This window comes from Dipodomys spectabilis, unplaced genomic scaffold (genome assembly GCF_019054845.1).
Source record: "Dipodomys spectabilis isolate Male_0828 unplaced genomic scaffold, ASM1905484v1 ptg000076l, whole genome shotgun sequence".
In the NCBI taxonomy this organism is placed as follows: domain Eukaryota; kingdom Metazoa; phylum Chordata; class Mammalia; order Rodentia; family Heteromyidae; genus Dipodomys; species Dipodomys spectabilis.
Window position 1 is genome coordinate 1,525,858 of NW_024870753.1, and position 120,691 is coordinate 1,646,548.

The following is a 120,691-nucleotide window of genomic DNA, read 5'->3' on the forward strand; positions in this document are numbered from 1 at the left end:
CACACACACACACACACACACACACACACACACACACACACACACACACACACACACACACACACACACACACACACACACACACACACACACACACACACACACACACACACACACACACACACACACACACACCACCCTACCACACATACACACACAATTTGGGAGGAAAGAATACTTAAAAGAATATTTGCACGAATACTAAGTCATAAAGCGAAGGCTTCATTGTAACAATGAGATGTACAAGACATTATGTTGAAAACGAACTTTACAACTTTTGGGGGGGAGGGAGGAGGTGGGGAGGAAGGGATGGTAAGGGAAAAACAAAGGAGGGGGTAACAATGCTCGATAGGAAATGGACTCATTACCTTGCTCATGTAACTGTAACCCCTCTGTACAGTATCTTTATAATAAAAATTATATATTAAAAAGCAAAAGCTTTAATTGAAGAAAATTAATATGTAAAATAGAAACATACGTGCACGCACACATGCACACACGCACACACACACACACACACACACACACACACACACACACAAACCTGTTCCCTAAGTTACATTCTTTAACAAAATACTGACAAGTGGCTGGACAGGAGAAGATTGCAGGTTTCGCTGAGGATGTGTGATTTAGACCCTAGAAGGAAAACTGTAGATGTGTCTAGAGACCAGATGCGGGTCAGTAATGTAAGGCATGGATCCCAGTAAGTTCCTTTATTGACAAGGATCATAAAAGCTTGGAATTTCGCTCCTAGTAAAAGCCTCTAGGAATTTGTGAATTTCATTTTCATTCCAGCAGAAAAGTGACAAATCAAATTGTAGCAAATCCACAGAGAGCGCCCCCTCCCTGGATTCTTGGCTAACACTGGTCTCCAGGGCACTTAAAAATTCCTATTCCATCTAAACGCTTAGCAAGCATGTCTCTTTCATACACACGGCCAGACCCTGTGGTAGCACTGAAGAAGCAGACAGTGAATTCAAATCATCATAGTAATCTATAACTTTTGTAGTTGGCAAAAATAAAGTACAGGGTTTTTTTTTCTAAGTTTAAAAACTTGGAACAGTTACAGTTCATGTTCAATTTTGAAGTTGTAGACAGTAAATTCAAATAATCATAGCAATCTGTAACTTGTATTTGAAAAAAAATTTAAGTTGAAACACTTGGAACATTTGTGGTTTGTGTTCAATTTTTGATTCAGAAATATTTATTGAATGTCTTTCTGAATAGATCTAGATATGAAATCCTTTCAAATACATTACATGGACTCTTAAATATTTTCTAGGAAAGGAACAGGAAATTTTGCAGATTTTCTCCTTTATTACTTTGGAATTACTTTCAGAGAACCACATCATTTAGATGCTTGGCAAAAAAAATTAATAAATTGAATACTTAAAATTCCATAAGAATTATATAAGATGTCTATCAAGATAGCAGATTTTAAGAGTGCTTTCCCTTCTTTAATTTCATTTTTTATGCTTATGACTTGCATCCATAATGCTTTCCCAAACCTTGTGTCCCAGAAAAGCCACTTCCAATGACCGTCTCTTTCTTCTGGTGTTCCTGCTATGTTTCTAAGTAGTTTATATTGTCTCTTAGGGTTTTATTTTTTTTTAAAGCATTTTAATTGTATTGAGTCCTATTCTCTAAAGTAGAAGTTTAACTCTCACAGCTATACCCCTCTTGCTCTCATAGACAAATATAGTTCTCCCTCAATATCCAGGGAATGGGAGGGATTGGTTGCAGAAAAGACAAACACACCACCACCAGCACCACCATCACCACTACCACCTTCCAAGGAACTCAAACTGGCAGATGCTCAAGTCCCTCATAGAAAATGGCACAAAATTTTCACACAAGCAATGCACAGCCTTGAGGACATAACTCATCTCTTACATTACCCAGTAAGGTGCTCAGGACATACAGAGGAATGTCATACTGTATTGTTCAGGAAAATTAGCCACACACACACACACACACACACACACACACACACACACAAAAGGCCTACAAGTTCAGTACAGATGCAAGTGTTTGTTGATATCCACTAGTTGCACAAGGATATTCACTAACATATTTCCATATATCTTTTGATCAAATTCACCCTAGCACTCTTCCTCAGTTTCCCCAACCCTTCCTTCCCCTTCCCATTTTTCATCATGTTCCTTGAACTCAGGGCCTGGGCACTATCCCTGAGGATTTTTGCACAAGGCTAGTGCTCTACCACTTGGAGCTACCGCACCACATCCGGTTTGGAGGTGGTTAATTGACGATCAAAGAGTCTAGTCTCAGAGACTTTCCTGCTCAGGCTGGCTTCAAACTGCAACCTTCAGATCTCAGCTTCCTGAGTAGCTAGGATTACAGGTGTGAGCTATCAGCACTCAGCTCCCTTTTCTTTTTCTGCCAATACTGGGACTTGAATTGAAGGCTTCAGGCTCTTAATTTTTTCTCTCAATGCCGGTGCTCCACCACTTGGCCCACACCTTGGCCATGGGATGATGAAGAACAAAGGCCCTCACCAGACGGCATTGCCATGCTGCTGCTGTTGGACATTTCTGCCAAATGTACTCCTACTGTTTATTAACTACCCAGCTTCAGGTATTCTGTTATCGTAGCAAACAAACAAATACAGACCAAGAAAACTTTCTCATTTCCCTTTCTGGTGGCTTCGAGAAGTTCCCCTTCCTCTTTACTGTCCTAAAATAATTACGGCATGTCTTCTTTTTGTTTTAGTTTGTATCTCTCATATCCCATTCTGGCATCCAATATTTTAGCCCTTTCTTTAAAAGTTAATTTCTATAATTCTGGATAACAATTTTAGATTAGACCTTTAATAATCACTTATTTCCTCGTTCGGTAAATTCTATTCTCGTGTATGATGTGGTATGAATCAATCCTTTAACTTTTCTCGTCTATTACCACATCTTTGGGAAATAAACTTTGAAATATTTCCTCAGCTCCTAAAGTCTACCAAATGTTTCATCTCTGCTATTAGCTTTTTAATATCCAAGATTGATTTTTTTTTAAAGCAATCTATTCTCTTTCATGGGAATGTTTTCTTTTCTTCTGTTTCTGAAGATATTAAAAAGGCTCTGTCTGATGTCTATTTATTCAGTTAATTGCTAGTCTTTCTTCAAATACCCAATAATCCGTGAGGACCAGAGTAGAAATTAAATGCCACTGTGGAGAATATGTTGATCAGTCAGTGAGTTTGACAGCAAGATGACACAGTAAAGACACAGTTGTTGTTGTTGTTGGTAGTGGTGTGTGTGTGTGCACACACACATGCATACACATATGCATGCCACTACTGGTGCTCGAACTCAGGGCCTTCCACTCTGGCTTGGCTTTTTCAAACTCCAGGCCCGCACTCTACCACTTGTGCCACACCTCTGCTTCCAGCTTCTTTTGGGAGTTAACTGCAGATAAGAGTCTCACAAACGTTTCTGCCCAGGATGGCCTTGAACTTTGATCCTCAAAGACCAGCCTCCCCAGTAGCTAAATTACAGCTGTAAGCCACCAGCTCCTGGCCAAAGTTTCTTTTTGATGAACCATAGAAGCAGTCTTTGAAGCATTTCACTCTTGAGCCCATACTTCAAATTCTTTTTTTTTTTTTTTTGGGGGGGGGGGTCCGGTTGTGGGGCCAGAACTCTGGGCCTGGGCACTGTCCCTCAGCTCTTCAGCTCAAGGCTAGCGCTCTACCACTTGAGTCACAGTGCCACTTCTGGGTTTTTTCTTTTTTGCTTATGTGGTGCTGAGGAATCGAACCCAGGGCCTCAGGCATGCAAGGCAAGCACTCTACCACTGAGCCACCTTCCCAGCCCCATACTTCAAATTCTTAAACAACAACCTTCCAGAATCCCAAGTTAGGATACAGGAGATGGTTCTGAACTCCACAGTGAGTGCTTAGGATGCTACATGGGGATGGGAGTTTTTGTGTCCTCTGTGAAGATCTCACCAAGGATCCTCTATTTCCAGAAAAAGGCCTCTCCTGTACCTGAAGCATATGTGCAGCTTCTCCAGTTTGTGAGCCCTTATGATTCATTTTCCTTGATAGTAAATGTCAGGTCTTTGGCTAGAGTCTAGAGGACAGTTACCCTGAAAAAGAAAGTCCAGACTAACTTGGACATCCATCATTCATTGCATTCTGCACCTCGCCTCGCCCGGATACCTGTGGTCTCAAATTCCTGAGTCGTCTTCAAGTTCAGCAGGACCCATCTGTTTGCTTATATTGGCATTCCATGAAGCAGGCTTGGATCTTCACTTTCTCAGGTCAGTTAAGTCAGTTCTTTCTAATTCCTCCAAATTCCTGTGTTCAGGTTTTTTTCAGAATTAGTCTTCTGCAAATGCAGGGCCTTATGCCTTTGTAAATAGCTGGCTTAAAAAAACAAAAACAAAAACAAAGAAACAACCACCTCGTCCTGTATTGTTACTCAATGAAACCTGGTGAAGAGGAGGCAATCGGGACAAGTGTTCTGCTGTTCTTCTGGAACAATGTCTTTCATTTTATAAAATAATAAATATCCTTTTATTATTCTCATGAGAGAGGAAATATCAGCCTTTTAAACATGAAGCAGTTTCTTAAAACTTATGTTGCAGTAAGAAGCAAGGGCATTTAAGTACCTGTCTTTTCATTTTCATTTTCTAATAACATGCTACCGATAATCTACCTCATGGTAGAAATTACATGAGGCGATTCATTAAAAGAAAAACCTGCCTACCCTGTAATAAAATGTCAAAAGTTAATTTTAATTACAGGTGACAACTTTCTACTTTGATAGGGTTGTGTTACAAGCTTCTCATTTATATTAAAAAAAAAAACTTTGCCTTATCCATCTTACTATCTTTTATTTCTTAAAAAATAGTTTTGCAAGCAAGTTACGTTCCCTTGTTATTGACTGTCTCTGTCAGTTTCCAGTGCAGTCACACATACCCGAGAGAAATAAAGTGTTTACATCCATGGTCAGCTTGGTCCATTGTCTCTGGGTCTCTGATGAGGCTAACCACAGCGACAGGAAGCATGTCTAGAAAGCAAAGTAGCTCACATTGAGGTGAGCCGAGAGAGGGAGAAAGGGAAAGAGGAAAAGAGAAGAAAGGGAAAGAGAAGAGAGGGAAGAAGAGGAAGATAGAGGAGAGAGCAAAGAGAAGAGGGAAGAGAGGGGATGGAAAGAGGAGAGAGGAGGAAAGAAGAGAGGGAAAGAGAGGAGAGTGGAGAGGAAAGAGGGGAAGGCAAGAGAGGAGAGAGGAGGAAGGAGGAGAGAAAAGGAAAGAGAGAAAAGGAAAAAGGAGAGAGGGAAAGAGAGGAGAGTGGAGAGGGAAAGAAAGGAGAAGAGGGAGAAAGAGAGAAGAGAGGAGAAAAGAATAAAATAGAAAGAGGTGAGAGGGAAAGAAGAGAGAAAGAGGAAGAGAAAGAAGAAAGAGGAGAGAAGCAGAGGAAGGAGTAAAAAGAAGAAAAGAGAATGAGGAGAGGAGATAGAGAATTTGTCTTCACTAATGGCTTCCCTCCTTCCTCTTCCATTTGCCTGGGTCCCAGCCAGCCACATGTGTCCAGTGTGGACCAGGAGCCCACATCCAAGGAGGGGCTTTCCCCCGTGGATCCTCTCCAGACACCCACAGAAGTGTGCTTTACTGCTCTCTTAGTTGCTTCCCGATCTAATCGAGTTGGGAAGTCAAGATGAACCATCACAGTAACCCTCGGGTTAAACAGCAAACACCCAGGGAACCAATGACACAACTAGGATTGTATAATGGTGAGTAATGAGAACGTAATAATGAGTAATAATAACTAGTAAGGCAAAAAAGTAAATTGATTCATTTTAATCTTGGGAGACAGAATATATGGCAAGATGGCTGAGAATGAGAATAAAGCAAGGCAAAAGGGGAAAGAAAGGAAGGAGCCGTGTTGATGGGGAGAAATACACAACAGACCTCCCAAGACAGAAGGAATGGGGAGCTTATAAGGAGAAACAGTAGACTAGGACTGCAGCTAGAGATCTGCTGCTGCTGCTGCTGCTGCTGGGTAGCAGAAGGCCAAAGTGAGCCAGGGTAAAATCTAAGACTTATTTCCAGGCCAAGGAACCAGTGAAGACTTTGACAAACACAAAATCAAGGTCAAGCCTCTGTGTGTAAAACCTGACAATAATGACCACATAGAGATTGAGATGAGGGCGATTCAGGCCCAGGAAGCTTAGGAAGAAAAGCTTCGAAGTGAAGAACCAACCCAGGGAACCAGAAACCGGTTAGCCAGTCTCCATTCTGCTGTTAAATAACCATTCAAGGCCTATGCGTCATTGTGTGCCAGGCACTGTGCTAATGCCACAATGCTTATTCTTCCCAGAAACTCAGTGAGGTAGGAGTCATTACGGTCCCCATTTTGAAGAACAGGTAACTGAGGTAGGTTAAAGCTTATGTTCCCAGCCCCAAAATAGCACCAGGTGCAGAGTGGGGCTTTCACTGGCTTCACAGTTCTTCTCTGTCATCATACCACGCTGCCTCTGGTGCTCAGTGCATGTCTCAGAGATGCGCAGCAACCCAGCCCCTCCCTGCCCAGCAAAGGCACGGAGCTCACCGGGAGCCCTCTCTCTGTACATGGAGAGGTTGAACAGAATCAACACTTAGCTCCTTCTCCTTCCAATTCTACAATGTTCTGTGGGGAAATGAAGATAATCTGCTTGTCCTTTGCCCCGGATGGAGTGCCACAGTCTCTAGACCCTGACTGGACTTGAACCTGGCTCAGAGGTCCTGGAAATTGGAGCAGACATCCATACCCTCTATGGCCTTTTCTCTGATTGCAGGAACTTTTCCACTGCACTGTTCAATCCTAGCCCATTCTCGCGCCTGCGCGGCCAGTCCTCCGAGATTTCCACTATCACCTTGATGAAACCAGAAACTAACAGGATCATGGGTACTTCTGAGCTGGAAACCCTTCAGAGGCTTGAACTTTTGGCTTTGTTTCCTTAGTAGATTTTTACATAAGGAACACATGTTTTGTTATTTAATCAGGAAAAGAACATACTTTTAAATATGTTCTCAATCAGGTATCTAATTTGGGGCACTCACTAGTTTCTTAAAGATTCAATTTAGTAATTTTATACATATATATATTTTTTTTCAACCTGGCTCCTCCAAGTAACATTTAATGTACTAAAGCTCCAAACTTAAAGTAGGTCAGGCTGTCTTGCTTGGAAGTAAGCAATCAATAAAACTGCAGACTGTTCGAACTGAAAAGGTCTCCATATTATCGACTCCAGGGATCTTCAAACTGTGTGTCAGGAAATCTTTTAGGCCTTTTGAGTGAATCTCAGAGCCACTGTACAATGCATAGCATTGATGAAGTGAGTATGAATTTTAATCCCCTGACTCTCTGGAGCCAAACTACTCCTTTTTAATCCTCCCCCACCCCATTTTTCCCAGTATATAAAAGAAGTGTTTCCTGTTGGGCGCTGGAAAAGTCCACAAGACTATCTCCAATGGACCAGCAAAATACCAGTCTGAAGTTGTGGCTCAAGTGGTAGAGTGCCAACTGTGAGCAAGCCAGGCAAGCATGACGCCCTGAGTTGAAGCATCAGTAAGAGTACACATACACATAGGAAAAGTAGTGTTTCACGTCCCATTGTTTATCTGGAGTAACTCATTTCCCTGTCTCAGGGTCACTCTAATCTGATTATCTTCCTCCCGGTATGAGATTATTATCATAATTTCACATCCAGTCATTTTGCTTCCATATTTACTTCTCATCTGTAACCACCCCACTTCACACTTTTCCTACTGCATCCAACTCGTACTAGGTATAATACCAACATACAATAAAAGTATGCTGAGGTCCCCAAACACCTGAAGATACCAGTAGTTTTATTTAAAAAATCATTTCTCTCAAAAGTGACTCCAGAAATCAAACTTTAAAACATCACCGGCACAATCACCATGGACAAAAGAAGGTGGAGGAGAAGCCTGGGCACAGAACTAGAGCAAAGCCCATTGGTAGCAACTGAGTCACATGACCTAAACCAACATGCAAGACAGACCTGTAGATACAGTCTTTCATGACACCCAGTAAAAGGTGTTGATGCCAGACTGGACTGAGCCTTGCTTTGACCAGCAGAACAGTGGCAGTTGTGTACTCTAACTTCCTGCCCTAGGCCCAGACCTTCGCATCTTCTACATTGCCACTGTTGAAGACTAAGCTAATGGCCTTGTTAGAGATGACACAGGGGCTCTAAGGAATGAGATATCAAGAGAAAGCGTTAGTCAGATCCATGTTCTTCCAGTTGTCCCAAAGAAAGCACAAGAACGGGAGAGGAGCCATGTTGGATCTTCCAGCCACAGTTAGCTAGCCCAGCCAGCACCTCCTGAACCAAAGTGCACATTTGCGAGAAAGCACTACTACCATCACATTGTTATTCTGTAACGGTAGGTAGACATGCTAATCCCAGGACCTTTCTATGCCTCAGCTTTCTTACCTGTAAAATGGGAAGAATGATTCTTCAAAAGACCAGAGGAAACATCAGATGGGATGTTTTGGGTCTTTGATGTTTGGTTTTGTGACTTTTTTTGTCTTGCTGTTGTAGCTCTGCCTGGCCTTGAGCTCTCAGACCTTCTGCCTCAGCCTCCCACATGCCACGATTAGAGTACAAATCTCTTTTAGTTCTCAAAATCCACCCAAGGAAAAGCATTTTCTATTCAACATCCCCATAAACACCAGAGAATGCAACCCAGCAGCAGAGGCCAGGCCTGAACTCTCACTTCATAACTCACGATTCTGAGTTTTGGGGTTTTTTTTTTTTTCCTTAAAGGTATTGTCCAGGTGGCTTGGCGCTCCTCTGGCTAATGGTTTAAAGTCTTTGTTCCTCTTTTACAAATTCATGCTTCTGGTGGGGAGCCTGACCTAGATAAAACCAAATAGTCCATCATCTCAGGATGCTTACATTCTTCTGGATAGATTCTTACAGCAGCCAATGCCAAGAAGGAAGTGTGCTTTAGCATAGGGTGCAACGGATTTCTGAGTCTTCCTTAATTAAAAAGGGATTGAGGGAATTTATTTTATCAAGATCCTCAGATTAATTCAACGAATACATTTTTTTAGATAAATGATTGTGTTACCAAGAGTAATAAGAGATATTATTAAGGGCTCCATAAATATTTAAAGAATGACAAAGAATTTTAATGAGGCAGGATAGAAAGTTTTCCTTCCCCTAAGAAATAATTCAGGCTAGTAGAAGACCTTGAAAAACATCTCAACTATTCCATTCTATTCTTGCATTTAAAAAAAAAATAAAACACAGGGATAGGCCCAGAGAGCAACTGTGAAAGAGAAATACTCCTCAGCTCCTTTGAATGTTAAGCCAAATGCAGATGGAGGGAACTAGAGCCCATCTTTTCTGGATTGTCTTTCTGGATTCATAAACCCTTTCCCCCATCGCAGTGGGAGGGAGGAGGAGGAGGAATGGGAGACATCAGCATGTACTCTCAGTCTTTCTGATTCCTTCTTTAAAAAATGTGTTTGACTGTTCAGAGATTATCTGCAGGCTACCATCTTCGTAACTGATCTGTTTATGCAGAACAAGAACTGAAGGTATTTATCTCCACCACTCCCTGAACTTGACCAGTGAATTAACTATAGAGTGTCAGACATGTCAGCCCATTTGCCAGTGTGGGGCAGCATCAGGAATTATAATGCCTGTCCCTGAAGTCATAGGGTTTTCATGCTGTTGTAGCTCTGCCTGGCCCTGAGCGCTCAGTTGCTTTCCCTTTTTGAGTGACACTTGTAGACTAGTAGAGACAGACCGGAGAGAAGACCTGAACATGGCAGCTCTCTCGCTGTCTTCTTATGGGACAGAGAAGATAAAGAAGATAGCTCTCCACCTCTTTTCCTTGAAGGGCACTAATCCATCATACGGGCCTTATCCTCATGACGTCATTAACCTCTATCTTCCCTTAAGAATGATCTCTAAATACCAGCACACAAGAGCTTGAAGGTTTGAGTTTGAAATGGGAAGGAGCAACAATTCATTCTTAGCCATATGCACTTGGAAAGAAGCTGAGACTCTAAGGGCACTTCTGTACTGAGACATCAAAAAATGCTCATCCAATTGTTTCAATTGAACCAACCATGGTAGAGCACCTCTGTAATCCTAGCTACTTAGGTGGCTGAGATGGGGAGGTTAGGGTTCAAGGCCCGGGTTGGCAAAAAAAAAAAGAAGTTCTCAAGACCCCTTGTCAGCCAATAAAAAGCTGGGCACAGTGGTGCATACCTACCATGCCACAGGAAAGTGGGGCACTTCTCACTGACCCAGAAGCGAAGTTCTCTGGCTTCTAACAAACAGGAAAGCAACCATTAACACAGATAAATAGGCAAAATGATTACAGGCACCCATTCAATGTAGAGGAATCCAAAGACATTATCAAGAAGATGTTATCTGAAGATAGAATCCTTTTTTTTTTTTTTTTTTTCTTCGGTGAGACCAGGCTTTGAACTCAGAGTCTTATGCTTGTGAGGAAGCTGCTCTACCAACTGAGCACCCCTCCAGCCTTTATTTGCTTTATTTTTCAGCCATCGATTTTCCTACCTCTGCCTTCGATGTCACCGGAATTACAGATACACATCACTAAGTAAGCTTGTTGGTTTTATTGAGTCTCGCTAAAAGTGCCCTTGAACCTTGATCCTCCTATCTCTGCCTCTCAAACCCCTGCGATTACAGGCATGAACCACCATGCTAAATTCTCCCTTGAGCTTATTTTCAGAATACTTCCGGGCTTCCACCGTTCCGGTAAGCAGTTCCTAGAGCGGCAGTGGATAGATCAGCTGTCCAGCTTTCTTCGTCAGCAAGAAACACTAAATGCTCTTTTTTTCTTCTTCCTTCTTTGAAGGCTAACATATACATGGACTGTTTTCTTTGTTTGAAGGGCGGGAGAAATGGAAATTTTTTTTTTTTTTAGTAAGCGGTCCTTGCTTTTTCCCATAAGTGATCAAACAGTCTATTCAATATGTGCAACATGCTCACACTCAGGCACATGTGTCAGTGCCCCTCCCAAGTCCTAGTGAAAGACGACACCAAATGTAATAAAATAGGCTCCAGAGAAGTCTGTTTATTTATTCCAAATAGCTCGGCTAATGAGAAAGCTCATTTGAACTCCCTTTCCTCAGGGACCCTTGCAACCAGGCTTGCTAGCAATGTCCTTGGCCTGGACATGCCCATCTGTTCCTCCTTTCTCTCAGGTTTTTAGGAGGGGTCTCTCCCTCCTTCTCTCCCCCTCCCCTTGCTCCGGACCCCTCCCCCCAGCCCAGCTTATTAGACAGGGCATCGCTTGCGTGGGATGCAGCGTCCTCACTCCTGCTGATGCTTGGACTGTGATCCCTCTGCCCCCCCCACACACACACACATGCCCTGCTTTACTCCAGCCCTCCCTCTCTGCAGGACCGCCCTCCCCTCTGTCATTCTGTGTGGCTCCTGGCAAGAAGCCACTTTGATGGATTCCATGGAACTCCCCACCCCAACCTCCCTTTGAAGTCCACACACACAGCTCAAACATGCCCGGCCCAAGAATCGGTGCTGCCCTTCTCACTGACTGGCAAATTCATTAGGCAGCCCAAGAGGTCTCCTAGTCCTAGCCCTGTGCCACCAAGAAAGCTGCGCTTCCTCTTGGAAGGAAGTGGACAGGTGAGTTTGGGTCCAGCACCAGCCATAATTAGAGAACTCAGGCCTTGGGGAGGAAGAGGATTGACCGTGGGTTTGATGCCCAGCTATGCCTTGCTTGTGATTGGTCGGCCTTTAGCAGCCCACTTTGTTAGAGTTTATGACTAGTAACCACTCCCCTCAAGATCATTAAGGCAATGGCTCCACACCTATGTACATACGACCATATAAAATGATGCTAATCTAAATGAACTCCAAGATATGGAAACAAAAAAGGTGTTTTTCTTACTTTTGGTTTTGGTTTTGTTTTTAATGTACTATGTGAAGTTATTTCTTTTTTTCCTTCATTTTCCCCCCTTTGGTTTGTCCCCTACTGTCACTGCGTTTGACTTTGTTGCCCTATGTTTCATATATGTTTATCTGATTTGGGGAATTAAAGGGGAATAACAAAATGGTGAAATAAAGGACAAAGAGTGAACCAGTGCAACAACGATTCTCACAAGACACTGTGTTGGAAATGAACTTTCCAACTTGGAGGGAAGGGAGTCAGGAGGAGGGAAAGTGGGAGAAAATGAGGGAGGGGTAACAGCGTTCGGCAAGAAATGTACTCAGTACCTTATTTATATAACGAATCCCTCTGAGCATCACCCTTACAATAAAAGAACAAAAAAAGATCATTGTGAGGATTAATTGGTCAAAGTATTCAGCTCAGTATGGAAAAAATATGGTCTCAAAAAATAATAAGTGTTATTGTTATTTCTAGTGGTCAACCTCGGTAATAGTATAAAGATTTCTAGGAAGCCCATGAGATCTACTTTGATCCTGAGATTGCTCAGAGTGCTAGAGCAAGAGAGACTACTTGCTACTTATTTGATACCTGCATACTCATATACCAGTGCTCTAAGCACTAAAGGCAAAGAATATTCATAGAAGCAATAATCATTTCAAAAGCTACCATCTATTTTCCAGGAGGTACTGGAGTGAGCCACAGAAATACAAATTTTGGTAAGTATTATTTGAATCTAATATTTGGAGATCTTATATTCCTAGGAAAGCCTTTTTTTTCTAGCTTTCTGCCTTGGAATGAGCACTATTAGGTCCTGCATCTAAGGAAATCCTTCAGTCTTGGGTACACTAGACAGTTGATCACTCTACATAAACCCACTGAAAGTAGATAGAAAATTTGGGGGATATGTGTGCATATGCAAATGTACATCTTTCTATAAAGAGATTCCAGAGCTCTATTCAAATCCCAGCACTTCATAAAAAGCAAATTAACTACTGATTCCAAAGATCTAGGAGAGTAGAGAGCTTGACATCTCTAATTCTAGTCACCATGAGAAGATTTAAGGAGAAGGACTCACCTTCTCCACAAAGAACCAAAGTAACAAGTGTTCAGCGGCATTTTGAATGAGTGGCTACTGGGAGAACACTGGAAATCAACAAGAGACTGGACCTTGTAAGACTCAAGAAATCTGGGGTAAAGCCAGGTGCCGGGGGCTCACGCCTGTAATCCTAGCTACTCAGGAGGCTGAGATCTGAGGATTGTGGGTTAAAGCCAGCCCGGGCAGGAAAGTCTGTGAAACTCTTTTTTTTTTTTTTAATTTAATTTTATTTTATTTGAGAACATACTGTACAGAGGGGTTACAATTACATGGGCAGGATAATGCATACATTTCTCTGTGAAACTCTTATCTCCAATAAACCACTAGAAAACCAGAAGTGGCACTGTGGCTCAAGTGGTAGAGTGCTCACCTTGAGCTGAAGAGCTGAGGGACAGCGCCCAGGCCAAGTTTAAGCCCCACGACCGACAATATGCAATAGCATAATATGAGAAACCTGGTATTACAGTATCTGCCATCCAGGCTTCACAGCCAGAAGAGAGGGAAACTCCCATGTGCATCTCAGGGAACTACTGGAAACTGCAGGAGCCATCTTGAGCTGTCACTGGAGTTTGGACTGCTCTGGGAATCAGAACCCCCTGCATATTCCCATCTCTGGACCACAGATATGCTACGTGTACTGGTTTGGGGGTAGTGGCCTTACAAATCCAACTGGGCCCAGCAGGGTGAGTATGGCCTAAGCCTGCTGGGCATCCTGCACCTTAGGTGCACTGATAGTGTTGCATCATGGGAAGGAATGGAGAACCAGGATATCAGGGAAGAGCTTTTCCTCTGAGACCAATGGCAAAGCCACCCCTCCGTGGACTACAATGATATGAATGAGAAATTCAGCAAAGGGCACGTCATAATGTCAAGAATTTAGAAAAACCAGTAACAAACCAAACTCCAAATTAGCAAAGGGAACACAATCACACAGATCACAGCATTCAGAAAAAAAAAGAACTAAAAATCTACAAGAAATGAAACAAAGTTCTTTGAGAAACTAAGGAAAATGGACAAGGGAGGTGGAAATTTTAAAAAGTCATAGGATAGGATCAAAGTGTATGTATATATGGAAATACCACAATGAAATCCTTCACACGGTGCAATTAATATACACTAATGACAAACATTTAGCTAACGTAACCCGGAATAAATTAAAGATGTGAATAAAGACTCCTAGGAAATGACTGTTAGAACTTATAAATAAATTCATTGCAGTGGCAGAGCAGAAAACCCAGCATTATAAAAATCAGCCCCACTTACATACATCCAGAATGAATTTGCTAAAAGAGGAAGCATGAAAGTAATCGCATCCACAATAGCTATAAAAGTAAGACGATGTAGGAATAAATTTAAATAAGGGAGTGAAAGAAATCTACAATAAAAACTTCAAAACACTGATAAAAAAAAACTAAAACCAACACAAAATAACAAAAATACGGGAACACGGCTCATGTTCATGCATTGGAAGAACACTGTTAAAATAGCCATACTGTCCAAAGTTAACTAGAGTCAATGCCATCACTCTCCAAATACCAGTAATATTCTTCACAGGTTGGCGGGGGGGGGGGGGGGGGGGGGGGGGGGGGAGTCCTAAAATTGCTATGGAATCGCCCAATAGTTGAAGCAATCTTGAACAAAAAGGACATAGATGGAGAATTTTAAAAAGTACATTATTTTGAAATGAAAACAGACACTACATTGGCTGATGAATCAGAATAGAAGAGCCAGAAATAAGCCCCAGATCTGCAGTTAACTGATTCTCAGCCAACCTGTCAAAAGCATATATTGAAGAAGAAAACTTCCTTAATAAGTGATACCGAGACTGGTGATATTCACACACAGAAGATAAAAGCAATCAGCTCAAAACTCAAAACGAATCAAAGACCTTACTGTAAACTCTGAAACTATGAAAGTAGCACTGGAAAATAAGGAGGTACCTCAATTGGAAAAAAGCAATGATTTTTTTTTTCTGGATAGGACCCTAAAAGCACATAAAATACAAACAAAACTTGGCAAATGGAGTTATATCAACCCAAGAAGTCTGTCAGAGGGTTAATATCCAGGATAAAGAACTCAAAAAGTGAACAAAAAGACCAAGTAATTCAACTGAAAAATAGGCCAATGATCTTGAATAGTTCTCAACAACACAGAAATAGCCAACAAATCTATGAAAAATGCTCAGTATCACGAGCCATCCAGGACATACACACCAAAATCTCAGTTAGATACTATCTCACTCCGATTAGCATGGCTATTAAAAAAATTAAAAAATAACATATTGGCAAGGATGTGGAGAAAGAATTTTTGCACAGTTGTAGTGGGAATGTAAATTAGTACAGCCATTATGAAAAACAGCATGGAGATTCCTCACAGAACTAAAAATATATTACCATATGATCCAGCTGTTCCATTTCTGGGCATATCACCAAAGAAAATGAAATCAGCATACCAAAGAGATACTTGCATTCCTATGTTTACTGGGCCACTATTCGTAATAGCTGAAAGATGGGATCCGTCTAGCTGCTCATCAATAGTGTAAGATACATTTGCATGGAGTATTATTATTCGGCCATAAATGATAATGAAAGCCTTCACAACAAAATGGTTGGAAGGTGTTACGTGCAATCAGCCCACCAGACATAGAAAGTCAATTACCACACATTCTCACATGTGGAAGCTGAAAAGAAAAAATACCAACATGAGAATAACATAGCAAAGAAGAAGAGTTGGGAAGAATAGGACAAAATGGATTCCACCAATATGTTCTATATGAATGTAAGAAATATTACACTGAATTTCATTACCAGGTATAAGTAATACATGTTAATAAAAAGCAAAGTATGTACTCATGAATAAACTCAGAAAAAAAGCTTTGCCACACTTCTTCAGTAAGTGAAGATTAAATATCATTTATTTAGAATCTATCAAATTAGACACTTACCAAACATTTCCCAAATATCTATTGCAATTGTGAAAGCAATTTCTGAGTCCAACAAAGAGCCATAATCAAATTCTTTGTGGAATAAGAAAAAATGTTGCATGTGTGTTTGCAGGAATTTTCTGTCTTGTTTTTAATTCTTGTGTTTATTTGTAATCTAGGAGACAAATTTGGTTTAGGAATGTACTTTTACCCTCTGTTTTCTGACAGCCTTGTGTTATTCACCTTAGAAATTATTTGGAACAGTTGTTCATTATAATACACTAATTATGAAAAGATATTAGGAACATTGGGGAGGGGAACAACTTTAAAGGAACTAATATTACTTCTCACTCTTTAAACTGCATGAATGGCCACATAAATCTATTACTGCTAAGATCCATCTACAATAACATCATCAATACAAAGGGCTACCCAAACATGGATACCTCCATTAATATAGCCATCTGTGTGCTCCACAGATACACACTGACAATGACCTATGACCCGTGATAGGGAGCAGGCAAGAATGACCAGTTGTGGCTGCCTGCAAGCTTGCAGTCTCGGTAAGGCCACAGACAGTAAGCACGTACTGAAATCATCAGAAGGGTTTAGAAATCGAAGCGGGAAATGTGACATGGAGAAATGAGAAAACCCAGGCATTCAGGGGAATGGTTAGCAAACATCTGTCTAAAATGGGAACATTTGTATTTGAAGTCCAACAAAGTAGTCAGAGATAGGATAAAGATTATTTCGGTGGTGGTGGAGCTGGCACAAAGGGCCTGAGGGAGGAAGGAGCTAGAAAAGAAGGCCAACATGAAGGAAACCTTTTGAGTGCCAATGCCATGGACCCAGAGGGGCTGGAAGAGACAAGAGATTCCACTCGAAGATCAGTAGGAAACCAATGGAAGGTTTTGAGCAACGTGGTCATTAGTGACTTTTTAAAAAAAAAAAAAGATCTCTCTGATTGCTATGAGGAAAAGAATTTTCAGAGACCATGAGCAGAAGCAGGGCACCGCTCAGCTCTGGCGACAGGAGAGAGGCTAGACTCAGTGGTCAGGAAGAGGATACATTGCGGATGCACAGTCAATCACACCTGATATCAAGAATGAAGCCAAGAGTACAATGAAGGGTGATTCTATATATTTTTTTCTCGGTTTGGGGCTTGAACTCAGGGCCTGAGCGCTGTCCCTGAGCCTCTGTGCACTCAAGGCTAGCGCTCTACCACTTTGAGTTCTGGTTTTCTACTATTTCCAGTTTTCTGGTGGTTTACTGGAGATCAGAGTCTCATGGACTTTCCTGCCCAGGCTGGCTTTGAACCATGATCCTCAGATCTCAGCCTCCTGAGTAGCTAGGATTACATGTGTGAGCCACCAGCATGTGACTATAGGCATATCCCCAGGCTGGTCTTAAACTCGTGAGGCTCCTGCATCATCTTCATTGATTGCTGGTGTGTGCCACCACAGCTGGCCAGGGTGATTCTAAAATGTATTGCTTGCATGGCTGTTTTTGCTACAGGGCTGTGGGGTCCCTGCTGGTCAGAAGTGAGTCGACTTCACCAACTAGAGGCTTAGAATATGGCTCCTCTTCATATATATTTGCTAGGTGATGCGTGGAGAAGGGGAAGCTGGACATCTCTCTCTTCTAAAGAACAAAGGCAAGGAGAATGGGGACAAAGAACAGCTCACAGCACTTCCAGTTACAGTGATATCCACTGTTCTATTTCCTCAGATCTAGTCTCTGGAAGAAAGGAAATAGAATACATCCTACAAAGACATTAAGAGAAAGATAAGCCGGGCGCTGGACACTCACGTCTGTCATCCTAACTACGCAAGAGGCTCAGATCTGAGGATCATGGTTTGAAGCCAGCCCTGGTAGGAAGTCCACAAGACTCTTAATTTCCAGTGAACCATCAGAACACTAGAAGTGGAGCTGTGGCTCAAATGGTAGAGAGCTAGCCTTAAGCAAAAGAGCTCAGGAACAGCACCTGGGCCCTGAATTCAAGACCCACACCCACCAAAGAAACCTGAACAAACAGCTTTGTTTTAATCTGAAAGTCAACAATCAAGGATCTAGAACACGCATAATGATAACCAGGTGCTAATCAAATGCTACGTGTACCTACTCCCAGAAGTTTCCATGAAGAACTGTGTCTCCAATGAGTTTTTAGGTTTTCCTTATTTGCTTCCTCCCTTCTTTGTGGGATATTTATAGATCTTATGGATTCTTTCTGCCCAAGATGACCAATAGAACAGCACTTGCCTAGCAAGTACAAGACCCCGAGTTCAAATTCCAGTACCACCAAGACAAAACAAATGCAAAAACCCACCAAAAGTTATCTCATTATTTTTGACCTTATTCCCGAAATCCAAAAAACTTTGTTTCCCTTTGCAGACCTTGGCCAGAAGAGATAGCTTGTTAATACTGATTCATCTCATTCTTACATTCTTTAAAACTTAACAGCCTAAACTTAAACTTGGAGCCTTTATATATCATCTTCAGGAAAATTTCTTTATCAGCATTGTTTAGGTAGGCAGTGAGATTTCTCTTATTTCAACAGGTGGTGATATTAGTTTACAGCGAAGAAAAACCAGTGCTTCCTACCCCAGCAGTTACCAGTCCCTCCGCTCTGAAATGTTCTACCACTTCGATGCAGGCCAAAGGGAACAATCTCTTCGATCCATAAATTATTCCCAGTGCCTAGCACACAGCAGGAACTCAGTAAAATGATTGCTGAACAAATGAATAAAGCCATTGGTTAAATCTCATTTTCCATGGTGTGTAACTGTGCTATTTCAACCGACAGACAACATCTTTTGAACAGGTATGGACAAAACTGTTGAAATCTGAGTTCAGGAATTTTCATTCTGAATGGAGGCCGGTTCAGGGCCCCAATATCTCCTGTCCTACTCTGGCTGCCAGGAAAAAGTTCCCAGAGGCCAAGAGCTCAGAGTCCCAACATCCCAAGCTTCACAGGTGTGGCCATTGAGCGTTGGCACTCGAAAGCCAGGGCAATGCGCCTCCAGTCTGGAAAACTTGGGAGTCAAGGCTCAGACCTAAGTCTCTTGGTTCCCAAGCCCAAGCTGTGAGCCTCTGGAACTCACAGTCACCAGCACAAAGGGCGCTATTTCTGATTTATCCAAGATTTCTATCCAGAGACAGCTTAAGAACCCACCACCAGTTGTTTATGACCGAGCCAAAAACAGAAGGAAAGCGAACTGTACTTACTCACCAGTCCCAGGGAGGTCAGAGGTGCTCATGGGACCCCGAGAGACAGTGGCAGGAGCTCCAGGAACCGGGCAGGCCAAGCATGAGCAGAAGCCAGAGAAAAACTGCAAGACTGTGCCTTTGGGAAGGGAGTCGCCCCCATCCATCCGCAAGGCTTTCCCATGCAGGCCGTGGATTGGATAGTTTCAAGGAAGGGAACTGTTTACCTGGCTCAGGTGCTGACCATTAGACCAGCTCATGCCCAGCAGCTGCGGGCTGTGTTGGTGATGAGATCACACAAGATGGAGAGATATTGCAAAGAGACCAGCATGGACAAGGTACACCTGCGCTTCTCACAGCTAATGCCAGACCTAAAAACACAGAGAGGTGGCTCAAGGGTAATCAGGTTTGTTCCAAGCAGCACAGGAATGGAACCTCGGTGAAATCGGGGGACCAGGGAGCCGCCCCCTTAGGGAAAAATAAAAGATTTCACAAAATTGGTTTGGTTTGTTTGTTGGTGCCAGTCCTGGGGTTGAAACTCAAAGCTTGGGCACTATCTCTAAGCTTTTTAAACTTTTTTATTCTTGCCCAAGGCTAGCAACACATGAGCCAACAGCTCTACTTCCAGCTTTTTGGGGTTTAACTGGAGATAAGAGTCTCCCAGGTTTTCCTGCCTGAGCTGGCTTTGAATAACAATCCTCAGATCTCAGCCTCCTGGGTAGCTAGAATTACAACCATGAGCTTCTTTGTATGGCATATAAAATATGCATGAGTAGCTAGGATGACAGGTCTGAGCTTGTTGTACTGCATATAAAATATGATGCTTAGTATAACATGATAAATAAGACATGTAAAGTAAAAAAAAAAAAATTAACGCCACCCTCCACTCTTCATTTCCCTCCCTCTTCATGCATAATTAATTCAAACAGCCTGGAAGGTCAGCATTGTGGGCAGGCTGGCTTACCCTTTTGTACATTCCTATGCATACACATTCTTTTCCTTTCTTTCTTTCTTTTTGTTTTTGTCCATCGTGGGGCTTGAACTCTGGGCCTGGGGCACTGTCCCTCAGCTCTTCAGCTCAAGGCAAGTGCTCTACCACTTGAGCCACACCACTACTTTCGGTTTTCTGGTGGTTTATTGGAGAGAAGAGTCTCACAGACTTTTCTGCCCAGGCTGGCTTTGAACCATGATTCTCAGATCTCAGCTTCCTGAGTAGCTGAGATTACAGGCGTGAGCACCCCGGCTACCGGCTACATTCTTTTCCTTTCTGCAGCTGGGCTAGTCTATGCATTTCCTGCAACTTGTTCTATTCAGATAACCGAAGGTTGCACATGGATCAAGACAGTATGGAGAGATGTGCTTTTATGTCTGTGAAGGGTTTCACATATGACATTGAAAGTTGCTTTTAATTTTGTTGGTTGTTCTTGTTGCTTTGGTTTTACGAATAGAAACAGCATTTCATGGGCATGTTTGTACCTTTTTCTCTGTGTGTGCATTTGTGGGAAAAACTTCTAGAAACTGGATTGCTGACTGAGAGATGAATACTTTTGAGACAGCTTTAACTCTCATCTCCTGCATGGAGAGCAGGAAGTGTTTCTCTATTTTTCTACTTCTCCTTACTTTCTCCTGTTATACCAAAATAAACTCCTTGTTAAAACATAAAACAAAAAAAAAAGAGTTGCACACCTTTGAAATTTTAATTGCCATCACCAGCTGGTTGTATAAGAAAATGGTTACACCACGTTATATATAAGTTTTCAGAAGCTCTTAATTGGTCATTTTTCATGAAAAAGAAAGTGGGAAAACATGAGAGGGTGAAAACCAGGGACATTGACTCGAGGTAGAGACAAGGGAAAAATACAATGGTAAAGTCAGTTCCCTACCCTTCCCTGGCTGGATCTGCTGAGTTGTTCATATCTCGGGAAGGAGCAGAGACAGACAGACAGAGAGACAGACAGAGAGACAGACAGAGAGACAGAGACAGACAGACAGACAGAGAGGAAGAGAGAAAGAGAGAGGGAGAGAGAAAGAGAGGGAGAAAGCAATCTTCTTGATAAACACTTAGCAAGTCAGAACTTGGAAGGTGTTTTCTCAGTAATTGATACTTAAAAAGAAAGATGGAGCTATTCGTGGTTGGACACCTTCTAATCTACCCTCCTGATTGTGTTCAGCAATCTCTGCACTGCACTCCCGAAGAGAAGAGGCCTCTTGGCCAAGTTTTCTTGCAAAAACATCAAGTACAAAATGTTTCGAGTGGTGGTAATTTAATTCTAACACCCCTCAGAATTCCCAGAAGAAACAAGATCTAGCACCGTAGATGACTGAGTCATACAGGTACAATGAGGCTAAAGGGGCTGACGTCGATACATTGACTTTCTCTGGCCTCGTCTGGCTGTATTAATTTTTTTTAAATCACAGGAATCCTGTTAACCCTATACTTGTCAAACTTATGAAGCAAGTCATGATTCTTTCTCTGCTCATATCTGCCTGAGAGCTGAATGAAGAGCTAGCTGATCGCAAGATAACAATCTCATCAGCACCATTACCACCAAAAAGATTTCTCCTTGAGAAGCAGGAACGAAAATTAAGTTTGGAAAGGAAAAAAAATATGAATTCCAAAAACAGCAAGGTGTGCTGCTGGCATTTTCTCAAAAGGATTACCTTCAATGTGTAGGAAACTCTTTGAGTGCACTCTCCCTTTCCTAATGTCAGAATCTGCAACTCTTCCCCTTCTTTCGAGAAACGTTTTAGTCATCTGTCTCCATGGACCCCAATGTCTTCATACATTTTCATTGATGAAATGTATTGCAATTTTATGTTGTTTGGTTTTGTTTTCCAAGGCTATCATGTCCTGGGAAAAGTTCTCATAGAAAGAGAGCAACAATTGCTTTTTTTTTCTTTCCACATAAGAAAATAGCTTGCTTCACAATTATTCTAAGTGACGTAAGTCTCTATGGAAACATGACAGGAGGCGTAGCATCTCAGCCTTAGAAAGCGCTACAGCGTTGAGCCAAAAGAGAGATTGGGGAGGGTGGGCTGGGAAGGTGGCTCAGCGGTAGAGCACTTGCCTTGCATGCATGAGGCCCTGGGTTTGATTCCTCAGTACCACATAAGCAGAAAAAGCTGGAAGTGGCGCTGCGGCTCAAGTGGTAGAGCGCTCACCTTGAGCTGAAGAACTAAGGGACAGCGCCCAGGCCCAGAGTTCAGGTCCTACGACCAATAAAACAAGAGAGAGATAAGGATCCTACCTTAGCTGTGCTGGGATAGGTGGAGGATCACCAAAGTGAGAAGACAAGGCAAAGGCTCCAGTTCTAAAGTGAGCTGCAAGTTGGGCGGCCTGACCTATTCATTCATTGTCAATGCTTATGAAAGCCTTCTGGATGTCAGGCATTACCCCCTAAGGACAGGAGGTGTATAGGGAAGGTGACAGGGATAAAGCTCCCTTTTCCCTGGAGCTGCATATAGATAAATAAATAAATAAAGCAAGAAAGAAAAAAAAAGGAACATTGAGATCTCACTGACGGTAGAGTGTGATTCAAGGAGCCTCAGTGAGATGGTAACAGTTGAGTGATGACCTGGACAGAGGTAAGATGGTTATAGACAGAGGGACTGCAGTGCGTGAGGCCCAAGGGCATCTGAAGGTCAATGAGGCTGTCAGTGTGGCTAGAGCTGCTCAGCCCCTGAGATGAGAGAGCCAATGGGTGCCTGCGTATGTGAGGGTCAAGGAAGCCCTTGCTTCCTGATTTGTGGACTTTGAATCCCAAAGAGACAGGAAGCCCATGTGTTGGAGGGAGGCAAGCAACAGAGTCGTGTGGTCTGACTGAGGTTGTGAACAAGCTGGTGCTGGTGGATGGGGAGAGAGAGGCCAGTCCAGTTTCTGAACTGGACATGACTTAGGCAGTGGGTGGGAAAGCACTGTGGAGACAAGGCTGAGTCAGCCCGGCTCCCGCCCACTGCTTCTCACATTCCTCTGTCGAAGGACAAGATTAATGACAAAGTCAGGGCAGTGGCAACTGCACCTGGGGGACAAAGTCACCCCAGCTGTGAGAGAGGCAGACCGGAAAGGCGGGAGTCAGACTCAACCCAACTTCACATTGTTAACCTTAGGGAGCTTTGAACAAGATGATGCAAAACCATCCCCCCTGCAGACCCCTATTTGAATTGGTGGCCTGACGGTGGCATAGTTTTACACACCCTCAGGTTATTCTCATGTGCAGAAGCCCCTGATGAGGACCATGGCAATAGGATGTCACCACAGGGCAGGTGACCACACATCCAGTCATCATGTATCTCTTAAATATTTATTATGGAGCAGGGCGCCGGGGGCTCACGCCTGTAATCCTAGCTACTCAGGAGGCTGAGATGTGAGGATCACAGTTCAAAGCCAGCCCGGGCAGGAAAGTCTGTGAGACTCTTCTCTCCAATAAATGACCAGAAAACCGGAAGTGGCACTGTGGCTCAAGTGGTAGAGCATTTGCCTTGAGCTGAAGACCTGAGGGACAACGTCCAGGCCCAGAGTTCAAGTCCCACGACTGACAGAAAAGAAAGAATTTACTATGCTGAGCTGGGAGCTGCATAGCTTAGCCCATAGAAAACACTTAGTGACTTTTTGCTAGTATTACCAGATGAGAATGGCAGGAGGCCTCTGCCCTGTAGAGTCACACGGGCAGCTAGCTGCTTCAGACATTTTGTCTGGCAAAGGTAGGACAGCACCTGGGAGAATTGGTACAGCAGGTTTTCCGTCTTTAGAGTGTGTCAGAACCACTGAGAGGCCTTCTTAAGCCAGATTGCTGGGCTCTGACCCCCAGAATTTCTGATTTAGAACATCTGGGAAAGGGATGTTTAACTTTCCTCTTCTAACACGTCACCAAATGCATCCATGCGGCTCTGTAGGCCATACTTGGAGACTTATGCTGTGTTCCTTTTGGCTGTGGCAAATAGCCAGGTGAGAGGTAAAAAGGTAAAAGGGAGAAGGAGAAAATCTGGGTGATACTGTGCAGGAAAGCTCAAGAATATAGATATTGCAATAGACTGGCTGAGAAGACAGCCAAGAAAGAGCAAAGGAGAAATCCATGATGATGCCAAAGTCAGAGTGAGTTGAGGTATTCTAGATAGTAAGCGACCTCCTTGCTCACTGACTCATTTTCACTCCTCTGTAAAAACTCAAAATGATGTCCTTTGTTTCCTCTCAAAAGATGATTGCCCCCTGTTTTCCCCTACTGAATTGTAAGCTACTTTCTCCCCCATCTCCCTGGCTTATTTGTTTCAACAAATGAAAGAATGCCTGCCAATGTCTGTTAGGCTAATATGATAGCTCAATTCCAGAACATCTTGTAGTAGTTATTTCAAACATGTTCTGGAATCTGTACTCAGGATGCTTAGTCCCTTCACCAACCCATACTTGCAAATGAATTGCTAGCACACAAGCTTATCATGGTTATTACTCCTACAAAATAATTTATAGCAGATGTAGGCCAGGGAATTCAGTCTCTGATACCAGTTATTTAAATATACTACAGACCCAGAGGTGGATGCTAAAAAAGACCAAAAACAAAAAAACAAAAAACAAAAAAAAAAAAACAATAAATATTACACTGTTTCTAGTAGATGAGACAATTGAAATAGTCTGAAATGTTTTCTTCATGTAGGGATATGAGGTTGACACACCCTTGCTTATAAATTAATAAGCTAGTTTAAGTACTGAGATGATGTTTATTAAACATAATAGTCTATTCAACTGTAGATATAAAAGAGGCATTCTGTGGATTGTCGGGCTAGAGTACAAAGTGTGGTGTATGATTTACCAAATTGATATCCCTGGGCCTTTGACCTTCAGATTATCTTTGTTGGAGCCTCCTAATCTGCATCTGAAAGTGTGATTGTAGGTTTGAGAGTCAGTGACAGGCAATATACTCCAAGAGTGTAAATGGCAATCAATCGATTCAAGAAGGTAGAGCAAGGAAAGCTGACAAGAGTCAGGTTTCCATACAAGTCTAATTCCATATGCGAGTATAAACCTCATCACTGAACTTCAGAGCAGAAAGCAACTCACCTAGGCCTTCACTGGCAAGTTTGTCATTCCGGTGATGAGGATTTCAAATCTTCTTCCTCTTAATCCAATCCTAGCTAAGTGATCATCTCATTCATTTGGATTTATCATTTTGGCCTTTGGGACTGTCACCATACCCGAGGTTTTATGGTTGATTGGCCTTGCTTCCCGGGGACTAATTACCTATTTGTGAGTTGAATGCTTAGGTGAAGCCAGTTTGAGCAGGGATCCTGAAATACTTACATTTCCTTCCTCTATATGTGCTGGCTAACCACTCATAAATTGTCCCTACTTGTACTGGCATGGACTTTTCACCTTTATGGAGGATACGAAAATAATGTACACTCAGTTCTGGAATTCTGACATTTGAAGGATGAAGTCCTATCGTCTCTCAGGATGCTGGACAGATGCTGACACGCAACTCCCAGGTAGCCACTCTGTGGCAAGAACAAACAACTGCCTTTCTACTCTGCAGGGCTCTGTATTCTAAGTTGTGGTGTTCAGTAGGTTAGGGGCAGTCAATGGATTTTGACCTATGATATTTTTCAACTTGCAATGGGTCCTATCAGAATGAGACCCCTTTGGAACTCTAGCTTATTTTGTGCATAACTTTCTGACATGCATTTTTATCTACTAACACTGGAACATCCTGGTAATTATAATTGTTTTAAACTTTTATTCAGGTCTATTGAGTCATAACTGACAAACAATACACTGCAAGTATGTAAGCAATGCAATCTGATGATTTGTGATACATGTATAGCTCCAAAAATCATTGGCAAAATCCAGACAAAGATCTATCTATCTACGGCCAAGAGCATGGCACTTGTCTACCATGTAGAAGGCCCTGGATTCAATCCCCAGTACTGTCAAAGACAACACAAATGTATTTAGCCAATGCTGTATCCTTTGTGATTCCTTCTCCCTTCCCTGCCTGTCATCAGAAAGTATCAAAGTGTTTCAGAAGCATTAGAACTTTAAACAGATAGAATGTTTTATCTTTTTACCCCCATCTTCTGCATACTGATTTTAAAATTCATTTGCATTGTCACATATATCAGCAGTTCTTTCCTTGTTATTGTTTGTGGGGTCTCATCATGTAGAGGGAGCACTGTTCCTTCCTCCATCCACTTATTGGTGGGCCTCATATGTATATAGGTTTTCCGTTATCATGGGTCAACACTTTAGAGTTGAATGCCTACATCTGATGCCAAGCTGGTATTGTGGGAAGTTCTTTTGTCAGTCATGGGGCTTGAACTCCCAGCCTGGGCACTCTCCTTGAGCTCTTTTGCTCAAGGCTAGCTCCCTACTACTTTGAGCCATAGTGCCGCTTCTGGTTTCCTGGTGCTTATTTGGAAATAAGAGTCTCACAGATTTTCCTACTTGGGCTGACTTTTAATTTCAATCCTTAGATTTCAGCCTCCTGAGTAGCTGGGGTTACAGGCATGAGCCACCAGCATCCAGCAAGCTGTTTTTCAAAGCAGCAGGTGGGTTCCTCTGCATGCTCACCAACACTTGATAGGGTCATTCTTCATCAATGTCGGCCATTTGTGGTTCTAGTATGCATTTTCTAATAACCAGAGATGAAGATATACCACTCTCATTCTAGTTTTTGATGAAAAGGAAAACAGGGAGATGAACATGAGGAGCTAATAAAGTCCATCCCTGTCAAAACTCCAGAAAAAAAAATTAATCAACCAAGCAGTTAATAAATATTTAGAAAAGTCGGGCAATATCGCTGGCTGCCAACCTAGGCTCAGTCTCGGGAGTTCACACTGAGCGAAGATTATTAATATTTTTGCTAAGGCATTATTAGATCAGTAGATAAGAGAGAGACTGTAGGACAGAATCACTAAATGCAGTCATCAAAACAGAGCGGTTGCTTTTCATAGTGGGAAATGCTTGCGTGCTCCTCGGTTGTCCTCTCCGGAGCTCCTCCGACTTCCTGGTTTGCTGGCCTTGTGTATCTCCTTTCCCTCATTCTCCAGCAGCGGGAATCTCTTCATTTGTTGTTGGGTTGAATCCAGATCCTCTAACAGCCTCATGTTTCATGACACTAATTTCTGTTTCAGTGTGTACTTTTCCATTCACAATGGCCCCCTTCCAAACTTCTACATGTTTTTCCATTTAATCTAGTTGTCAACTCAGGATATTTTTATGAAAAATCACTTGTACATTGCTTGCCCGTAAATTTTTTTTATAATTTTCTAACTGGCTTAGCCATAGTGGCCTGTTCTATCCGCTTGATCATTACATTATCTCTTGAATCTTCTCAGTTCGGGGACTGTCATCTTATCCTAGCCAGAGCATTCATATAGATTCATCTATAATTATATAATTATTTGGTTTAGCTTGTTCATAATTAGAATATTAAACATAGCTTTGGCCTTGTTTTCAGTTCTCCTTGTGCCTCTTAATCCTAAAGCAGTTCTGAATGTAAGCAGGTCCTAATCTACGTAGACTTTCTTATTATGAAAGTTGAACTGCTTCCCAAACCTGCTTCAGCTGTCAGCAAGAAATAAATTAGAGGTAGTTTTCTTAAGTGGTGAAGAAAAAAAAGGAAAATTCTCAAGATGCTTCCAGAAATGAAAGCGTACTCTGCCTTACTGCTTATCCCTAATCATTTCTAGAGGAGAAAATAAAATGTTAACAGTCTCAAAAACAAATAAAATTTTATCTCTGTGGTTAAGAAGGAAAACTAGAAAGATTATTCATGACCTTCCTTTTCCCACATCAGGAAAGTATCAACAAGATGGCCCCCTTCCACCATGGAAGTAGCTAGCAAAGAATACAAAGGACACATGAGACTTTTCAAAGGGAGATCTTCCACGGTTAAGAACTAAAGCCTTTATGTGGGCACAGAAACAAGACCAGCTCACCGACTGTCCACGCCACTCAAAATAGAAGATACATGTGATTTTCATGGTTTTCTATGAGATTATTTCCCTTAGATTGCTAAAACACCACACACACACACACACACACACACACAATGTTCTAAATGCATAGAAGGGGAAATTTGGGAATGCCTCAATAACAAGATCACATCCAAATAAATCTACAGGTATGTGCCAATTGCCTGTTCCCAGCCTGGAAAGCAGTACTTTGTGTTGTTGTTGTTGTTTTAGTTGTTGATTAATACCCTATAATTTGAATTAATAGAGCTTACTGGTACGTTTCTCAAAAGACAGTTTTCGTATCAGAATCAGATGCTTAGCTGATTCTTGGCAGCTTGTTAATTGTAAAATCTTGCACTCACTCCTGACCTCCTGACTCCAGTCAGGGAGAGAGAGCTATCTGTGTTTTTATCTAGCCTTCAGGCAGGTCACATGCTCAATGAAAATCCCTGCTTTAAACCTTGAAGAGGATGTGTTGAATAGGCCCAGTCAGCTTCTAAGAGTTAGGCTCATTCCAGATACAAAAGAACATTACATAGTTCTTTTTTTGTTTAATCTTGGAATCAAGTTGTAGTTTGTAAAATCATGCTAATCTGCGTGGCATGCTAATCATGCCAAACCACTCAGTTCTGGGGGGGTGGGGGGGAAGGCATTTTCTAGAGAAAATTCAAAGCCATAATAATAAAATAATCAAAGCCATCTACATTTAATTTCTTGTATTTGAGAATCTACATTACTCTCTGTTCTTACATAGTTCAGTGCTTTGGGGGTAACTATTTGGTGGGGCTTTGGAACTAATTTATCTTAAACTTACCTTAAAAACCTATTTAAACCCTTCTTGAAAAAATCTAAATATGCTGAGTTTAGTTCCTGCTATAAAAGAAATCAATAAATAGTTAATACAGAAATAAATGGATAAATGTGTGCTCATCTCATTTTTTTTCTGTCTCTGGCCTTCTGTCTTATCACAGAAATTAATATGACCATTTGCTATGGTTTGAATATGTCCCCTCTGGTACTCAGGTGCTAGAATTAATGGCCAATGCAAGGGTATTAAAATAATAGGAAACATAAGAGGTGATTAAAATATAATGACATCTTTTGTCCTGAATTGAATAGAGTTTGCAAATACAGTTTCAGAGACCATTGAATGTTTCTCTGAAGACTAGTCATATAATCTGAATTTCTAATGTCTATTAATTAAACAGGCTAGATTAACAGGCTGAAGTGAGAAAGGTAACTCAGAACAGACACTATGGCCTAATTTCCTTTGACATCACCAATTCCTAAAACAGTACTCTCATTGTATGACAACAGGAGAAACACAGTATTCTTACCATTAAATATTAGGCTCAGAGTCTGTTGTATTTCTGATTTATTCATTGTGATGATTGTGCTTTCCATGGTATTTTTGTACTTAGTACTTCCATAGTATTGGGGAATTAGGCAGATTTCTACAAGGACAAACAGAAAAACAAGAGTAACAGGCCAAATCTTCAAAGGGCAAGATTTTGACCACTGAAGCTAATTCTTTATTTCCCAAAGAGTATGAAGTAAGATAAACTGGAATACTGCTACAATTATATGAAGCCTCAAAGCAAGATTGAGCCACTTCCTAATCTTGCATGTTCTTTCTGTCATCTACCTAGAGGGTCTGGGGGCACATGCCTATAACCCCAACAGGAAGCAGAGATAGGTCATTTGAGGCCAGCCCAGGAAAAAGGTATCAAAATTCCATCTCACAAGCAAGCTGAGCATGGTAGTTCACACCTGTCATCCACCTGGAAGGTGGAGGTAGCTTAGGGAAAAGCATCAGACCCACAAAAAAGAACTCAAGGCAAAGAGAAAGAATTGATGTGTGGTTCTATCGGTAAATCGCATGTCAGAGCAAATGGAAGGCCCTGAGTTAAATAAATCCCCAGTGTTATCAACAAAAGAAAAAAAAAAAGAAACACATGTCTTATTGCCCCAGCCTTATTGGCTCTATTGCTTTTTAAGTGAAAAGAGACTCCATTTTGATTTGTTTTTATTTACACCTCCACAAGTCCATCCTGTCACCTCTTATCAGGTGTCTACCATGCTCCAATTACTAGTGAAGAACTGAAGAAGCAAAAATCCACAAGTCACTGAGCCAATTCCCAGAGAAACGCTGCTCATGTGCAATCTCCAGGTGAGCTCAGGCAGAAAGCCACCTCTGTTCACCATGAATTCCGTCCCAGTCCTACCGTTCTCAGCAAACCCGTTTATTTAACTTCCTCGGATAGCTGTATATTCTAGGTCTCAAGTTCTGTGCAGACTTTGGGTTTTTAAAACTCCCATGAATCTCCATAGTTTTAAATTTCTTGAACTCTGCCAATGTGACTGTCATAGAAAATGAAAACATAGACACACGCAGAAAAGAAATAATAGTTCGGGTCTTTGGTGGGGGGAATGGAAGAAAGTAGGATGGGAGGAGGGTAACTGGTTTTGATTAATGCCAGTCTTATAATCTTGGCTATATCTTAAATAAACATCAGTAGAAGCCAAGAATGGATTTTGGCTCTACCAAAACAGATGTTGCTCTCATCTGGGTATTAGAGTTTGCCAACTGCTCTGAAAGGAACCATGACATCTAATTTCCTTAGGATGCCAGTATTTCTGAATTATTACATGCCAGGCTCTTGTGGTAACCCTCAAAAACAACTTTGCTTACTAGCTTCCTTCTAAGTGATCCCTTTGGTCCCCATAGCTCTCTAAGGATTCCTGCTGACTACCATTAAAATCTATATCTCACCACATGACATTGTCAGCATGCAAATGTATCTCTACCCTAAGCCCAAGACAAAAATAACTCCTAATCTTCACAACAGTCTGAAAATAACAAGCAGGTAGGTAAGGGCATTCATTATACAGTAGGCTCTGACTCCGTAGGAAATGTACAGTCTGCATCCTAATTTGGAAGCTATTCACAGATTGCATACACTTAGCTCCAAGGGAGAAACATTTTTGGAAGGTTATAAAGGAAAGTGATGAACGATGCACAGAATGTGATGCTGAGAGTTGTGGATGACCTTCGAGAGCAATGGTTCCAGTTGTGTGTCTGGACACTCAGACCTAACTATTCAAACACATCTCCCTACAAAGCCTAGTGAATGAGTGGAATCACCTGATTCCATATTAATAGCTTTCTTTCTCTTATCCTTAAATAACCCCATCAGGGAAACCTATGACATAAGGAATATTGCAAAAGAGCATAAGAAGCTGATTACTACTCAGAATTTTGAATCCATTCATTGATCTCTCCGGCCCTCAGTTTTCTAACTTATGAAATCTGCATAGATTCGTTGCTTGGATTGAATTCTATAATGCATATGAAGTACCTACATGATTTATGGAGATTATATTTCCTGCATCTGTAAATGTTGGCTTGGGAAAAATATGTTTTATGAGGCTCGTGGCACATGCCTAAGATTATATTTGTATAGCTAATGATTAAGTCTTATAGTAGCCAGGATATTCTAGCCAACACAGAGTAAAGAACAAATGAATAAAGTCTAATTAGTAAAGAATGGAATATAAACTAAATGTTTAGATGTTAGGCAAAGATGTCAGGAACAAAGGATTGAATTAAACTCCATGCCTCTGAGAAAATCTCTTCTTCATGGCTTCATAGGACTTAGGGAGAGGGAATGTCCTTCATTTTGAGTCCCCTTGTCTCTAAGAGAAGTCAGGAACATAAGTTGTCTTACTTTCCTGCCAGCCAGAGAGCAAGTATGTGATTTGGTTTGGCTGATGAATTGCATCTGACCAAGACCTCAATTGAGAAGAGAGTGGCATAAAGGGAGAAGTCACCGTGCAGAGTCCAGTTTGGCAAAGCCTTGGAGAGTGACTTCTTTCATAAATAGCCTCTGAACTGGACAGACAGCCCAGGGCTGGTATTCGTATGAGACACTATGAAGGACTTGAATCGCCTTCCACTGGCCTCTTACCAAAGTCAGCTAGCTTTAGGCCACCTAAGAAAATCAGATGTCTCTAGTACCTTCTTAAAGCTACCCTGTCCTGACTTATATGGGTTTGTTCTGCACCCTTAACCTGACCCTTTCAATACTGGTTTAGATGATATTTACCAGTTATCCATTATCTACCAAACAATGGTGTGGGCATTGGAAATGAACTGATGAACCACATATCCAAGGCTCTTTTCTTTGTGGACTATGGTATAGGTTCATGGTACATAAATTATGCAAAAAATCGAAGTGCTAAAAAGATTTTTTAAAAACCGAACAGCAGAATAACAAATAATCCAATTCATAAATGGGCAAATCAAACAAACAGATCTCAGAAGAAAAAATGCATACGAGTAATAGACACACGGAGAAATGCTGAACATCCTTAGCCATAAAGGCAATGCAAATCAAAACTGTACTAAGATTTGATTGTTACCCCAGTCAGAATGCCAATCATCAAGAAAACCAACAGCCAATGCTGGCAAGAACTTGGAGAAAAATAAATCCTCATACACTGCTGGTAGGAATGTAAACTCACTGAAAATAGACCATCCTGCTGACCCCACAGACATATAGCCAAAGAAGTACAAATCAACAAAAAAGAGCGACTTCTGCATGCCCATGTTTATTGCATCTCTGTTCACAGTGGCCAGACAATGGAATCAGGTATGCCCCATGACTGAAGAATGAATTGAGAAAACTTGGTACATATACATCATGGAATATTACACAGCCATAAAGAAAAATGAAATTATATCATTTGCATGAAAATTGATAGAACTGAGTATCATGATATTGACGGAGATAAGCCAAGCTCAAAATGCCAACTATTGCATATTTTTCACTCATTTGTAGAATATAGACTTAAAAGACACACATATTTATAGGCATATACATGAGATATACATATATATGTATGTACATATAGAGAGAGAGAAAGCAATTTAGTGAATACATATTATAGTCACAACGTTCATCTCAATACATTGTTTGGCATATAATTTGAATAAAAAATATATAATAGATAGCATAGCAAGGGCAGAGTTTCAAATGTAACGCAATTCTAACCCCTGAGCTACCATAAAGACATTGCCTACTGTCTTTCAAAGCTAACAAAGAAATGTTAAATAATCCACAAACCACCCTCCCACCTGCCAATAAAATAAATTGCTTTTCAAAACGCCACTGAAACCGGGTAAAAAGAATAAATGGGATTCTATTGTAAATTCACAGCTCAGCTTGTCCTTAAAATGCTAACATGGAGCCATAACTGTGGGTTCTTATTAGTTACTTGCTGTGATTCAACCCCAAGCAGGTCTTTGTGCTGGAGAGGATGACGGTGGTTATCCACCACTAATTACAATCACTTGTAGAAAGGGGGTTTGGAAGTCAAGTGCCTTTTCAATAGAAGATAAAGGAGAATAGCAGGGGTAGGGAGCAGGTCACCACTTCCCCAGGGAAAACCACCCTCGGCAAGTATTGGGGAGAAAGTAAGTAGGCTGCTCTTGCTGGTGCAAGCCATTAAGGAGAAACTTTGAAGAGCTTTAGGATGAGTGTTTGTTTCAATGCTGTTCAGATTCTTGTCAAGATGGAGGAGTTTCTAGATTGTAGACTCTCAGTATTTCTTTTATGAAGGCTTTTGATATATGAACTCATTTTCTTTATACTCTCTTCAACTTTCATATATTCATCCACCAGCTATATAAGAGAGGGTAGGCATTCAGGAGATGGCTCTGGACACAGAAAATCACTTCTTCTCTCTCTCTCTCTCTCTCTCTCTCTCTCTCTCTCTCTCACACACACACACACACACACACACACACACACACTCTATATTTGGGCAGCCAACTGCCCCAGACTTGCACAATTGCCTTTGCATCCACACACTTTACATGACGCAAACAAAATACCACCCAATGATGACTGAAGCAATGCAAATAGCAAACCCTGGTGTATGCAGTTTCCAAAAGGGAACATAGGTTGAGTACCCCTAATTTTTGTGAACATCAAAATCTGAGCCTGAAAGGATCCCCCTATCCAGATAGTTTTGAGCTAGTTTTGAAAGCTTGAAAAGGTCCCATTTCTTCATCTTATATAAGAACATTGGGGTCCAAAAGGAAAAAAATATATATACGCAAACTATGATAGTGCTTTGGCCGCTGATATAACCCTCTAGCAGGGTGAGATTATGGTGATAGATAGAGAGGTGATTGATAGATAAATATAGATAGATGATAGATGACAGATATGAGATGATTTGATAGATGACATAAGCCAAGCTTATTAAATTTTATATATTAAATGTATTATTTACTCTATAAGAAAACAATCTCAATATGGCCCTTAAAGAAACCATCTAAGGACTAGATATGTCTGTAGTCTCAACTATTCAGAAGATAGATGTAAGAAGCTCATTATACTAGGCTGGCCCCAAGCAAAGTTAGTGTGAGGTCCTATCTGAAAAACCAACTCAAAGCAGACATGCAAAGGATGTGACATGGGTCAAATGTACAGCATTTGCTTGGCAAGCATGAGGGCCTGAGTTTAAACCCCAGTATTTAAAAGAATGAAGAAAAGAAAAGGAGAAAGAGGGAAGTAAGAAGGAATAGGAGGACACAAAGGAAGAGGAGGAAAGGGAAGGACAGGAGGAGGAGAAAGAGAAGGAGGGGAAGAAGGAGGAGAAGGAAAATAAAGGAATCCAATCGTAGGACAAAAATAATGGTTCATGGCTACTCAGCACACTCAATAGCTCAGGTGCCCAGGGCGGCCCGTTCCCCTCCTTCAGAGCTCTGCTGTCTTTTGTCTGGTTCTGTCACCTCCCTCCTCTCTCATTCTCTCATTCTCCACTCTCTGTGTATTTATGGGTTGTGTTCCTAAGGGAAGATCACAGTAATGTTCAGACCTGAGCCTGACTACCTGACAGGAGATGTCGCTGTGTTCTATCTAGCACAAGTGTGACTGTCCTTGTTCGCTGAACACATCCCATTTCCCATGCAGTCTGTTGTGTCCAGACCATCAATGTAACATGAGAGACCCCTTGGTAGAGTGTGTGGCAGGAATTATCTTTGGCTGACCTCTGAAAAGAGGCTGTGGCTTAAGTTCTTCCTCCTCATGGTACAAACCAAAAAGGCTTCATCTACCTTTGTGTGGACCCCAGGATCCCTTCCCAGTAACCAGTTACTGAAATGGGCTGAGGGTGGGAGGGGGGGGTCACTTCCAGTCCTCATCAGAGGTTGGGGTTCTCAGGTCAGTGACCACTTTCACTCTTGCTGCCAGACAAGAAGAGCAGGCTGAGGCTGGCACGTTGCTGAACTATATCCAAAGCAGAAATGGTTCTCAGGAACAATCTATGACCGAAGAAAATGTTACTGTATTCTTGTGGTCAAGAGTTGCAGAAAAAGGTTAAAAGGATAATATATCTGCAGGTCAGATCACAAGGCCCATAACAATAATTTATGCAAAGAAAAGAAGATCAGATGCTTGCCTTCCTGTCACCCAGTTAGAACACCATCGAAGAAGGTCTCATTCAGAAAATAGAGACTAAGTAGAGATTTCCCCCCCCTTGGTATAAACACAGACCACTGCATCTTGGCGATTTTCTCTCCTGGTGTGAGAGTTTTAGTTCTTTGAGCTGCTGCTACTGCCAAAATAAAAAAAATTAAATCATGCTGGCTCTTTTTCTTGCTTGATTTTCCAATGGTCATTTCTGCATTAAAAACTCAAGAACCCATCACTGAGCAGGAGCAAGCGGAGGCGCCAGTATCTGATTCTGTTGAACTTACTCTCATCCTTCCGAAATGAATGGGCATGCGTAAAAGGACCGACACCGGAGATGCATGTGCTAACCTAAAACAGTTCTCCCACACGAAGGCAATAGAGCTTCAGCGGTGGGATGAAGCTGACCCATCCTTTCCAAGACTTTTCAGTGGCTGTCCTAGGATCAGTAACATGACCCACAGTGAACATTACAGAATCAGAGGTGGAAGAGGAAGCCAGGAACGGTAAACAAGGGCAACTCAAAGCTGACAACAAGTAGTTGAACACTTTGCTCTGTGGATGGTCCCCTTATCGCTGAAAACAGGGTGGAACAGGAGTTTCTGAATGAGTCTATGGGAACCTCAAAGGCTCATTTCCCAAGGGTAAAAATGGAGTTGTATGGGCCACATGGCTATCTTAAGCCATTGTATTTTTACTAACAATTCTCTATGGACTAGCAAAGAGCTTTAAATGGAGGAGGAGGCTGCTCTATTCATGCACTCAGCCAGTATATACTGGGGACTACTATGTGTCAGATGTTCCAAACTTTTATAATAAATGGTCCCTTAAAAAGCATGGTGTATAAATACATGCAATGGAGTATTATTCAATCATAAAGAAGAATGAAGTCATGCCCTTTGCAGGAAAATGGATGGGACCAGAAGACATCCTGGTAAATGACGGTACACCAGACACTAAGCAAGACATGTTTTCTCTCATATGTGGAAATAGAAAAAAACCAAAATGAAATTATCTGAAAGCAGAAGAGAAATTATTAGAGGCAAGGAAGGGTCAGGAGAGAGGGAAAGAAGGGAGAAAATGAAAGAAGGTAATCTGGGAGTAAGTAGAGGGATAAACAGACATGGCCAGTACATGAGATATGCATACATGAAAATATCACAAAAAATGTATGCTAATACTCAAAATATAGTCCATTAAGTCTGTGGGGTAGTTTTCTGTTTGGATATGAGCGCTTAACCACTGCCATATTATCTATGAAACTTCCATATATAAAGTTCTATATTATAAAGAAGAATGTACATGTGTGTGAGCGTGGGTGAGGGAGGGTGGGGGGGGAACAGGTGTGATCAGATCAAGGTTATTGAAAAAGATGTCAATCAAACCAAGATAAAAATTGGCTTACACAGAAGTATGCTATGCTAAAGAACTTTAAAAAATTAATTACAGATAGCAGCTGTTCTTAGCAACTGTATCATCTAGCAAAGATCTAAAAAGGGTAAATAGACTCCACATACTTTATCTACCTGGTTTTATCACAGTGTTGAAGCTGCTGGAATCTTTCCTCCCATACTGTAAGTTGCTTCCTAACCTCTCAGGGTCTGCAGTACTCATAGTTGAGTACCTGGTTTGTTATGTCCATTTTCTCCATCACTAGCCTAGCCATTCACTGAACTCAAGGAGGTGGAACCAAGAAACCAGACTTATGCCAAGAGCTTTCTACTGTTTCATCTTGAACTTTCTCTCTTTTGTAAAACATAACTGTAAAAAAGTGAGTGAGTTGCTGAGAACCTTCATGAATACACAGTAAAAACAAAACAAAAAACAAAACCCTGACTCCAATATTGCTGGGGGATTTAGGCTCCATATTGGTCTTTTTGTATAATTTAAGGCTTAAGTAAATAAACACACTCATTTTAATGCAAATAAAAATAATCACTTTTAGTTTATCATATTCATCAGAAGATTTCAAGAATTTTAAGTAGAACATGTACTATAAAAAAAAGTTGTGTTGTTCTCTTGTGATCCTTATTAAAATGTCTGGAGAATGGCTGCTTCCCTTTTAAAGTTCTTTCCAATGCTTATTGTTTGTACAGCGTTGAATTCCATATTTTTACTATATATCTTTGTCTTTGCAAATGCACATTAATAATATTAAAGCAGCAAAGTGACTTAGCTGGAATCTGCCAAGACACATCCACAAAGGTACAGTAAAAGGAAGGGAAGATTAGAAGAAAAGAGGAAAGGAAGGGAAAGGAGGGGAGGGGAGGGGACAGAAGGCAGAGGGAGAAGAGGGAAGGAGGTTATGAGAAAGCCACACTGGCCAAGCAGAACCTCCTGTTAGAAGGATGGTTTCTGTGGGAGGAACGAGTATCTTGTGTTGCTATAATACAATACCTGCAGCTGCATAATGCAAGAGGACAATTTTGCTTACGATTCTGATGGCTGGGGGAAACTAAATGTTATGGTTGTCCATGGCAGAGAAGCAGAAAGACAACCATGTGTGCAGACAGGAAAGGAACAGTGTGGGGAGGGCCAGGCCCGGGCTCTCTCTACAAGCCCCTCTCAGGGGAATGGATCCACGTCCATGAGCCCTAACTCAGATCTCATCCAGTCTAGCATGACAGTGATGGCTCCATGACCTAACTTCCTTTCCCTAAGCCCAGCCTCTTAAAGGTTCCACCACCTTTCCCACTACCAGACTGGGGACCAGAGTTTCCAGAGAATGAACCTGTAGGGAGCAAGTCAGAATCCAAGTTAAAGCAGAAAATGAGACTCATGCAGCAATTTCCTGTCTGCAGCCTTTATTATTCATTCACGTTAACAGTGGAAAATCTGGCTCCCTATCCCAGCACACGGACACATTGGGTATGACATATGCTTTTGAGCCGACTTTGGAGGGATGAGCAGAATCTTAAAATGGGCAGTTACCCAAGAGAAGTATTCAAAAGAATCATTAGATTGGAATCCAGTGCATCTGCATGAAGCCACCAGAGAGCATGTTCGTTGCATATTCTATAACGCCTAGGATTTATTTATTCGTGAGTCTGAGCCTTGAATCTATCGTATTTGGAATGCTGAAAGTTTACACCAACATAACTTATCAAGACAACAGCAACAAAAATGTTTTGCTCTACTTCTTCTCTCCATTGTCTGTCTTTGGGGAAAACAGATTTTTTTTTTCCTCTGAATTAGATCACTCTGGCCCAACCTCTTATTAGCTACCAGAAGAACAAGGAGAAACAGCAGTGATGTTGAATCTGATTTGCTTTCTATAATGCACCCAGAGAATGCTCTGGATATGTTGTATGCTCGAAAGTTGTAAATCTTGTTCAAAATCTCACGCTGCTTTGCCTTGCAGACCCTGTTTTCAAGAATTAATTCAGATGGAGCATTGTTAAAATACTTTTTGGGTGGCATGTCTTGCACAGTTAGTACTCTTTTATTTTTGTTCAGCATCAGGGTATGAGTTCACATTCTCTCAGCTTGCTCTCACCAGCCTCACTATTTGCTGCTTAATTTGAGATGGAGTCTGGGTCTCAGACTTTTTGCCCAGAGCTGGGCTTTGAACTGTGATCCACAGATCTCCACCTCCTGAGTAGCTAGGATTTCTACAGCAACTATTAGCACCCTAAACTATTTCCTGAGCCCTAAAGGACATTACTGACAGTTGTTATAAATAACGGTAATTAGTGTCTATCTTCTCTGGCCAATGAGATCACACAGCTTTTTATAGACAGTGAGGAATTATGGTAGAGGAGAAGGTAAACTGTGGTAGAGAATAGCCACTATAACAGGGATATTTAAACATAGAATTAATTCAGTCTGGAACCTAAAGAACCATATGCCTGGTTGAGCTTCCTAGAAAAAGACTCACAACCACCCTGCAATACCAGCCTTATATAAAGCAATAGCTAAGCAGTCATGCCCCCCCCCAAACACCTACTTCATCTCTCAAGGTCCCGTCATCACAATGCTGTGTTTGCATGAGGGACCAGACTAAGCTGGGCCTCTTGCTCAGCAGCATACCTTATTCCCTCAGAGACATCAACTCCTGTGTATGAAATAATTGGCAAAAAGAAAAAAAAGAATTCAGCCATGGGGCTGGACACAGTGACTCACAGGTGCAATCCAGAAAGCAGATACCAGGAGGCTCCCAGTTCCAAGGCAGCCCTGGTGAAAAGCTAACATGATTCTATCTCAAGAAATAAGTTGTGTGTGGTAATGGGGACCTGTGGCAGAAAGTATAAATGGGAGGATCACAGTCCCAAGTCATCCTCAGGCTCAAAATCAATACCCTACCTGCCTCAGTACCACCTATATAAATAAAGAAATACAAGTGATGACAATTCAACTGGTAAAAATCCAGTTTCAGACTCAATTGCAGCTACTCCAGAACTTAGCTAAGACGGTCAGAATCTTCATGACCACTGGCTGCGTGTGTTTTAGTTATTAAGCACCAATACAGGCCAGGTCCTGTGAGAGCATTAGATAAACCAAACATGGCCTGAAAGACCAGATTTAAGAAGAAGTCATTGCATACTAATAGTTTATGCAGACATTTTGAACTAAGTTCTAAGTTCCCCAGACATTTCTCTGCAGACATTTTGAACTTAGTTCTCTCAGTATCTCTCCTAATGTTTTGCGAGATGATAGAGTATGCTCTATGAGTATGTTCAGTGATCCAATACAGCAGAGAGATGACAAAGAAGCAAGGGTAAATGGATCTGTTGAAGGCAGGATTTCTTTGTGATGTTAGTAGATTGAGTAGAGGACATGGACCGTGTATCCCACAATCCTCTGTCCACAGAACCTTTTTCACCAAAAATTTGGCAGAAACGCAATTGCCAGGAATGCTTCCTTACTGACTGTGGACCAAAGTTGATTTTGTGCTCTAAAACTAATTGTTGGAGGACCCAGAAGCCCTGGTCTGTGAGAGCAAAGAGGCTGGGGTGTGGTGCTAATGCATAACACAAAGGAGAAGAGCATCAGCGTCCTCCAGGGGTAGGCCTCAGGAACACACCTGAGAAATCTGTGTCCTCCCATCCCGGGAAGTTCACACATGGAAGAATTAACACTAGGAAAGCAAGGAAAAGAACATGATTCTTGATTTGCCAAGAGAGTCCACAATATATCTATGATATAAATATGTATTATGTGATTCAGATACATATTTATATCATATATGACATATACATATATTGCATATGACATATATTAGGTGATAAATAACTGTATCATATATATCATAAATTTATATCATGCATTAATATATAATACATATGTATATAATATATAAGTATATTATATACTCTGTATTATATAAATGTACTATATATTTATAAATATGTAACATTTATATATCTTCTATATGAATATATTTAAATAAATACATTTATATATTTGAATATATCTAAACATGAATATATATATCATGTAATATATCGTATGTGATATAAATTTGTATTTATATATTACTTATATTTATATTGTGAGTAACCAACCTTCCTCTATTCTGTGAAGGGTCCCTAGTCACAGAAAAAAATTAATAAAGGATCATATACAAAAGAACCTTTCTCTTACTAAGAGAACTATAAAATGTACAATTCATATGCTTTTCAAATTACCAACAAGGAACACAGCATTGAAAGCAGTAATTTTAATCCCTTTTTTCACAAAAACCTTTCATTAAAATGGCATGTGTGGAGGGGGGAGAGCAAATAGCTTTCTTTTTTTTTTCATCTGACCTATCTATCTCCTCATGGGGTACTGATGAATAGGTTTTTTTAAAAAAAATTATAGCTCAACACACACACACACACACACACACACACACACACACACACACACACACACACACACACGAGAAATGAATCTCTACAGGGTAAAGGAAAAGCCTGGAATAATTGACACAAACAATCCACAAAAACCGTTGAAAGGACTGAAAAGAAAATTTGAGAAGCAAAGGTACCAATTGCAGGGAGATATTTCTGAAAGCATATGTAAATCCTCCCTCCTTCCAAAGATAGATAGCCAAAGGCATCATCCAAGTGCTCCAAACTCAGAGCCTTCTCTCCTCTACTAATTCTGGCATCTACAAAGGTCTCATTTCCATTTGACAATAAGTACACATGCCTACTATCTATAGTCCAATCCATGTGGTTTTTAGGGAAATCTTTCCAAGGAAGAAAGGAGTGTTCCTGAAGTAACAACTGCTGGAAGATGAGACCCCAGTACATGCAGAAGGCTGGAGATGCTAAAAAGCTTGCAGGATGAGCATGGGCTTTTTCATATAGTATCTAACTTAACCTGCCTAGCACCACTGATGAGTACTATCATTCCTGTTTTACACATGTGTAAATCGAGGGTCATTTTCCAAAGAATTAAAAAGCAGAATGAAAACAGTAGAGCCAGAATCCATCATTAGCAAGAGACAGGAAAGAAGGAGATAGGAAGGAAAGAGATCTCCAGTCTACATGTCTAAGATGAGTGGGGCCTGATTCTATTATTTGTAATATCGGTATCTACCACATTTTCATAGTCCCAGCTCTCAAAGAACTTACAGGTGAGCATGAGAAGCAAGATACAGGACAACTGACCTCCACGAGAAAGAAACACAGCTATTCAAGAGATGGGAAAAAACCCATATATGATACAGCACTCAAAGCTCCAATCACAGAGATCATGATTGCTACAAAGAGTTGAAACAAAAGCCAAAGACATTAAGAAAAAAAATTACGAGGAAAGGTGGCTCCTTAAACAAGACCATAAAGAATAAGTTAATTCTGGGTAATTATGAGGTTGAGGGACAGCACACTAAGAAAAATTGGAAGGTGAGATTCAATAAGGCAGGCATGCTCAGTGGAGTGGCAGAAGAATCGATAATAACACAAATAAGATGACTAGCTTCTGGCTACGGTATGCTAAGCTTAACCTCTGATTCAAGGCATTGAGGCTTCCAGATAATTGTTTGAGTCAATTTCAGCATTAGTGTGTTACTGATGGCACCTGATAATTGTATGTCCATAGAGAATATCAGAAGAGAAAAAAAGGTCTAAATTATATATCTCTCATGATGTCAGGCACCAGGGCCTGGGACTCCTGGGGCTCTGGATAGAATCACCAAGGAAATGCTTTGCTGTTGGCATGTGCTTTTCAGAGCCAAGAATCCTAAATAGTGGAGAATAAATAAATGGCCATCACCTCAAAAAGAAAAATTCGATAAGGAACTCATTCTACAGAGAGAAGAATTGTGGTTACGTGGTATGAAACGTGTTCATTTCTACATCTGAAAGAGAATTACAGAAGAGGCAGAGTTGGAATACAAGAGTTAGTCTCATTAAAGAGCCCGATGATCTAGACACTAATAAAGAATGACAAGAAAGGCTCAAAAAACAAAAATATCCCTAGCACCAATAGGCAGGGAAATTCCTCTCACATCCTAGTGGCAATGACTAAAGAAGATAGCAGCTAAATATTACCACAATCAGTGGTGCTAAGAGTCACACCGAGATGGCCGTGTTTGTCAAGGACTCTTGGATATAAATCAGAATATGATGATAATGATCATCAAAGGTCTCTACGAGGTCTCTCATAACCTTAGCCAATTCTCTTCATGGACTGTGAAATGAGAACGAGATATTGTTGAAGAGGCCTGAGACTGAGCTATCCCATGGACATAGTTGTTTTCATTAGCTCACGATCAAGCTGATGTTTTCTGGGCAAATGTGTGTCACCTGAATAAATATATACATTCATCCATTCAGCAAAACGGAGCTGGAGGAGAAAATCAAACACTGCAAGACAGAGCCGCAAGCCCTGTGGAAGCACAAGACATGGCGGTGACCTACCTCAGCATCTCAAGGACACGATCAAAGGCATGGTTCTTGCTTCAAGGAGCTGAGGACTTAAGCAAAAAGTCTATGTGGATATAAAGTGAGAGGCAGAAGGAATCATTCTTGTCGGCTCAAATTTCAGTTTGAAGAGATGAAGAGCTACACATGCACGCAAAACAGAGACTATGATAAAACATAGTTAGACCTTGGACATAGTAAACTATACATCATTGATGCCTCTCCTATGCTGCAGTGTGCTTATTTTAGGTACTTCTCCAAAACATTAGGTCCTCTCGGGACCTCCTAAAGCCTTCAGATAGACTTGGGGCTCCAGGTACAGTTTTAAGCTTCCTCATGGAGCAGAATTCAGTCTCTTCAAGGCAAGCTGAGTGTTGTGAAGACAGATGGTTTCGATCAGTCATTTTTTTTTGTCTTATTATTCAAAACTTTCCCCCTCAACAGGAATTCACAGAAGTTCAAACTGTAGATGAGTCGTCGGTCTCAGTCAGAGTCGTCCCCATTTTGAAAAATACCTCTTTCCCCTGTGTTTTGGTTATATTTTCCTTTGATAGACAAACAGCTCAGCTGTGTTCACCCTGGAAGGGCCTCACACTCTTGCTTCATAACCCACCCTTCCCACAGAGATGAGGGGCCCCGCCTGCAGGCCCTGGAGATAAAGGGTACCCACATTTTCCCTCTGATCTTAGGCTAATTCATCCTAGCAAATATAAATATGGCCTCTTGGACTGTAGCTCTTTAGATCTCCTCTACTCAGCAAAGAAAGAAATACACAGTTTTTGGACTGGGCATGATTTTCTAAAGAAAAGACAGAGAAAATCGAACACCCAAGTAGCTTGATATGATATGTACATGTTGTTCCATAGCTAAGACAAAGTCTATTAATATACCTGAGACTCTTCCCAAATTCATAATGGCTAACAATTCATGCTATCATCAATTCATTATAATCAATCTTAGTTTATTTGGATGTATGTACAGTGGGGTTTGGGAGTTTTAACTCTTTAATTAATTACCTTTATTTATTTTTTTGCAGTACTGGAGTTGCACATTACTACTTGAGCCATACCCCCAGCCCTTTCTCTTTAGTTCATTTAATAATAATAATAATAATCCTTACATAGTTGCATGAAAGGTTTCAATTCAACATGTCAATTGATGCAGACAATGTATCTTGATCCTTCCCTCCTTTTCCACCCTTCCCATCGATCCAAAACTCAAGCATCCCCTCTAGTGTCTTGGCTCCATTTTCACATACGTACATTAAGTTTTATGCCTTCATTCACTCCTTCATTGCTCTTTCCAGTCCTTTCTCCTCCCCTGGAGCTCAGCCCGCCTCAGACAGGTTTCTGCTTCCTGCCATTCATTTTGTTAAGTTGTTAAGTTTTACCTATTTTTTTAAATAAAGTCTCCTTTTCATACCTGGGTTAGCCTCCATTGACCTGGACTATGATTCTCTTATTTGTACTTACTAGATATATTTGCCCAGGCTAGCCTTGAACCTCTATCTTCCCAGTTTCTACCTCTCATTAGTTATGATTTCAGTTGTACATATTTGTGAGTTTCAGTAATAATTTGATAAATACATAATGATTAAGGATCAAATGAATGTAGTTAGAATTTCCATCTCCTTAGGCATGCTTCTAAAATAAAATTTTATATGCATGGTGCTGGGGAGCAAACCTGGAACTTTATGTATTCTGAGGAGTTTTAGCACTGAGCTATATCTTCAACTCTTTAAAAAAATTGATGGACATAGAATCATTGTACAAATTTATGAGGTCTGTTTTATCCTTGAGTCTAGTCAGTTTGTAATTCAACAAGTGAGGTGTAATTCACTCTACCCTTGGTCAAGGACAGTGAGTTTGGAACATCATATTGACGCCAGATCTGATATCTCAGATAGCATGACAAATTTCTGAAAATGGGAGGCCAATCACTACAGATCTGTTCTATCCGATGTGGCAGTTCCCTTCTGTAGTTAGAACATCACATTCCATTCACCTGTTTGATATTTAAGATATAAAGATTTCAGATAGTAAAAGCTCCTGTCAATTGGCCTTGAGCCTGAAAGACAGGCCTCCCTGGCTTTCATTCAGGTGGACTCTTAGGGGCTATCTCAAAAGATGAGGAACAGGCATGGATCCCTGGAGAAAAGACCATTTGTCCTGCCAGCCCACAGCAACTCCACAGCATATTTCTCTAGCTTAGGTTTAAAAAAAAACTAGTTTCACCAGTTAGCCATAAAGACACTATTTCTAAAGATGGAAAGAATTGGGGGATAAAGTAGCTTTAAATGTTATGACATCTATGGGCTGTACCTGTAGTGGGTATAATTTCCAATAGAAATAAAGAAACTTAGAAAATAGAATCTAGGCATGGTTATACATATCTGCCATCCCAGCTACTACAGGAAACCTAAAATAGGAGGACTGTGGTCCAGGTATCCACCTAGGTGAGAAGCAAGACCCTATATAAAAAATAATCCGCACATAAAAGGAGTTAGAGGCAGTGTGTGTCAGTGACAGATCACCTGCTAGCAAACAGAAGGCCCTGAGTTCAAACCCCAGTATAAGGAAAACAAATCAAAACAAACAAAAAACTCTTGAGTTATATACACAATATGCTCTTCTGGTAGCACAACATTTCACAAAACATACACATGAGATCATTTCTAGGAGCTTCAAAATATTCCCAGGAATAAATACTCCAAAAATATGTCTGTTTAATGAGAGATCAGTATTCCTAGAATAAACACACTTCGTGTAATACATGAAGGTAAACAATCCGCAAGTCATTCAGAATTGATATTTGTATACAACATGATCTCCATGGAAAGCCATATTTGAGTAAGAAGAAATGGTTTCCAATGAGGTTCCTGATCAAGGCTAAGCCCGAAAAATCATCACTCATAGTTACATAGCCAAAACAGAGACATCTGAAAAATAATGTTTGTTTGAGAGGCACTCCTTAGTGAATGTTGGCCTTAAATTCTCAACTTCCTTCCCTGGACACAACGATTCTCAGTGGTCTGAGTTCTAGAAACACAGAGAATGGAGCTCCCTGGAGAACAGAATGCACTGGAAAACATGGACCTGGGAGAAGGCAGCGATCCCAAACCACTGGCTGGGTGCTTTCTTAATATCGCACTTGGAGGGGGTCCCTCCCAACAAGTATTCCCACTTCTTATGAGAGATCTCATGGCCAACCCCATCTCAGGCCTCAGACTCCATCTGCTCCATGCTCTGTGTCTACTCTGCTCCCTATGTGCCCAATTCTCCCAATCTCCTGCATCTTCTACCCTCCCCTGGGTCAGAAATTACAACCTTGCCCTCTACCAGACCCTGCCCTGCACCAGACCCTGCCCTGCCGTACCCACCCCGCTGTGGACACTCTGGCCTTCTTCCTTCAGAGGGAAGACAAAAGGGTCTTCTGAGTCACCTGACCCCTCTCCCCCCCACTTCAAAAGCAATCTTCACAGACTCATGGTCCTGAGAGGGTCTTTCCACGGTCATGTGAGACATTTTTTCAACTTGCAATGGTGTCCTTCACTTTTCCTTTTTTTTTTTTCCTGGTCCCAGGGCTTGAACTCTGGACCTCGGTGCTGTCTCTAAATCTCTTTGTGCTAAAGGCTAGTGCTCTACCACATGAGCCCCAGAGCCACCTGCAGCTTTGTCTGAGTAGTTCATTGGAGATAAGAGTCTCACAGACTTTCCTGCCCGGCCTGGCTTTGAACTGTGATCCTCAGATCTCAGCTTCCTGAGTAGCTAGGATTACAGGCGTGAGCCACCAGCGCTTCCCAGCTGCCTTTTCTTATTCTTAAGAATTCAATTCCTGGTTTGGAAAAGTCTTGGAACCTCACAACTCATTATCAATCTCTGTGGCTTCAGTCAGCACCCAAAAGAAGCAAACATAAATGGCAAGATGATCAGGTAACTCAGCATCGTCTAGTAGATTCAAATTAAAACCCAAACCATCGTGTTCAACACTTACTGGATTGAAAAAAATGTTCAGAATGGTAAGCCTGACAATATCAAGTTCAATGGAAGCACAGATACATGAGAATTCTCAGACACTAGTAGGACTACTCCTTGTACAGCGATAGGACAGAGCAATCTGGCAACACTCGCCAGGCTGAAGAACACATCCAGAACAACTGCTTCTAGACACTTAGCACAACCACCAGGAACCACACGTGGCAAAGTTGACTTTGGCATTGTTTACACAGGCAAAACAGCAGCACTGTCCATCAACAAAGAATTCATTATTCCTCGTAGGCATCTCGGAAGAGTACCTAGCTGTTCAAACACATATACACATCTCTAAAAATGTGACAGTGGATAACAGTTCTCTCTAGAGCAAGAAAAAGGGGAGATGAGAGTGAAGGTTTGAAACAAATGGGTTCATTTATGTCAATTACATCTTTTTCATTACTTTAAAAAAGGGAGATGGAGTTGAGTGCCAGTGGTTCACACCTATAATTTTAGCTACTCAGGATCTGAGGATCCTGGTTTGAAGTGAGCTTGGGCAGGAAAGTCAATGAGACTCTTACTTCCAGACCAGCAAAAAGCTAGAAATGGAGCTGTGGCTCACATGGTAGAGTGTTAGCCTTGAGAGATAGAGAGAGAGAGAAGAGAGAGAGAGAGAGAGAGAGAGAGAGAGAGAGAGAGAGAGAGAGAGAAAGAGAGAGAGAGAGAGAGAAAAGAAAACCAACCTCCTGGCACTGAGCTCAAACCCCAGCACAAAGAGAAGGAATACAACCTCCCATGAGTTTAGCTACACAGGAGGCACAGGAAGAATCACCAACAGAGGCCAGCCCTAGACAAAAAAAAAAGCAAGCCCCTCTCTGGGAAAAGAATAACTATAGTGAAAAAAATGTTATGTCTGTGTGGCTCAGGTGGTATAGCATCTGCCTATCAAGTGCAAGGCCCTGAGTTCAAATCCCAGTACTGCCCAAAAGGAAAGAAAAGCAAAAGAGTGAGTTAAACCTGAGCAACAGGTAAATTACTTTAAAGGTGCGAGGGGGGGGGGGAATGTTTAGCCAGTTCTTCCTGGCGACAAGATTGGAAACTTGGAGTAATTTTTAGAATTTCAAATATCCCCTAGCAATATAAAGGTTGTCCACACAGGGGGAAAAAAAGAAAAGAAAAAAGTGTTTGGCAGTTATTCAAGTCATTTCATTGGTATTAGACATTAAAGACTGAAATTTGCATGAAATTAATTCATGTGAAAAACAAATTATTCTTGCATATTTAATATTGAACCACAAATGTCAAATTAGAGTCAAACAAATCCCCATGACACTGCGTATTGTATGGACACAATCTTATGCAAGTACAAATCTCTAAGAAAAAAAAAACACAAAAGTAATTTGTTTCTACACCTGGCCTTACTTAAGAAGAGTAATGCTTTATTTATTCAACATCATTGTGAAATGAAGTGTTTCAAATAATTTTACGCCTCTAAGTGCCAAGACTTTTCTTTTTATAATTTCAACCACTTGGATTGAAATCGTTGTTGGAAAGCTATTACACATTTGGATGTTTTTCTTCCTTTCTTAAGGCAGTAGACGGAATATGATTAAAGTTTTTGTGCTGACCTCAGGTCAAGATCCTAACCCCCTTTAGCCTTCTAATTCCCAGGGATTTCTGTCTACCTTTGTCTCAGGAAATGCATGTGGTGGGAGCTCCCAGCATCCTTTGGTATGCTCAACAATTGTTGGGGATTTCTCTGAAAAACTGCTTTTTTTTTTTTTGGTGCCAGTCCTGGAGCATGAACTGTCCCTGAGTATTGTCCTTGAGCTTTTTTTTTTTTTTTGCTCAAGGCTAGTGCTTTACCACTTGAGCTCCATTTCTGCCTTTTTAATTTTTTTGCTAGTTAAGAGATGTGTAGTTTTCTGTCTGGACTGACTTTGAACTGTGATCTTCAGATCTCAGCCTCCTGAGTAGCTAGGACCACAGGCGTGAGCCACCAGCACCCAGCAAAACTGCTCTTTTGTAGCTCCACTGAAGCCATTATTTCAACCAATTCACTGAGTTTAAGTAACATTTATTCACAAACATATATGTCAATATTCCCTCTTTTCTACTAATCTGCTTTTAATGGCTCTGCTCCATACATCGTAATCATCTTCACTGAAATCAATAGCAATCTATACATAGGAATGTTTAGTCCTGCAGGTGTCAGCTGTTGGGATGGAAGGTTTGAAGCATGGATGGTTTACGCACATAGGTTTCTTTAATCTCAGGCTGTCAGAAGCAGCTTTCCATGCTCCAACACTGCCCTGCCCCCCCCCCCCCATTTTTTTGCCATTCCTAGGGCTTGAACTCAGGGTCTGGGCACTGTCCCTGAGCTTCTTTTACTCAAGGCTAGCATTCTACCACTTGAGCCAGGTGCTACTTCCGGGTTTTTCTGTGTATGTGGTACTGAGGAATCAAACCCAGGGCTTCATGCATGCTAGGCACACACTCTTATCACTAAACCACATTCCCAGCCCATGGTCCCCTTTTTTAACTTACTGTTTGTAGTCTATCTGGTTAAGGGAATACAATGATTTATTTGAAAGTAAGAATACAATATTACTAACAGGCTAGAGTCTAGCCTATAAAGGAAGTATGTAAACTTGAGTATGAATTGTGTGTGTGTGTGCGTGCACGCGTGCGTGTATGGGTGCATGTGAAAGAGAAAGAGAAAGAAACAGAGAGCAAGATATTGGGGCCTTGTGTTTACTAGGCAAGAGTTCTAGTACTTGAGCAATGCCTCTATTCGCTTTGGCTTCTAATTCTTTTTTTTTTTTTATCAGATAGGGCCAAGCTAACTTTGCCTGAGCTGACTTCAAACTTAGATCCTCCTACCTTCATCTCCCAATTAGTTGAGATTACAGGTATATACCACCATGCCTGGCTTGTAAATCACTTTTAAAGCTTGCATATGTGTCCATTTCTTGCTCTTTGCAATGATCCAAAACAGTTATGAGAGTCACTGCTATGTGGCTGAGTAAGCCACATGTGTAGGCTGAGTCTGCAGGTCAGGAGTGAATCAATTCCAGGGCTCATGTGCAACCAGTATAAAAATATATAGAAATGTCTTCATTTGATTCCGTTTCTGGACAGACAAGATAGCATTTGATACCAGTAGTTTCTTATACTTGAAATTTTTTTAGATCCAATGTTAGTATATGAGAAATTTTATTAAAGGACTTCTGACAAACAACAACAACAAATACATTCATACACATATACATATACATGTACATATATATACATATATATATCCATTCACCCATATGGATCTATGGCTATGTTTTATAAGTTGCTTAGAAGTTCTGCAGTTTTATTAAACTTTCTAGTTGATTAAAATGCAAAAGTGGACATTTTCAGTGATCAACAGACCTAAGTTTGCAAGGCTGGCATTTTTTTTCCTTTTTTTTTCTTTTGCAAATCTAATTTTATCAGAACTCAACTCATTAGTTCATTTATTATCTTTGATTTCTTTTATGATATAAAGGCAGGGTTGAGTGGTTGAGACAAAGATTGCCTGGGGCCCAGTGCTTAAAATATTTAGAGAAAAGCTAACCAAACCCTAATTTATGTGAACTAATCTCCTTCTCCTAAGTAAGTTTACTTCCACAGCAAGGAAAGTTCTGAAAGCCTCTTCCTTTTTCTAAATAGAAATATGGAAAAGATGTAAAATAATCAGCTCAATGAGGGGACAAAACACTTAATATTTTCTAGGGATGTTGTTGGTAAACACTTAACAACTGAGATTTGTCCCAGTAGACTAGTAGGTTATAGACAGCACTGGAATTGATACAGTACGACTCAAGCTGCTGTAACTGCCACAGAAGTAAGAAAGTGCACATCATAATTTTGTGCCTGACATAAAATTAAATAAGAGGAAATTCCTTCCATGAAAACCACGCTCTACAAGGCAAAATGTAATTGATGTAGTGTTAGATCCACAGCCTGGAAAAAGTACAAACACAGAGAAATGCCTAGGCATGAATAGACTGCACGCTGAAGTTTATACTATTTAAGAAAATAAAACAAATGTTACTTGGAACTACTTAATATTTTTTTTAAATCTAGGTTATACCATTAGAATATCAAGAAAAGGAAATGCAACATGACTCCTCCCTAAGAACCAGAAAATAGATCTCTATAATTCAACGCTAACATTTTATGAGGTGTATCAGGAGGTTGCTGCGTGGATGTAGTTAGAATACGTCAAAGGGAATGATTTGACCCATAGCAACCCAAATCCATGAAATAATGGCCTAAATGTTGTTTTACACATAACACATATCTTTCACAAACACATGGTGTGGGTTTCTATTCAATTCAACCTATCAGTGTCTCCCGATGTCCTCTGAAACTATTCCGTAAATGAAGCTTTGCCCCCTGCACCAGATTCACTTGGTCTCATGAGGTTTCTAAGGATTCTATCTTGTCTCATCCTCTATTCTCTTTAACCTCCATAGTTAGTAAGCCATTCACTGGAGTATGATGTGAAGGATGTAACTCAGAATCTAAGAGGTAAAGAGAGTGGGCTTCAGCAGAGTCAACCCCTCCAGAGAGGTGTCTCCATCTTACAAAGGGCTACCAGATCCTGAGGACTCTGTTCTTCTCTGAGAAGAGAGCTTGTGTCCCCCATAGTCACTCAAAGGACTGATGACTTTGTAGTTGCTGGCTGTGAGGTGGAGATGCTGAGAAGGGATTATAGGAGTAAAGATATTCACTTCTCAACAGCAGCAAGACTCCATCAGATATAAAGGTACTAACACAGACCCCCCAATGCTTTTTAGTATTATGGGGGGGTGGGAGATAGTGGGGCTTGAACTCAGGGCCTGGATGCTCTCCCTGAGCTCTTTTGCTCAAGGCTAGTGCTCTACCACTTCGAGTCACAGCTCCACATCCAGTTTTCTGGTGGTTCACTAGAGATCAAAGTCGCATGGACTTTCCTGCCTGGGATGGCTTTGAAGTATGATCCTCAGATCTCAGCCTTCTGAGGTTACAGACATGTAATATCTAGGCATGTCGACCTAGCTGACAACAATGCTTCTTAACAAATGCTTTTAAAACAATTTGTTTTCAAAGGTTGTTTACTTAGCAGAGTACACAGCAATTTTTTTCTTTCCAAAATACCAGTTAGATACATAGTTGATCCAATGAGAAGGGGCTGGGGCAGTCTTGAGTTGGAATGCTGGCTGGCATTATGCAGAGTTTCTGCCAAGGATAGAGTCGATCAGAGCAAGTTGAAGACTAGAACACTAGGCTAACATTCTTATACCCACTTTGGGGGGGGGGGGAAACCAGTCTGTCCTTGTCATGAAGAGATGAGGCAGGCTAAGATTGCTTCCTGAAGAAAAAACCAGAGAAGATGTAGACTCTATCTCCTGAGAGCAAGCACAGTGACAAAGTAGCCCTCCCTACCAAAGACTAAAGTTTGCTCTGCTTGATCACTAGATCTAACTTGGATGGTGCTAATAAGTAATAGTGCAACATTCCTGAGTCAGACAACTATCCTCCCCATTTCACAGGGGAGGAAACTGAGGCGCAAAGATGTTATGTGACTTGCCATATTTGCATAGGCTATAGACCCAGAGTTTGCACTCCTAACTTCCTTCTGGGTCTGCTGATAGCTCTGGTGAGATAGAGAGAAGTTTCCTCACCCCTGACAACTCAAAAGACAGAGGTCTCCTCTGTGTGCTCACTATTACTACTACTCTGAGTTTTCTATAATGGTTTATAGAAAAGAGATGGTAGAAAAATGGAGGAATAGGCAGGGAAACTGGAGACAGAACACTCAGGTTGTGTTCCAAGATTTTCAGCAAAAAAAGAATGGAGTATATTCCATTCATGTCACTGCTGTTACCCCCAAAATTCTTGCTGGCTACTGAAATGTCAGAGCCAAGTACTTCCGTGACCTACGCCTAGAGTTGTGGTACCACCTAGTGGCTGAAACTGAAACCACTCTCAAAGGAATGTCCCTGGCCAATCGGAGGCAACAGCTGTGTCCAAGAAAGGAAAAAAGTCCCGAAAGCCAAACCTACTCATCGTCAAGGCCTTCTTCTGCCTTTTCCCTTAGCCAATAGCTTTACATCATAAAGTTAGGTCATTTGTATGACAGCCTGGTCAAGCACTAGTTTATTCAATGTACCAGACACTAAGATCGAGACTACAGGAGACCTAAACCCCAGAGCCAAGTCACTTACTCTCCAACATGCCATTCTCTAAAAGTCTCTCTCAGGACTTGGAACTATCCTGAGATAGTTCCTGAGATATCCTGCTCAATGTCCAGGAGGAATTCGATGTGACAGTGGTGACAGGGAAGGAGTAGGAAAAGCAAGCGACCAATGGGAATTTGTTTCTGCATACTGACATTCGGCCGTGCGCGCAGAAGAGTTCACAGAGTAGTCCCGGGGAGTCATGACATGATGGCAGTGCTGGGGTCCTCCTTCTTTGCCGCTTCAGGAGATGGTGGTGAGCGTCTAGCTCTTGCCTCTTACCTAGTGCATTGTAAGGATCAGCCTGTGGGACTCAGAGCAAAGTGAGAGTGTTGGTGGTTCATGTGAAACTGGGGCACAGGTAATTAATTCCCTAGGAGAGGTGGGCAGGTTGATGGGTTCTAAGGCCTCCAGTTTCCTAGCTGAAGCATGTGAAGGGGAGAAAGATGGAGGAGGCAAACAGCTTGGAGCTATGGTCTGAGGGACAGGATTGAACTCTGAGCTATGATCATGTTTTTGGTATCTGGTCCAGGTGAAGCTGTTAATTGATAAAGCCAAATGATTGGTAAGAAAGATTTTTATTAGGGCCCAGCTTCAGGAATATAGGCAGCTAATTAGGCTACTCTCACCCTAGCTCCAGAAAACTGGGGTAGATATAAAGTACTCCCAGCATTTGATAAAAACATAACACTTCAAAAAGGGGCTGGGAAGGTGGGTTAGTGGTAGCGTGATTGCCTAGCATGCATGAAGCCCTGGGTTCAATTCCTCAGTACCACCTAAACAGAAAAAGCCAGAAATGGCACTGTGGCTCAAGTAGTAGACTGCCACCCTTGAGCAAAAGCAGCTCAGAGACAATGTCCAAGTCCTGATTTCAAGCCCCAGGACTGGCAAAAATAAACTTAAAAAGGTCCTATGTAAAAGGAAACATGGATTGAGGGGGTGGACAAAATGATAGAGCTCCTATCCAAAAAGAACAAGGTCCTACATCCAAACCCACCTCAAAGAACATGTACTACAAATAGACAAGCCTAGAAAAGGAAATAAACATTGCCTCTACTGTAGTAAGAAAAATGCAAATCCAAATTATTTTGAGATAACATGTCTCACTTTTAGACTGGCAAAGATCCACTAATCTGCTAAGCCAACATATTCATTTTCTAATTACTTCTATAACAAATTACCACAAACTTTGCAGCTTCTGCAATACAAATGTATTTTCGTACAATTTTGTATTAGTTAGGATTACAGACATGAGCCACCATGCCTCGCCTGGTAGCATTTGTTTAACATGAAAAGTATCTTTTATATCTTGCTTCTAGTGCCCAGAAACTACTGCCTCCGATGGATGTCATACAGGGCTCAAAACAGCCAGTACTCTTTGAGCACCTACTGTACAGTAGCACCATGGGGTCCAGGTAAATGCTACAGGCCTGTGGAGGAGAAGACAGACAGACAGCCCACCAGAGATGAGGGATGCAGCAAACCACCAATGAAGACATGTCTACAACTCTTACATATCATGTCAATGAATAATTAGATGATGCATTTAAAAAGTGCAAGGTGGCATGAAATCAGTCCCACTGTAGAAATTAAGCAGGAAATGAACAGTAAGTCAGTTTTTTGAAATTCTATGTGGTGTCGGGGCTGAATCTTTAAAGATCTACAGAACTTGAGTCAGCACAGAGGGAAGGCAGGGGGCTCCCATTTGAGAGAAGGCTGTAAACAAAGGCAGAGACATGAGAAACCCCTAGCACTTAGCATTCATTCAACAACTCAGAGCCATCCATTGTAACTGTCACAGAAGCCATCCACCCTCCGGACTGAAGAGACGGAGCTTGTTTTAAAATGCAGATTATCTGCCATGATTGCCAATTCAGTAAGTATGGGATAGGAATAAACTGAATTTTACAAGCACTAAAAATGAATCTGGGGAAAGAGGTCCAAGATTCATATGAGAAAACCTATATTGGGGCACAAGCTGCTCAAAGTGAAACAATGAGAAGATAGCTGGACATGGTAGCACATGCTGTAATCTCAGCTACTCAGGAAGTAAAAGGGGGAGGATCATGGTCTAAAGCCTTCCCAATCAAAACACAAGACTCTATTTGGAAAAAAATAGGAAATGTAGCCCAAGTGGTAGAGAACCAAGCATTAAGTCTTAAGAAGAAGAAGAAGAAGAAGCCGCCAGGTCCCAGAGAGCCTTGACTGCCATTCTAAGGAGGTTGGTCTTTAATTCTATCAGCAATGGAATGTCACATCTGGATTTTAAGATGATTATATTCTACTTGAAAGAATTAAATTGTTCCAGCTTCTTTGAAAAGCTGAGTGTTAAAAGGAATCCACAGCTTGGGAGAAATTATAAATATAAGTAGCTCACTTAGTAGTTCTATATTTTATTTGAGTATGAGGGTATTAGATGACAGAGTAAGCAAGAATGAGTTCACATAGTCCTAGGCACCCTCCCTCCCCTGCTTGGAGAAGGACATAAACCACTAATGGCTATGGGGTCACTGGGATCATGCTCCTTTAAATGACACAAGTACAAGAAACATAAATTAAAACAAAATTTGCCTTTTGGGTTTTTACCAAACAACATAGAAACCACAAGAGCTGTTTTCTGTTAGTGAGAGAAGTCAACGCACCAAGTTTTCAAATGTGTGCTTCAGAACATTCTAGAAGTTCCTTTAAATTGCAGGAACCCTCCTAGAGGAGTGGTCTCCAACATAATGATGTGCTGAATGATTTTCCTTAAATTTTGCTCTAGAAAAATACATGACTATGTGCTAGAGGTATAACAATACCAAACTTCAAACTCTACAGAGCCTATAGCAATGAAAACAGCTTGGCACTGGCATAATAGCAGGCCTAAGGACCAAAGGAACAGAATAGAAGACCCAGAAATAAACACACAGACCTATAGCCATCTACTATTTGATAAAGGAACAAAAACATAGGCTGGAAGACAGCCTCTTCAACAAGTAGTGCTGGGGAAACCTGGATATCCACATGCAGAAAACTAAAACTGTACACTTATCTATCACCTTGGACCAGCATCAATTCAAAATAGATCAAACACCTCAATGTAAGTGCTGAAACCATGAAACTATTACAGAAAGAAGTTGGAGAAACATTAGGACTACTTAGGACAGGAATGAACTTTCTGAGTAAAGATCCAAAACACAGCAAATCAAAGAAATGCTTGATAATGGGACTGCATCAAACTAAAATGTTTCTACGGAGGAATAGTAAACAAACTAAAAAGTCAGCCAACGGAATGGAAGAAGATTTTTGTATACATTAGAAAATGGCCTGATATCCAGAATACACAGAGAACTTAAAAAATTAAACCTTCAAAGAAACCAACAAGCCTGACTAATAAATCAGCTAATGAGCTCAAGAGAGTTTTCTCAGAAGTAAAAATTGCCAATAGACACATGAAGAAATGGCTCAATATCTCCAGCTATAAAGGAAATGCAAAGCAAAAAACATTGAGATTCCATCTCACCCCAGTTAGAATGGCCATTATCAAGAAAACTAACAATAACAAATGCTGGCAAGGATGAGGCCAAAAGGGAACTCTGTTTCATTATTGGTAGGAATGTAAATTTGTTCAACCACTCAGAAAAGCAGTATGGAGGCTCCTCAAAAAATTGAACACAGATTATAGGGCAGCCTATAATTCAGCAATTCTACACCTGGGCATTTATCCAAAAGATTACAAATCAGGATACAGTACAACTATTTTCATTGTAGCATTATTCACCATAGTGAAGGTATGGAATCACCCCAAATGCCTCTCAATGGACAAATGGATCAAGAAATGTATATATATACACACTATATATACACAATGAAATTTTACTCATCCATCAGAAAGAATAATATTGTACCATTTGTAAATAAATGGAAACACCTGGAGAAAAATTGTGTTAAGTGAAATTTATCAGGGACAGAGAGACAAAGGATGCATGTTTTCCCTTATATGTGGAAGCTAAATTCAGCTTATAAAGTTATAAGTAAATACACTGGGTGGTATGCAAGTGTATACTGAAATACAGTAGATTCTAGGGAGAACTCAAATAGTGTAATTCCTTAGAAAATCAAAGTCAGAGTTCAACAAAATAAACACTAGGAAGTAGGTACTTGAAAGTTTGATGCTAAGTGCAAGGAATGGGAAAGAGGTGAACGGGGGTAAAGGGGGAAGGGGTAGATGAGTGAAGAAGAAAAGAGGGTGAATGCAGCTGAGAATTTAACAGAAAGCCTACAAAATTAAGAAGAGTGGGGTAAAGGGTGGGGAGGGATGGGTGAGAATGTTGAAGGGGTGACATTGTATTCATAAACTGCCTTGTTAAATGACAGCTCCTTGGTACAACTACATAGATATTTATTTTAAGAAATGAAGAACTTACTGGAAAAAATTCACGACTATGCATCAAAAGGTTCCTTTTTATTATTGCCAGTCATGGGGCTTGAACTCAGGGCCTGCACACTGTCCCTGAGCTCTTTTGCTCAAGGCCAGCACCCTACCACTTGAGCCATAGCACCACTTCCAGTTTTCTGGTGGAAAATTGGAGATAAGAGTCTTGTGCCTTTCCTATCTGGGCTAGCTTCGAACTGCGATCCTCAGATCTCAGCCTCTTGAGTAATTAGGATTATAGGCATGAGACACTGGTGCCCAGTTCAAAAGATTCTTTTTTAAAAATATTTTTAAAACAATATAGCCATAAGTTTTTATTTGGAACAAAACAAATTACAAAGTTTTTAAAGCTGATACCTCACGTCACAAAATCTAGAAACACACAAACACACAGATAGATAGATCGATTGATCTCTTCTTGGAACACTCCTAACTTTCTTCTCTTTCAACAGGCTCTTTTTAATAAATAAGAATGTTTGTTTAGAAGATAACTACTTCAAAATATCCTGAATTCCTCTGAGGTGATCTCTGGGCAAAGCGTCACTGAAAGTTCTGATGTACTACAATGTTTAGAAATCTTTCCTATAGATCACATATTTGTTTCATCGGATTTTATTTAAATGACATTAAGTTTGATTCCTATCCCTGCCATGAAATCATCTTCCTATAGGATTTTATCAACACTGAAAAGATGGCCAACTTTTTAAAAATCAAGAACCCATAATCAAATATTACAAGCCTAATACCTACTGAGAAATTATAAGGATTTTTCTTTCATACAAGCTATAGTTTCTGAAAGTTTGATGCTAAGTGCAAGGAATGGGAAAATGCCACCACAGAGGCAAATAATGGATGACTTGTTTTCAGAGTAGATATTTAAGAGAAATGGCTCTCATGGAAGCTCATTGTTACTGAATAAAAATCTTCATGGAGAGGGAAAAAGTACCTGCATATATAATCTACATTGGAGATGCAAATTGGAGAGAAACATACACCAGAGGATTTGCATTTAATCAAATCTAAAGCGAGTCATTTCAAAAGCATCCCTACCATATCCAGAAGGCTTTCCCAGGCTGAGCTCCAAGGATACAGCAAGCACCTCCCTAAGGGCCTCATCCAGGATGGAAAGTGGTAAGTCGATGGCGATTGTGACTTAAAAAAATTTCAGTAATTCTAATTTTTATTTTTGGTATAATTATAATATAAAGTAAAAAAGAAATAGTAACTTCGGCTAGATCCATTATTTGTTTGTTTGTTTATAAAAACAGAGCAGACATCAGCTATGCAACACTCAGAGCAACATTTTTATAATTCTAGTTGTGCTTAATAATTGTTAGATTGAATTTTCTCCCATTGAGTTTAGGTAGGCATATATTCTCAAAGATCAACTTTATTGAACAGTCTTTTTCAAAAAATGATTATCTATTAATACATTCTTTGAGTTGTAAAACAAATGTTTAAAAAATATGTTACATGTGACAACTCCTGCTAAGTCCTGCGTTTAGCAGGAGTTATAGTTCTGCATTTTTACAGAACTTCATTGGAACTTTTCTCATTCAGGTATATGACTTTAGGGTTTTAAGGTTATAAATCAAGGACATTCCACTAGCAACAGAGTAAGAAAAATACTGAGGTGTTAGTTCATGAATTCAGAATATGTCTTAATCAGTTTCGTTTACCCTAAAGAGCTAAGTGCCAAAGGCAAGACAGAGTAAAATCTCACCTGTTTAGAAACAAATTTGAAATATAAACAGTAGCTTTTTCAATGTTAATAAGGGATGACTAAAGAAATAGTTCAAAAACAATGCCTTATAAAGTACCATTAAAGAAAATTTGGTATTAAAAAAATCTCTTCCAAGTCTAATCTCAAGAGATGAAAGATAATTGAAGGTATAAGAGCATCTGTCTTTGCAAAATGGACTTGGTTATAGGCAGGTACATTGTTTTGGTGACCCAGCTCTGTTGCTTAACAGGTGGGAAGGGAGGGGAGGTGGAAAAGAAATTGTGGACAAATCAAACCTTAATAAACAGCCTAAAATGTGGCTAAAATTGACATTACAGCTTTAGTGTTTAGTCTTTATTTCAAGTTTAATATTTCAGAGGTGATATATATATATATATATATATATATATATATATATATATATATATATATATATATTTCTGCCTAGTAATTTGAACATTTCAAGGTGAAGTTGATGAACTTGGGTACTCCCTGTTGCCTTTCCTTATGGCCCAGAAGTTCCCCACAACAAAGCTAATATGTCAGTTCCCCAGATCTGAAGTAGAGCTATCAATGCTGAGCTTCTATTGGGTATGGAGCTGGTAGCATCAGTTCCTGGATTCTATGTGCCTTTCCCTGGGTGAGGGGCTCAGACCCACAAAAAGGCAGGATCTTCATCGAGTGCATCAGGATTGTGCAGTGGGAAGAGGGGTTCCACAAGACCAGGGCTAGCCACTCAGTCGGCTGATGACCCTGCCTGGGCCACCACTGTTCTGGAACTTCCTTCTTGGAGCTTTTGTGACAGGCAGAGAATGGAACAAATGAGCAGGCTCTTCATTAATAACCCATTGTTCACAATTTCATTCTGTTCTATCATGACCTGCTGATGATGACCCGAATTCAGAGAGATGTCATCTGGTATCTTCAATGTCCCATTGTCCAGTAGAAAACTCAAACTAGGGATTTTTTTTTCTTTGCTCAAGTTAAGGGATAGTTTTGGTTTTGTCCTTTGTTGGTTTCACACAATCTCATTATTCCTTTGCCTTATGTCACAAAAGTACCTGCTTAGAGACTCTAAAATTTTTTAAAGAAAATACATCCCACAAAATGTTATCAAAAAACAGAAAAGAAAAAAAAAGGACTGTGTTTCAAGCTGAATGCCAGTGGTTCACTGCTCTGCAGGAGGCTGAGACGTGAGGATGGTAGTTCAAAGCCAGCCCAGGCAGGAAAACAAAACAAAACAAAACCAAAAATAGCAAAACAGAATTGGAGCTGTAGCTCAAAGAGGTAGACTGCTAGCCTTAAGTACAATAGCTCAGGGAAAGTGTCCAGGTCCTGAGTTCAAGCCCTAAGACCAGCACCGAAAAATAAAAATACAAAAAGAATGTGTTTCAAATACCACAAATATAATTAGCATTGGATAACTAAAAATGCTTTAGGAGTCACCTCTATCTTAAAATTAAATCAATTTCAGAGTAGAGGGAGGTGGATTTAATGTAACAAATGTTTGATTTTCAAAAACAGTATGATGGCGACAGTGCCGTAGTATTGACTATGGAGCAAAATATCCAACAGAGAGGAGAAAGGACCATGTGACTGGCACAATCCAGCAGTGCCTTTCCTCCCCCAAATTCAAGAGGACAAATGGATTCCTATTGAGAAATTTGCTTGTGCTTTCTCTCCGGAAACACTTCCCTTTGTTTTCTCAACAACTCATCTGAATGCAAGTTTGTATCTAGAGTATTTGAATAAAAACTCTTAAGCTCTCTGCTAGTATATTCAGGTGTGGAGTCTTTAAATAGACACTTTACAGGGGGGGAGGAGGAGAGAGGGAGGGAAGGAGGGAAGGAAAGGGAATCAGAACTATAATCAGTTCCCAAGGCTTAGTGCCTGAGTTTCTTTTAATTTATTTAATTATCTTTAACTGGTTATATGAAATGATTTCAATTCAGCACATCAGTGTATGCATCTTGATACTCTTGTTACCAAATTCTCTTTGAAGACCTTTATTCCCAGAGTTTTAATTACCATCCTTTGAAAGGTGTTTCTTAGAAACATAGTTCTAACCCTGGACTAAGTTTTCATCCTGGAAAAAGTATCCTAGAGTATTTTTATTTTTATTTGATTATGTCACTGTGGCCTCAAAGTCAACATATTCAAAGCTGAATTCTTCTTTCTCTATCAAAACCAACTCCTGGGCTGGGAAGGGCTTAGTGGTAGAGTGCTTGCTTTGCATGCATGGGGCCCTGGGTTTGATTCCCCAGTACCACATAAGCAGAAAAGGTTGAAGGTGGCGCTGTGGCTCAAGTGGTAGAGTGCTAGCCTTGAGCTGAAGAGCTGAGAGACAGTTCCCAAGCCCAGAGTTCAGACCCCATGACCGACCAAAAACAAAAACAAAAAACCAACTCCCTTCTCTGTCTTCTTAGTTTTTTTTTTCTTGGTATTCCGTAGTATGTGTATGTATGTGTGTATGCATGTGTGTGTGTGTGTGTGTGTGTGTGTGTGTGTGTGTGTGTGTGTGTGTGTGTGTGTGTGTGTGTGTGGTGTGTTCCTCTGAAAACTCTATTAAATATACCCTTTGTCATTTCACCTGTCTTGGCTTAGCATCTGTTTGGCAATTTCCCACTCTCTCTGCTTCTTCATCCCTGACCCATCTACATGATTTCATTGTGAAGAATGAGAGAAAAAATAATGAGGGGAAAGGTTAAAGAGGGGTTAATCTGATCAGAGTACATTATATGGGTGTGTGAAAATATCATAATGAAGCCCCTTTGGATAATTAATACACTAATAAAAAAGAGATATAAGAAGAAAGAAGCAACAGCAGAAACATTAAAAATACAAAGAAAGAGACAAAGAGTGAGTGAGGAAGGGCTAGAGAGCTTTGGATCCGAACAATTAAAGGATAAAGTGGTTATTCACCAAGATAGGGAAGACGCCATAAAACAACCATGACAGGGAAAATGAAGTTCTGATCTGGACACATTGCATTCGAAATGTGTAGACGTGCAAGGGCAGATGGACCCTCATCTCTAAAAGTCCAGGTCAGAACTGGAGGTCCATTTGAAATTCATCTATATAGCAATAGAATTAAATCTAGCAGCTTGATCTTAGCCAGTTTCTCGTTCCTGCCTTCCAGAGACTTTACTTTTGATTACACATGGCTGCTGTCCATGGTCTCTCTCCCTCCTCACCGATCCACATCTAAGTCCACCTGAAGGCCCATCCCCTCCCACAGAATTGTCCTCAGCCCTCCAACATGTCCTCTGCTCCTTCCCGTATCACACATGTAAATCTCCTATTTCTCTCACTAAAACAGAATCTCTGAGGACATTGGCTGCGTGTCACACTGCCTATGGCACGCAGCCCCATTCTTTAGCCCAAATCAGCACCAACTGGTAGATAAGATAGGTTGCTTTGTAAGAAAATTTCAAGGTCTGATCTGATTATTTCCCATCTTGTGAGCTCGATTCCTCTATGAGTAACCATGTGGTTATTTGTTAAAACTTATTTAGAAAAGGTGCATTTCCCCTTGGGTTTTTTGGCATACACATAAAGCAGAAGTAGCTACTTCAGATTGAGATCGTTAATTAAAAAGCCCTTCAGAGACAGGGAGAGACAAAGCTACCTGCATATACACAAAAGACCCAGCTCAGACCTCTTTGATTCCCAGCCCTCCTCCTCCACATCCTGTCCTGGTCTATGCCTTCTGTTCATCACCCAGATCTTTGTTCTGGGACAGGATGGCCAAAATTAGAGCTGTGCATGTGCGCGTACACGCGTGCGCACATACACACACACACACACACACACACACACACACCATCTCACACATGAAGGATTTTTTAAGGGCATTGCTCATATCTACAGTGATGGTTCTCAAACTTCAGAGAACAAGAGGGTTACCTCCAAGGCCAGGCATCACCCCCAGGATTTCTGACTCAGTACTCAGAACTGGGACTGGAGAATTTGCCTTCCTAACCAGTTCCAGCTACCGCTAAGATTGAAGGACAAAGATTCCACTCTAAAAATCACTGATGTCCATTCCCCATTTGATCTGGCTTTCTGGCTTGATGCCTGCCTTGTTCCAACCTTTAGTTTCAGTCTGTGTCCTACTCCAGGCTGTTTGATGAAGACTCCAATGCTTGTCTTAGTTATGGCTATCCTACCCCCACTCCCATCCAGATTTACTCCATTCTGAGACCGAGGACCAACATGTGTCCTTTGATGCTAACTTATTTCCTCTCCCCTTCCCTTGCCCTACTAATGCATCCTTAATTCTCTCCTACCCACTAATACTTAGTTATGAAAACATAGGCAAACTTCCTTTGCCATTGTAATTCTTCCCATTTATCACCCAATCTCTTGCTTCTTTCTTATATTTTCTACTTTTACTTTTATTTTTCATGCTCCTGAGGCTTGAACTCAAGGCCTTTGTGCTGTCCTGGAGCTCTTTTTGCCCAAGGCTAGCACTCTACCACTTGAAGCCATGGCATCACTTCTAGTTTTCTGGTGGTTAATTGGAGATAAGAGTCTTACAGACTCTCCTGCCCAGACTGGCTACAAACTGCAATCCTCAGATCTCCTGAATAGCTAGGATTGCAAGTATGAGTCACTGACACTGGCTTGCTTCCCTTTATTACTCAAACTTCTTCAAGAAGTAGTCTTCTCCCAGTTCCTTTCTTGATATTATTATCTGGCATCTGTCTATTAATCACTTTTGTGAGGGTCAGCACCTACTACTGAACTGGAACCAATGGATGCTCTTCTGTCTGCATCTTCCTGGATCATTCCATTGTACCGAATACTTTTCCTTTCGTTCTGGAAAGCTCTTCCCCTGAATTCTAGATAACATATTCCCACAATGCTTAGTGATTCTTCCCCTACCAATCTTCTCCTGTCTTCACCGTAAGGTTCTCTCTTCCTTCCCTAATACCTTTCAAATGCGAATGCATCTCATACTTCCAACCTTAATCACTAAATCCAGATCTTCTGAATTAGTGTGTCAGAACGGGGTGCTAGCGGCATTTGGACTCATAGGCCTATTTATTTCACATACCAGGCACCTACTATGTTTTCTTCAGGTGTAATCTCGTGTCTTAGTCTACACTCCCTCGAGGGATTATCTCCTCTTTTCCTGGTTTCCTTGTCTTCCGCACCGTGCACTGAAACTCAGGTATGAGAGCAATGGTGGAAATGTGAGAATCTCCCTAAGTCTTCCACATCTAAATAATCTGCATATGTATGATCCTTGCCTGCTCTGCTGCCACTACTCAGACCCCATGATCTCTTGTCTGAATTATTCCCGAATCCTCCTGAATGATCTCCCTGTGGCTTTGGGATTTCCAAATCCACCTTCCACACAGCTGCCTGAAGAGTCTATCTGAAATGCAAATGCTAATCTAATCTACTCCCTTGCTTAAGAGTCGCCAGTGGCTCAGGGACGACAGGATGAAGTCCAGGTTCCTGTGTACCAGATACATCATGGCGGGGTGCTTCTTGTTCTCCATCCTCCTTTCCTGTCTCTTCTTCCCTCATAGCTTCCTCTTCTTACACCAAGCCTTTATCTACGCTCTCCTCAACACCTGTCCATCTTGCCCACCTTTAGCCTCAGCTCAAGTATCACCTTTTTCCTCCTGACACCCTCCCTACCTTGACAAGGAAACCATGTGTTCTCCATTTCTCTAAATGTCCCGGGCATATTTCAGTGGTTGTACCTGGCTCATTTGCACTGTAATGATTTTTTAAATATTCCTTTGTAGTCCATGGACTCATAGAAAACAGTCGGTAATGAATTGATGAATGGATAATGCCTTCGGCTTTTCCATTTTTAAAAAATAAAAAGCTGAGATTCATTCCCAGTTCTAGAAGCAGCGCTGAAGATTCAAGTCATTATGCTTAAAGGATTGACATGTGTCAAGCCTCTTTAATTAAGAAGCACTGACCACTTCTTGTCATCATTAGACTAAAAGGACCATTTGAAAATAATTTTGTTTTCCTAGAATCAGGTAGTACATGGTTTTACTTAAGTAGACTTTTTTAGGATGTAGATATTTTTTCCTCTATCTTCATTTTAGACAAAAAGTGTTGTCTGTGAAAGTTGGTGGCTTCAATGCATTTTCATATGCATATGGGAATTTTTTCCTCATACATCTCTAATGATATCCAAGAAGAAATTATACCCATTTTACACATGAAGGAAATGGTACAGAATGTCTGTAGTTTTTCACAAGTCAGGAGCTAGTAGGCAGCATTGTATGCCTTGGAGTCAGACCAGCAACCTCTTTACCCAGTACATCACCCAACCTTTGCCTGAGGCCCTCATTTCTTCCTTTTTTCCTTCCTTCCTTCCATTTTTGTTATAGCACAATTTGATTTCCACATCAAATATATCCTAGCTGCCTATAAACTCAATCAGATTGTAGCATTATTTTGGTTCTATGCTTCAAATCCACATACATTTGCATATCCTGCCATTCACATGGATGCTAAATCCTGTCACTGGCTCCATCTGAGAGAAAGCCAGCAACACTTTAATTAAAATGGATTGACAGAAGCCATCCAATCAGAACAACAGTTTCGGAGTTTAAACGTAACTTAAAATGGACCTAGCTCAACCACTCATTCTACACTTGAATACTTTCCAAACAAAAGGTTCTTTAGTCAACTGTTTGACTATCCTCAGCAACAAGAAGCTCCCAACCCTAGAAGCATGCTCCCAGATTTAAGAAACTTGGAGACACTCTTTCCTCTGTATTTGCCTATGTCTCTGTAACTTCCACTTGGTTGAAACAGTAGTTTTGTCCTTGTTAGAATCACAAACTGACCTGAGTCTGAATCTTAGCTCTGTGGCTCATTGGTAGCTATGAGATCTTGACCAATTACCAAGCTCCAGAACTCAGTTTCCTCCTCTATAAAATAGATCAAAAGGGGCTGGGAAGGTGGCTCAGTGGTAGAGTGCTTGCCTCACATGCATGAGGCCCTGGGTTTGATCCTCAGCACCACATAAGTAGAAAAAGCCAGAAGTTGTACTGTGGCTCAAGTGGTAGAGTGCTAGCCTTGAGCTGAAGGGCTGAGGGACAGTGCCCAGGCCCAGAGTTCAGGCCTCACAACTGGCAAAAAAGAAAAGATCAAAAGTAGCTCATCTTTATTACTGGCCTAATTCTAAAGCGGTACAGTCCTCGTGTCCCATCATGGTATTTTTTAAAACAAAATACATTTTTGAGTCCAGTAAGCAGATAATGGAAAACAAAAAGACTTTCTTCCAAAAGCAAAATCTTCTAAATATCATCCAGTTGAATCATTTCCTTAAACCAGGTTCAAATCTACTGGGGCAGGAAGATGTCTGTCCATGACCTGAACTGTACAATCTAACCTCTTCCTCAAATGCCAAGATAAGTCATTTCAAACTGCATCCAATCCCGTTATCAGGTGATTACCTTACCAGTAAATCTTGCTGGAGGACTTCTTGACAAATCAGAGTAGACACAAGGGGATGGCCCTTGGAGTAGTCGTTGAGTAGGAGATGGATCAGAGTAGACACGAGGATGGTCCTTGGAGTAGTCATTGAATAGGAGATGGAAGTGCTTCTTCCACTTACATGGAACATGATGAGTTTCCATCGAGAATGAAGAACCAGAACTTAATTGGAACCACTTCAGATTCCATTTCTCTCATCTGAAGGAGAGAAAAGCAGCCCAGTTGTCAGCCCTTGACTACATCCCTCAGGAGGTTGACCTAATTACTCCCATCTGCTGCTGCTGCTTTCCTCCTCCTCCTCCTCCTCCTCCTCCCCCTCCTCCTCCTCCTCCTCCTCCTCCACCTCCACCTCCACCTCCACCTCCTCCTTCTCCACCACCTCCTCCTCCTTCTTCTTGCTGTTGGTGGTGGTATGGGACTTAAACTCAGGGCCTGAACACTGTCACTGAACATGTTTGCTCAAGACTAGTGCTCTACCACTTTGAGCCAAAGTGCCAGTTTTCCGGTGGTTACTTGGAAATAACAGTCTCACGGACTTTCCTGCCAGTGCTGACTTCAAACTGTGATCCTCAGATCTCAGCTTCCTGAATACTAGGATTCTAGGCATGACCACTTCTGATTATGACTCTTCATTTTCTTAAGTCCCAGGAGATTACAGCAAACGAGTGTACCAGGGCGTGAGGGTGAAGCACACTGTCAAAGATCTCCTGGCAGAGAAACGATCCAGGCAGACAAGTAACTCCAGGTACAATGTAAGTCCCAATGCAATCCATCTTAAAAGCATTATGGGTTCACATTTGCTCTTGAAGTTAGCTGTCTTCTCTCCTCCTTTCTCTATGGGCCGGTCTTGCACTTAACTGGGTCTGATCTCCAGACAAAAGCCTTCCTTTATCTGGCACATACTACAGAAATACTTTGATTTCTCATTCCTCCCCACAATCTTTTTCTGTGGCGCACACCCTACCGAAATCCTCCTGTCTCTCACCTAAGGGTGCCAATGTGTGTGCTTGAACATTACTCCTCATGCCTTCTTTACTCTATGTTATGCTGGTTTTCATGTCCTTTTTTGGAAAAGTGCTTATATAATCACCCAACTGCTATTGAGAATATGCTTTAGGAAACAGAATTTGTGTTCCCTTGTAACTATGCATGACATGAATCAATGCTAGCTTTCTTCTTGACTAAGATGCTTGGTGGACTGGACCAGATGTGAGCAGTTGGACTCAGAGAAGTCAACCCTTGGTGTTCCTTCTGACGGTTATTAACACTATGGCATGTTGGTTAGCTATCAGCTATATTCCAAGAGCTCTGTGGGCCTACTGGCTGGCTGTGTCAGCAAGTGGTGGTGTGAAGCTTATGTGCTTTGATTGAGTTAAACAAGATTCTGTATAAATAATGCTGACCTTTAGGCACCCTGGGTGCTAAAACCAACAGAGGTAACTTAGGGGAAAAATTATCTCTGCCATACACAAAATCAGATTTTAAAGAATCCCAGTAGATGTTTTGAGTCTCAACTCCCTGTTTGTCATCCATGTCTCTATAAATAGCTCTGATTTGTACTGAATGTTTAAGGAGTTGTAGCCAAGATCTCTAATGATTCAAGAATAGCAATAGTACATGGTTATGAAGATCAGTGAATGGCCATCGATGCTACCAAGTGAAATGAGAGCTGGTACCTGCAGCTACATACAGTATCAAGGGCCACACTGACAGAGCAGGGTAGTACAGCTTTCTCCAAGGATGGCTGAGAATGTTGGCATTGTATTCAGCATCGCTCCAGTAACAGACTGCTGGCATACGCATGGTTCAAGTGGATCGACTCCAAATTCTCCTGCTATCCAAGAACACCTGTTATTGCACATTTTCTGTTCTCCTGCCTTTCAAAGCCATCTCTACTCGTCTAGTTCAACAGCCAGAGCTGAGCCGATACAAAGACATCTGAATAGCTGGCTCCTGGTCTGCTCCGCAGTCAGCGTTTCTCCTGATGTTGGCTCAGAAGCATCTGCCGTGTATGTTACAAATGCCATTACAAGCACGGTGTCCTGAAAAGGAAAAAAGGAAAGAGAATGAAGCATGTACTCAAAAAAAAAAACCCACAGCTTCAGCAGGAGTTCACACAGATTGCTTGGTTAATTATGACTACAACTATCAATAAGAGAAAAAACTGAATTTTGGTTATAAAGCTCTGGGCAAATTGGTAAGATGAGAAGTCCAAAAGTAGAAGCTCTTGTATTTGAACAAGGACATAACTCATAGTACTTGTTGTCAATATCTAAATACAAATGATAAGGCTCTATGGATAGATTTTTTTCCCCTCATATACCTAATATGACTTCTTGCCCAAAATCTGTGACAATTCTTGGGTCTAGCCCACATCCACTGGTAAGAATTACTGGGTTTGGGGAGATGCGGGGGTCAAGGAATGGTCACCCCGTCACTTTTCACAGGCTCCTCGGGTGATTCCTACACGTGACCATTGGAAAACATTTCCCTCAGAGTAAACAGGGAGGTTCCACGACTCACACATCACAGCCAAGGTGCTTATCTCGACCCAGATAAGAAGTTGCTGAGCGATTGCTATTGGCCTGGTGACTCTGTTCCTGAGAAAACGGGTACAAGAAACATGGAGTTTAATGACCTGATCTGTGGTTAAACACCAAATAATCTGATGGGAAGCAAAAATAATTATACATTTGAAGACTTCAGGATGACAGGACTGAGCACAAGACTGAATGACAAAAACCAAAGGCCTGGCACTGTAGCTAATGAGATCTGAAACGTGCAGAGATATTTATGTAAGGATCATCCACACACATGCTCATGTGTTATTTCATTTCTTGGACCCACAAGCCTGACATGGACAGGCTCCCATTTTACAGAGGAGGAAGTTGAGAACGGGAAAAGGGGTGTGGTTCTTGCCAAGCTACACAGCATAGCAGATCTTCTGACCCCCTAATTCCATAGTTAAAAAGAAAGATCAGTGTGTGCCAGAGTTGAATCATCTGATACATGCAAATGACAGAGAGAGAGAGACAGAGAGAGAGACAGAGAGACAGAGAGAGAGAGAGAGAGAGAGAGAGAGAGAGATTCCATAGAGAAAAGAGTAGGACTAAAAAGAGACAAACCAGTTGGAGCCAGGGCAGTGACTCTGAGCATCACGTCCATAGGTGATACAAACTGATCCTTAATCCTTTCTTCCTATCATATCACCTAAAGGTTAGTGTCTTACCTCATTCTCACTTCAGTGACCTTTGAAATTTGAGTGAGAAATGCAACGCATCTCAACATAGAGGTTTTTGGATTGTAGGCCACTCTATGGATTTTACTATCTACTTGTTCATGATTCTGTCCCATCCCTTACACTGGAGCACTGGTTCGTCTCAGGAAGCTATTGCAATCAACTCAGACCTGTCTCTGTTCCTCTGACAAAGGCAAACCAATGAGCAGGAATCATAGTTCATCGCTTCACAGGGTTCTCATGGGGTTCTAAGATATCCTCTTCTCTTTCATACCAATGCACTAGAGACCATGAGCCTAACACCTCAGCTAAGTTCAAATGCAAAAACCATCCATGTGTGATATGCTCCGATGTTTCAGCTGACACAGGTCCAACTGTGCAGTTTTCATGCAAGCATATTATGCCGATCCAAAACCAAACTAAACCCCTCCCCCTGCCAAAAAAAAATCCCGTATCACATCGCAGGAACCCAGGAACATTGCCTTATGTGACAAAACCCATGATTAAGTTAAAGATCTTGAGAGGAGGTCCTTCCTTATTCTAGATTACTTGGTTGGGCACTCCATGGAATGGCATGCATCCTTAATAAAGGGAAGTTCTCAGAGAGAAACATATACACACAGAAAGAGCAGAGAAGACACAAAGAATAGGAAGGAGACCCAAACAACCATTTCAGTAGAGGCTGGGGTGATGAGGCTATGAGCCAAGGAATCTTGGCAGCCACCAATTGCTGAGAAAGGCAGAGAACAGATTCTCCCTAGCACCACCGGGTAAGCCTAGCCCAGTCTGATCCCTGATAGGCTGGAGTGGTGCCCCTCAGAAGTATGAAAGGATATAGTTGGATGGTTTGAAACCACCTTGTTCATGGTTGCTTGTGACAGCAGTTCTAGAAAACTCATCCACATGTGTGATGAGAACCTGGTCCACAGGGACAAGTGTGCTTCAGGAAGTAACAATCAGAGACACTGCACCCCCGTTCCGCTCTCTGGGACAACCCTGACCGGTATACACAGAACAAGTCGACTCATCTTCACCACAATTTCCCTCAGGAACATCTGGTTTTGATACCATGGAAGGATTTTCAAAGACTTTGCACAGGGAATTTTAAAACAAAACAAATAAAAATTTGGCATCACTAGAGATTTTTTTTGTCGAGCAATGAAAATTTAAACTGCTAGATATACTCTAGTGGTAATTCTATAGCTTTACCATCACTATTAGATATATCCTTTTTTTAAAATCATGGCTATTCTTTGTCCTTTTTCACTTGTTTCTGTTATTCTTTACTATATTCCTAGATCTGGCACATATATTCCAAGATCCAGAATAAATATGGAACACTAATATCTAGTAGCAAAAAATACATTATTAAATGTCTTATTATGGCAGGTTTTTATTTTAGTATTCAAATTGAGTTCCATAAAAGCTAATCACTGAATTTTTTTTAAATAGCATTACAAAATTCAATAATCTCTGTTACCTTATTGAAGAAAATAAAAGCCTAATAGCTACAATTCTTCAGTGTTATTTTGAATTGCAAACTATCTGTAGGCTATTTCACTTTAAAATCAAGTTTTTCTTAGGCAATCATGAAGATTCATTTAAAATTGTTATATATTTGACAGATGGCATGAGGGGAAAAATTTAAAACTTGCTGAGTAGGAAATGAAAATCAGTTTGAATTAAAATGGAGAATGGGAAGTGGCGCTGTGGCTCAAATGGTAGGGCGCTAGCCTTGAGCTGAAGAGCTGAGGGACAGTGCCCAGGCCCAGAGTTCAGGCCCCACAACCGGACCCAAAAAAAAGAAAAAAAGAAAAATAACTTAAAGCAAAGAATGGCCTGGAGGCATGGCTCAAATGGTAGAGTACTTACTTACCAAGCGCAAACTCTGGATTCAAACCGCAGTACTGCCAAAAAAAACCCAACTATTTTATTTTACTCTTGTTACAAAACTGTAACAATAGAACAACAGTAGCAAAATAACACAGTAACAATAGCAAAATAGAGGCCTAAGTTCCTTTTAATATTTTATATTAACACAAAGGAAAATAAGGAAGATTGTTGGTTCTGGCTTTGAAAACTAAGGGAAATGTGTGAGGAGAAATATTCCAAGTAGGAAATTATTTAAATGATATAACCTTGGCTTATACATATTATATAGACACATAGCAATGTTTATGTCCACAAAACCTGAATCATACCAACATCAAGTGTGTGTTTCTCCAATTATCCTGCTGTTTAGAGTCATTGTTTACATCTCATGTCAAGAACACACAGCACAAGACCATACTGTCAGCTGGAGTCCTTGGTTAATAATTTGTGCTCATTCTTTTTGGAGTGCAACCATTGCAAGTAGCGGGCAAGAAGCATGACAATTGTTGCTGTTTGAAGGGAACACTTGAAGGAACAGAAGGTAAATGGGAGTTGCTTGGTGTCTTTATGGCGTCTTTATTGACCGTGTTTGATCTTTGCTGAGAAAGGGGCAAATTCTAACTGCAGAGCAGATGTGCACTGGCTAGCTCAGTTCCTAGGAACTCTTTGCTGTTGGGACGTTTGTTTAGTTACACATCCAGCTGCTGTTTGGCTGAGCCCATCACGTGCGCAGTTCATCTATCTCTGTGGATTAAGCATTGTCATGTCCAGATCTGTGATTTGCATTCTGACTTACTGTGAAGTATCAGAAAACAAGTACACAATTAGAAACTGGATGTCAGAGCCTCTCAAAGTTGTTGTTGTTGGTTTGTTTTGTGGTGGTTTTGTTTTTTTTTTGACTACTCTGAAACTTTGGAAAATATATTGCAGACATCATCTCTCCTACTCCAGAGAGACACTGCCCTGACTTCAGTCTCTTTGCAACCCTTACTGTGGTCCTAAATGGTCTCCCTTCTTTCCTCATAGCCTCCCAGTCCTTTTTTAGTAAAAGCAGAGTTGAGAGCCAGGCTCCAGTGGCTCATGCCTGTAATCCTAGCTACTCATTAGGCTGAGACCCAAGGATTGAGGTTCAAAGACAGCCCAGGCAGGAAAGTCTGTGACACTTATCTGCAATAAACCACCAAAAATACTGGCAGTGGAGCTGTGGCTCCAAATGGTATAGCACTTAAGCAAAAAAAAAAAAAAAAAAAAGCTAGGCCAAGTTCAGGTCCCACAACCCTCCCCCCCAAAAATAGATTTTTAATGATCTCTTTAAGATTCATCTCAACACAGTTTTATGTATTTATTTAGCCACTCCTGGGGCTTACACTCAGTGTCTGAGTGTCCCTGAGCTTTTTGTGCTCATGACTAGCACTCTACCACTTGAGCCACTGCTCCACTTCCAACATTTTTTTGGCAGTTAGTTGGAGATAAGAATCTCATGGACTTTCCTGTCTGAGCTGACTTTCAATGGCGATTCTCAGATCTTAGCCTCCTGAGCATTAGGGTTACACCTGTGAGCCACTGGAACCCAGCAGTATTCATTATTGAAATGAATGGTATGGTTTATATCTGAGGTTTACAATGTAATGCAGTGGGGTACACATATGTGTGTGTGTGTGTGTGTGTGTGTGTGTGTGTGTGTGTGTAATGACAGGGGTAAGGAAACTTCATATCGTGTATCATCTCATAGTGACTTTCATGACAAGAGCAACTTAAGTGCATTTAGTAGATCAGGGTTTGGCATATCCATTACCCTAATCATTTGTCATTTCTCTGTGTTGGAAACATTCAAATTTCTCGCCATTGGCTTTTGAAATACATAACTAATGGTGTCGGCCTTGCATTTTCTCCTGTGCTGTAGGGTTTTAGGAATTATTTGTTCCATCCAGCCTCCCCTTCACTCATTGACCCTCCTCTCTCTAATCCTTTCTCTCTTCACTGAGCTATCCTAGCCTCTGGAACCCATTGTCCTATCTCAGCTTCTATGATACCAACTATTTTAGTTTTCAGGCATGCAGAAGAACATGAAGTGTGTGCTCCAATTCCATCTATGTTGCCACAAATGACAAGATTTCCTTATTTATGACTGAATAGTATTCCAATGTGTTTTATGTTTATATAATACAGCTTCCTTATTGAGTCATACATCAATGGATGTCCCAGTTTCTTCCCTATCTCGGCTATCATGAACAGAGTGCTGTAATAAATACAGGAACAGAACACTGAATTTTATACTGATCCAGCAATGCTACCTTCCCCCATCCTGGGGTTCAACATAGCTAGAGTTAAGGGTTTACCTTGACACGTGTATTTATTTATTTATTTAGGTCGATTGTGGGGCGTGAACTCTGGGCTTCTGGGCTTAGTGGTTAATTGGAGATAAGAGTCTCACAGACTTTTCTGCCCGGACTGGCTTTGACCCGTGATCCTCAGATCTCAGCCTCCTAAGTAGCTAGGATTACAGGCGTGAGCCACTGGTGCCTGGCATAAGTTCAACTGTTCCCACTGCACAGCCCTCAATAACCAAAGACTGGGCCAGTCTTGGATAACAAACCAGGATGTATATCCATCATACACTCATTGTATGAGAAATCTCACTTCAAGTAGCAGGACAAAAGGAACAAAGCTCTAGTATTTTCATCAGAATTCACTGCCAACTTCCTGATCTAAGAAGTCATGTGATTTCCTGAAGCCTACATACTTCCTGTGAGTGGAAAACAAAAGGGGGGGGCGGGGCTCTGGAGTCATCACTCTGCCTCCAGGTCTTCCTCTGCCATCAGATCTTCCTTCAGACCATAGACATAATGTTAAGTTCCAGTTGTGTGCCATTTGCTCTCAGGAGCCACACATGTCTATCTGTCACTGTAGGGTGTCTGTAGATTATGGAGGGGGAGAGGATCATACCCAGACAGGCCCTTCCTCTCCTGTGATTCCTAGGTATCTTAAAAGCAACTAGACCCAAGAAGTTTCTCATTTCCTTCTAACCCTTTTTCTAGCTCTGTCTCAGAATCTGCCAACAGACTATCAAGTCTGTCTTCCTCATGCCCACCCCTCCTGGACCTCTGGTGGTGTATTTCTCTCCCTGGTCCCGCCTTCTCAGCCTAACACCTCCAGATGGAGACTCAAAGCTTGCCTCCAACTCTGTGGAAGCCTCTGCTTTGCTCTGGAAACCTCACAGGGCCCATTTCTTCCTGACCTCCTCCTGCCGCAACACCCATGTCCTGTGGTGGCCACTACTCCAATCTGAGAGGCTGGAAACCTGGGGTGCACTCCTGGGCCCATTTGAGGATACATGAGCAGTATAGGCTTCCGAGTGATGGCTGGAAAGATTCCTGAACCCGGTACACATAGTGTTTCCTCAGTGGCCCAACCCATTGATACTCCCCTATCTCCCACATGCCCAGAATTCTCTTATATACCAGATAGATAGATGAGGGGGGGGGAGAGAGAGAGAGAGAGATTCTCTTATATATTTATACATACCGAAGCACCCGGTCATATTCTAAACAAAGACAATAGCCAGCAAACAAAGGGAAGGGAAATTTCCCTGTGCTATATCTTCTTGTGAAAGTGCAGGGGGAGGGAGATGACCAATATTGTCCTTTTCTAGTAGTATTCCATGCTAGAGACCAATCGAAGTCCTTTCTACTAGAGACAGTATAATTTTCAAGATATATGTTCCCAAACTGCTTAAAGGTGGGCAGTTTATACCTGGCTAATTCTTTTTATTATTCTTCTGGTTATGCCAACCAACAATGAAAAAAACAGCAGCAATGCAATTATATTTACAAACTGATTTCAGATGCCTTAAAACTGGGGGGAGGGGGGAAGGGCTGGCCATGCATTAAACTCAACGAAGAAATCAGAGCTCTGATTGTACTGTCAGCTCTAACAACTGGCAGCACAAGAAAGGTATATGGAAGCAGTAGTTGGGAGAAAGGAAAACCTTTAGACCGAGGCACCCCAACTTTGAAGTGTATGAGAGAATAAACTTCAGCCCAATGGGTATGACAGGAAATGCTCACACTTTTGTTTGATTTCCTAATAAAGTACCATAAAAATGACTTTCGGTCTCTTCAACTCTCACAAACTGAACCCATCCTATATAGGGCTCTGTCTTCAGTATGATTGTCCTGGACATAATAAATACTTCTTGGATGGCTAGTATGTATTTTCCTGCATACTTACGGCTTCATTTTTCTTATCCTTTCTTTTGTTTCTATTTTGGTCAATATTGTATTTTTAGGGAGTGCTATACCAGGTTTTGAATTCAGGGCCTTGTACTTGTTAGGCAAGCATTCTCACATCAGCCACATCCCCAGCCCTTTTTGTTTTTGTTATTTCTCTCATAATGTCTCATGCTTAGGCCTAGAACTTTCCTGGACTGTGATCTCCTTATTTAATTTTTTCCATCATGCTCAGCTTTTTATTAGTTGAATTGAGTTCTTAAGAACTTTTCACCTTAGCTAGTCTTGAACCAGAATCCTCCTGATTTATAGCTCCCACATAGTTGGAAAAATAGGCATAGGCCATCATGTCCAGGTTCTTTTCCTTATACTTTAAAATATACTTTATACTGCAAAATATACTTTAACAAGTATATGTTGTTTTTCTGGGTTTGATTACTAAGGCTCTTAGAAAAAACACAACTTTTCTTTCGTAAATACATCGTATTTGACCTCCCTACATTCTTCCTGCGTTACCAGCAAAAGAACATTTTTCTTACCTGTAATTTTTTTGGGGGGTGGTAAGTACTAGGCTTAAACTCATGGCTTGGTGCTGTCCCTTAGCCTTTTGCTCAAGGCTAGCTCTCTGCCACTTGGCTTTTTGTTGATTACTTGGAGATAAAAATCTCATAAACCTTCCTGCCTGGCCTAACTTCCAACCTTAATCCTAATATCTCCACCTCTGAGTAGCTAAGATGAAAGGTATGAGCCAGCTGTGCTCAGCTATTGTATTGGTAAGGTTATTGATAAAGGAATCATTATCCTCCACACACATGCACACACATTTTGCATATCTCTGGTTAACATTGTTGGCTAGTTTCTTGCATGAGCCCAGAAATAATCAAAAAAGAAAAACAATATTTTCTGCCCTGTGAACTCAAAATACTTTTGTGTGAGTATAGATACATACTATATCCTTGCCCTTCCTTTGAATAAATACTTTATTCCCTAAACCTTTCTATTTTTTTTTTTTTTTTGTCGGTCGTGGGGCTTGAACTCTGGGCCTGGGCGCTGTCCCTCAGCTCTTCAGCTCAAGGCGAGCACACTACCACTTGAGCTACAGCGCCACTTCCTCCCTAAACCTTTCTAAATGGCCTATTGTCTGACTCTAATTAGCCCACTGCCCGGCCCTGTTTAGAGAGCTGAGCCACATTTCCTGAGCTTTCCACCTTCCCCACCCAACCACCTGCTCCTTCACAATTGTAGAAGTTTTTAAATAATAATCAAAGCAAGCGTTTCACAGGGAACTTATTTTTTCAGCTGTTCTATTGGTTCTGTCATCAGTTGTTTTTTTTAATGTCATGAAATTTAAAATCATTCCTGGTGGTGAATTCCTTCACAGAGCTTGCAAAAATAATCAAGCATGCCAAGTCCATCTGGCAGGGCTGAAGTTCTGCAGTTCTGTTCTGGCCAAAGTGCATAGTGACTCCTGTTGCTCTAACTTAGTTACATAAATACAAACAGCATTCCAAAGGCACACCATGATCCAGGAGTAAGAGATGTATATCTATATCTATTTATATATATATATATATATATATATATATATATATATATATGCACACACACACACACACACACACACACACACCACATACATATATTTCATTTTGTAACTAAGGCAACAGGCATCACTTGCTCAGAAAAAGAGCCTGGATATAATTTTGTGCCAAGTAGGAGAATTTTCACACAAAAAAAATATTAAAAGATTGTCAGAGTTGGGATTCTGTAACCATGCGAACATTCACCAGACATAAAAATAGTTCATATCCACAAAATTTAAGGCACTTAAAATGGTAGCTTTTAAAATGTTTGAGATTGACAATAAAGATAGAAGATCTGATGTCCATTTATTAATTTCTTTCCTGATACTTTAACCTGAGCTTGAGCACTGTCCCTGAGATTTTGTGCTCAAGGCTAGCACTCTACCACTTGAGCCATAGCTCCACTTCTGGCTTTTTGGTCTTAAATCAGAGTCAGAGTCTCACAGACTTTGCTGCTTAAGCTGGCTTCAAACTATGATCCTCAGATCGCAATATCCTGAGTAGCTAGGATTACAAACATGAGCTACCAGTGCCTAGCTCACTCATTAATTTTTGTTAGTTGCTTTAACTGGTTGTTTTTTTGTTGTTGTTGTTTTGTTTTTTGTCAGTCATGGGGCTTGAACTCTGGGCTTGGGCGCTATCCTTCAACTCTTTAGCTCAAGGCGAGCACTCTACCGCTTGAGCCACAGTGCCACTTCCTAACTGGTTGTTTTAATTACAAAAGAAACACACAAAATTTTCAAATAGAACCAAAGAGTATAGAGTGAAGAGTTGTCTCCTGAAATCTCCCCCTGCCTGGTACCTACATGTTCTGAACCCCAAGGGCACTATGTTTTCTCAGCGCATTCTCCAGCCATTTGCTATAATGTTGTATCCAAGAAAAATGGAGCTGTTGTATCTACAAGCTAATGAATATCAAAATGGATGCTAGATAATTACATGTACTGCTATAAAATGCATACATTATATATTCCTGGTATATTCCTTTCCCTCAGAGAGAATTCAAACATGAATTTTCATCTTCATTTTACCTCTTTTCATGTGAAGATCTTAAGCAAGTCAGTCACTCAATCCTCTTGTCATTCATATCATCCTTACTAGCAACAGCCAGGTGTAGGGGATGGAGACAGGGGGTGTTAATGGAGATCAGGTACAAAAAATCCCGCTGCTTTTCCTTGTGAGATAAGTTCCCTATATGCTAGACTCCATAGACAAAATGGGTAAGGCTATTCGCTTCATATTCCCCCATCTATTAAAAATGCTTATTGGACCCGCACAATTGTACCACTATTAAGTCATGGGGGCTGGGAATATCGCTTAATGGTAGAATGAGTGCCTAGCATGCATGAGGCCCTAGGTTCAATTCCTTGGTACTACATAAACAAAAACAAATACATAAAATTAATTTTTTAAAGTAACTCATAGAAGAATGTAGGTTTCTTTTGTCCTTTGTAAATAGAGCAATGTGAGGGAGATATTCCAGCCCTTTTTGTACATCCAGTTGTCAATAATGCAGGAAGAAGAGAGAAATCCATGAGAATTGTACCTTGCCCAGAATAGGTACCTCCAAGAGGTCTGGGCACAAATCGGCATTTGCTGTTATAGCCACTGAAAAGATTCCAAGTACAAAAATGAACAGACATGTCACGTGAAATCCTATCATACTATCATCATCGCGTCTTCCCTGTGCAACTACCACAGCCCACCCACCCAACCAAGTATTCCAGACCCATCATTCCCATGGTAGACAAGGTTGCGTAGAACTCCACGTCACCAGGTCCTCATTGCTGAGAAACTTCCCAAGATGATTTCCAGCTAAAGGGCAAAGTCTAAGCTCCCTGAAGCATGGCCCCAAAGCCCTTCACCACATGCATCTGCCTCTTCCTTCTGTCTCACACTTCCTGCTCACACTGCCTTGCCGCACACACACTTATCCACACGCCTGAGCCTTTCCATTTTCTCTTCTTTCATCTACTGACTGAGTTCCTTTCATCCTTCACATCTGAATTCTAATATCAGCTCTCTAGGCTATGATCAGTCAAACTCAGTCAGTAACCCACTCCCCACTCCTACGTCCATCAAAGCTGTGCCACTTACCCCCTCATACTAATTATTACTAGTAGTGTCCATTATACTAATAGAGACCACAATGTATCCATTAGTTATCATCTATCTCACTGACTGACAGCGAGGATTTAATGAATAACACAGGTCAATCACTTACCACACTGCCAAGTACATAAACCACACAAATATTCGTTATTATTACAAATGGTGGGAGACGCAAACACAGTGCCTGACAGAGTATCCGGAAATTAATGTTTAAAAGAAAATGCTAGTTTCCCCCCACAACTATATATGCCCCAACCATCTATACAGTCATTTTATTAGGGCAATAAAATAACTATTTTCCCTATGAAATTATATACTAAGAACAGAACCCATGTCTTACTCTCCTTCATGTTTCTGGAAATTAATATAGTCCTAGCACGTAGTAGGCAGTACAGTATGTTTATTTATTTTTTAACCAATCAAGTGAACTTCTGTAGTCCACAAACCAACTTGCTTATCCTTTCTCGAAACACAGCTGGTCTCTCCCTGTCCTGCTTCAGTTAACAAGTTTCTTCAGCGTTGGGAGCCCTGTCAGCCTGCAGCGTCCAGTTCAAATCCTCACCACACTGATTCCCACCCCACCCCAGCCCCCCACTTTTCGATCATCTCATTTATAAAGGAAGGACCGCACACATGAAAGCTAGATACCTACTTTTATGTATGCTGAGCTATTCCCTGAATTTAGCACCGCCAAAGTCAAGGACCTTCGAAGTTTGAAACAATATTTACCATTTCTTAGTGGAAGGTGCTGCTTCCCGGGAGCTCCTTGTGCGGTTGCATTTGGTCAGAGTTTCAGGCAGGCCGGCAGGTGGCTGCTGCTAGCTTGTCAGCAGGAATCACTTCATTCCCTTTGCACCAGGGTCTCTCATCCTCTGGTAGACTTGCTGTCTTTCGAGAAGGTCCAAGAGCAGCATTGCACGAGGCAGGTAAAGGTGAAAATATCCAATCCCCCCCTCCCCCCCAGGCCAAGGCTCTGAAACCTGCATATCCTGTTGTAATACGAAGGGCTGGAAAGCTGTGCTCACTCAGGGGGAAGAGCTGCAAAGAAAGACCGGTCATATTGGATCCCCAATGATGGCTGGCCTCCTCAAGTAGGCCTTCATCTGGGCAATCGATTGCATTTCCTCCCACCAACACCCCAGCAACACGCCTGCCACATCAGGGGTGGCCAAGAAACTTCTGTGCACAGAACTTGATTGCAATGTCTTAAGAGCTCAAAAGAGAGCAAACTTGGGAGTTCCAGGGCTCAATCCGCGTTCTGCTTATTACTTTATTTCCTTTGTAAAACTGAGATGAGAATACTGACTTCCTACTAAAATTCACATTAAGGAATGCACCTGGCCCCTGGTAGCTTGCTTGTGACTGTAGTTCTTTTTCCCTAGGGAATATTGTTCTTATTTATGAGTTTGCAAACATAGGATGATTGACTAGGAGATATGTAAGGTAGTTTAGGTGCTGTATAAGATTTGACACTAAGGGCTAGCCAGGGTGGCACATACCTACAATCCCAGCCACATGGAAGGTGTAGAGATAAGAAAATCACATCCACAGCCAGTTTAAGGGGGGAAAACGTGATCTGGGAAGTAACTAAAGCTAAAAATGGTTGTGGGCATGATTCAAGTGGCAAGCATGAGACCCTATATTGAAATCTTCCCCCCCCCAAAAAAAAAGATTTGACACCAATCAAAATTTCCCTAATTCTACTACATATTTATCGTCTTAGCTAAGACATCAAATTCTCTATGCCCATATTTTTACTGAGGAAAGAGAATATTCCAACCTAACAAGGGCATAATCTAACATAACTTTACATTTATTCTAAAGTTGGAGGGAAAATCACATGGTCTATGTCTAAATTAAGATATGAAGATTTCATCCAGTATACCTGCCTCCTAACCTCGTATATGATGAAGATGGGATATTAAATGTAGCAGATACTGGGAATTCATTGACGAGAGACCACCTGTTGACAATGGCTATGGTGATTACCATTTAAGTTTAGAAAGGCACTTTCTAAACTACACGATAATCCAAATTTAGAGTTAAAATTATTCAGCCCTGCAAAAAAATGTTATACAATATGAGATCTCTTCCTCAGTACATTTTAGCATCTTCCTCCAACTAGTTTGGCACCTAAAAATATTATAGGGCCATAAAAATGACAACAAATGTATTCAAGGGAAACTCCTAATCTTATCACTTTACTACCTTGGTGACCTATTGGTTCAAATTAACTCATTTTCATGGAGGGCCTTTGGGTGGGCAGCTGTGAGGCTGCTGGGTTAGCTACAGGAAGTTGCAGGCTGGCAAATTTCATTCAAATATAAACCTCTAAATTTGAGTACCTGGCATTGCAGGATCCTGTTGTTTGCAGTATGCAAAAATAAAAATTATATACCATCTCTCTTGGTCAAAAGCTAAGGGCTCTCCAATATTCATTTCAATACTATTTCTGGCAGATTGGTAGAGTAAGAGGCAACTCTATGGATGTGATATATTGAACTAAGGAGAATGGAATATGAGCGTACCCTTGGCATGCAGAATGACAACTTGCTTGTGTGCCTAGGGACCCTGACTTAAGCTATTCTCTCTCAACCTATGAAATCTGAGAATGGGACAGAGAAGTAAGTACCAGCTCTGAAATCTGGCCAGTGAAAACTTTCCCCAGTCCCGCACAGACCCTTTCAAAGTCTTCTAAATTCTGCAAAATGAACTGAAGCGATGCATTAGCATCGATTTTCATATTGAGTCATCTAAGCATTTCCTGGACCACCACAGAGGGGAAAGAACTAATTAGAACTGCAAAATAATGAATTAGATGACGATGCTCTACATCATCATGATGATGGCGGGTCACAAAGGTTCATCAAAATTTGTCAAATTTTCACCAAATTATATGTCTAAAATTTGCGAATTTTATTAGATATAAATTACATCTCAATAAAGCGGACTCTTCCCCAAAATAGAATATCATGTGAAAGATCAGGGACACACACACACACACACACACACACACACACACACACACACACACACACACACACACACACACACACCCCAGACAGGACCGTGTCCTACCTGACCCTTTTATGTAATTGTATGATCTCTTTGAATGCCCCAAGACTCCTTTATATTCATTTTTCATTTTTTTTGGGGGGTCCAGTAGTGGGGCCTGAACTCTGGGCCTGGACGCTGTCCCTCAGCTCTTCAGCTCAAGGCTAGCGCTCTACCACTTGAGCCACAGCGCCACTTCTGGCTTTTTTCTTTTTTGCTTATGTTGTGCTGAGGAATCGAACCCAGGGCCTTGAGCATGCAAGGCAAGCGCTCTACCACTGAGCCACCTTCCCAGCCCCTATATTCATTTTTCTAAAATGGTAATACCTTGAAGCTTTTCAAGTTATTGAAATTCTTGGAGGCAAACAATGTCAGAAAGAGTCTCTGAAATCAAACAGTTCTTATTTGATTCAATTCACTGCCATACCTGCATACAACCCCGTCCTGGAAGGGAGCATGTGTATTTTCTCAAACCTTCCCCTTCATGGTCAGTTGAAAGAAAACAGTGTTACTTCTCTTCTGGAGTTGTTGTGGGAATTAAATAAGACAATACGTATTGTACACCGGACCTTGAGAATACCCAACAACATACTTACGAAACGACTACACGAATGGCTTATGAATTACTTTTGTTACAATGTAACTCTCTCCTGGGGAAATGTTGAAAATCGTGGAAAATTAAAGGTAGCATGTCATGTAAGCACCAAGAAGTATTACACCCCGGTTTAATACGTAGGGACTCAATTCTGCTCCAGGGAGATGATGGAAGGAGAGGAGCTGATCAAGATGCATTGTACTCATAACCTGATAATAAAATTTTAAAATATATATATATACTCTTGGGACAGACTAGAGACAATAGAAATAAGTCAATATTTGAGCAGTGGGTGAAAATTCTGCAGAGTTTTTGAAAGACATGGCTCCAGACACGTAAATACATTCTAAACTATGCAGTATACTTTTTTTTAAAATTCAAATCAAATTCTAGATAAAGACAAAGTATGTTTAAAGCAATCCAGAAGAAAGATTGCTCCCAAGAATAACTGCAAGATTAATGACAGTTCTTTTTTCATTTTGGAAATGCATTTGATACTATTATCTGTGCTTCTGATTTAAAAAGTCTTACCTAGAAATAAAAGTAAATGCATAACAATGACATGTACAAGACACTGTTGAAAACGCACTTTACAACTGGGTGGAGGAGGGAGGAGTTGGGGAAATGGGGAGGGAAGGGATAGTAGGGGAAAAACAAAGGAGGAGGTAACAATGCTAGATAGGAAATGGACTCATTACCTTACTCATGTAACTGTAACCCCTCTGTATACTATTTTTACAATAAAAAATTAAATAAGAAAAAAAGAAATGCACATATTAAATAACAACAACAACAAAAAGTAAATGCAGCCAGCCCTCAGAGAATTGATTTAGGATCTTCCAGACCCAAATCTCATTCTCAGGCTTCTTGCTAGCCACTATGGAAGTCAAAGACTGAGGTGGGGGGAAAGACTAGAAAAATCACTATTGTAAAGCCAGCAATAGTACCTTCCAAGAACAACCTCAAAAGAAATTTTTTGTGTGTGTATATGACAGCCTGGGTGTTGAACTCAGGTCCTGAGTGCTGTCCCTGAGCTTTTGTGCTCAAGGCTAGCACTCTACTACTTGAGCCACAGCTTTGCTTCTGGCTTTTTTTTGGGGGGGGGGGGTCCGGTCATGGGGCCTGAACTCTGGGCCTGGGTGCTGTCCCTCAGCTCTTCAGCTCAAGGCTAGTGCTCTACCACTTGAACCACAGCGCCACTTCCAGCTCTTTTCTTATGTGGTGCTGAGGAATCGAACCCAGAGCCTCATGCATGCAAGGCAAGCGCTCTACCACTGAGCCACCTTCTCAGCCCATGCTTCTGGCTTTTTTGTGGTTAATTAGAGATAAGAGTCTCACAGATTTTCCATCCTGGGCTGGCTTTGAACCATGTTCCTTAGAGCTCAGCTTTCTGGTAGCTAAGATTACAGCTGTGAGCCATCAGCACCCAGCTAAAAGAAATTATTTTTGTAGGTCTATAAAATCTAAAACAGTTTGCCACCAGCACCACCTATCCTTAAGGAATTTTCTTTTAAAAAAAGTGTTTTAGAAAAGCAAACGAGTATAGAAAGTAACCATGAAAGTAGTAAACACATGAATAAGTCAGATCTAAAAATTACTGAATATAATAATGATTAAGTAATACTACTTGATATAATGAGGATAGCTAATGTGTGGAGTATTCATTTTTAAAAGAACCAATTTAAAATATTTTTTTAAATGGGAGATGCATGTGAATTAGGAAAGAGTCAACCTCAGGTTCTTATCTTTCAGTGGGAGGGTTAGGAGAGTATTTATAGCTTCGTTAAAGCTGCCTGGTAAACTTTTATGGACAGCCATAAAGAGTAAAAATAGTGTGTAATTCCCACAGTAGATAGAAGGCAAAACTATAGAGGAGAAAAGAATACAGGAAACTTCCCTTTGGGTCCAATAATAAATATAGCCAGGTGCCAGTGGTACATGCCCATAATCCTAGTTAGGAGACTGAGATCTGAGGACCACAGTTCGAAGCCAGCCCAGGAAAGGAAAGTCCATGAGACTCTTATCTCCAATTAACCATAAAAACATGGAAGCAGAGCTGTAGCTCAAGTGGTAGAGAGCTAGCTTTAAGCACCAAAGCATAAAAGCACTGAGCCCAAGAGTTCGAGCCCCATGAACAGCAAATCATCATCATCATCATTAGAAAAAAAATCTGCTAGGTTAGTGGTTATAATTAAGCCTGGACAGAAAGAGGACAAGAAGTATAAAGCGATGCTAGAGACTGTTGTGAAGGTGGAGGGGGCTAGCACAACCAATGCAGAGCCTGGGCTTCATCCCCGCCCGGGGTAATAGCGACAGAAGGAGGCAGGCAGAGCTGTGCCAGCTGATGGTTGGTCCTGAGGGCAGAACATGGAGCTGTTCAAAACATGGAAGGTCCAAACAGGCCTGAGAAGTCCTGACACCAACTTGGGTGCACTTTGCCTCGCAGAAGACCTCCTCCCGGCCCCAGCTTGACCAGTGCAGTTCAATGAGAGCAGAGACAGAGAGAAGGGAGAATGGTAGATTCTCCCCGAGCAGCACCAGCACAGCCACCTCCCCTGCAGACCCTACTCCTGCCGAAAAGGAGGCTGAGGCCAAGATCCACAGGTACAGAGGTTAGAGCAGCCCTTCCAGACAGGGGAAGGAACTGGAGAGAAACGCGAGCCAATAGGGCACTGGCAGCCTGGGAAAATGCATGCAGACAGCAGCATAGCTATGGTTTCATTGCACAGATGTTAGGAATCCCGATCTTACCCACTTCGGGCCACCGCACACGCCAGGGTTCCCTTCTGCCTCTCAAACACGCTAATTTAGCTGAGTGTGGGGGCAGAACCTGGAATCCCAGAATGCAGAAGGTAGAGACAGGAAGATCCTGACTTTGAGTTGAGCCTGAACTATATACTTGATCAACAACAACAACAACAACAACACACACACACACACACACACACACACACACACACACACACACACACTATTAAACAGGAAAACACACAAATCAGAAGACATTTTAGAAATCTATGCCATACTTTTGACAAGACATAAAAAACACACATTTAACAGTAATCTCACATCTACACCCCTGGTTTTACTTTCCAGTTTTCACTATCGACAGCCAGCTAGAGTCTGAAAATAGTAAATAGGAACATCCAGAAACAATTCATAAGGTTTACATTGTAAGTGTGAAATCTCATGCTGTTCCCCGCTCTGCCCTGTGAACAATACCCTTGTCCAGTGTTTCCACACTGTATACACTACCGGCCCATCAACCACTTAGTACCCTTCTCATTTCTCTAATGGACGGCCACAGCATGTATGGCTTATGATCAAGTAACCTGTAGTGTGCTTACTTAATCATGGCCTAAAGAGCAAGAGTTGTGATGCTGATCATCTTATTGCAGCATGTTATTATCACTTTTATTTCATTGTAGTGACTATTATTCTCATAGACCAAGTGACCTTTTCCAGCCTGTGGTCTGACATTGTCCAGTCTGAGGTCCCCAAATGTTACCCAGAGGGTATGAGGTCTGACACTGGATAGTAGCTATATCTGGAGTTCGTATTATGGAAAGATTTAAGCACTGAGTCTACAATTGTACAAGACTGTATAAGGTCTCTGGCAATCTTTGTGACTTAGTAGAATCATCAGGTCGAAAGACTGTATCTGTGTTTTCCATTGCCTTTTCTTCAGGACGTCTTGGAGTCAGAATTTGCATGTGTATAGTTTAAGATTCTGCACACCTAGCTACCTTTCCTTCAGAGGCCAGCGCAGTCAGCACCCTTCCAGGATGTATTCTCTACCCCTTCCCTGATGCCAGCTTAAACACCCACATCACCCCTCCTTCCCTGCCTGTGATACTTCTCCCAGGACCTTCCCCCCCCTGCATCCCTCTCCTAAAACTTCAGCAACAAGTGATCGAGTCTGAGGTGGCTTCAACAACACATACTTACTGTTTGGAAGCTTGATACTTGGAATCAAGATGCTGGCAAGGTGGGGATCTTCCACGGTGCTACGGAAGAAACATTTCTCAGTCCTTCTCTCCTCCTCGCTCCTGACAGTTGTCTACTGTCCTCTCCTGTTGATGTCTGTCACTCACTTTGTCTTCACACATTCCTCTCCCATGTCTTTATCCATGTGCTTTGTCTCTCCTTGCAGGGGGCATTGGCTCATTGGCTGTATGAGATTTAGGGTCCCTCTTAATTTGCATGACTTCCTCTTACTTTAAGTCATGGCATCTTCAAAGATGTTATCTGTAAATGGTAAATGGTAAGTTCATAAATGCAAGGAACAAACCAAGCTACAACATCTCCCTAATGCCCCATGCTCAGGGGGCTGTGGATTGTTTGAAGGCTAGGTGTCTTTAGTTATGTCTGCTGTGAATCATGCTCTATTCTGGACAATTATGGTAAGGCACAGTCAGGACCCTTACACGTGGACATTAGAAGACTGTCCATTCAAGGTTGAATATATCTGTGCACACTTACATTCATGTGTAGATAGTCTATGTTTGATGGAGTATTAAGCAGAAAAATAAAGCACAATGGTAACTTATTTCATCTCACCAGGTATGTGAACCGGAGTCCAAGCTTTGGTCTTTGATAAAACTCTCTTCTGTTTTTTTTTTTTTAATTTTATTCTCAGTTAGCACCAGAGAGAGAGAGAAAGAGAGAGAGAGAAAAAGAGAGAGAGAGAGAGAGAGAGCAGTCCTTCAAGTAATTATTTCTGGCTATCACAAATTAAAGTTTGGAAAGTATGTTCCTAACTTCTAATTAAGCCCAAGCGTGTACGTCAGCAGGAATCTATGTGCTGTGTTTTCCTTCTAGGGCAGCGTCAGCAACCCCCAGCCTCCGTTCTCCCAGATGCCAGGTGAGTTCTTCCACTCCATGAACAACAAACTCTCCTCTGACCTTTCACGGAGCATTTGCATTTCCTTTTCCTTTCTTTCTTTTTTCTTTTCTTCTCGATGCTGGAGGTAGACTCCAACCTGGAAAATGCCAGGCAAGCACTCTGCCACTGAGCTACACGCCCTGCCAGGCACTTCCATGTTTGTTGAACAGCCTTACGCCACTTCCCCATTTTTAAAATAGCTACCTTTAGATTACGAAATCAGGAACGAGAGGCCTCATCCACCATCTCTGAGTTTACAATTCATTACGTCTTGAAAGCAGGCTTTTCGTCCTCTGCCCGAGGGAAGGCTCCATGACACATTGAAGCAAAGGCAGTAGCAATTCGTCCTTTGGTATGGTTTCCAAATGTTGAGGACTCTCCCTCCATCATCTGATAAGCAACAGGGACTTTTCTGCCCAGGCTGGCTTCAAACCCTGATCATCAGATCTCAGCCTCCTGAGTAGCTAGGATTAGAGGTGTGAGCCACCAGCTCTGGCAGGAACATTTTTAATATAGTGTTGAGCGCCCTCTCCCTCTTCCTCCCCTTCTCCCTCCTTCCCAGATCTCAAAACTGAAGAAGGCTTTCATACCTTCGGAGCTGCAGAAGGAAAAAGGATGAAAGCCACAGAGGATCCTACATGTGGGAATGTCTGTGTTGACTTTCCTAATTCCCAGTCAGATTTGCCGTCATTGGAACTTGATTGCCTCTGCTCTCTTCTTCAAATGACATTTCTGTCGTTCTCTTTCCATCTAGAATCCCTCTTTCTCTTTGTTAAGGAGGAGAAGAGAATGCTTAAGGGAGCAGAGAGGATATTTTTAAATCTCCATGAGTGTTTTGGTTGGGAACCTGGAAATAGGAATGACAGGCTAGAAGTATTGTTTACATAGTCCTCATCCTGCTCCCAGCCTTCACCTCACCTCTGGATAAAAATTTGTGACAAGTCCCCAAGTCTCATTTGTTGATACTAACTTACTGATAATAACATTTTGCACAGATTTCCCCCCCCCCAGGGAAGTATGCTTATAATTAAAATTCTAACCACCACCTTCAAATGTGTGAACAGATTGGAAGTTTGGGGGTACAGAATTTAAATTGAGAGTGGAGTGTGTAGAATCGTGCTAAAGGTTTAACATGGGGAATTTTGAAAGCTGCTTCTGAATGAATAAATTTACATATAATATCAGATACAATATTATCTACTGAGCTGACAATGTACAAGATAGGAGCTTTGCCACTAGGAAGCTTGCAGGTAGATGGAGAGAGAATAATGAGTGTAATAGAAAATTGCACACTGTGTGGGAGCCAAGTGCTCCGTGTGCAGACTCGTGTATGACTGAGCCATGATAGAAAAGGGGAAAGGTCTCCACCCGTTCGGTTTGGGTAGGCAGGGTCAAGCTCAGAAGACCTCCATCGCTGAAGGGGGAAGGTCAGGGAGACAAATCCATAAATCTCCTCAACTCAGCTTTTGACACCTGAGGATGTTGGCGTGGGTATTAGATCACATCTACCCATGTCTCAAATACTTAAATGGGGCCCCAAACATGTTCTAAATAATATCCTTCCAAGCTGGGTGGCAGTGGCTCGTGCCTGTAATCCTAGCTACTCAGGAGGTTGAGATCTGAGGATCACGGTTCAAAGCCAGCCCGGGCAGGAAAGTCTGTGAGACTCTTATCTCCAATAAACCACTAGAAAACCAGACCCGGCGCTATGGCTCAAGCAATAGAGCACTCGTCTTGAGCTGAAGAGCATAGGGACAGCGCCCAAGCCCAGAGTTCAAGCCCCACAACCGACAAACAATAATAACAACAACAATAATAATAATAATAAAATATCCTTCCCAACTGCTTAGCATACACATTTCTTCTGGAACCATTTCTTTATACATCTCTTTTGTTCTCATTTTAATTAGCATTTATAATATATATCTACGTGTTATATATTATATATCCCATTTATATTATATAATATATAACATATATAACACATATATGATATATATTATATAATTATATATCTAATAGATATGTGATATGCATTATATATGATATATTAACTAGATAATATTATATATCATATATATTAGTTTTAGACCTGGGCTCCTCTGTGACATTTCCACATTTGCCTCCCCCAAGGGTAATTATGTAGCAAGTCCTGTCTACCTAAATGTGGAAGTACCCTGGGGGAGGGGGAGCTTGAGCAAGAGATTCAACATGGCCACAAGAGGGCAGCAAATAACACCAGACTCAGCAAAGCCAGAGAACGGTTTTTGAAGTCCTAAACTACCTTATCTACAGCTATATTATCCCAAAATAATACATGCATTGATGCCTGCTAGGTACAAGACACCCCATGTTAAAGATCCATACAGCTAGGCACTGGCAGTCTCTGCCTATAATCCCCGATCCTTAGGAGGCTGTGATCTGAAGATCACAGGTGATTCTTACTTCCAACCATAAAAAGCCAAAAGTGGAGCTGTGGCTCAAGTAGTAGAGCATTAGCCTTGAACACAAAAGCTCAGGGACAAGACTCAGGCCTAGAGTTCAAGCCCCAGGACTGGTTTAAATCTTTTTTTAAAAAATCCATACAGTATCCTTGCTAAAGGACAATCTTCAGAAGAATTAGAAAACAGAACACACCCTGCTTCTGATTTCAGGCAGTGCTAAATATGATCTAAAGATAAAGTATTTCATGTAGCAAGTCAGGAGCAGCTTCTTGTGAACAGTCCTGTGTATTGTACTGACAGAGCTAAGAAGCTAAGCAAAGATGTTTTTCTATGTATGTGTGTATTTATTTATTTATATATTCCAAGGGATTCTTTGGCTTAACTCTTTCAGCCCATCCCCTTGCTAGCAAAGTGTCTTAGCATCTAAAGAGCACATGAAATGTCTGTCTGGCAGCTGAGTAAATGAACAGTGACTATAATATTTAAATAGAACTCATCTCTAAAGGCAGAGTTAACTTGAAATGTATCCATTATTTGAACCTGGGACAGTTAAAAGAGGCAATGTAGCAGGGTGCTGGTAGCTTATGCTTGTAATCATAGCTACTTAGAAGGCTGAGATCAAAGAATTATGGGTTCAAAATCAGCCCAGTAGGAAGGTCCATTAGATTCTGATTTCCAATTAACCACCCCAAAGAAGTCAGAAACAGAGCTGTGGCTGAAGTGGTAGAGCACTATAGCATTAAGGGGGGAAAAGCATAAGGATAGTGCCCAGGCCCTGAGTCCAAGCTCCCAGGGACTACATAGATTATACCCTGTTTTCCAGACATCGGTCTATTTCTGTGTTAACATCAGTGTCAACATCAGGTCCTTGTTACTAACATGTCACAGGACAAGCAGCAGAGAAGCTCTGACCTTCCTGGGAAGAAACTGTTGTCCATTTGGTTTTCATTTGACTACAGGTTCACCCGTCATGTCAGGTTACTATGGTGTCCGGAGATCGTTCTTGTCTGACTCAGACTTCCACAGCACGAAGCCCTTCTCCAATGACATCTACACCTCCAGCGTGGCAAAGTCCTTTCCCTGCGAGTCCTCAGTGGGGCAAAGCCACTCGGCGCTGCTGGAGTCCTACCTGGCAGAGCCCTATGGAGACCATCGCCCCCCGGCACTGACCCCGACCCCGGGCTCCCTGTTCAGCGCCTCACCCCTGCCGCCGCTCCTGCCGCCTCCCTTCACTGGTGACCCCACTTCTTTTGTGTTTGTGAGTATTTTTATTTCACATGTAGGGAATACAGGGAAGTCAGAGGTCCCATGGGCCTGGCCCTACCCCTGGTCTTGGTGATAGGTTGAGTGAGGTCAAATCAGGCTCACATGGAGTCCAGACTTGGTGACTGGAGGTTCGTCTAGTGCCAGAGGTACCAGGGCATGCCAGCTCTGCCAGGGTATCTTTTGAGGGAGTCTTGCTCAAAAGTCCACATTAGCTACAACAGCAAGAGCATCTAGTGATGAACCACAAAAAGTGTAAGATAGAATTTACAGCTACTCTCTTAAATGCAAGTCCCCTCATTCCTCAGCCTAGAGGGAAGGTATGTATGCTGCTGCTACCTCTGGACCAGTGAGGTAATGGCCCATAGTCCACACATTCGGGTTCTCCTATTTCTTCCACCACGACCACCATCTTCGTCTTGCTTCCAACAATTCTGCCAGCCAGAACTTTGTTTTCTTTGAGCCTCCCAAAAATATCAGTTCAAAAAGTCTGAAGGATCCCTAATGCTGTTCTTAGGAGAAAATTGGAAATCCTCTTACCACAAAGGAATGAATCTCTATAAAGGTGGAATTCTAGACAAAAGGGAAGCAGGGTAGGAGTGAGAATTAACATTATTGAGTATCTACTCTATGCCAGGAAGTTTTCAGTGCCTCTGTTCCCTTCATACTTGTAGTAATTCAGGAAATGCTTCCGGAAGCTCCATTTTACAGAACAGCAAAATGAAGGGCTCAGAGTCAGGAGGGAACCAGTGGTCCAACTCTACGTAAGCCCAGGTCACCAAAGAGCAAGTCAAGGAGACAGCTACCAACACACCCCTCTGCTCACCTCCAACAGACTGGCCCTCTCCAGCCAAAACGGGACCTGAAACTAACTTTCTTTAATTGGTAAAAACTAAGCTGGGGCCTGGAATCATAGGAGACCACAAAAGAAAGCAAAACAGTAAAACAGTCCATGTTGATTCTGTTTTTTTAACCTCACATTTTACTCCTTTCATGTTATTTTTCTGGGAATTCGTATATAGATACATATATACGTATATATACACATATATGTATTTATGAATATGCATATGTATGTACATACGTGTATATATGTACATATAATTGATACATTTATATATGTGTGTATATATATATTATCCCAGAGTAGAGAGGAACCAAAACCTTCCTTGCTAGTGGCAGATGCCTGAGGGTTGGTGGGCTTCATCAGCAAGGAGGGGAGGGGGCATCGTGCATTTGCAGAGCCTCACCCAGTGAGTAACCCAGTGACTTGCTCTTTTCCTCAGAGGGACTCATGGGAGCAGACCGTGACTGATGTTCTCAGCCAGCCGGACCCCGCTGACACTCTGCAAGCCTTGCCACCCAGCTCCGGCTGCCTCACCCAGCTGGAGTCGGGTAGCAGCGTCCCGCAGCAGCACAGGAGCTCGGGCTGGGGGTCCTCTCTGGCTGGCACTCAGCCCTACTCACTCCACACACTGGAAGATCTGCACCACTCACCGGGGTACCCCACTCCACCTCCGTACCCCTTCACCCCTTTCATGACAGTATCCAACGACCTACAGCCCAAGGCTGATGAGGAGTCAGACACCTCTTCTCTCCATGACCCCTCACCTTGGACAAAAGAAGACGGGAGCCTGGCCTGGGGGTCCTATGAATGCCGCCGAGCCTACTAAGGGGGTGGATGCAAGCAAGGACTTCCGGGCTCTTCTTTAAATGGTTTAGGTATGCCAACTCATCTGGAATTGCATTTCTGTAGAAGCCATGATACCACCCCTTGTTAATGGACAATGGCATTGATTTCTGATCTTACCCACCTCGACCCCTCTGAAACACACCACAACATTCATGATGTATGTCAGGGACAAATGTTGAAGTGAAAGACTCTGAAGGCCAGGGCGCGGTGAGGCCTTGCTCATTCGGAATCTCCTGTTCTCTTGCAAGTTATCATTTAGGGGCACTGATTTTTTTATTCTTAAATTCCATTAAAACTTTTGTGCAGATCAGAAAACATAGTGGTTTTCCTATCTGATTTTTCTTCATCATAAACTATGTGTTTTCTTCAGTAACAGAGAATGGAGAGGGTATAATAAGTTGGGGCACATAAAACTCATTTGACTGTTACTTTAAAGAGTGAAGTGTTAACATACATTTCCCTCATTACAGAGACCTATAAATAAATACAGCACTACATGTAAATGCTTTATTGTCAATAAAACAGGAAGGTGTCAGGAAAGTGTGGGTTTTTTTTAAATACAATGGTTTTAGCTCTACCTTAAGCTCAAGATATCCAACATATTAGTCCAATCAAAAAAGTCACAACTTTTCCTTCATTAAACTAAATATTCTCTCTCCTTTCTCCCCTCTCTCCATTCCCCCTCTCCCTTCCCCCCTCCCTCTCTCTCTTTCTCTTTCTCTCTGTCTCTCTCTGTCTCTCTCTCTCCCCTCTCTGTCTCTCTGTCTCTTTGTCTCTCTGTCTCTGTCTCTGTCTCTGTCTCTGTCTCTCTCTCTCTCTCTCTCTCTCTCTCTCTCTGTTGAAATATTACTCCATATACCAGAGTGGCTGGATAAAATGGGTATTTGGTACTCATACAAAGACTAAACCATTGACAAGCAACAGTCTACAGGATATCAAGAAGCCAAGGGGCTTTGGGGAACAAATTATCAAGTGTGACTCAGCCACATTCTATCCAGCATCTCCTGACTGTGTGAAGGAAGATCTTCATGGTTTATTGATGAGAGGTGTATAGCTCTCGAACATTATTCTACCTCATTCAAGTTTGATTGGGGTAGTTTCCTCTGCCAGATCAAGGCTAATCACCACCAAGCCATGCACCTGTCTACAAGGTCATACTGCCATAAATGCCTTGAACACACTTGACTTAGCAAATGCACCAATTGTACCTGTACCTTTCCTCCTATCTTCCCCATACTACCTTCTCTTTACTTCCTTCCCACACCTTTCTGACCCCTCTGATCCCTTCCAGCCATCTTCTGGAAGCCATCTGTTGCCCAAGGCCTGCCAATACCATCTCAATCCTATCCTCTGTTAGTGCCTTCTACCTTACCTCAGCTAGGTAGCTGTCCAGGAATTCAAAGCAAGAAGTTAATTCCCCCCACTTAGATGTGAATCATAGATACTTTTCCTTCTCCAGTCTCTGAGGGTACTTCCCGCTTTAGCAAATGCTTTCCTAAGGTATAGGGTACCTGCAGAAATGCTCTGGTAGAAAGCCTTCCTTCATCTCACACCTGAAGCTCCTTCCTGGGAGAGTGGTCCTGGGAAAGGAGAGGAAGAATGAGTGTTTGGCCGCTAGGTGGCGCTCTTTCAGGTCCCCTGTCCAACCTCCTCCCAACAGCTCCTTTATGGCATCCTGGCATATACATATATATTGTTAACTGTCAGTTGGCATGCAATCATTGTGCAGATTTATGGAGGGGGCACAAGGTCATGTTGTGACATATGCATGCATTATCTAATGGTCAAATCAGAGCAATCAACATATCTATCACCTCAAACATTTATTGTTCCTTGGTAGTGAAACATTAACAATCCTCTCACTGGGCCCTGGTGGCTCACACCTGTAATCCTAGCTACTCAGGAGGCTGAGATCTGAGGATCACTGTTCAAAGCCAGCCCAGGCAAGAAAGTCCGTGAGACTCTTATCTAATAAACCATTAGAAAACTGGAAGTGGCATGTTGCTAAAGCGGTAGAGCGCTAGCCTTGAGCTGAAGAGCACAGAGACAGCGCCCAGGCCCAGGGTTCAAGCCTCACGATGGACAAAAAAAAGCAAAACAATCCTTTCTTTAATTATTATAATTTTTAAAGTAAAGGAAAATATCCTCTTCCACCTTTATGGGACCATATAATACATTATCCATGAATCTAATCATCCTACTGTGAAGTAGAGCACGAAAACATTCTTTCCAGATGTAACTTGGTACCCGGCTTACCACTTTCTCCCATCCCACCCCCGCTCCACCTTCCTCAGCCTCAATACCATCTTCCATTTCTATGATATCAACATTTTTAGATTCCACACATGAGATCGTGTAATATTTGTCTTTCTGCAACTGGCTTGTTTCACTCAGCATTTGTCATCTAGATTCACCCACATTGTCACCGATGACAGAATTTTATCTCTTCTCCTGGTGGAATAGTATTACATTGTACATTCACAGACCACCTTTTGTTCATTCAATTATCCATTGATACAGGTTCATTCTGTATCTTGCCTCTTGTGAATACTGCTGCAGGGTAGATATCTCTTCATATTATGGAGAATCTTTATTTTCCAAAGGAAAAAAGAATTTGAGACAAAACTGATCCAGCAAATCCACCACTGGGAAATATTCTCCTTAGTATTTTTCCCTGCAACGAAAGGTGACATCTCATATGGGGGAACTTTGTGCCTGCTCAGCAAATGTTCTACCACTTCAGCCATCGCTGCAGCCCTTTTGGCTTTAGGTTATCTTTTCTTTTTCAGACAAGGTCTTGCACTTGGCCTCCAACCTCAACCCTCCTATTTCTGCCTCCTGCATAGCTGATATGTTTGCCACCATGCTCCCCACCTTGTTCCTTGAGATACAGTTTCACTAATCATTTTGCCCAGGCTGACTTTAAACCACCATCATCCTGTTTCCACCTCACAAGAAGCACTGTCCTGTCTTCAATCCTGATTCCCCAGTATCTGGATCAGAACCATCTGTCACCCAGCAACTGCTCAGATCTGTGCAGCAGCCTCTGCATCAGAAAGAAGGAACATGGCCCTCTGCAGATCAAAATCTGAGGTCTGAGGGCCCCAGAGTTACTTCTCCAGATTAATTGTGTATATTTCATAATAACTACAGTCATCTGCTATTCACCATTGGTTACTAAGTAGCAACAGCATGATCATGTTGGTGTAAATAACATCAATGCGCTCACATAAGCTTCAATGTTGATTATAATACGAACTAGAAGGTACACATCTCATGAACTCTGCATTTATCTACTCATATATTATGTTCGTGCATCTCAAAACAACACAGATGTTTGGTTTTCAGATAGAAGGGTCAAGTAAATTGGCCTTGGAAATACATGGATTGCAACAGTGTCTACATCCATTTTAAAGCAGCTAACCCCTTTTGCAGTGTTTGACAAGATAGAGATAGAGACAGAGATATGTGGCATTCATACGCCATCTATTTCATCCATATACCCTAAAAAGGGCTCAAGGGAACAGGTCTGTTGCTGAAAAATTCCAAGTTGTTAAAAATTACTTTTTAAAAGAATTTTGCAGCCGGGCGCTGGTGGCTCACGCCTGTCATCCTAGCTACTCAGGAGGCTGAGATCTGAGGATCGCAGTTCAAAGCCAGCCCGGGCAGGAAAGACCGTGAGACTCCTATCTCCAATAAACCACCAGAAAACCAGAAGTGGCGCTGTAGCTCAAGTGGTAGAGCGCTTGCCTTCAGCTGAAGAGCTGAGGGACAGCGCCCAGGCCCAGAGTTCAAGCCCCACGACTGACAAAAAAAAAAAAAAAAAAAGAATTTTGCTTAGCTTGACAGTGTGTTGTTACATTTCCTATATATTTTATTTGGGTCCTATTTTATTGTTCTGGAAATAGGTTATTACAAAATGAAAACGAGCCACCAAATGATGACCTGAAAATTAATTACATTTCCCTATCTTATTTCCTATTCAAGTACTCCCCAGTATTCTACTGCATGTGGGGACCAACCATACTGTTCATGCACATGGAAAAAATGTACTCCTCTCTCTCCTTCTGTCCTTCGTTTCTTCCTTCCTTCCTTCCTTCTTTGCTTCCTTCCTTGCTTCCTTGCTTCCTTCTTTCTTTCCTTCCTTCCCTCCCTTCCTTCTTTCCTTTTCTTCCTTCTTTCCTTTCTTGAACCTGCCATTCTCTGACTCCCAGTTTTCCTTGGAGAGCTAAAGGAAATGAAGGTTCAAAATTCCATCTCCCAAGATACTAGATGCATTTAAGGTTTGAAGTAATCAGATATAGTGATGTCAAGTTTAAACTACTTAAGAAAGTGGACTTAGATGAGAAAGTCAGATTTGCCCGAGTAAAAGCTGCAATCTAGACAATCAGCCCATAAATCACTGAAAATAGACAGCACATGTAGTTGGGAGTGTTTGTATTTCTCTTACAGGTTATTCAAATGTCAAATAATGAGAGAAGAAAACCACCTCTTTACCTTGTTTATTTAACAAGTGCTGTTCAATGATCTTTATGACTTACCACAGTTCAGTTAATAACACAATTGCGGGAGAGGAAGAAGACTGAAGTAATCTAAAAGGAGATCCACATGGGAAAAAATTACTAACCCCAGCAGTAAATATATATATATATATATATATATATACATAAATACATAAATACATAGATACAGACACACACACACAGAGAACCACTATGACCTACTTTTTCAGCAGGTAAACAAATAATATAGTCACAAGAGAAAAACATTTAAAGTTCTGAAATAACAATTGCATGATAGTGATTCTATGCAGCAGATGCCAAAATTACTTTTCACTCAATCACTAAGTTCTACTAAGATCTCTTTTTTCAAATCAATATTACAGCCAGGCACTGGTGGCTTATGCCTGTAACACTGGCTAATCAAAAGGCTGAGATTTGAGGATCACAGTTCAAAGCCAGCCCAGGCAGGAAAGTCTGTGAGATTCTTATCACATTTAATCACTAAAAAGTTGAAGGTAGGGCTGTGGCTCAAGTGGTAGAGCACTAGCCTTCAGCAAAATGGCTCAGAGAAAGTAGCTCCCAAGTCCTGTGTTCAAGCCTTGGGACTAGCACTTACCAAAAAAAAAAAAAATTATGCTGTTCATGTTACATACTGTATTAGCTAATCATTGACTCCAGGGAGGTCAAGTGCAAAATCATATACTCTAGATAAGGAATGGCTCTCTATCTAAATAGATGGAATGTAAAGCTTCATGGAGGGCCAGCCTGTCTCCCTAGTCCCTGCTTGGGGCCCAGCATACTACAGGTACTCAGTAAATCTTTGTAAGATTGAATTATAGCTCTGTCACAGAGATGAATTATTTGGGATGACAGCCCTTTGAAACCAGTATATAAGAAAACACTATGTTTAGAATTAAACTAACCATACTCCACAAATTCCAACAATAGCTGAATGTTGCACTTTAGTGTCGTTTAAGACAACTGATTTAATATTTTTAATATCTTTTAGAAGGAAAATCATTGAACCTTTGAAGTAGCACAGAAAAATATTGATATATTCACTTACTATGTACACATACTATATTGCTAGGAAGACTTACAATTAAAAGTTATTCAGGGCTGGGCATTAGTGGCTCACACCTATGGTCTTAGCTACTCAGGAGGCTCAGATCTGAGGATCATAGTTCAAAGCCAGCCCAGGCAGGATAATCTATGTGATTCTTATTTCCAATTAACCAGCAAAAAGCCAGAAATAGAGCCACAGCTCAAGTGGTAGAGTGCTAGCCTTGAGTGAAAAAACTCAAGGACCATGCCCAGGCCCTGAGTTCAAGCCCTGGGACTGGTGCATGTGCGCGCATATACATGCACACACACACACGCACACACACACACACACACACACACACACACCACATATACACACATGCACACAACTCAGTGTTTGTTACTTTGGCTTGAACTCAGGGCTTCAAGCTCTCACTCAGTTTTTTTGCTCAACACTCAACCACCTGAGCCACATCTGGCTTTTGGCTGGTTAACTGGAGATAAGAATTTCTTCTCTTTGTCTGAGCTGGCTTCAAGCCTGGCTCCTCAGATCTCTGCTATCATAGGTTTGAGCCACCAGCACCTGCCTTGGTATTATTTTTCAATATAGAAATAACATTTCTATTGTGAAATATTTCTAATGATTAAAGTAAGTATGGTAAGTACATCAGAAACTAGAGTCTCCAATAGTCAAGCTAAATAAATAACCAAATATTCTTTATTAACAAATGAACATATTGTTATGTTTATCTTTGATAAAGAAGTATCTTCTAACCATAGGCCCTGATAAATAAGCCCTGTACTTTTCCAATATGCAATGTTGTAAGAGGTTATAAGAAAGAAGAATAAAGCCCAGTGCTGGTGGCTCATGCCTATAATCCTAGCTACTCAAGAGGCTGAGATCTGAGGATCATGGTCCAAAGCCAGCCCAAGCAAGAAAGTCTGTGAGACTCTTATCTCCAATAAACCACTCAGAAAACCGGAAGTGGTGCTGTAGCTCAAGTGGCAGAGTGCTCGCCTTGAGCTGAAGAGCTGAGGGACAGCGCCTAGGCCTAGAATCCAAGCCCCACAACAAAGAAAGAAAGAAAGAAAGAAAGAAAGAAAGAAAGAAAGAAAGAAAGAAAGAAAGAAAGAAAGAAAGGAAGGAAGGAAGGAAGGAAGGAAGGAAGGAAGGAAGGAAGGAAGGAAGGAAGGAAGGAAGGAAGGAAGGAAGTAGGAGTAGAGGGAAATGTTATATATTGTAAGGGGGGGGGGGGGGAATGTAGGCCAAACAAATAATATCTAGGAATTAGTTCTTCTCTACTAGTAATCTTTCCTGTAATCAAATATCCTTCATAGAATAATACCAATTTTTTAATGTTTAATAAGTAAGCTTGAGTAAAAAGACTACTACGTCATTTTATTTCCTAAACTTGGTGATATGGTCATGAGTTTTCATGATGGTATCTTTTATGTTTTTTATGCATCTTAAATATTACAAAGGGCTGGGAAGGTGGCTCAGTGGTAGAGTGCTTGCCTCTCATGCATGAGGCCCTGGGTTTGATCAATCAGCACCAAACGGGCAGAGAAACTGGAAGTGGCGCTGTGGCTCAAGTGGTAGAGTGCTTGCCTTGAGCTGAAGAGCTGAGGGACACTGCCTAGGCCCAGAGTTTTGGCCCCATGACTGGCAAAAAGAAAATATATATATATATATATATATATGCACACATATATATATTACATAATAAAAAGCATTTTTAAGTACTACATGAACTTTTCAAGCAGTATATATTGGCATTTTGTCATTTAAATGAGAAATTACCAAATGATTGTCCCTTGTGGAAATCTCTTTAAAAAACGCTAAACCTCTGAGTAGCCTTATGGGAAGAGATTGATTTAGCACAAATCCACCTAATAATCTTCCTGGGCATGTTCATGTGGATCAAGTGCTCACCCTAAGCCCAGTAATTTCTCATTTCCTCCATGTATTCAACTTTTTGGAACTTGATCTTCCCCACAAGGTTTGGAAACAGTGTCCCAAAGCCAAAGTGACAAAGGAACTTTGCATTAATAAAGAGAATATAGAGTCATAGTCAAATTTGGAGGACTAAACTATTGCTTTTCCTTACACAGAAAGTCTTTTTAATATGCATGGGCTTCAGTTTAATAAAACCTATTTTGATGAAAAAGCATAATTAGTTGAAGTGTCATTTGCATACAAAAGATGGGGCAACTCCCCCCAACACACACACACACACACACACACACACACACACACTTAAAAGATTCATTTTAAGACATTAAAAAGACATCTATTCACTCCCAGTGTCACTGACTGACTTTAACTCGAATGAAAAAGGGGATCTCTGAGCTCAGGGACAAGGATAAGCAGAGATCTGGAAAAGGTCACTTATGGCAGCCTCAGGCAAAGAAAGCCATGGTGGAGAGCAAATACAGCATGGAACTGGTCAGCAGAATATTAGTACATGGTTGTTGAATGTGTGAGTGAGCAAATGAATAATTGAGCAAATGAATGAACAACGAATGACGCAGGAGGAGGAGGGAAGGACAGGGAGAGAGGTGGAGAGAGAGCAACTTCTTTGTATTCCCTGTGCTTATACCAGGCCTGGGACATAGGTGGTGCTCAATCAATACCTAACAGGGCTATGGCTCAACCACTGGGAACTAACTTCAAAGGAGTCCAATAGTGGACAATCCAATAGCTATCTTACAAAGAGTGGGTTCCCATTTCCTCCACGTATCCTGCAGAGCCAGGGTCTCAGCCAAGAAACAAACCTAGAGGCTAAACAGCCTTCAGCAGAGATGTTGGAAAAAGACTCTGAAGTCACTCTTAATACTTCAGGATCCTTTCCAATACCCACCTAAGGCCCTATGCTATATTTTCAAGAAAATGAGCCTATTACTGTGAGTCAAACTCCACATTTCCCCCCATTCTGTAAGTCAAGATTGCTAAAGGGATTTATCAGGACTTTAGCATAGACACCCTGGAGGAGACAATGCTCCCAGCAAGAGAGTCTCAACCTGAAAAACACACACCATAACCAGCATATATAACAACTTGTCTGCAGTAGGCCTCTTCCTCAGTGTTCCAGTGTTTCTAGAACACTCTGAGGCCAGCATGCTACACTGTCTTGGGCTCTCTGTATATGCTGAGACTAAAACAGATAACACACCAAATATTCCTTTATATACAACGTCAAGAGTAGCTTTTCCCAGTGCTGCACACAATTCCTTAATGGGGCATTTTAAATTAACTTGGTGACTCACAATCAACATCTATTTCTCATAAACAGAATGAAATGGAAAAGCTCAACCATCACAGAAAATTTGAGAATTCTTTATAAACAGAGGTGCACATTTTTTTCAGGGACTGTTTGCTTATTTGTTTTTCCCAGTACTATTCAGTTAACTGGCTCAACTAGTGTTCTATCACTTAAGCCACACCTCCAGTCCAGTATTTTACTGGTTAAATGAAGATAGAGTTTTGGAGACTTTTCTACTAGAGCTAGCTTTGAACCTCCTGAGCAGCTATGAGCATGGGCATGAACCACCAGCACATGAATAGTTTGTTTTATAAATAGAGATAAGTAGTATAATTATGTGTGAACATATAAACTAAATTTCTTACTGGGGATTGAAGTCCAAAAAGTTCAAAAGCCTCTTTTATTAAAAAAAAAAAAACAACACAAAGACAATAATGATTAGTTAAGAGCTAGGGCTTTAGAGTAAGACCTATTAAGGCTCAAATTCCAATTCTTCCATTTATGAGCTCACTAATTTTGGCAAGCTGCTTATCTCTTTGTTCCCTTATCTTCGAAAGTAAAATACAACACGATGTTTGACATCCAATAAACAATAGGTAAGAGTGTCTTATGGGATTGGAGATGTACCTCAGTGGTTCAGTACTTGCCCAACATACGTAAGGTCTTAGGTTCAATCCCAGCAATGCAAAAAATTAAATAAATAAACAAACAGGGCAGGAGTTGCTCCAGGAATCATCACACATGCAACTCAGTAAGGTTCACAGGATCCATTTAGGAAGGGTGATCCTTTACCTGACAAGCATGACATTCAGCTCTTCAATAACTGCGCTCAGGTTTTGTAATGATAGTAACAAAATTGGAACCAAAACTCCTTAATGTTGGGCTAACCACCAATCAAAACAGGGCTGTCTACTGAGCTGTCGACTCCAGCAATCGGGGACAACAGATGGCACAGGTCAGCTCCTGTAACTCAGGCAGAAGCTTCTGGCAGAAATGACATGGTGCTTTGCGGTCCCTGCAGACCCGAGGAGTTCTAATGAGTCCTCTACCATCTAAACATGCCTGCCTTCTCCAGAGGAGCTATTTATTATCAACAAGCACCACAATGTAGTCCCAGGAACACAGTGACCTCCATCTCTACATGAAGAAGAGGTTAGGAAGAAGATTCATCCTGAAAGCACTAAACAGCATTCTGAAAGTGGGGAAATCAAGGTACATTGGGAAGCAGGGAGAAAAACAGTATTGCAGACAGAAAATACAGAAAGCAATGATAGGAGAAAGACACAGAAAAAAAATAAATGGGAAAAAACAATAAAGACAAAGCAAAGTTTAAAAAAATAAAATAGATAAAAGAATGAGAGAAAAAGCAGAAAAAGAAGTCATAGGAGAAATGATGCCAGCAAACAATCATCCTTAATTCTGTAGTGCCCCAGCCACAGGAGAGAAAGGACAAGAATAGGGGAAGGTGTTCTCTCCCCTTGTGCCCTTTACCATCCAATCATGTCTGGTCCTCAGGCCTGGCTTCTGTCAGAGAAACCCTGGGGCCTGTAGAGAAATAGGCTTCAAGAGCTGATAAATCCCAGCTGGCATGTTGATCTATATATTTCACCCTGCACTCCACAGTCAGGTACCACCACAGGTGTCCTGTGCCCCAGAGATGTGGCTTGGGCTACATAACAGCATCTACCTATAGATAAGTGTGGCTTATTCACAGAGACACTCTCTATGGGAGCTCTGCATAGTGTACACTGCACTCCACAGTCAGGTACCACCATAGGTGTCCTCTGCCCCAGAGATGTGGCGTGAGCTACATAACAGCATCTACCTATAGGTAAGTGTGGTTTATTCACAGAGACACTCTCTACATGAGCTCTGTATAGTGTACACTGCATTCAAAGGCATTCAGGTATTTTTCTGGCAGTATTTGGGGCTAACACTATACTTTTTTTTTCTGCATTGCAAAACAACTTAGAGAACAGGGGCCTATCCCATCACCTAATTTAGCATCCTGGGAACATCCTGGCTTTTTGCAAAGGGAGCCACACCCTATCTATCCTCTAAGGCTGTCCCATTTCTTCCACAAATTATACAAGGATTTGGCCTGATACTTGCTCCTTCTCTGGATCACTCCTGTTTCACAAGCAAGAGGTGGCCCTGTGTAGCAAACAGAGATGTACCAACACTGGCCCAAGTCACTTTGTGAGAGTCCTGGGACCTGGACTACTTGGAAAAGGCCTCCCCCAAATAGAGAAGCCTCAAGATCAGATCCTCATCCCTTCAGCTAAAGGGAAGGAGCAGCAGTCAAACTTGCAACTTGTCCTATAACAAACAAGAAGGCAGGGGTGGCTCATGCAGGTGAGAGATAGTAGCACACAGAGACCTTCCCAGTGCAGAGATGAAACACCAACCTAGGCAATCTCCAGTGGACAAGACCCATAGCCCTAGTATCATGGGAAAGCATTCAGGGTCTTCATGGGCAGGTCCTGAACACTGAGGTTTCAATGCCTGGGAGGACAGCGGGTAAAAAGGGGGCACTGACACATGACCAGGTGGGGTTGGAAGGACACAAAGTGCAGAGCGTAGGCCTCTGCTGCCCTCAAGCCTGCAGAGTATCCCCTATTCCATGCCACACCCAATGGCTGCTGCCATGTTCACTCCCCAAAACCTGAGATTTTCCCTTAAACTGGACATTAAGAATGCAAGAATCAGTGTGGCTGGCCAGCCTGTCTCAGGTGGTCATGGAGAAGCAGACCAAGTCACTCCTGGCTTTGGAGCTGCCTGGGAGGTAGAAAAACAGAGCATCTTTGAGGACACCTGCTGTGTCTGTGGCAAGGTGGACAAAATGCTCAAAATACAAGAAAAGCAAGGGTCAGGGCCCAAAGGGGTCTCACTCCCTGTTTCTCTGGCCTCTCTGTGGGGTGCCTGTGTGCAGGATTTCTGCAGAAGATAGTCCATTTTGTTAAGCCTTTGAATATTCAAATTGAAAGTATCGCGCAATCATTGATTGTCAAATCATGGGTTTCTAGAGGTTTTAAATACTTGGCATGAGGGGAAAAAAACTCAAACCTATACCCGAAGGTATAAAACATTAATTCTGTGTGTCTCCTGCTCCAGGGACTTGGGTGCAGCTGGATGTTTTGTGAAACTTTAAAAATGTCGCATCTCTGCCTCTCTTCCCTCCACAGGAACCCTCCTAGGTGCTGAGTTCCTGCAGCTGCTGAAGCCAGTCTCTGAGCCATCTCCTGCAGACCAGGATGTCGGGTAACTCAGCTGCTTCTCCGAGGGGTCGGGTCAGGCGGGCCAGGGGCGTTTGGATCCGGGTGTTATTTCCATAGCTTTTCCTGCACACAACAGAAAATGATTTAAAAAAAAAAAAATCAGGGCAAGCCAGTAAGAGCCGGGCTGGGTTCTCTGGGTCTCCAACCGAGGCAACAACCGTGGCTGATTGAGCTGGATGCTTGGTCCCTGGAAGGGCCAGAGGCCCAAGGCCACCGGACATCGTGTACCCCAAGGCCCCTGCCTGCCCTCCCACTTTGCCACGGTCCTGTCGTGCGGTTTCGCGGGGAACGAGCTTCCGCGCGCCCTGAAACGGCGGCGCGGGGGAGCTAGAGGTTCACGGAGAGCCGGGGATCGGAGCAGGGCGCGTCGGGCCGCGCACGGCGGTGGCCCGTCCCCGTGCGGACCCCAGGGCGCGTGCCCTGCCTTCGGAGCCCCGTTCGGAGCCGGGAGCTCGGAGCGGAGGGAGGGACGGTGGCGGTGGGGGGTGGAAAAGGCGACTGGAAACGAGGAGAAGGCGCAGCGCCGGGGCCCTGCGTGCCTGGGCCTAGGATTCCCCAGCCCTGGGCGAAGAAGAGCGCAGACCCCTCTCTTGGGGAGACCCTCAGCTCCCCAGATCTGGCCTGGTTGTGTGGGGGGGGGAGGGGGGTGCCTCCCTGCTGTCCTGCTGTGGCCCCTGCCACGACCAGGGGAGGCGCTGTCAACCCTGGTGCTGTGACCAACCTCCCCGACCGACAGTCCGTCGGTGCAGCCGCGGCGCCCGGCCCCTCCCCGGGCTGCAGGGCCAAGATCAAGGCCGGAGCTGCTCGGGGGGCCGCTCGCAGCCCATCCCGCTGGGCCCACAAAGCTCGTCTGGCCTCGCCTGGCCTAACAGTCGCCCTGATCTACTCACTGTGGCTCTTCGGGGGTGGGTGGGGGTGTCCCCCGGGGGGGGGGACCGCGCACACACACGGTCCCTCCCCCGCGGACCCCCGCAGCGCGCGCCCGCCATTCTGCTTCCCTCCCGGGGCGCCGCAGCCCGGCCCCGCCGGCTCGGGGGCGGCCCCTTCCGGAGGGCGGCCTCCCAGCGGCTGCGCGGTCCTGGGGAGCCGGTTTCCCCCACCCTGCGGAGCTCGAGCTGCACAGACTCGCCCCGGAGCCTCCCAGTGCACCGCGGAGAGGGGTGGGGAGAGACGGTGGACGGATGAAAGGGACCACAGAGAGCTCCTTGCGCGTGGTCCCTCACCTGCCCAGGACAGACTGGCCAAGCCCAGCCGCGCGTCCCAGGGCTGGCTTGCAGGCCGAGGGCATGTGAGGCCGTAGCCTCCAGCCATGCCTGGCCTGCAGCCCAAGGGAGGGCCTGCAGGCTTCCCACCAGTAGAACCACCACAGTGGGCATGAATGAGAAAGTCCCCCTGCCCCACTCCGTAATGCTCTCTTCCGGTTCAGCAGGCTGGGCCTCAAACCCCAGTCTCCCCGTACTTAGCCACAGTGGTGGGCTCCTCTGCTCATTCTTGGGGGCTGTTTGCCCCAGCGCCAGCTCCCACCGAATGGTCCCACAGATTTCTATACGTTCTGCTCCCATTGGGGATCTTGAAAATGCACATCCATCTCTTAGCTGCCACTCCCCCTCAGCCCGCTCAAAAAAATTGGGTACCATAGCCTATAAAAGGGGCCCTCACTCCTGACACCCCAACTCTTGGACTTTACCACTGATTCAGTTGCCTCTCCCCCAGAAAAACCAAAGGTGTATCAAGGTGTCCGGGTGAAGATCACTGTGAAGGAGCTGCTGCAGCAAAGAAGGGCACACCAGGCAGCCTCGGGGGGAACCGTAAGCATTCGCCCCTCACTTGCCAGCCAGCCCATGGCAGGGCTCGTCCAGTCCTGGGTGTGGGGTAGTGTCGGGGCCACCCCGGGGACCTGGCCTTTCCCGGCTGGTCTTACAGCTTCCCAGCCCACCTTCATCCCAATTCACCACAGGCAACCACAAAGCACAGATGGTTGGGGGGGGGGGGGGTGTTATAGGGCTCAGGATTTGGGGAAAGGCCGTCCCTCACTGATCAAAGTTGAGAATAACAATCTTGTTGGTACAGTGCAAAGAGAGCCAGCCATCAGGTGTTTGGATTGCTATTGTGTTAGGAAGACAATGCACATAGAATCTTCACATGCTCAGAAAAAAACCTCTTCCAGAAATTTACCTCATTTGGGTTTAGAGAATCTGTGAGACATCTTCCTCTCCCTCCTCCTTTTGAAACTTAGCTTCTGAGGTCATTTGTCTGAAAACCACCAGTCATCAAAATCCCCCTTCCTTGGAATATTACACAGAACCACTGCCTTAAAGCTAGAGTGAATCCTCACATACGCCCAAAATTGATCTGGGAAGTTGTAAATCACTCTGACACTTGGTAGAGCTTGGTAAAGCAGGTAAAGTACTATCAGAAGTGTTCAGGGCAGCAGCAGAAACCAAATAAACTAGGTGAGGTCATTCTCGAGAAAAGGAAACTCATTCCTGAAAGCCCTCAATAGATGATACAATTTCTGTGGGTCAGTGTGGGTTGCTCACATTGCCTGTTACCTTTGGGCCTTCTCCAGCCTGTGAGCATCTGCCACAGAACAGTTTTTCTGCATGGTGCTATTTGTGTTTGATGTATGACTCATGAAGTGGGAGGAAGCAAGTTACGTAGGGGTGGTGAGTAGGTTCCGGAGCCAGATGAACTGGGTTTAGATCTCATCTCCTCCATATGGCTTCCTCCACCTCTCTTGCATGGCTCCCCTCATCTTTAAATTAGGGGTCATAAAGTTTTGTAAGAACTAAATGAGCTGTTGCAGAGAAAGCACTTGGAAGAGTATTTTCCACTCTGTGAGGGCTCGATAAATGTTAACTTTTGGGGAAGATCATGTAAAACAAAGTTTCCAAGCAAGGATTGAAAGCCAGCTCTTCAGCTTTTGTCCTGAGTTTACAGTTAAGTATGAGTTTGCTCACACCTGTTTATATACAGCTGGAGAAGTGAATATCTCCATCTGCACAATTTCAAGTCCCAGCAAAACTTTCTTACATCTGTAAAGAGCTTCCAATGATGCTTCTTTTAAAGCACTTAGCATGCTCACTATTTCATTTAGTTACAGTAATCAGAGGAGGTAAGTAGATCAGGAGTCTGTATTCCTCTATTACAGCTGATGTTCAAAGCCTCACAGTTGCTAATGGTAAAGTCAGAGGTAGACCCAAAGTCATTTTATTCTTAGTATAAAAGCCTTTTCCATCTGTTGCCTCTAAGTTGATCTTTCTATGGATCCAGCCATACCAAGCAGGAGCTGAGCCCGGTCATCTCAATCCCTTCAGTTAGGAAGTGAGTTGAGGTTACCAGGTTACAAATAATCAAACTAGTCTTGAGGGAACTGGAGGATGCTATTGGAACCCACACCTTCCTCATCCAATCAAGATGTTCATAACACACAGTCTTTCGTGAAAGAGCTTTGGTGTTGGTAGAGTTCTGCTTTACCTGGACCTGAAGACTTTCTCTCTCAAGCAAAGTAGTTCTGTGGCTAGTAGGTCTTCACTGATTAGTTTGCCTGCTGTTGGCTCCTTCACAAGCTTCAGGAGCTGAAGCAAAGGAAAGTACTTCACTTGTGTATCTCACTAGTTTCTGTTCCCTGGAGTCTGACTTATCTTTTTCTAAATATCACTCAGGGAAAAAAATGAATCAGGACTTCTGAACCAGTGCCTGGCAGGAACACATTCTACTTTTGCTTCCTGGAAGATTCTCTCAGCCTGTGCCCTCAGCAACACAATTTCAGTTGAAGAGGGAGATGTAAGATCTTTCACTAGTAATCATTGGAAGGATATAGGATTGTAATACGAGGATTACTACAAAAAAGTGTACCCAGTAGGCAAGGATGGCACATACCTGACAGGACTTTTCTCCTATGTGTTCAGTGGTTGAAGGATAACTCTGGGAAACATTAAGGATAGAATTAATTGTATCAAATATTGCAAAGCAGGCAAGAATTTATCTTAATTAGTTATAAAGTCTGAGTAGTATCCACAAATTGCAATTTTGAAAAGGCAATCGTGTATGGAATTTCTAGACTGAGACAAAAACCCCAGGTCTCAAGCTATACCAGGAGAAACTATGTGAGACCAAATGGAAGATTTAAAAAAAAAAAACACCTCAGACACATCAACTTACATACACACACACACACACACACACACACACACACACACACACACACACACACACACACTACTTTTGTCTTTTGGGCAAAGGAAAACATCAGTTAGTACTTATCAAAAGATTTACTTTTTCTTTTCTTTCTTAAACCATTAGCTGTGTGTGTGTGTGTGTGTGTGTGTGTGTGTGTGTGTGTTTTAAGCCAGCCATGATGTGTTTTCACAAGTGGTTGATTGTGGATTTTGTGCTGTTTGAAATCTAAGAGAGAGGTGACTTTCTTTGTATTTTTGGAGCAAAGGAGAAACTGGACCCATGACTGGAAAGATAATATCAGGGAGGATATTGTTAACATACCTGGGGAAGGTAACAGGGAAGCAAACAAATAAGCCAATCCAGGGGAAGCATGGAGTTAAAGAGAATGCTCTACTATGAAGCAGGGTTTTTAAAACCCACTCCTTCCAAGTCCTTGAGCTCAAAAACCAAATATTTGCATAAGGACCTGGTAAAGGATTCCAGCTTCCTGGTTCATGACATTGCCGCATGGATCATTTTCAAAATTAACACCACCTCCTGTTTCACCAGTGGCTGATTCTGCCTTGCTCCCAGCGCCCAGCGGTCAGGGAACAGGAGTGAGTATCCCCTGGGACCCAAGAGAGAGGTGTGGTAAACTGGCCTTCCCAGCCTGGAATCCCAGAGCAATGCTGGAACCTTTAAACTTTAAAGTCGTCCCTTGAAATCTAAAAAAAAAAAAGTCCTAAATTATTAGATTAGTATAATTATCCAATCAACTGGAAAGCGTAGGTTGTTTTACTTTAAATAGTTAAAAGGAGCAGTCTCATAAACTTTAATATTTAAATACAGTAACAAAAGAAGAAACTTTATAGAAAGTAGTTAAACACACACACACACATGCAGAGTTGAAATATTTCCTGACTTTAAACTAGAATGCTGCTAGGCTCTGGATTGGTGATTATAATTCGAAAATCTTTTCTATTTTAGTAGTTCATAAGTAGCAAGGACACGTGCATATTTTTAGGTTATCAGGTTTAACAGCATTAGGAAATGTTTGCTTTAGGGGGGAAACAAATTTGTAAGACTAGGAAACCAGTTGGGATTTGAAAAATTGTGAAAATTATTGACTAAGTCCTATTTGAATTAGAAAAATGTTGGTCCGTATTAATTGTAAATAAAATTATTTACTAGAAAGAATGTTGGCTCAGGTTTCACAAACCCTTGCATTTCTATAACATGAAAATTATTTACATTGATCTTTAGCAAAATGAATGACATAAAATTTAACTGGGGAATCTGATACTAGCAAAAAAAAAATCAGGCAAACCTAAAAGAATCAAATCTAAGTAAAATACATTAGTTGCATTTAAGAAGCAACTGTTTGTTTTTTTACAGGAAAAGAATCTGGCTTACCTTATCTCAGAAGGAAACACAGCTCCCATCAAAATGTTCTAGCTTTCCCGGCATAGAACTTCTATTCTTCTTTTTGCTTCATGGTCATATTCTTGCTTTGACAGCTGCCCGGACCCAGCAATGTGCACATTTCAGACCCAGATGTGCCAACCTCAGGTCAGTCCAGCGAGCATCACAACTCCCTCAAAACAACAACAACAACAAAAAACTCCTTCAAAAAGTCCACCTGGAAAGCTTTTCAGAGCTTGATTCAGATAGGCACCACCATTTAATTGGAATCCAACCAATCAGGAGATGAAAAAGCAAGCTAGCCAGGAAGCCAGTGCTAACATTCTGTCCTCATTTCTGAACTGTCCTCTCTCTGCTGTTTGCGCTGCCTCCAAACCTAGTTCTTTACCTTCATTCCATTCCTCATCACTAAGTAACTCAACTTGACTTTAGTATCAGAACTCTTTAGAGTCTTATCTTTTTTTTTTTTTAGTGTACTATTAGATGAAATACAGAACATCCTGAAGCTCTCAAATAATGCCTTTGCTCCTGTTCATTTAGCGTCTAGCCGACAGGGGCTTCCCTTCCCTTCTTTTCTCTCTTCCCAGAAAGCAGTTCAGACAAGTGTAAGTTTTCCCAGCCCAATACGAATAACTATTACATAAGCACTCCTGCCTATGCCACTCAGCAGTTAAGAGTTTAAGGAGGTCATACATAAGGAAGCTTGAGCTGATGTTAGCTGCCACAAATACATCTCTTTCACATAGCCGTAAAGGAACTTAAGACTGCAAAAAAACAATTTCTTGTCCTGTGGCTCCATTAATGAGTATCCTCTTCAATGTCTCTTCTTGGAGCATTTAGGGATATTTATCACACACCAGTTCTATCAAGACTGGAGTGAAAAAGCAATGATTTAAAAAAAAAAACAGCAACTAAGTCTTGTGTGGTGTTTACCAAGTTTGTTCACTGCATTACCATTTTAATATATGCATTAAGAAAACCTGTTTGCTTTTTATGACTTTAAACATGTAATGCTGGTTTCCATTTCTTATTCTTTCTATTGCCATCAATACCACTTCTCAAAACCCTCTCTTCAAGATTCAGTTGGGGGTGTGTGAAGTTTAGGAAAGCAATAGTCGTAAATCACAAAGAGTATTTTCCCATAGTGTCAGAAATTTTCTCAGAGCCTCACCTGGATCTCTGAGTCACAGTCACTGCTGAGAGGCTTACTTGAACCAGATATGGGGGCTGGGTGTCGCTGGCTTTTGAACCCAAGACCATGGAGGCTTGAATCATATCTCCACTGTGACACTTGGACACAGGTTGGACCACCATGCTTTATTTTCGTTCCCTGATCATATTATTTTATATCATATTCCCTGCCACAGTATTTACCAGATTCATTTCGCTGGTGCTTGGTTTAACTAAAACAACTAAAAAGTACAAATTGTCTGCCTATTTACTTTAGTGGAATTTCTCAAGTGCTTTTCTCCCCTTGATAGAGCAATTATTCAGAATACAGATGATACCTCTATTCAAATCCATGGGGTCATTTGGAAGTACATTTCTTTTCCCTTCCTCCTTTAGGATTGTATTTTGAGCCTGAGCCAATGTCTTCCACAAACAATTATTTTCAACCCCGTGAATTTTCCACTTGTGTTTCTTGTGAAGAAAATCCAAGCTGCCTGGACCAGATCTTTGATTCCTATCTGCAGACAGAAACATCCCCAGAACCTTTGTTCAACTCCACACCAAGCACTCCCTACTATTTTCCAGAGGGCTTCCAAGCGACCCCTTTCTGCTTTAATCAGAGTCTGGTAATGTATCTTCATTCTTCATATAAGCGAATGGTTGTTAATTCCTGGGTAGTAATAATTTGTAAGAGAGTTTGTCTCTTCTTGTGAGAAAGCACATAAATTTTCTCGACAAGGATTCCACGTGTGGACACATCACAGGGCATAACGTTTTAAATACATAATTATAATTTCTCAGGTGAAATGATGTGTGGCCACAACTCCCCTGCTGTTTCTTGAATTGTAAGGCAAAGACATTGGCTAAGTTGTAGGTGGGTTTTGAGTTCTTTGAAATAGAATTAAGATTTGTTTTTTCAAACTTCATTCTGTGAGTGGGGGTTGGTTTGGCTTGACTTGGTTACTCAATCAGCTCTGCTAACTGGTTGTTTTGATCTTCTTACGCACACAAGAACTCATTTGGGTCTGAGATGGTTCATAAAATGAACCATTCATTTGAAAGAATTTGACTTGTCTCCCCTTTTATGAATCTCAAGTGTTCAAAAATATATTTCCTTTTAAAATGAGTAAGTTAGGCTAGACACTAGTGGCTCACACCTGTAATCTTAGCTACTGAGTTCTGAAGACTGAGGTTGAAAGCCAGTCTGGGCAAGAAAGCCCATGAGACTCTTACCTCCAGTTAACCAGCAAGAAGCCACACGTGGAACTATGGCTCAAGAAGTTAGAACGCCAGCTTCGAAAGGGGGGAAAAAAGTTAAGAGACAGTGCCCAAGCCCTGAATTCAAGCCCCAGTCCCAGCACAAAAATAGAAAAGAAAGAAAGAAAGAAGAAAGAAGGGAGGGAGGGAGGGAGGAAGGAAGGAAGGAAGGAAAGAAAGAAAGAAAGGAAGAAAGAAAGAAGGAAGGAAGGAAGGAAGAAAGAAAGAAGGAAGGAAGGAAGGAAGGAAAGAAAGAAAGAAAGAGAAAGAAAGAAAGAAAAGAGAAAGAAAGAAAGAATAAGGTTTACATGAGCGGTTACTAGTTTTTCTAGATGTCTATTGGAGGTTTATGCTTTTCTAAAACTCGTAAATGTTAAGTTTAAAAATAAAAGGAAGAAGTGTGAATACTTTTTCCTCTTGGTTTCTCAAAAAGTCTATATAAGCAGCAAACCGGATTTTAGAGGGGATAGGCAATTAACACTCAGCATAGGTATATTGCCATGAGGCAAATACAGGGTTCCAACCGCCCAGTTACCTTCTAGCTTCCAAGTCAGGCTAATTCTCACTAAGGACTAGAGACTTGCTTAAGAGAAGGTAGTTGGAACTTTTCCCCTCAGGGGGTAAGATTTTAATGACAGGGAAGGTGGCTTCTCCTGCTGGAATGTCCCAGAAGTTGGGCTCTGGGGAGATGCAGATTCTCCTGTCTACTTGGTTCTCTATGCCAAAGGTGTAAAGACACGTCCAAAGGGCCACCTGCAGCTTATATTGCTGCACACAGCAGGACTCCATGCGCAGGTGACCAGACACACAATGGGACCTTGTGGTTTAAGAACAAAACATCCTCCAAAGCATGGTGATAACAAAGGAAGCCAGTGAAGCAAGACAATTAATTGTTGGGAAGGAAATAGGTAAATATAAAATGTGGTGTCGTGAAATCATGGAGTCAGCAAATACAATTACTTCTGTGGACTTTGGGTTGGGTGTTTTGGTTTGTCACCCCCTCGTTTTCTTACTCTGCGTTAATAAATCCGCACTGTTCCGTTCATCTGATCCTGTCTACGTTTTCAAGTTCTTTGTTCCTTGTTGTTGTTTTTTTTTCATGTGTCTAGACCCCAGGATCACCTTCAGATTCCTCCAGTCTCTCTGGCTCCTTTGACTACAGTTACTCACCAGCCCAGCTGCCTTCATATGCTCCTGAGAGTTACAACTCTCCCCCATCTCTGGACACCCTAAACCCTGGCTTCCCTCCAGACAACTGCTCCTACCACCATTTGTCCTCACACACCCAGTACAACTGCTTCCCTGCAGCCACCACCTCGGTCTGCTACTGCGCCTCCTGTGAGACAGAGCACGTGGACATCCTCAGAACATCTGAGTACTTCTACCCAAGCCCAGACTGTGCGGACTTTGCCCCCTCAGTGGCCACCACCAGCGATTTCTATAGGAGGGAAGCAAACTGTGACCTCTGCTATAGTTAATACAAGTTATATGTATGAATTAGGAGCGTGGTATGGGCATATCTATTTTTCTACCACATGTCACTCTTCTTCAATTTCCTGACACTAACATAGGCGTTCATGTGAAGTCTTCAAACCTGGTCATAGTGCCACTCTTCTTTTATACATGCACAGTTAAAATTTTTGTAGAACACTTCTAATTTTTTTACTTTCCTGTGTTATAAACAAGTTCTCTTTTTTACACTAATAAATAAGTTTGTGTACTATATGCTGGGCTGTTTTCTATTCATTTCCAATCATAATGTCTATTTGATTTGAATATTATCAATGAGCCAGAAAATCAGTAACTACATACACTTGAGTGGCTTTATCTTACTTGTTGGTGAATTTAAAATTTTTTTACCAAGGTGAGATGGTTCACACCTGTAACCCTAGCTTCTTGGGAGGCAGTGATTTGAAGGTTCAAAGTTCAAGGCCAAGTTATTGAGACCTCATCTAAATCAATAAGCTGAGTCTGAAGGTGTGAGTGCCAATCATCCTAGCTATGCAGGAAGTGTGAACAAGAAGATTATGTTCCAGGACTGTTGGGGGAAAATGTAAAACCCTATCTGAAAAATAAGTAGAGAAAAAAGTCAGGGGCTTGTGATAGAGCATCTAACTAGAAAGCAAGAAGCCCTGAGTTCAAAAGAAAATTATTTCAATAGGATGAGATGCTTTGGCTACCTTAGGATGGAAGATAGACCTAACTGTGCTAGTGGACAAGGAGAAAAAAAAACTGCCTTGCCTCAAAATGAGAAAGTACATCTTAAAAGACATGGCTTAATTATTAGTTCCTCGTGTTTAATATTAACCAATTGCCCAAAAAGCATATCCTGCTCACACCTGGCTCACACCAGTAATCCTAACTACTCAGGAGGCTGAGATCCAAGGATTATGGTTCAAATGCAGGCTGGGCAGGAAAGTCCATGAGACTATTACCTCCAACAATCAACTCAAAAACTGTAGTGGTACTGTGGCTCAAAGTGGTAGAGTGCTAGCCTTGAGCAAAAGAGCTCATGGAGAGCACCCAAGACCCTGAGTTCAAGCCCCATGACCACCACCAACAAAAGCATACAGCATATATGACATACAGCAAAGTTAGCCTGTATAAAATTCTTTTTCATTTCCAGAGTATTGTTTTGGAAACTTGCTGGGCAAATGCCAACTTTTCTCTTGACAGCTCCCATATCATTGAAATCACCCACAGCTATAATTTGTATTTACCTTCTATTTCTAGATTTCTGCCTTCAGTCTTCAAAGATGTGTCCCTGGTGTTTACAAATTGATTGCTAGGATTTACTATACTGTTAATGACTGAGTTTCAGAGTCTTCCTAATCCAACTAATCATTAATTAGAAGTCCACCATCTTTCAAGGTCAAAAGCTGTTATTTAAGCTATCTAGCTTCGTGTCTCACATTCATTTCTTAAGTCTTGCTTGCTAAAAAACAAAGAAACCCAAGAATTAATTCCTAAAGTGGAAGATTTCCCAGGTCCTACCCTTCAATACCATGGCAACAATACTGGCACCAGAGGTACCATTTTCTGAACCTTCCTAGGTGCCAGAATTGCCCACAGGTTTTCTCATACATCACCTCATCTAAGAACAGCACGGATGGCAATATAAAGAGTATAATGCTCAGAGAAGTTAAGTCACCTTGCCCAGAATCACTCAGCCAGTAAGTCCCCAGCTTTGGGTCTGAAGGAACCCACAGCCCTGCTCCTTATTCTGTAATGGTAGAATGTTGGTGCCACCCTTTGGGGAAGACTGCTCAAAAACCCACAGAATCATCAAACACCACACACAGGTGTGTTCTTATCCCAACTAAGCCAGTGCTCCCAGAAAGAGCTAAGCTAATCTACAAGACACCAAGATCCCAGGCAGCAGAACTGTAGAAGTCCTATAGAGTGGGGAACGAGATAGAGGCACAAGCTGACCAACCTCCTCTTCCAATGGGCTTCTTCCTGTCAGGAGACAGCTATACTTTCCAAATGACACCATGTCATTGTCTTCCTGAGGACTTAACTGAGGCTTGGGCAAATAGGACAAGTTGCAGCACGCCTTGTGAAATAGTTGTGCCAGGAAAATAGAACAATTGTGGCTTTTCTGAGATGCCAATGGAACTAGTTGTTTTTAATGCCTTGAAACTCATTTGAAATTGGCCTATTATCCACAGGTATCTACTCACTCAAACCAGACCCCTCCAAAAGCCAAAGGTATTCTCCACTCTAAGCCAACAGCTGTCTGTGTCCAAGAGATGTGAGCAAAGAAACCAAGGCCTTGATTGGTTGGCACCGAATACAACTTTCCTGGATGCCATTCTTTAACTGCTCATTTTTTATAGATGATGGAAGTGGAACTTAGAAAGATAAAATAACTTGCCTGAAGTCACACAACCTGTAAATCAGGTGAGTTCTCCAGCTCAGGTTATCTGATGTCTGGACTTCCAGTAGCCCTCGTAAACTTTCCATTCATTCTACCTAGAAGAATCATCATTTTGGACTTGATCTTTTGCCTTAAAAGTTATCTGCATCTCTATAGTTGAGTCTTCCCAGCAGAGGCATTTAATACAATTACAACCAGAAGTTTAAATACATGAATAAGCTTGTTATTCAAAACCATCAGAGAAATTAATAAAACCATGTAGTATGTGTTCACCATAAGCAAACTGACTGCGTGCCTCCAAAATGCAAATGCAAAGTCAAAGGTCAAAAAGGGGAGGTGATCTTTAAAATTTCAATCAGTAAGTCATATCACCTCTCCAGTTCATCCACTCTATTGAAACTCACATGGAGCTGACAGTGTGTGACAGTGGCTTATGGCAAAGGTCACAGTCATGGGCAAAGTCATCAGCTGAGAAGCAGCAACTCCAGCACTCAGCTAGAGGAGGAAGATGGTTGCAAGTGAAAGAGGTTGGAGTTCAGGCCACTCAGAGAAGGAGTGACTTTAGACAAGTACAAGAAAATTCTTACAAAGCGAGTCATAAACTTTAAAAAAAAAGTCTTACCCTCACCCATTGAACATGTCAGTAGTTACAAGAAGGGCTTAGATAAATTTCCCTGAAAGGAACCTAAAGATTACCTCGTTCAGTGCTCCTCAACCATGGCTGAATAACACGATGACGACCATTTTTTGGTAGTTAATTGGAGATAAGAGTCTCACAGACTTTTCTGCCCCAGATGGTTTCAAACAGTGATTCTCAGATCTCAGCCTCCTGAGTAGCTATGATGAAGGCTTTGAGCCCATGATTGCCTGGCCATTTTCAATATTTTTATACATGCTTTTATTTGCTGGAAGTGTATATGTGTTTCTATGCAGCAAGACTTTCTATTTTAAGAAAACTAAAACCTTTGCTGAAGATCTTGATTCACAGTGTTGAAAACAAACCTCATTTCACAGATGACAATATTGAGTTGAGCAGCAAGGTGACCCACCAAGGAAGAGACAACCTTTTGATAGGAAAGATAGTTGGCCTTTCTAGTCCAGTGTTGTTTGCCGAACATAAAGTTATCACTGCTCCTTTGTGGGTCTCAGCCCAATAACAAAAACAGATGGTTTCTGAAGGCAAAGGAATAGATGAGGTACATACTGAATTTTTGAAGTCACTTTAAGGGACAAACACAAAACACAAGTTTTGGTGATCCTTCCAAACATATAAGGTTGTTGAAAGATATTTTTAAAGAGGCATAAAGGCACAAGCCCCAACCAATGGTAAAAACATCTCAGTCCCTGTGTGTTGTTATTATTATAAAGAGAACTCTTATTATCTGTTATTACAAGAGAACTCTGGCATGGAGGGTAAAAGATTTGACAGCTTGTTAAACTTCCTATATTCTGGCTGTCTCTCCCTTTGCTTGCTCCATGTTGCACTGGAACGTCCAGCAGCTGGGAACATACGGATAAGGGTGTTAATAACCCCACCCACCATACTGTTCCGGGACATTCTTCCTGTTACCATTGTCCCTTTTCACTGGTCAGGTAGAAAAGTGCACTTACTCTCTGTGGAACTTAGTGTCTCCATTTTTCTGTGCTTTTCTGGTCTGAATAAGTCATACATTTGTTTCTTCCTGTGGTCGTAGCCTGTTGCTCATTCTGTAGTCTTTGAAGGACTAGTGTGCCCAAATCGTCATACTTGAGGAAGGACAGGGAAGATGGCCCTGCAAGGATAAGATGGCTCCAGTCCCCACACCTCACCTTTTGGACACCACACTGTTCAAAACGGAAAAAAGTATATAGCCAGAACATCCACCTAAGCCTGTACAGATATCTAGAACCAGAGGAGCTGCAGTACTGGAAGGTCTCTACAAATGAGTGTGTCAGCTAAAGCTTTGGAGCTCCTAACCCCACCTGATTCTCTTTCTTACTCTACTTCTGGGAGTGACTTGAAGGCCAGATCCCACTGTCAACATGGGGACCCCAACTATTCATGGTTTAGCAGGCAGAACTAAACAAAGACAGATGGAGAATCATGGTTGACTCCTTGAAATTTCTCTTTAGAGAGTTTTCAGCATTCACTGGCAGCTAAATTGCAAAGGCTTCTGTCTTCTCTCCACATTGCACAAGGAAGCAAATGGAAGGATCAAAGCTCCAATGGCCATGGCTGCTCCTCTTCAAGCCTGTGTCTCCCCTGTAAGTGAATGGCTGGAGTGGGAGCTACTGCTTGGTCAGCATTCATTTATAGAAATTCTCAGCCTGGCCCATCAACCTCTTCTTGGCTGGGGAGTAGGAGCTCAATGATTAACTGGAGGAATCCATCTGTGGAAGACTAGCAGAGTCCTGTGATGTGGTTAGCAGCATGGAGCTGAGACAGGGTGTTTCCTCCTACTCCCACTCCCACTGCAGAATGGGCTTCATTTCTACAAGTT

At 41.8% G+C, this 120,691-nt stretch overlaps 2 protein-coding genes and 1 long non-coding RNA gene across 7 annotated transcripts; 2 read left to right on the forward strand and 1 right to left on the reverse strand.

The window, feature by feature from the left end:
- Window positions 1-59,185: 59,185 nt before the first annotated feature.
- On the forward strand, window positions 59,186-94,214 carry CUNH11orf53 (chromosome unknown C11orf53 homolog). The gene is made up of 5 exons (XM_042683032.1): window positions 59,186-59,195; window positions 67,909-68,018; window positions 88,771-88,813; window positions 92,238-92,536; window positions 93,828-94,214. The coding sequence occupies exons 1-5, from the start codon at window positions 59,186-59,188 to the stop codon at window positions 94,212-94,214; spliced, it is 849 nt and encodes a 282-aa protein (XP_042538966.1).
- An 11,844-nt stretch (window positions 94,215-106,058) lies between these two features.
- LOC122110426 lies at window positions 106,059-111,984 on the reverse strand. The gene is made up of 3 exons (XR_006147863.1): window positions 111,896-111,984; window positions 110,204-110,248; window positions 106,059-106,384 (listed from the first exon to the last, which is right to left on the reverse strand). It is a non-coding gene; the product is annotated as an uncharacterized LOC122110426 (long non-coding RNA).
- On the forward strand, window positions 106,228-116,041 carry Colca2 (colorectal cancer associated 2). 5 transcript variants are annotated; one of them, XM_042683033.1, is made up of 5 exons: window positions 106,228-106,304; window positions 108,035-108,129; window positions 112,000-112,051; window positions 113,471-113,700; window positions 115,441-116,041. In XM_042683033.1, the coding sequence occupies exons 1-5, from the start codon at window positions 106,298-106,300 to the stop codon at window positions 115,807-115,809; spliced, it is 753 nt and encodes a 250-aa protein (XP_042538967.1). In that variant the 5' UTR covers window positions 106,228-106,297; the 3' UTR covers window positions 115,810-116,041. The 5 variants fall into 5 exon arrangements, with proteins under 5 accessions (XP_042538967.1, XP_042538969.1, XP_042538971.1 ...); XM_042683035.1 differs by having other exon boundaries at window positions 113,555-113,700; XM_042683037.1 differs by lacking the exon at window positions 106,228-106,304 and adding an exon at window positions 111,053-111,099 and having other exon boundaries at window positions 108,086-108,129.
- The last annotated feature ends 4,650 nt before the right edge of the window (window positions 116,042-120,691 follow it).

Coding starts and splice junctions, on each gene's coding strand:
- CUNH11orf53 (XM_042683032.1), top strand. Junction 88,814..92,237: donor TCCGTTCTCCCAGATGCCAG/GTGAGTTCTTCC, acceptor ATTTGACTACAG/GTTCACCCGTCATGTCAGGT. Junction 92,537..93,827: donor ACCCCACTTCTTTTGTGTTT/GTGAGTATTTTT, acceptor TCTTTTCCTCAG/AGGGACTCATGGGAGCAGAC.
- Colca2 (XM_042683033.1), top strand. Junction 112,052..113,470: donor CCCAGATGTGCCAACCTCAG/GTCAGTCCAGCG, acceptor TTCCTCCTTTAG/GATTGTATTTTGAGCCTGAG. Junction 113,701..115,440: donor TCTGCTTTAATCAGAGTCTG/GTAATGTATCTT, acceptor TCATGTGTCTAG/ACCCCAGGATCACCTTCAGA.